At 65.6% G+C, this 117453-nt stretch overlaps 3 protein-coding genes and 1 long non-coding RNA gene across 7 annotated transcripts; 2 read left to right on the forward strand and 2 right to left on the reverse strand.

The window, feature by feature from the left end:
• Positions 1-18551: 18551 nt before the first annotated feature.
• HES5 (hes family bHLH transcription factor 5) lies at positions 18552-19994 on the forward strand. The gene is made up of 3 exons (XM_039248448.1): positions 18552-18619; positions 18699-18864; positions 19183-19994. The coding sequence occupies exons 1-3, from the start codon at positions 18566-18568 to the stop codon at positions 19464-19466; spliced, it is 504 nt and encodes a 167-aa protein (XP_039104379.1). The 5' UTR covers positions 18552-18565; the 3' UTR covers positions 19467-19994.
• A 2084-nt stretch (positions 19995-22078) lies between these two features.
• PANK4 (pantothenate kinase 4 (inactive)) lies at positions 22079-36577 on the forward strand. The gene is given in 19 exon segments (XM_039248443.1): positions 22079-22206; positions 26022-26104; positions 26433-26647; positions 27145-27328; positions 27481-27573; positions 27905-28058; positions 28152-28333; positions 28819-28900; positions 29426-29526; positions 31586-31741; positions 32274-32386; positions 32592-32679; positions 33350-33501; positions 34393-34448; positions 34523-34572; positions 34921-35025; positions 35322-35422; positions 35523-35591; positions 36129-36577. Coding segments are annotated over 19 exon segments (2322 nt in total). The 5' UTR covers positions 22079-22082; the 3' UTR covers positions 36343-36577.
• Positions 36578-39371: 2794 nt separating this feature from the next.
• Positions 39372-106581, reverse strand: PLCH2 (phospholipase C eta 2). Of its 4 annotated transcripts, none has more exons than XM_039248445.1 (23): positions 106520-106581; positions 105023-105284; positions 64104-64250; positions 62010-62253; positions 61715-61844; positions 57643-57813; positions 55398-55491; positions 54994-55197; positions 54655-54775; positions 52471-52642; positions 51977-52084; positions 50643-50801; positions 47931-48017; positions 47461-47543; positions 47038-47135; positions 46775-46957; positions 46373-46480; positions 45698-45822; positions 45536-45620; positions 45164-45310; positions 44610-44689; positions 42220-42517; positions 39372-40754 (listed from the first exon to the last, which is right to left on the reverse strand). In XM_039248445.1, the coding sequence occupies exons 2-23, from the start codon at positions 105099-105101 to the stop codon at positions 39532-39534; spliced, it is 4146 nt and encodes a 1381-aa protein (XP_039104376.1). In that variant the 5' UTR covers positions 105102-105284; positions 106520-106581; the 3' UTR covers positions 39372-39531. The 4 variants fall into 4 exon arrangements, with proteins under 4 accessions (XP_039104376.1, XP_039104375.1, XP_039104378.1 ...); XM_039248447.1 differs by lacking the exon at positions 106520-106581 and adding an exon at positions 40992-41019 and having other exon boundaries at positions 40708-40754; positions 105023-105208; XM_039248446.1 differs by lacking the exon at positions 106520-106581 and adding an exon at positions 40992-41019 and having other exon boundaries at positions 40708-40754; positions 41752-42517; positions 105023-105208.
• Positions 106582-108752: 2171 nt separating this feature from the next.
• LOC120242586 lies at positions 108753-117015 on the reverse strand. Its single transcript, XR_005531113.1, has 2 exons — positions 116915-117015; positions 108753-108989 (listed from the first exon to the last, which is right to left on the reverse strand). It is a non-coding gene; the product is annotated as an uncharacterized LOC120242586 (long non-coding RNA).
• Between the last annotated feature and the right edge of the window lie 438 nt (positions 117016-117453).

The following is a 117453-nucleotide window of genomic DNA, read 5'->3' on the forward strand; positions in this document are numbered from 1 at the left end:
CCGTGTCCCAAGCCTGGGGTGCCCCAGCATCCCCCCACCTCCTCCCACCCAAAACCAGGCCCCTAGGAGTGGCCGCGCCCCCCCCATGTCCCGCCCACGGGCCCTCAGCCCTCTCTCCCCAGGCCCCTGTCTCTGCTGCGAGGGCAGCGGCTGGGGCACCTTTTGCAGCCGTCACCAGGGCCGTGTTTGCCCCGCCCACACCCGCTGCTGCCTCTGGCCAGGGCCCCTCAGTGCCCTTGCTGCCTCTCCAAACCCTCCCCCACCCACCGTCGCGGCTCCAGCCACACCGACCCTCAGGTCAAGGTCTCGCGTATTCCAAGTCCTGGCCTCCTGGAGCCTCACACTCACCATCTCCTCTGCCGCCGCCCCCCCTGCCCTTGGCTCCTCCCGGGGCCGCAGGAAGGACAGCAGTTCACCTGCACGCGTCCCTGGTGCAGGCCTCACGCTCACAGCAGCCCCGTGCTGCACACAGTCAGCACCTGGGGACCATGGCTTTTCAGACAAGGAAACCGACGCGGGGCGTGGGGCAGGCAAGGGGGCCACAGCTCCAGAGGAGCCGGTGGGCGTGGGCAGGGGAAGCGTCCCCAGCACTCCTCACTGCTCAGCACTGCCTCTCGGCCTCAGCTCAGGGAGAGTTCTGGAAGGCAGAGGGCTCCCTGTCCCATCCAGGCCCCGGACAGGGCAGGACTGGCACTCTGGCAGGAGGGGTGTGGCGGGGCGGGAGCATCGGGCACCTGAAGCAGCCTCGGTGAGGCTCACAGTCATCCCGCTGAGGGAGAAGCCAGTCCCGCGGTGCCAGGGTGGTGGTCATTCTGGAACAGGCGGGTCTGACCTGGAGAGAGCGGGGCGGGGGGCCGGGGCGGGGTGGGGACTGCCTTGGAGGGGCTCGCACCTGGCAGTCCTCTGGGCTGTCGTGACCGCGTGCCCCGGGTGGGTGGCAAAACAGCACACATCTGTATTCTCCCGGATCTGGAGGCAGGAAGTCCAAGATCAAGGTGCCGGTGAGGCGGTCCCAAGGCCTCTCTCCCTGGATGGTGGGCGCTGCCGTGTCCCTGTGCCTTCGCACCACCTTGCTCTGTGCACACACAGCGATGGAGACCTCAGGTGTCCCTTCTTCTAAAGGACACCAGGCCTGTGGGGTCAGGCTCCTGAAAGCCCTGTCTCCAAATGCAGCCAAGTTGGGAGTCAGGGCTTGAACTCATGAATTTGGGGCTCACACAGTTCAGGGCAACGTCCAAGCGAAGTGTGAGACCCTGAGGACAAGGAGCTGTGTCCCCAGCACCCGCACGGAGCGGGCAGTCAGCACAAGGCCGCCGGGCACACGCGAGGTGGAGGAGAGCCGCCGTCCGCGGACAGCTGGCGCGCGCCGGGAACCCGGCTTGGCGCTCCCGCTCAGTTAAGCGACGTCGTGCTGCGTCAGCATGCTCAGGGACACGGACCCGGTGCGCCTGGATCCAGTCTGCTCCCGGCGGCGGCGAGGAGACCCCGGTCCCGGAGTTCCCTGCTCCCGGCCGCACTCAGACGCAGCACAGCCCAAAGCCGGTCCCGTCTACCAGCGCCCACGGGAGTGGCCCTGACTGTCACAGGCCATCCCCCAGCCTCACGGCTCGGGCAGGCGCCTGGCAGTTGGGGCCACAGGAGAAAGGAAGTGCTCTCTCTGGGCTCGTGCCGTCCCGACAGCCACACGCGGACGGCCGCGAGGACCTGGCGTGTGCATGGAAACAGCTGGCTTCCCGCACCGTGTGACACGTCAGGCGTCTTTCCACTGGGGGCGTGGGGAGGGCTCCCCGAAGGGCCAACTTCCGCTTTCTGCTTTCTTCTTTCCTGCACCACGTGGGTTTCACTTCTACACGAAAAACAGTGATGTGCTAGCTTTCACTGCTGGTGATGGCCGGGCCCCCAGGCCAGCCTCAAGGGAACCCACGTTTCCCCAGAAGAGAGGTCTTCCAGGCAGTCAGGATGGTTCCTGTCTGCCGCACGCCCCGCCCTCCCTCCCGCCCTGCCCTCAGCCCTGCACTGAGGGCTTCAGAGATGAAGCAGGTCCAGGCCCTGTCCAAGGGGCCACCTCCCGGGCCGGCACACCACCATTATTCACGTGGCCCGGGTGTCCTTCACACGTGCATGGACCCATCCGTGGAATGTCACTGGAGCTCGGACACGCGCTGCTGCGTGGCTGACCTAGAGGACCCCGTGCTCGCTGAACTAAGCCAGTCACAGGGGCGAATTCCCTCTGAATCCACTTGCACGAGGGGCCTAGTGCCGTCAAGTGCCTGGAGAGAGCGAGCCCCAGGGGCTACCGGGGAGCTTAACGGGCAGAGCGTCCGTGTGGGAAGACGGAAAGCCCTGGAGACGCGTGGCGGGCATGGCCACGGTGTGGGTGTGCTTAATGCCCCCGAGCTGTGCACTGACAAATGGTTAGGACGGCAAATCTTATGTATATTTTGTAATAGTTTTTAAAAATAAATCAAGAAACTTGTAAAAAGAAAGCAGGAGGGACCCTCCTGTGGATCGAATGTTCTGTATCTTGCCACGTCAGCGTCAATATCCCCGTAAGCCACGAAACACAGCTCTGCAGGACGCTGCGCCCGGGGGAAGCCAGGCACAGGGCACACGCGGTCTTTCTGTATTTCGTACAACTCTCTGTGAATTACACCAAAATAAGAAGGTCACTTAAAAAATAAAGAGATGCACCCTGAACCGACGTGCTGCACTTGGGTAGCATAGAAGCCCCCAGTCCACGGCCTCCGAGGTCCTTCCCAGGACAGGGGACAGGCCCCAGCCGCACACAGGAAGCCCCAGGCTGCAGGCTGCGTGTGAGCCCCTCCCCCACCCCGTGGAGAAGATGCAGCTGTTTTGGGGCAGTGGTTCTGTTTTCAGGATATTCCATAATCATGTTTTTCCCCTCAGTTGTCATTATGAAATAAAAAGTGTGACTCTACTTTGCCTTTCTCTTTTGTTTAAACAAGGTCATTGGATGTCATCTTTTTTTGTTTATTTATTTATTTTGAGAGAGAGAGAGAGACAGAATCCCAAGCAGCCTCCATGCTCAGCACAGAGCCCGACACAGGGCTGGATCACACAAACTGTGAGATCACGACCTGAGCAGAGACCCCGGGCTGGACGGTGAACGACTGAGCCCCCAGGCGCCCCGCACCGGATGCCATTTTACAAAGAAGACCTTGAGCACACGAATGTCGGTGTGTGGCCAGGGTCTCGTGCCCTCACTCCGTTCAAGCAGCATTTATGGGGCAGGCCCCAGCCGCCAGCGCCCCTGCCTGGGCATGTTGACCCCCACCCAGTGCGGGAGGCGGGGCCTGCGGGGCCACAGGCTGCTCCTCACCCAGTGAGTGTCCCCAGGCCTGCGTGTCCGTGTCCCCTTCTGTGGGACAGACCCTCAGGCACAAGTGTGCCCCCAGATAAGATAGGCTATCCGTGGGCCCCCCGATGCTGCTGCTTCCAGACCTGCCACAAGACAGACGGGCTCCCTGGAACCAGGACCCAGAAAGCAGGGGTCAAGTCCACAGCCGCAGGCCCGCCCTGGCTTAGGCCGCGAGATAGGCGAGCCAGCGAGGCAGGGGTGGTGCCCCACGGCCGAAGCCGGGAGGGTCCTGAGCCTGCAGGGCCTCCTCCTGACTCAGCTGCCCCGGCCTCCAGGAAGCGATGCTCTGCTCTGCCCACATTTATTAAGTGCCTGCTGCATGCTGGGTGGTGGGACACAGGGATGGCCGTCCAGGCTGTCCTGCCCACACGGGAAAGGCATGCTGACTGTAGCAAGAACACTGAGTGTGAAGTTGGGGAGCACCGAGGGGGCCCCACGAATGGGGGGCAGCTTGGGGCCCCTCAAGCTAGAGCTACACCATTAGCGAGGCGGGCTGTCGGCCGCCGTGGTCACTGCCCCTCCACTGACCTGTCCCCTCTCTGAGTGCCTGTCTGTACAAGGTCGGCTTCGCTGGGAACCGGTGCTTTCCCAGGAGACAGCTTCCCGCCTGGGCCAGCGTCTCCCCGCCCCCTTTCCTGGAACCTACCAGAAGACCCGCCCAGGCCTGGGCATTCCCTCCACCTCTGCGGCTAGGGTTGGGGCAGCTGTGGATCCCCAGGGACCCTCACCTCCGCTAGGGGGACACCTTGAGCCCGGGGAGCCAGGCCATGGTCAGGTCACGGAACACCAGGGGGCAGCAAACCCCAGACCCTGTGCTGGTGTCTGCTGGAGCCGGAGGTGTCTGCCCCCTTCAACCCACCTGGTCAGAGACGGGAGCGTGGTGGTTCCCCCCTCACCCCGCTAAGACGGGGCCCCCGGCCCTGCCCGGGCAAAACACCCAGCGTGGGCTCAGAGAAGGACGCTGGGTTGGGCCCAGAACAAAGCAGTTTCTCAGCCGTGATGCTACCGCGTAGAAGGCAGCGATCACCCTGGGAATACATGGGGTGCGACACTTGGGGGACCTGCCGGAAGACCGCTGGATGAGGCACGCCGCCCGCTTTACTGAGTGGCGTGCGGAGGGGGGCAGCCACGGCGGGGCGGGGCAGCCTCTGACTCCCTGCGTGTCCCTGTGTCCCCTGACTCTGCGGGCTGTCAGTTTGCTCATCTGTGAAATGGGGGACGGGGGGCAGTGAGGCTCCCGCCTCCAGGCTGCTGGGAAGGTGATTTTGGAACCCATGACTTGGGCGCCCAGCACACTGCCCATCCCACAGCGGAGCTCAGGGTAACCAGGGGGCTCCCCAAAGCAAGGGAGAACAGTAGCCCCCCCTGGTTCAGACCCGAGGGTCTGCTCCGTCATTAGGAGCCAGGGGAGCAGGCTGGGCCTTGACCACAGATCCAGAGAAGAAGCCAGCAGAGTAGGGGTCCGGCCCCAGATGCCCTTGGCACAATGCCCCATCCCGGGAGCCCCAGATCCGTCCCCACACCCCGGGCAGGGGCCCTGCATCAGTCAGCCTTGGGGGAAGGGGCAGAGATCCACCTGTATCCAAGCTCCTGGTCCCGCTGGGAGGCAGGCTGTGTATACCCCACACACAGCCCCCACTGACCAACAGATACACCTGCACCCTGTGGGGATGGCACCAGGGGCCCCGCCCACTGCCGTCCGGCACGCGTCATGCCCTTTGAACACGTGGCATTCCGCACCCCCTGAAAGCACCCCGTCCTTGGTCATCCCGGAAGGTCGCCCTGCAGCCTCTCACACCTACACACCCCTCCCCACTGTCAGCACCGCCCCCAGCCCCCCTGGTATGGCTCCCATGGCGCCCATGGCGCCTACAGCCTTCGCACAGAGCCCTTACCCCCACCACTACTCCTTCAAGCTGCGGGGACAGGCCCCTCCTGTCCGCCCTGTGCGAGGGCTGCGCCGCTCAGCCTGGGCCCTGGAGCTGGTGGGACACAGAACTCCCTGCTGCAAGAGCAGCGCTGTGGCCGGCCAGCCGCTTGCCCTCTGCTGGGTCCACGGGGCCTGGCAAAGCCACCCCCACAGGCCTGTGGGTGGGGGCCGTGCCCCTTCAGGGTGCGGCAGGTCTCCACCTGAGTGTCCATCTGCACTTGGTGCGCGGAAAAGATCACCATCCCTCAAGTGTCAGGGCTCAGGGGCTGTGGGGAGTGGGCTGGGGGAGCCGGCCACGGTGGGGGTGCTGCCTCAGGGGGAGCCCCTCCTAGCCACCGCACCCCCACCCCCCACTGGCTGTAGTGCTCACCAGGCCCCTCCCCCAGCCACAAAGTTCTCAAACAAAAGGGAAGCCAGAGAGGTGGGGAGGGCATCTGCCCCGCCCCACTCCCTCCCCAACTGCGGGGCCCCAGAGCCCATCCCATCTTCACTTTGGGGTGCGACCAGGCATGAGGGGTCAGAGGGTGGTCACAGGCGGCGGTGGCAGCGCCTTTATGCTGGGCTGGGCGCTGGGGCCCGGGACTCACGTGCCTTCCCGCGCTCCGCCACCAATCAGCAGCCCTGGCAGACAGACAAAGTGCAGGGGTGAGGGGGAGAACGGGGCTCCTCCCTCCCCCCCAGGGGCTCCCCAGCAGGTGGGCGTGTGGGCGGTGGCAGGGGACACGTGGGGCACCGGCCAGGATGTGGCCTGCGACCAAGTCCTGCTGTCTGATCCTCACAGGGCAGCCGCCAGCACTGCAGCTGCCTGCCCGGGTGCAGGGGCCAGTGCCGACCCGGGGGGCCCTGCGTGCACCCTGCCTTCCCATCCTCCAGGCACCGGTCAAAGGTCCTCCCTGGCCACCCCCTGACCGCCGCCACCCTCGGGAGCCATGCTCAGGCCTCTCACACCTGTGCGGCTCTGCGGCACCTGCCGGGCCTGGCCACGCTCTCGGGGCGAGGCGAGCGGCTGCAGGGAGAGCCGAGGTGCGGCTCAGAGCCGGTGCCTACGGGCAGAGCAGCGGCCTCCATCTCACTTTCTCAAAGGCCGGGCTCCAGCCGGCCCCCCTCGCTCCCCCAGGCTGGTCCTCATATTACAAGGTCATCTCCGGAGGTGCTTGGACAGTTAATTCCCCGCCCCACCCGGCTTCCCCGAGACCTGGTGTTTTTAAACAGCTGATCTCAGGAGGCCCCTCCACCAGCCCGGGGAAGGGGCCACGCGGTCCTGCCCCTCGGATGAGGGTGCCGAGGTCGGGGGGAGGCCTTGCCGGCCCCATCCCTGCAGTGTCGCTGCCCTGTCACCTGTGCTGTGTGATGGAGTAGGGGTGGGGGGGAGGAGCAGGGGTGCCAGGCTGTGTGGGGCAGAGAAGGGGTGGCCACGCCCAGCATCGCGCCAGGGGAGTGAGGGGTCCCCCTGAGCGGCCCTCCGCCCCAGGTGACCAGGGTGAGTGACAGGCCCAGGCACCAAGCCAGCCTTGGCCGGCACGCGGGGAGGCAGGCACGTGGCTGGCCAGGGTGGCCGCGCAGGCCGCCCCGGCCCCCGCCCTGGGGACCTCCCGGGCCCTTTGATGGTCAGCAGGCGGCCGCTGCCCCTGAGGACGCGGGCGGCTTGGGGGTGGCCAGGTAGGCCTCGGCCGCTCCTCTGCTCACCCCCCCCGCCCCCGCCTGCAGACCCTGAATGGCTGGGAGCCTTTTGTGAGAGAGCAGCTGGCGGCCGGCCCTTTATGTGGGGCTGTGGGAAAGTCGGTGGGCAGCCTCTCACACCCTCTCCAAAGCCCGGATTATCTCGGGGCCAGCAGGACACCCCCTCAAGGATGGCCCCCCCAGCGGGAGCGGGGGTAGGGTCCTCACAGAGGTCCTGTCTGCCGAGCACCGGCCCCAGAAGTCGCCGGCAAGGAAGGGCCTCTGCGTGGAGAGCCCCTCAGACTGTCGCCCCCACCCGTCCAGCTGCCCAGACAGAACGGCCGCCACACAGGAGGGACGTTCACGGAGCTCTGCCCCCGCCCCCCGGCCTGATGATCCAGGCCTCTGGCCCTCTCGGGCCGCAGTCAGCGGGAGCATTTCCTCGGGGCCGGGGGCCCCCACCCCTTGCACCGGCTGCTACGCCCACAGCGGAGCCAATGAGCCGGGCCCAGGGCTGAGGTCAGACTTCGGGGTGCTCAGGGGCATGGGTGGGGCGGTGTCGCGAGGAACTGCACACTTATTTATCACCGACTGCATACAGGTTGAGCAAGACACATATCTTCCTGGACCTGCTCAGGACCCTGGGGGGGGCAGGGCTACACCCGAGTACAGTGGCACCTGAGGTCACACTGTCCCCGCTGCACTTTGGGCCCTGAAACCCAGCCTTCCGCTGGTCTGTCAGCCACTCCCGGGCGGCCCAGAACCCGGGCGGGGGTCATGCCCGAACGAGTGGGTGTGTCAAGGCGAAAGCCTGGCAGAGCCTGGGGGTGGGGGTTCTTGATGACGGTGACATTAATGCCAGCTGCTGTGCAGGGAGGCCACCTGAAGGCTCCGCCTCTGTTCACTCCCTTCCTCCTCAGCATGTGACTCAAGTGGACTGTTACTAGCCCTGTTTTACAGATGAAGAAACTGAGGTCCAGAGAGCCCAGCTCCCGAGCGGTGGCGTCTGGATTAGAACCCTGAGCCCACAGCCCTGTGGACTGGGCCACGCTGCCTCCAGAGGTCCTCTGGCAGGAGCGCCGGGCGCAGCAAGCGGCAGGCAGAGCCGCGTGTGCAGGGACGGCCAGAGGCCACGGAAACGGGGAGGCACCAGCCGGGCCAGATGTGCAACCTTCCAGCGGGAGCTGCTGGGGCTTCCCCAACCTTCAAAGGCGGCCTGGGGGAGCCCCGCCTTGCTGAGGGTGCTCCCCAGATGGCCTCTGGGCCCGGGCTCCGCACACAAAGCCAGCACGCGCCTTTTGTGCAGGATGAATGTCCCCAGCGGGGGAGGAGTGTGGGAAGCCACCCGGAGAGGCCCTCCCGCCCCAATTCCCCTCTGGGTTGGGGGCAGGCCGTGTGCCCCACACACCCCTGGGCCTCCTTGCGTGGCATCACACTGGCAGGGGTCCACGGGCCCAGTGAGGCCCCGAGACCCCCTCACACCCCATTTCACACGCAGGGCAACAGCCCCACATAAAGGGCCCTTTATGTGGGCCTGTCCCCTCTGGCCCATGAGTGAGCTCCAGGGTGGCTGGGGTCCGGCCCCTCCCGGTCCCTCACCAGGTGGTTCCTCACCAGACCCTCCTGGGGGGAGGCCAGGAGCCATCTCAGTCCTGGGGGGGGGGCAGGACACTGCACATGAGGTCACTGCCAGGCCTGGGGACAGCCAGAATAGGGAGGGGCAGATTCTGAAGCCCTGCCCATGTCCCCCACACCCCGCCCCGAGCCCGGGCTCTGGGCGCCGTGCCTGGCACCTGACAGCCACTGGCAGTGGGTGATTACTGCCTGGCCGGCAGTGGGGGGGATGGGTCCCGTCTCCTCCCCTAAGTGTGAGGCCGGCCAGGGTCCCAGGACTGGCTTGGCCTCTCTGGCCTTCGCCTGCGAGCTGGGCAGCTGTGTCCTGGCAGGTCTCAGACCCCAAACCAGCGGCTGTAGGGAACGTGGGCGTGCCTGCCGGCCTGTGCTGAGCCCCAAGCCCCTGACAGCTGGCCCAGACTCCCAGTTATTTACTCCTTCTTTTTTAAGCTATTTATTTTGAGAGAGGGAACTTGGGAGAAGGACAGAGAGAGACAGAGCCGGTCAGTGCAGAGCCTGATGCAGGGCTTAAACCCATGACCCATGAGATCATGAGCTGAGCCGAAAGCAAGAGTCAGAGGCTTAACCGACTGGGCCACCCTGGCGCCCCCAAACTACCAGTAATAATGGGTGGAGTCTGTGGTATGCGGGTACCCAAAAGGAATGCTGATGAAGCTGTTTGGAGTCAGGACAGGGGTCCCATCGGAGGTTGGAGAGGAGCTGGCGGGGGGGAGTGTCCCAGGATCAGCAAGGAGTGACCACGGGGGGCATGGAGCTTGAACCCCAGTCTGTGACCCTTTGGGTCCCCACAGTGCCTGGGGAGCAGAGGGCCCCAGCTAGGATGGTACTTGCCAAACTGGGGTTCTTGGCTCCTTCAGCCATCACAGGATGAGGGCAGCTGAGTCACTGTCGTTTTGCAGGGCAAAGAGAAGGGACTTTCAAATCCCAGGGCTGCCCAGGCCCCCTCTGCCTCCATCTGGCCTCCCAGGTAACTAATCCACCATCGGGCGCCCCCCCCCCGCCCCCCCGCCCGCCTGGCTCACCTTGTCCTCTCTGTTCCAACATTCATGTGCAAATTAGTGGCTGTCCCCCAAAGCCCTGTGCCTTGGGGTGCTGCGCTCCCACCCCCTGCTTGTTTCGGGAGCCCCCGGGGACTTGACCCGGCAGCAGGGGAGCTCTTTAAAGATCAGCCAGGCCAACCCTCCAGCAATCAGATGGGGTGCATGAGGCCGGGAAGGCCAGCAGGGTCTCCAGCAGCCACCCCCCCACCCCCCCGCCCCCAAGCATGGAGCGAGGGGGCGGGAACAGCCCACCCCAGTGAGCAGACAGGGTCAGACTGTGCTGGAAGTGAACTTAGCTAGGGAGGGGGAGCTGGGGCGCTTGTAGAACAAGATGGGTCTCCCTCGGTGTAGACTGCTCTGAGGGCGTGGACCCGCCCGGAGGGTGTGAGGGGAAGGTGCCCCCCAGACCCTGGAAGCAGCACACGTGGTCGATGCAGGGGCGGAGTGGCCAAAGTAGACACAGCCCGGACGCCACTCTGGCCCCTTCTGTGAGGAGATCCCATCCGCCCTCACCCAGGGTCCAGTCCGGCCTCAACTACCAACGGGCAGCTTGGCCTTGCGGACACACTGGTTGTCAGTTTGCGCGCCTGTGCAAATGGGCATGATGGCGCTCAGCCTTGGCAAAGCGGCCGCTCCTCAGTGGGGTCCCACACCAGCCCCCAGATGAGGAGGGCGGGCGGGGCCGGCCCCCGGGTAGAAGCGAGGACCCACAGCCGGGTGTGGAGTGTCCACCCCGCAGGTGCCGCCCAGGTTCCGGGGCCTCAGGCTCTGTCTGCACCCCCCCCCGACCTTGTGTCAGGAGGGGGCTTCCCGACAGCACAGGGGTGAGCCTGCCGAGCTCCTGTGACGTTTTATTCATAAGCCCTAAGTTCCATCTCATTTTCATGCGTCACGAGATATTTTTCTTCCTTGGATGCTTTATTTTCAACGATTTAGGAATGTAAAACTGTTCTGAGGGGCGGAGGTCACAGACACAGCGGAGCTCCATCCCCCCAAACCTCAGGCGGCCCCGTTCTACAGCTGAGGAAACTAAGGCTCAGGAGGGTTAAGAGCCTTTCTTCAGGTCGCCCAGCGGGGAGACCCTGGAGGGGCCTCTGGGAGTGTGGCTTCCAGAACCAGGGCTGGGAGCCAGCGGCCGGACGCCCCCCCAGCGCCGGGTCCCCACGCGCCCCTCCTGGATGCACAGGGCTGTGGGTTTGCGCTGGCCTGTGGTTCCCACACTGCGGCGGGGCCATGGAAGTGTGCCTGGGCCCCCCGCAGCATTAGTGCCGGGCTCTGCCTCTGAATGAATGGGGGCGGCCACGGGGGGCGGCGGGGGGGGGGGGCAGCTCCCAAAAGGCCATCTGGCTCCGCGTTATAATAGAGCAATAAAGGGCTTGTCTGCCTTTCAGAGGTTGGGAGCGAGCTGCTCTCTGACACCGCAGGGTTTTAACCAGCTTGGGACTGCGACCTGGGCCTGCCCCCGGCGGTGGGGGTGGGGGGGCACGTGGGCCGCAGAGGCCCCTAATCCGGAGGGGGCCCATGAGACTCAAGGGCTGCGCACTTTCCCACACCACCCGCCTCTGCACGTCCACCCTAGCCCCTCTTTACACTGGGGAAACTGAGGCCCCGAAGGCTGGGGCCGGTCCAGCCTGGGGTCTGTGCTCTCCCTCAGTGCTGACTAGAGCACACCCCGTTTGGGAACACGGGGTCTGGTTTGGGCTGCAAAAGCCAGGGTCCTCAAATCTGACCTGGGAACTTAATGGGGCCACTGTCCATGTGTGATCTCCCCCATGAAGGGCAGGCGCCCCTAAGACCCGGGGACGCCCCGCCCCACCCCACCCCACAGTCAGGTTGCAGGGTGGAGCCAAGCCGTGATCAGTGGAGACAAGGGGTGGGTACAGAGGCCACTATCACCACCCCTAAGGTGGGGAGCCCATGGCCCAGACCCCCTGGGGTAAGAGCTGAGGCTGGAAGTCTGTCCAGGAGCCGCTTCTGCGGGAGGGTCTAAACCCCCTGAGTCACAGAATCTGCCGGAGCCGGCAGGCTCGTGCCCAGACTCCCAGTGTTCCGTGCGGGAGGGTCCAGCCCAGCCCACCTCCTGGGTCCTCACACACAGCCCCCCGCTCCCCCTCCCTGCAAAAGTCCCGCCACCCCCAGGTCTCCCCATCACGGAAGGAGAGGCTGGGCATGGACGTGGGGCGTGTGGAGAGCCCTGAATGCCTGACTCGGTGACCCCGACGCAGGGTACCGGCCATCGTTCGGGTGAGAATCACAGGCAGCCCCGAGGAGTGAGCCCCAGCAAGGGGGTCTCCTTCCAGGTCGGGAGCCAAGGGGGCCAGGTGGGGTGGGCACCACTCTTTTCTCAGCAATGCCCCACCCCACCTTGGCCCCCTTGGGCATCTCCAGGAACCTAGAACCAGCCCTCCGTCAGCTGGTCTGGGCTGGGAAAGCCCATCGCACACAGGTTAAACGGAGGCATAGGAAGGGCCAGCGTGTGTTCACCAGAAGGCCAAGGGCAGAGCCCAGCCTCGGCCTGGACTTGCCCCTGCGCCCCCAGCGCAACCTCCAGGGTCAAGTCGCACCCTAGTCTGGGCACTGCCAGAACGCACAGCGAGGCCATCTTCGGGGAGGACCCCAGGCGCTGGGGGGGCCGGCGGCAGCGTCGGCCTGACCACGGGAACGTCACAAAGGGCAGGGCACTAACCCCCCAGACAGTGCAGGAGAGCTGCTGGGGGGGGGGAGGGGAGGGGAGGGGAGGGAAGCTGCTGAGGGGCCTTTCCCCCTCGCTCCTCCCCCCCAGTCCCGGCGAGGTGGCAGCGAGCAGCGCCCAGCCCGGCCTGGACACTGTCCCGTCGGGGCCTCTAACGGCTGGGCAGCGGGCCGGGACCAGGAAGCGGGGGCCCCCCAGGGCAGGGGCCGAGCTGAGGGGCTCGGGGGCCAGTGCCAGGCTCTTTATTCCCAGAGCCCAGGGCACACCCACAAGCACACATGCACCGGTGCCCACACAGCGGAGCGCGCACACGGGGGAGCACGCACACACAGGGGAGCACACACACAGGGAAGCACACACACAGGGGAGCACACACACAGCGGAGCACACACACAGCGGAGCACACACACGGGGGAGCACACACAGAGGGAAGCACACACACGGGGGAGCACGCACACGGGGGAGCACACACACAGCGGAGCACACACACACAGGGGAGCACACACACAGGGAAGCACACACACGGGGGAGCACACACACACAGGGGAGCACACACACAGGGAAGCACACACGCGGGGGAGCACACACACAGCGGAGCATGCACACGGTGGAGCACACACACGGGGGAGCACACACACACACAAGGGAGCACACACACACAGGGGAGCACACACACAGAGAAGCACACACACGGGGGAGCACACACACAGCGGAGCACGCACACGGGGGAGCACACACACAGCGGAGCATGCACACGGGGGAGCACACACACAGCGGAGCACACACACGGGGGAGCACACACACGGGGGAGCAGACACACAGCGGAGCACAAAGGGGAGCATCACACAAGGGAGCACACACATGGAGGAGCACGTGCACCAGGGAGCACACACACAGGTGAGCACACACACAGGTGAGCACACACTGAGCACACACTGAGCACACACCAGCGCACTTGCAGGGATGCCTCCACCAGCCAGACTTGGAGACTATGCTCCCCTCTTCAACTGCCCCCCAAGCCCAGAGCCCACTGTTCTCTATGCCTGGCAGTGTCTGCGGGTCCGCACCTGGAGCATTGCCACCTGCCCTCCAAAGACCCCTGAGGCACCCCCTCCTCTAGGAAGCCCTTCCTTGGCCTCCCTGTTTCCCCCTCCCTCCCCCCAAACCCACTGCCCTTCTGAAAAGCATCAATGTCTCAGCGCCCCCAAAGATGGCAAGCCTACACGTGTATAGGCCCTTTTAGAAACTACAGGAGTAGTAGATGCTCACTCAGGAGAAGCTGGAAAGTACAGACGTGATGAAAACTAACCAAATTTTTGCCCCCAAACTGTTGGCATTTGGGGGGCCTTCCTCCACTTCTCTGCCAGCGTCAAGTGAGCACCCTGCCAGAGCGCTGGCCCGTCTCCAATGTAAGTCCATGCTGGGCTCCATCTACACCCGTCAAAGTCACCCCCAGGTAGGGCCAGGCCTCGGGACCCAGAGAGAGGGCCGGTGCTGGGGTCCATCCTCTGCCCTCCATCCCCCAAGCTGTGCGGACAGACAGATGGACAGACGGACAGGCCAAAGGAGGAGGGCCGTGTCCAGGAAGGGCTGGGATCAGTCTGCAGCCACAGGGCGACCTCGGACACGGCACTCGCCGCTGCCAGCACGCCTTTCAGAGACGCCACGGAGTCTTCGCACGAGTCCGTCGTGGGGCCTGGCCGATGAAGGGGCCACGGGCTCCCGGGTCCAGCGCGGGCCTCTCCGTGTTGTGGGGACACCTTCAGCCCGACCTCCCACCTCCGGGCATCAAGAGTCACCCAGTAATCGGTAATCAGGAGCTGCAGAGCCGCTGGAGGGAGCCGGGAGCCACCTCAAGGCGCGTCTCCCGTGAGGGTGTGGGTGGCCCACTGGGCCCTGACATATATATCCGTATATTTCAGGGGCACCTGGGTGGTTCAGTTGGTTAAGCGTCCGACTTCAGCTCAGGTCATGATCTCACGGTTTGTGGGTTCGAGCCCTGCGTCGGGCTCTGTGCTGACTGCCAGCTCAGAGCCTGGAGCTGCTTCAGATTCTGTGTCTCCCTCTCTCTCTGCCCCTCCCCTGCTCACGCTGTCTCTGTCTCTCTCAGAAATAAATTAAAAACATTTAAAAAAATTTTTTTTAAATATCCATATATTTCATAAAATACTCTTGATCTAAAACGTACTGTTTAACGACTAAATGTGCAGTTCAGAGGCATTAAGCTCGTTCACAAGGTTGTGCAGCCATGTCCGTGGTCCGTTTCCAGAACCTTCCACCTTCCCAAACTAATGCTCCACCCCATGAAACACCGGCCCCAGCCCCTGGCACCGCCCTGCCTCCTTCTCTGTGGATCTGACCCCTGCATGTACTGTGCGTACGGGGGGCCTACAGGGTCTGTCCGGCGGGACGGGCTTCTGTCACTGAGCACAGCGGCCCGAGGGCCATCCGTCCCTCCATCGGTGGACACCGGCTCCTGTGAGCAGTGCTGCCGCGAACGTGGGTGAGCACATGGCTCTCTCCGAGCCGGCACCCGGTTCTGCGGGCTGTGTGCCCAGAAGAAGGACTTCCGGACGGCGGGGCGGGGGGGCGGGCAGCTCGCTGCTGCATCTCCGAGGAGCTCCATGCGGTTCCCCAGGCCGCTTTACTTTCCCACCAAGAAATCCTCCTCTGACATCAGGATCAAATGCCCCTGGAGCCCTCCCCACCCCCTCCTCGCAGCGCTGTCTGCTCTGCAGTCAGCCTGGGAGTCATTTAGAAATGGGTTATGGTCGGGGCGCCTGGGTGGCTCAGTTGGTTAAGCGTCCGACTTCAGCTCGGGTCATGATCTCACAGTTTGTGGGTTCGAGCCCTGCATCGGGCTCTGTGCTGACAGCTCAGAGCCTGGAGCTGCTTCAGATTCTGTGTCTCCCTCTCTCTCTGCTCCTCCCCTACTCATGCTGTCTCTCTCTCTCTCTCAGAAATAAAACATTTTAAAAAATTAAAAAAAGAAATGGGTTATGGTCCCAGATTCCTGAGTTCCACCATAGTCATGCCCAGCCAGGGGAGCACCCCACATCCACAGGAAGACACCTCACCCCAACCAGCCACCCCTCAGACTCGTGAGCTTGCTGGCGGGGGTGGGGAGGGTGTGCAGGACAAATACTCCCTCCTCCTCAGAGCCTCGGCTGGGGGAAGGACCCCCATCCCCGGCTGCTGGGGGCAGCCCCGGCGGGTGGATCCCACCATCCCCTGCTTTCTGGGATGCTTCTGTGCAAAGCCCACCACGGGCCTGGAGCCGGGCCTCAGCCCTCCCCCACCCCGCCCCTCCAAGCCCCCTCCCCCAGGCCTGGCAGGCCAGCCCCCCTTGGATGGTGTGAGCCAGGAGCCCAAGGAGTTTCCCACACTTTGGCCCCATTCACAGTGTTAAACGGCCCACAAAGGCCAGGCGTGTGCCTCGGAGGCCACAGAGCTGCCATCTGGCCCGCACACGGGGAGGGACCAAGCCCCTCATCCGGCCCGGCTGGGATTTAACACCGTTCATTTCATATTTCCCACAACTGAAGAATGGACCAAAGCCACCCCAGTGCAGGGGGAGGAGGGGAGGGGGGAGGAGGAGGAAGCCCCCTCGCACCGGCCACGGCCCACCCACCACCCTCACCTTGGGCAGGCCACCCTGGCCCACTGCGGGTGGGCGGGCAGCTGGGGCGGGGGGGGAGGGGGGAGCTGGACCACATCTCCTGCACGTGTCTCATCTGGACCGAGAGCCGGCCTGGGGGAGGGGGCTGGCAGGACACAAGCCCCGGCCAACTGCCCCCCTCCGAAGCAGAGGAGGGGTGAGGCAGTGAGCAGAAGGGCCTGGCCTCACTTCCGATCAGAGTCCCCAGCTCCCCACTGCTGGCAGCCAGGCAGTTAGGGCGCGCGCGGGTGTGGGTGGAGGCGGTGGCCAGGGCCAGGCTGGGTGTGGCGCTTGCTCCTGGCCCTGTGTCCCCCCAGCCCTCAGCTAAACACTTCCTAGGTGCTGGCTGGGAGGGTGTGGCTGAAGGGGACACAGGTGACAAGTCATGCTGCCCTCCCCACCCCCAGGAGCCCATAAGCAGGCAGGGGACACAACAAACTACACCAGCTGTCCAGCATGGGCCCCATTCTGGATGCAGAAGTGTCCCCAGTGAGCATTACCTACAGCCCATATCGAAGTCGCTAGTCACTGTCAGCATCCTGGGCCACAGGGCAGAGCGGCGAGCACACGGCCTCGGCACGCCCGTCCCCAGCTCGCCCCGTGCCCTCTGCCTTTTGTACCAAACTAGAGCCAGGTGTCTATAGTGGGGTCCCTTCTGCTCAGCCAGGAGCCCCAGCTCAGGGTCACCGCCTCCCACAGCCAGCCCGGGGGCTGTGTCCCCTTCAAGAGAGGTGCCATTAGGAGGGAGAAGGAGCAGAGGGGTGAGCAGGGGCTGCCTACCCTCGCCCTCCAAAGTCACCTGAAGTTCCCACCACGGGCGCTCCCCCAGCCTCACCCACCCCAGTGGGTCACCAGCTGGCCCGTGAGGCGCTCCTAAGCTGGCTCCGGGCCAAGCCGCCCTGGCCGTCACGACACCAGCCTGCATGCTTCCCGGCTGTGCCCATTGCTGGGAGACCAAAGGCTCCTTGTATGTGACGGGGGAGGGGAGACTCCTGGAGCAGGTCCACCAGACAGGCTGGTCACGGCCGCGGGTCACTGCCAAGACCCACTGGAGGGAAAGACGTGACTGGACCCTTGTTAGAGTCCTGCAATTTCCAGCCACACGTGGACGTGCTCCCGGATCCACTCTGGCTAACGAGCCCTAATGCCAGCTGCCCGCCCCCAGGGCAGGGGCCCCGCCTGCCTCCGGAACCTGGCCAGCCTTGCCCTGGCCCGGGAGGGGGCCCCAGTGCCTGCGGCTCCCTGGGTCCCTGCAGGCCTCCTGGTCCCGGAGAATCGGAGGAAGATGGAGGCTCTGGGCAGAGGGGGCTCCCGGGGGGCCAGCGTGGGGCTGGGGGGCCCCGAAGCAGCTGCTGGCCCTCAGCGTGGCTGGCCAGACACCAGGATTACCGGTCTTCCAGGGCCACCCTCGGGGGCCGCCATCTGAGCCAGTACCGTGTCCACGTGGGCCCCAGGCCTGCCCTGCTCTGGCCTTCGTGTCTGCCACCTGGCCCCCTGCCTCCCCGCCCACTGGCAAAGTGCCCAAGGGAAGCGAGCCCTGCGAGTGCCCGGCAGGTTGGGCAGAGGGTAGCACGCTACAGGGGCTCCCCGAGTCTCGCGTGTGCAGCAACCACACGCCTGTGTCAAGCATATCCCTGAACCATGTGCCCTCCTGCGTTCCACGGACGGCTCTGGGGGTACTTCTTGCCAGATGCGGGTCGGGTGTGACCCCAAGGAGCACCTGCTGGAGCAGAGCACCCCGGATGCTGCTGCCTGATACGCTGCTCCTCCGAGCATGGGGTGCAGCAGCTCCTGGGGGTGGGGGTCGCCTGGGGAACCCGCTCCATGCTGGGCCTGTCACACGGTCTGCTTCCCCAGAGCGACCCAACGCTGGGCCAGGAGTGCAGGCAGCCAATTTTCCAGCTCTGGAGAAGCCACGTGTCCCAGGGGACAGCCCGGAGGTCTGGTCCAAAGCGCTTGGGTCCCTCTTCCACCCTCCACCCGGGCCCAGGGAAGGCTGAGGCGCCCGAGCAGGGAAAGTGTAGGCTCCTCTGTTCCACCGCCGGGGGGGGGGGGGGGGCAGCAGGTCCCTGACACAGAGGTGCCCAAGCCGCTGGAAGGCACAGCACTAATTCACTCTGAAGCTTTTCCCCACTAGTCTCCACCAGCGCCAGCGGGGAGCTCGGGGAGGCGGAGGAGAGGGGAGAGAGGGCCGGGGAGGGGCACCACTCTTTCCTGGCCCCCCCCCCATCCCCGAGGCCTGGGAAAAGGCAGCATATTGAGGCGCGGGGCTCCCAGCATCAGGCCCCGGGATGCTAATGAGGGCGAGCGCGTTCCCACAGCCCGGACATTGTGCCGAGCGGCCCACCTGCTCCTCGGGGAGCACCCATTGTGCCCGCGCCAATTCACAGGCAATTTAGCGTGCGCTAATGGGCCGGCGCCTTTGTGCGGCCCGCGAGGCCATTGGCCGCCGAGTGTGGGAACGGCCGCGGCGCCCGGGCCCCAGGCGCCTGCCCGCCGCCGCGCATATAAAGGGCCCGCCGGCCCCGCCGCCCGCCACTCCCCGCTCGCCAGCCGCCTCTCCGCGCCAGGCATGGCCCCTAGCACCGTGGCCGTGGAGCTGCTCAGCCCCAAAGAGAAAAACCGAGTAAGTGCGCCGCCCGCCCGCCCCCGCGCCCCCCGCGCCTGCGCCCCGGCCGCCGGCTGACGCCCGTGTCCCCCCGCAGCTCCGCAAGCCCGTGGTGGAGAAGATGCGCCGCGACCGCATCAACAGCAGCATCGAGCAGCTTAAGCTGCTGCTAGAGCAGGAGTTCGCGCGGCACCAGCCCAACTCCAAGCTGGAGAAGGCCGACATCCTGGAGATGGCGGTCAGCTACCTGAAGCACAGCAAAGGTGAGCCGCCGGCCGCGCCCCTGCGCTCCCCGCGCCCGCCCGGCCTCAGGCCCGCGCCCCCGCCGCCCCGCCCCCGCCCCCGCCCGCGCTCCCCGCCGCCCCGCACCCACCGGGCCTCGGGCCCTGCGCCAGCGCCGCCCCGCGCCCTCCCGGCCTCAGACCCTGAGCCCCAGCCGCCCCGCGCCCTCCCGGCCTCAGGCCCTGCGCCCCCGCCGCCCCGCGCTCCCCGCCCCCACCAATCCCCACCCCCCGCCGGCGCCCATCCGACCCCAGGCCTGCGCCCCGGCCCCCCGGTCACCACTGCGCCTCCCCCTGCAGCTTTCGCCGCCGCCGCCGCCGCCGGTCCCAAAAGCCTGCAGCAGGACTACAGCGAGGGCTACTCGTGGTGCCTGCAGGAGGCCGTGCAGTTCCTGACGCTGCACGCGGCCAGCGACACGCAGATGAAGCTGCTCTACCATTTCCAGCGCCCCCCAGCCGCGCCCGCCGCGCCCGCCAAGGAACCCAAGGCGACCAGCAGCGCGCCTCCACCCCTGCTCACGCCGGCCAAGGCCACTGCAGTCACAGCGCGCCAGCCCACCTGCAGCCTCTGGCGGCCCTGGTGACCCGCCAGGACGTCGCGGGTGGCGGCCCAGAGGTCGCCTGCACCTCTGGCCATTCGTGTGTCCCTCCTGGGGCTTGGACAGGCCCCCTTCTCCGGAAGGCTCTCGCTCCAGGCTGGCGGGCCAGCAGGAGGGTCCTTCTCGAGAGAAGCTGCTCGCAGAGTCCTGGTCACTCAGGACGGTCCGGGCCGCCTTCTCACAAGCGTCTGACTCCACGGGGTTGTTCTGTTTGCATTTCAGCAAGTGACTTCTGGGAAGTCCCCGCCGCCCGGGGTTCTATGATATTTGTAGGCGTCAGGGGCTCGGTCAGCCGGTGCCTCCACGTGTAGAGGACTTTCTTCAGGGCCTGCTGCTGCCGCGCCGGGGGGCCCGGCGGGCGGGCCGTGCCGTGGGCACATTTGCCTTTTGTGAAGGCGGAACTCAAGGTGTATCCTCATAGGAAAGAGTGTCAGCCTGGGTGGGCACAGAAGGGCCGTGCAGGGCTGTGGCCAGGAGGCCCTGCGTGCACTGGGCTGTCTGGTTGGGGCTCATAGTGGGCTTTGTGGGGAGGGGAGGGTGGGGGTCTCCACCATGATCCTCAAAGGATCCCTCTGTGTGGGCGGGTGCATGTGGTCATGACTTTGTACTCAGAATTTGAACTCTTGGTCACGTGGGAGCCCACGGGACTGCTCTGCAGACTTCCAATAAAATCTGACGAAGCAGCCCTCTGGGGTCTGTCTCTTGTGCTTGACGTGTGTCCTTGGCAGCCACGCGGTGGGCGGGTCTGCGTGGGGAAGGGGGACGGGCACCATCATGGTACTCAACCAGGGGTGGGAGCTGTCGCTGCCAGTGACCCTCTGCACGGCGGAAGAAGGGCTGGTCCCGGCTGAAGGAAGGAGGGAGGGATGCGAGGAGGCAGGCAAGCAGGGGAGAGGCAGGCTGCGAGGAGAGGCCCAGAGAACACGCACCCCCACGCGCAGCAGGAAGGAATGCGGTGGGAGACTGGGGTCTCTGTCCCAGGCCTCTCACTAGCTCCCTGCAGGTGGGGGGCGGGGGGAGGGGGTAGACTCCCAGCTCCAGGACCTGCCAGCTCTGTTCACCTGAGGGGGGTGCAAAGGCCACGGCCTGCAGGGGGCTCTCTTGTTGCAGCGAAAGGGGTTTCGTGGGGCCAAACGCAGGAGGTCTTGGCCTCCACACTGGCCGTCTCGAATGGCCCCTGATCCTGGATGAGCTCCTGGAGGCACCTGCTTGGCATCCACAGGTGGCCACCCTGCCCTCCCCTAGGCCGACCTCGAGCCAGGGCCGAGATGGGCAGTGCCAGGGGTGAACCCCCCGAGGGCAGTCCCCTCCCCCAGAAAGGGCGTCTGTTTTTCAGGGGGACCACGAGGTGCCGGCTGAGCCTGCAAGGAGCTGGAAGGGCCCAGGCTCCCCAAAGGACGGGTCCACCCAGGGGCGGTGGAACCAAGACGCCCCCCCATGTCTTCAGAGAGACGGGCAGCCAGGCCAGCCTCCCTCTTGGGCCCACCTCTCCCCTCTGCCTTCTGGAATCCTTTCCTGTCCGTTCCGACAGGAACATCCGAGGTGCCCTCTCCAGGCCAGCCCAGCACCCACCCACGGCCCAGGGTCCTTGGTGCTTGAGGCCTGCGTGCTCTAGGAGCAGACCCTCTGCCCTCCCCCACCAGGCCTCCCCTCCCAGCACACCCACCCCTTAGAAAATGCCAGCCCTTCCCCTGACCACCCCAGGAGCGTGGAGCTTGGGCTGCTCCACAGGCCTGTGCTCCGGAGGCCTTGCCATGCAGCTGGTGACATGTTCAGATGGAGGCTGAAGTCCGGAGACCAGAAGTAACCAGTCCAGGGTCACCTGGGAGTCAGTTGTCCTAGGGACAGTCTGTCTGCTGCCAGTACTGGGCTCTTCCCTGAAGCGTCCAGTGCCTCTGGGGCATGACCCCTCAAAGGTCTCCTGGCCAGCAGGAGCTTCCCAGAGACTGGCCCTGAAACCCGTGCCCACCGCCATCCGTGTCCATGCTGTAGCTTCAGGAATTTTTTTCAGATCGCTCCCTACAAACTCCTATAGATTTCCTGTTTTGCCATAAGGCAGCCTCCTCCAGGCGGGCTGCCCTGCTTTACCCTGCACTGTCTGCAGATCTAACCATCAGGGTGCATGTCTTCCCCACCTGAAGGTGCATCGTCCACCCCAGGCTGGGGCGCCTGGAAGGCAGGGTCCCTGGCATCCCCAGTTTGCATGGGGCTTTTGGAACCGAGGGTCCTTCGTCTCTGTAGGCCGGGGCTGGTGGGCCACACGCGCCCTGGTAGCAGCTGCACTCGCTGAAAGAGGCAGGTCTCCGCAAGCCCCAGGAGCCTCCTCTGCTCTAGCTCAGAGCACTGGAGGTCAGCATCCGGCCAGCTCGGCGAAGGAACAACAAAGACAACCGCCCAGACGTTTTGTGTTGGGCCAACGGCCGCGGGGACCCCCGCACGCGGGCAGGTCCAGCGGCCCTCCAGCTGCCGGACCACAGAGGCGCGCAGGGAGGGGCGGGCCCGGGTGACTCATTAGCATAATATATGCGCGGGAGGCGTTTAGCAGTCAAATATATGCGCATATATCTCCATGGCTGATGAGGCTGGCCGGGCACATTCAAAATGGCGGAGTGCGGAGCGAGCGGCAGCGGGAGCAGCGGGGACAGCCTGGACAAGAGCATCACGCTGCCCCCCGACGAGATCTTCCGCAACCTGGAGAATGCCAAGCGCTTCGCCATTGACATAGGTAGCCGCGGACCGGCGCCGGGAGCTGGGCGGCGCGCGGCGGGCGTGGGCGCGGGCGGTGGAGCCGGCGGGCCGGGGGCGGTGGCAAGGACGAAGGGCGGGGCGCGGGCCGCCGGCGCGCACAGCCTGTCGGGCCTCGTAGTCCGCGGGCCGTCGGCGCCCACGCTGGCCGCGGCGGCCGGACTACAGCTCCCGGCAGGCGCTGCGTGGCCGGAGCAGGGCACGCCGGCCCTCGTAGTCCCGCGCGGAGAGGCGGGCGGCCCGGCGGCCTCTCGTTAGTCCACCGGGTAGGGTCGGCGGCCGGCGGGGCCTGTCCGAGCCACGAGAGCGACCTGGGGCCCGCCGCCTGGGGCGGCGCCAAGGGCGGGCTGCGGCCCGGCCTGGGCCCGCGGGAACCCTCGGCGGGCTGCCCGCCTGGGCCCAGCCCGAAGCCCTCCCGCTGCTGCCTCGGCTTCTGGACCGCTGACATTTGGCGGGAGTTCGGAGGACCTGGACGTGGACCTTGGGACCCTTGCCGGCATCTTTCAGAAGCCTCCCTGCCCCGCGCGGGCCGCAGGGGTGACCCCACGGCCTCGCCCAGGCTCTGCCCGACCTTCCTGCTCCGGGCCCGCCCTTAGACCCTCATCTCACGCTGGCTCCGGCCGCCTCCCAGCAGCGCCTTTCATAGATGAGGAGCTGAGGTCAGATAGGTGACCTGAAATGTTTGAGGTCGGCTGGTAAGCGGCTACATGGGCCTAGAATCTGGTCAAGCCTCGGCACTTGGCTGCTCTGCCCCTTTCGGCAGCGGAATGAAGGGTTCCTGGGGGCAGCTTCACGGGGTGAGGCCCCTGGAGTAGACATGGTGGCCTCACGAGCCTCTCCTTCTCAGCTGGCTCTCCGCTGGGGCCTCAGTTTGCTTGGGGCCGCCAGTAGCCATGTGTGGGTGGCTAAGCATCCCAGCAGCAGCCCCCCCCCCCCCGACCTGTGAAGCTAGCCAGTAAGGTTAGAAGGGACAAGTGTGCTGCCCTCTCTGGCCCCGGGCCCTTCCTGTTGGAGCCATCTGCTTGTGATGCTCTTGCCTCTCCTCTGCTCCTGAGAGTCACTGAAGTGTCTCTTGGGCTTGGGTGGGGGAGGGTGTCCTCCAGGAGAGTGGAAACGTGGGCTGGGCCCTCCGTGTTCTCAGTGCTCACCTTGCAGGCTGGTGGGGTTGTGAGGGCAGTGCCTTGGGGCGCTGAGCTGGCAGCAGGTGTGAGGTGCCGGGAGGCCTGGTGGGCGTGGGGACCCCAGCGCACAGCAGGCCGTAGAATGAGCTGAGCGTGGGACCTGATTAAGCTCGGTGCCTGGCTGCACGCTGGGCTGGCAGTGGGAGAGGCCCTGCTCTGCCCATCTTCTGAGACCTGCCTGTGCCTTGATGTGACAGGGGCCCACAGGTGTGTGCTCTGATGTTCCAGACTTTGTTTCGCTGCACTTATACCTGGGGTTCTGCTCCATGGGAACAACGGGTTGGCCCCTAACGTTTCTGAAAGTGCAGCTGAAAATTGGCTCGCCCTGGGTTACCCTTAGATGTTCTTTGTGGCTTCCAGCATCCGGCTTGTAGCCACGGGGTGAGGGAAGTCAAGAAAGAAGTGCCGTGGCCCCCGGGGGTCCTGGAGCGGCCTGCCCTCCTGCACCAAGCCCAGGCGGGTTCCTGGCCAGAAGGACACTCAAAGGGATATCCTTAGAGCCAGTGTTCATTTCTCCTCTTTGAAGAACCCCCCTGCGTCTGGGTCCCGTGTCTGCTTGTTACTAAGGACAGACTCGTGCTTGTGCGGCCGGTGAGCACAGCTTGGACGCGGGTCGTCCCCCCGGGAGCCCACGAGTCAGTGTGCTTGTCCACAGTTTGCGTTAAAAACAGGCTTCTCCCGTTTCCTCTTCCCTCACCCGAGCCTCCTGCTCCAGGAGAGCTCAGCTGCTCTGTGTGCTTGGCAAGCTTTTTCCTCTCTCCGTCACTTCTGTCAGCACAGTGGATTCCCTGCTTTGAAAGCATCAGGGACGTTTTGTCTCCGAGCACATGCTGGAAGCTGACTTGACTTCCGGTCTCTGCTGGGCAGCAAACGGGCCCCTCGGGTGAAGAGGAAGGGGCGGCGGGGCAGTGACCTGGTGCCCACGGCGGAAGGACAGGCCAAGACGGCAGAGGAGAGGGCGGCCCTGCGCCAGGCCCCGTGGATCTGGATGAACTTGGCGGGGGGGCTCCCAGCTCAGGTGCTGGAGGAGGGGACGGGCGGGCTGATGTCGGTCCGGGTGCTGTCGGCCCTGAGCTGGGCACGGGCTCCACCGGTGTGTCTCTGGCATCCACGGCTGCGCGCCCGCCCGCCCGGTTGCTGCGCTCAGCAGGCGCGACCTGGCAGGGCCTGTGGCCAGATCGGCAGTCACAAAATCCAAGGGATCCTTCGAACGGCCGAGCCCCCTGCTGTCCCCAGGCACCCGCCCTCCTGCCCCGTGAAGCTGACCGCCCTGCTCCGCACGTCCCCCCTGCGGGCGGGCAGGGAGATGTGGCTTGGCTGCTGGCCAGTCCCCACCGGGGTGCATGGGGTGGGGCACACGGAACAGCTTGTCTCCCACCGCAGCCCCACGAGCCCCGACACCTCGTATTTGGTTGTGACGGGAAGCTCGTGTAAAGAGCTCACTATCGGAAACTGGACTTCTGTGACTTGGGGGCTTGTTTGCAGTAACTTTTGAAAAGTCTCAAAATACATCTTCTTCCCTTGGCGTTGTCTGTGTGAGGTTTATTCAGTTTATTCATGGGGTGAAAGACGCGCCGAGATGCTCTGGGCCAGGCCGGGACTGGGGGCAGGGAGGACGGATAAGGAGGCTTAAGACCGAGTCCTGCCTCTTACAGCCCTTGGTCTGGCGATGAGATAAGCCCGTGAGCGGGTGCGCTGACCATGGCCCGACAAGGGCAGGTCAGGGGGCCCGGGAGGCCCTGTCCGCGCTACCGGGCGGGCTCCCAGCGGCTGCCCTCGGTAGCGGCGGTTTGCGATCTGTGACCTGGAAGAGCTGCAGGCCTCTGATACCTGCTGTTTCCAGAGGTTTCCGGACTTGAGTGCTTGTCACGTGCTCCCAGGGGATGGCGTCACAAAGCAACTCTGGGAGATCGCCTCCAGCCTCCCGCTCACACAGCGTGTCCCGACGGCCGTTCTGTGGGCACCAGCCTTTGCCCCTCCCCCTCCCGCCTCCCCGAGGCCCCTCCGCCTCCTCAGAGCTCACTCTTGAAAGTGACTGCTCCGGAGCCTCTAACTGGCCCTGAACGTGTTTCAGGCAAATAAAGGCGTCTTCTGCTTCCTGATGTTTGGGCTTCCTGGTGGTGTTCACAACATCTGGTCGGAAGGGAGGAGACCCTGCTGCCCCCGTGAGGCCCCCCAGCCCCGAGCTTTGAGAGGGGCACTGCTAGAACATTCCCGACCAGACAGCCCTCCTCTGCCCCCCCACCCCCCCTCCCCACGGACAGTCGAGTGTGCTTGTCGGCAAAAGCCGTGTGTTTCTTAGCCTTTTTCTCCGCGTCGCTTTCCAGACCGGAGCAGAAACAGATTTTTCGAAACCGCTAGCGGTCTCCAGGGCCTCCCGGAAACAGGACGCTGGCCTTTCTCCTGGAGGACGCGGTGCGCGGGGGCCGTGGGCAGCCCGAGGCCCGCTCTGGCCCGGGGAGGGGCAGAGCTCCAGAGACGGCAGCGTGTTCGGGCCCCACAGCTCCTTCCCTTCCCCCAGTCGGTGCCCCGCAGAGCTTTAGCACCAGGCGACCACAGGACGAGCTCCCGCCCCTGACGCCCGCCCCTGACGCCCGCCCATGTCTCCCTGCAGGGGGGTCGCTCACCAAGCTCGCCTACTACTCCACCGTGCAGCACAAGGTCGCCAGAGTGCGCTCCTTCGAGTACTCGGGCAGGGTGAGCCTCGGGGGGGGGCGGGGGGGCCTGGGCGGGCGCTCTCGCCATCTGCCCTCTGCTGCTCACACGCACCGGCCCGGCTCCTGGCGGTTCCTCACCCGACACCCCCACTCCCCGCCCCCTAGCTCGGCCCCCCTCCATCTGCACCCCGTCGGGAGGCACGGCTGCCTCCTCCTTGGGAAGCCGGCTCCTTCCCCGCCCCCGCCCCGGCGCTGCCTCTGGCCTGAACTTAGCGTTAAGCGTTGCCTATGTTTCAGGCGCCTCATGTCCACATCTCTCCCTCCCCAAGGGCAGCACGCACACACAGACCCCCCACCTGTATCCCCAGGACGCAGAGCAGGAGCACGAGCCGCCCTACGAGATCTCAGTCCAGGAGGAGGTCACTGCCCGGCTGCACTTTGTCAAATTCGAGAACACCTACATAGAAGCTTGCCTGGATTTCATCAAAGATCACCTCGTCAACACCGAGACCAAGGTCATCCAGGCGACCGGGGGCGGGGCGTACAAATTCAAGGACCTCATTGAAGAGAAACTGCGGCTGAAGTAAGTGGGGAGCACAGGCTGGAGGGCGCGGGGGCCGCGGGCCTGGTTCTCGGGGCGGGGGGTGCTATGAAGTGGCTGCGGTGGCCCTGGCTCCCGCACCCACCCCACCCTGCGCTGGGGCCAGACCGGGAGGGAGGGTTCTGGGGGTCCGGGGGGGGCCAGGGGGCACAGGAAGGAAGGGGCCCTGCTCCTGTGGCATTGCTGCCCGTTGCCCTGGCACAGAGGTCCCTGTGGGCTTCGCCTGTGTGCGCACAGAACCCCGGCGGTGCCCCGCAGCGCGCTGGGAGCTCAGGCGCGAGGTCTGCACCGTGACGCTGGCCGCCTGCGGCCGTCTGCGCGCGAGGGGGAAGGTGCTTTTCGGAGTGGCTGAGTCGGAAGCTGAGCGCGGAGTGGCCCGCGGGGACCCGGGCGCCGGGCCGGCCTGAGCCACCGCGCTGCAGCGCAGGTGCCTTCTGTGGCCCGTGCTGTTTTCAGTGGCCGGGCTCCTTCCCTCGCAGAGTGGACAGGGAGGACGTGATGACTTGCTTGATAAAGGGCTGCAACTTCGTGCTGAAGAACATCCCGCACGAGGCCTTCGTGTAACAGAAAGACTCCGAGCCTGAGTTTCGATTCCAGACCAACCACCCCAACATTTTCCCGTACCTCCTGGTCAACATCGGCTCTGGGGTGTCCATCGTGAAGGTGAGCTGGGCTCCGCGGCCCACGCGCAGCGGCCGGGCCGGGACCGCCGGTGGGGGCTGCCGGTGGGGAGGCGGCCCAGGCTGGGTCTTCCCGTGGCGCTCCGCGCTTCTGGGGCCGTCCGCGGGACCTGCCCCCTGCCGCTGCCGCCACAGGTGGAGACGGAGGACCGGTTCGAGTGGGTTGGCGGCAGCTCCATCGGAGGTGGCACCTTCTGGGGACTCGGCGCTCTGCTCACCAAAACCAAGGTATCCCGCCGCCCGTGGCCAGCGCCCCTGCTCCGCATCCAGCTCCGTTTCCCACACCTGCTCGGGACGGGGGTGGTGCCCGTGGGACCCGAGGCGGCCGGGGTTGCTGTGGAAGCGGCTCCTTCCTCGGCCTGGTCCGGCCCGGTCCTGCCTGCGCCCCGGTCTCTGCGGGAGGCGGCCTGGGCGGCTGGGGTCTTGCCCGGTGTTGGGGGGTCGGTGCAGCCCCGCCACCCTGGCCCGGCTGGCTCCGCCGCGAGGGGCTGGTTCCTGGGCTGTGGGGACACCACCAGCTCCCGCACGGCACCCCCTTCCACCCGCCCTGTCCCCCCAGAAGTTTGACGAGCTGCTGCATCTGGCCTCCAAGGGCCAGCACGCGAACGTGGACATGCTGGTGCAGGACGTTTACGGCGGGGCCCACCAGACCCTGGGGCTGAGCGGCAACCTCATCGCCAGCAGCTTCGGGAAGTCGGCCACTGCTGACAAAGGTGAGCCGCCCGCCCCTGTCCCCCCCTGCGTGCCCGCGCCCCTCCCCTCCACGGCCTGGCCTCGCCAGCAGCGCCCTGCCTCTCCCCTCCCAGAGTTCTCCAAGGAGGACATGGCCAAGAGCCTGCTGCACATGATCAGCAACGACATCGGGCAGCTCGCCTGCCTGCATGCAAAGCTGCACTGCCTGGACAGGGTGTACTTCGGTGGCTTCTTCATCCGGGGCCACCCCGCCACCATGCGCACCATCACCTACAGCATCAACTTCTTCTCCAAGGTCCGCCCCTCACCCCCCGCCCTGGCACCCTGGGCTTTGCTCTTCCCACGCACTCGGCGTGGACCCTTGGTGTCTTCAAAACCAGCCGACCCAGGGGCAGGGTGGGGGGTGGGGGTGGGGTTCCAGGCCAAGGGGCCAAGAAGTGGGGACCCCCTGCCAGGATGGCGCCATGGCTGTCAACTGCTTGGGCACGATGCCAGCGGACAGCGCTCTGGGGCCGTCTGCATGGGGCGCAAGCTGCAGGCGAGTGTTGAGACGCCTGTCGTTCCGAGGGGCGTGGCGGGGTGGGCGTTAGTTTGTGGAGGATTATTTCCTCCTCCGGTTTCTTCAAATGCCGGGCCTCCAGCTTCCGCACAGAGCGCGGTTTCGTCAGATGCATTCCAGACTTTCCAGGAAGCCTCCACCACGTAGAGAGGCTGACCGTGGGCTTTAAAACTGCCCGGGCGTCACTTTGAGGTCAGCTCAGGTGGGGTTTCGCCACGCAGGGGGAGGTCCAGGCGCTGTTCCTGAGACATGAGGGCTACCTGGGTGCCATCGGAGCATTTCTCAAAGGAGCAGAGCAAGACAGTGAGTGGGGCGGCCGTGGGGGGGGCGGCCGTGGGGGGAGCGGCCGTGGGGGGCGGCCGTGGGGGCCCTGTGCTTGCTTCGGGCCGGGCCAGAGCCTGGGCGGCAGGAGGTGGGGGCTGGAGGCCGCGGGGGCCGAGAGGGTGGGTCTCTGACCTTGGAGGAGAGGCTGTGACCCCCCCAGCTTAACTCCTCCTCTGGAGTCCAGGGCCCGAGGGGTCAGTGGGAAGTGACACGTAGGTTCACGTGCCGAGCGATTGACCCTGGGGGCGTCCCTGTGGGTGGAAAGGGCTCTAAGCAGGGACCAGGGTGGCTGTCTGCCGGGCTCCGTCTCCAGCTGGGCCATCCCTTTTCAAGGACGCTTGAAGGACGTCACTGGCGGGGCAGGGCAGGGGCTTTGAGAGGCTTTGAAAGGTCCGGCGCCAGCGACGAGTAATACGGCAGTGTCAGCACAGAGCCCCAGGCCCCCTGTGCCGTGGAGACCTTCCATCCTGGGGTCCGAGTGACACCTGGTTCTCCCCTCCCCAGACCCTAACCAGTACAGCTGGGGAGAAAACTACGCGGGCAGCTCCGGCCTGATGAGCTCATCCCCAGAGCTGTGCCCCACACAGCGGGCGAGGAGTGGCACCGTGAGTACGGGGTCCTTGGTGGGGTCGGGTTCCAGAGGCCCTCTCCCGGGGCAGACCGGCCGTCGAGCGGGCCTGGACTTTGGGGCGAAAGAGAGGCATCGAGCCTGCTTCCCTCCTCCTCCTGGTACTTCCCAAGTGTCTGCCAGAGCGCCAGCCCGTGTTTGCTGGGAGAACCCAGAGCGTGTTTCCCCGGAGTCGTGGCTTCACAACCCAGAGCCGTACAACACGCCCTGCCCCCCCGCGCCCTTCCCTAGATCGCGTTCTCTGCCTGATGGTTTCAAACAGAATTAAAGGACAGAGTCTGCCGTCCCTGCTAGGCTCCTGCCCCTCCCTCAGTCCCCACGGGAGAGGCCTGTGTGACAGGAGCGGGGCCCCCCCGGCCTGCTGAGCGGGCGTAGAGAGGGTCTCCCAGCCGGGACAGGCGTCAGCCAGACGGAACGCTACCACCGTGGCCCCGTCCTGGGGGAGGTCAGGAAGTCACAGGCTGGTTGAGACACCCCCCAAATGGTGTGTCACTCTCCGAGCAGTGACCAGAGCTGGGGCACCGTGTTGGAGAGCCGTGGGCCCACGAGGACCAGCCTGCTGGCCTTCTGGACGCAGAGTTGATTTTCTGTTACGGACGCAGATTCCCCTCCTGGTTAGCATAAGCGTCGCAAGAACGCGTATGACCCGATCACGGCCCCCAGAGAGCGGGCCCCCCACGCCCCGGGCCTGGTTGGAGCAGCAAACGGCCTGCGACGGGTCTCTGCGCCTTTGACCCCTGGTCTGTGGTCTGTAGGGAGGCGACGCGGCTTGCTGCCTTAGGGATCGTAAAACCGAGCACATAAGCGAGCAGAAAGTCACCCTATCACCCTATCAGAGTGGACGTGGACCCGGGCCATTCCCTGCAACGCGTGCTTGGCGCCTCGCGTGCCTGCTGCGCCGGGTCTCCGTGCGGCCCTGCGAGGGGGGGCAGAGACCCCACTGCGCAGAGGGGGACACGGAAGCGCAGAGGGGCCAGGTCATTCCTTCGGGGTTGCAGAGCCTACGCGAGGCCAGGCTGAGGCGTGAGCTCCCGCGTGCCCAGGTAGCGGGGTCCCAGGTGGACTGGGCCGAGGCCCGGGAGGTCGGTGACTGTCCACTTTCTTTCCTCGTGTGGAAAATCCCAGCTGTTTCCAGGCCGAACCTGTTGTCACTCGGGGCCTCAGGCCCCATGTGGTGGCCCTTCTAGTGCAGACGCCACGGCACGGAGCACACCTGCTCCTCACCCCCCGGGCTTGCCAGCTATGAGGCCGCTGGCAGACCAGAGCCGTGTCCGGGTGCATGGCGACGGGGCGCGTCATTCCCGAGAGGCAAGGAGAGGCCACCAGGCGGGTGCTGAGTCCTCGCGCGCGTGGGCCCAGGCCGAGCTTGACTACGTAAATCAAAACCCTGGCCAGCCGAGTGGCCGCTCCTTCAGAAACCACCGGAGCACCAGCCTGCTCGTCGTTGGCAGCCATGCGTAGCACGTTGGGCATACAGTGGCCCAGGGGCCCCTCAGCGAAGCCGGCGGAGCTGGCGTCAGACACGGGCTGTGTGACAGGCACCCTGTGCCGTGGAGACAAAAGGAGCCCGTGTGGGGCCCAGACAGCCTGTCCCACGGGGTCCCCGTGGCCTTGCCGTGGACCTCGTGTTGTGGGGTTACGGATGCAGGGCCTGCGGGGCAGTGAGTAGGGACAGTGCGTGTGCAGCAGCAAGTGTGGGCCCACAAGCGTGGCCAGTGTGTCTGGGGGTTGTGTGGGGGCCCCCTGGCCACAGGGGTCCCAGGAAGCTCCCCGGGGGGGGAGGGAGGTGGTTTCCGTGGGGCCAGGCTGACTCAGGGTCTGGGGTGCGTGGGTCAGGCCACTGGCCAGATGGAGGGCGTGTGGCTGAGTGGGGGGGGCCACGGGCGGGGTGAGGGGGGTCTGTCCGTTTACACCCGCAGCAGCTTCCGCCGGGCCCCTTCTGTTGTCGCTGGGAAGCTGGTTCCCAGATTGGCAGGAGGCGCCTCGGTCTCCCAGAGCCGCGCGGGTGACGCGTCTGCCGCTTCTCGTCCTTCTAGTTTGACCTCCTGGAGATGGACCGGCTGGAGAGGCCGCTGGTCAACCTGCCGCTCCTTCTGGACCCGTCTTCCTACGTGCCCGACACGGTCGACCTCACGGACGACGCCCTGGCCCGCAAGTACTGGCTCACCTGCTTCGAGGAGGCCCTGGACGGGGTGAGGGCTCGGGGCGGCCGCCCCCACAGGCGTCGGGGGCCGGGGGCTCCGAGGGGCGAGCGGCAGGTGCGGTGATGGAGAAGGGGGGCGTCTTCCAGAAGCCACTTGCTGTGTGTGAGCCTGAGGGGCGGAGTGCGTTTCTCAGGTAAAAAACGTGGCTCCCGGTGGTTTGTCAGCAAGCTGGGACGTGAGCTCAGCGGGGATCTCCGAGCTGCGTACGTCGCTTCAGAAAGCAAAGTCTGCGCGGGGTCGGGACAGCAGCGATTGGGCTCTGGGCTCTGAAGAGTCATGACTCGAGGACTTCGGGGGCCCCCCGGGAACACGCGTCCCTCCTCCGCCCCTCGGGCCCCTGGGGTCCTCAGAGTGAGGGCTCCTGCCCCACCCCAGACCCACACAGCCTCCGAGGGCTGTCCCCCGACCACCTGTCCCCCTGGCATGGCCGGAGCTCGAGTGACCCTGTTCCCACCCGGGAGACGGCTTGCCAGCGGCGCGGGCCTGTGTGCAGGCCGTGCTGACCACCCCGTGGCCGCAGGTGGTGAAGCGCGCCGTGGCCAGCCAGCCGGGCTCCGTGGACGCGGCTGAGCGGGCAGAGAAGTTCCGGCAGAAGTACTGGCGCAAGCTGCAGACGCTGCGACACCAGCCGTTGTGAGTGTCCCTGCCCGGGGCCGCCCTGCGGTGAGCGGGGGGGCCTGGCGTGGGCACGAGCGCTCGCGAGGGGCCACATGTGCGTCTCTGCACGCACCCCTGGCCACATCCTCCCATCTAGACGCCGTTGGGGGCAGAAGGGGTGGTGGGCAGCGTGCTTGGCCGTCGGAGCCGCTCAGCCGCCCTTCCCCCGCCTTGTCCCCAGTGCTTATGGGACGCTGACCGTGCGCAGCCTTCTGGACACAAGGGAGCACTGTTTGAACGAGTTCAACTTCCCAGACCCCTACTCCAAAGTGAGTGCCGCCTTCCCATGCCGGGCTGGTGCCTGTGAGAGGGACCCGGCCCGCAGGGAGCAGGGGTGTGGCCTGGCTGTTCACGGGAGCGCAGGGTGGACGCGGGCAGCACCTGCCCCAGCGGAGGGTTGGAGGCCCCACCTCTTTGACCGCGTGATGTCAGCTCACCGCGTCAGCGTCCGTGGATGCCCCGTGTCATGGACACAAGCTGGCCGGAGCCTGGCAGGTGGCCTAGCCACCCTCTCCCTGGGGCCACACTGAGCAGAAGGCCGTGTGCGTGGGAGTTCAGGGCCGTGCCTCACACCGCTTCCCACCCCCCTGCCCTCAGGCGGAGCGTCTGCGGACGGGGCACGGGGCACCTCTGGGGGTCCGAGTCTTCAGCTCGGCCCTCTGCTGCCCTGCGCTGGGCCACGGCGTGGCCAAAGCCCGCCTGAGCCTGTGCCCCGCGGTGTGGTCTGAGCGTGCTCCGCTAACCTCGGCCGGACTTGCGTGGACGCCCAGGGTGGCGCATTGAGCACTGTGACCCCTCAGGGCCGGTTCACAGTGACATTCATGGTGACGCTGTCCAAGGGGTCCCCAGCAGGGCACCTCCCTCCGCCCTTCCGCCGAGGGCCCGAGGAAGGCAGGGCTGCGCCGTCGCTCCTGACCCGTCGCTCGCCCGTCCCCACAGGTCAAGCAGAAGGAAAATGGGGTCGCGCTGAAGTGTTTCCCGAGGGTGGTCCGCTGCCTGGACGCCCTGGGCTGGGAGGAGCGGCAGCTGGCCCTGGTGAAAGGGCTGCTGGCGGGAAACGTCTTCGACTGGGGAGCCAAAGCTGTGTCTGAGTAGGTGCTGCCTTCACAGCCCCCCCGCCTGCTGGGCCCAGCTCGGGCCCAGGACCGCCGCGCGTCTGCCCCTCCTGTCCCCCCGCCCCTCACCCCGTCACACGTGGCGCCCCGGTCGGCCCCCGATGGGGTCCCAGCGGCCCGGGAATGACGGGCAGCCCTATGGACCGGCCTTGCTGGCCGTCTGAGGGGAGCAGACATGTGGAGGGCTGGGGTGTGGCTTTGTGCACTGAGGTTTTCGGGGCTAGAAATCTAAACCCTGGGCATGCCGGAGTTGGAGTTAAACACCACTTAACGTTTGAAAGTGAGAAACGCGAGTGCCTTCGGAAGGAGTCTGTGGGCTAGGGTGGGGGCATGTGCCCCAGGACCCCAGAGCACCCAGGCTCTCGGTCTGGGGTGCCATCAAAACCCAGAGTGATTTCCCGGGGTCCCTGAAGGAGCAGCACACCGTCCCTGCTCTGGACCTCGCCCTGTGCCCTGTGCCCTGTCTCCCGCCCGCTGTCCCCTGCGTGGCCCTCTCTGGTTTCACACGTGGCATCCTTTCCCATATCGAGAAGAGCCATCCTTCTCCCTCCTCACCCTCGTCCCTGGCTGTCCCTGTGCTGGGCGAGGCTAGGAGCCAGCACCGACCTGGGGCCTTGCCTGAGGCTGCCCCCGACTCAGGACCTCCCCTGCCCACTGCCTTCTGCCCCCCCACCCCCACCCCGGCACCGCTGTCTGTGTTCCGGAGCAGGTGCTGCTCCAGGGGCCGTGCGCTTTGCCGACATCCGGCGGGATCAGCTGCGGGCGCAGCGATCACGGGCTTGGGAGGGGCTGCACTCAGGGCCCACAGCGGATCCTGTGAGCTGAGGTAGAGGTCCTTTGTGACTTTGCTCTCTCTCCCCCATGCAGTGTCCTTGAGTCTGACCCCCAGTTTGGCTTCGAGGAGGCGAAGATGAAGCTACAAGGTAGGCTGCCCAGGGCTGGGCGGGGGAGGGGGCCTGCCCGCGAGCGTGCGGCTGACCTTGTCCGTGCCCTGCAGAGCGGCCGTGGCTCGTGGACTCCTACAGCAAGTGGCTTCAGAGACTGAAGGTACAGCTGCCCCCACCTCTGTCCGAGGTGGTGGGGACGGGCCCCGGAGATGGCGCGGGGCTGCCGCGGGGCAGTGCACTGAGGGCCCCCGCCCGCTCCCCCGGCCTCCGGGCTGTGGGTCTGAGCTAACCGCCCCTGCTCCGGCCTGAGTCCCACAGGCTCTACGGGTCAGGCGGCCTCCGCTCGGAGGTGGTGGGGGCCGCGGTCCTGGAGGAGGCACGTGCCCCCAGCGCCCCGGCGCCCGCGGGGCGCAGCAGCCCTCGGCCTTCGGGGAGTGTGGAGTACGGAGGTGTCTGGAACGCTTGGACGCGCCTGTTCCCAACTGAACGTCCTGGTTTTGTCTTACAGGGGCCCCCTCACAAATGTGCCTTAATTTTCGCAGATAACAGTGGAATAGACGTCATTTTGGGAGTCTTCCCCTTTGTCAGGGAGCTTCTCTCTAGAGGGACGGAGGTGAGTGTCCAGGCCGAGTCGGGACCCCTGCCCTGGGCCCTCCACTCGCGGTGGGGGTTGGCGCCACGCGGCCAGGTAGGTTCAGGTGAGGCTCGTCATGGCACGGACCTCAGGTCAGCCTGCTCCGGGCCGCCTTCGTCCCGACCGGGAGCCGGCCCTCCCAGAGACCACGGAGCAGTGAGGTCACGGGGGCTGCACCTCCCAGCTGGCAGCGGCATGTGGGCGGGCGAGCAGAGGCCGGCTCAGCGCCGGGCAGGGACTGAGGTCCCTACAGAGCTCGGGGCGTCCCGCCATAGGTCATCCTGGCGTGCAACTCGGGACCCGCCCTGAATGACGTGACGTACTGCGAGTCCCTCATTGTGGCGGAGCGCATCGCGGCCATGGACCCTGTCGTCCAGTAAGTGGGGCGGGTGCCCCGGGGGGGTGAGGGCCAACCCGGAGAAGCGGGGGCCTGTGGGGGTTTCCCAGGGTGCCAACCGACCCCCTGTGCTCGGCAGCTCGGCGCTCAAAGAGGAGAGGCTGCTGTTGATGCAGACCGGCTCCAGCTCCCCGTGTCTGGACCTCAGGTACCCCCGAGGCTCCCCGCCCGCCCCTGGCCCCCAGTGTGCGTGATGGGCGGCAGGGTCATCAGTGCAGCTGTAGCCCTTTGGTCTGGGCAGCTTTCTTCCCTCGGGGACCCAGGAGGGGGACTGTCCGCGGCATGGCTGCCCCGTGGGCTGGGTGGGTCCGATGTCCCAAGGCTGCGCGGCTCAGGCCGAGAGTGGGGCCGCGGGCACCCCACATGCCCCTAGACGATTGGGCCTCCGTGTCGCCATTGCCTGCCCCGGGGCATCATGCGTGAGAGAGCCCGGCCTCCAGGAGCCAGCCCTGGGGGGAGGGATGCTGCTCAGGACCGACTCCTCCCTGTTCTGGGCCCGTCGTGAGTGCACAGGAAGGGGGAGCGCACCTTCCTGTGGGAAGGCGTTAGAGCCTTTGAAGGGCCGCACAGACTCGAGTTCTCAGGCCCCAGAGGGCAGGGGTGCGGGGAGGGCGTGGCGGCCGCCTCGGTGCAGGGGCGAAGGGGCCCCCGCCACCCCGCCTCACCGCCCCTCTCCTCCCCGAAGCCGCCTGGACAAGGGGCTGGCCGTGCTGGTTCGGGAGCGAGGCGCAGACCTGGTGGTGATCGAGGGCATGGGCCGCGCCGTGCACACCAACTACTACGCGGCCCTGCGCTGCGAGAGCCTCAAGCTGGCCGTCATCAAGAACTCGTGGCTGGCCGAGCGGCTGGGCGGCCGGCTGTTCAGCGTCATCTTCAAGTACGAGGTCCCGGCCGAGTGAGGCGCCCGCCCCGCCGGACTGTGCTCCACGGGAATGTGCTTCGACCACAGCAGGGAAACCAAGTTCAAATCAGAGTATTTATGTGGCGCACCTGTGACTGAGGGCCGGGTGCGCCCGGGGAGAGCGTGGCGCGCGTGGCGTCCGGGTCTCTGGTGCTGCCGAGTTCGCGGGGGAGGCGCAGCTTTGTCCGGTGAGACGTTCGTATTGGAATATATTTAACTGTTAAATAATCTTTTATATATATATATACATATGTATGTATAGATATAAATATACACACGCGTGTCCAACACGTCACCAGAGGCTTGGGGTCCACACCACGTAGAGCATGTAGAGCGGGGCCGGACCCCTGCCTGTGCTGCATGGTTTCAGAGAAGGGGTGCGGGCAGGGGTCCTGAGAGCCTCTCCCCTGGGGGGCCGAGAGCAGGGTCTTCCCTTCAGTTAGTCCTGGAGCCCCAGGCTGTGGGCCACGGCCGTCGCCCCCAGCCCGGCCCAGAGCCAGGAGACCCCCCGGTGTGTCTGTGTATACAGACAAGATTGCCCTCTGCACCCCCAGCCCCGCTGGACACAAGAGGGACAGACGGGTGGGGCGGCGCTCCCGACTAGACCGGCAGCCAGGGAGGGCCTCTGAGGGCCCTTGGGGGCCGGGAGCCTGGGGACACTCCTGCTTAGAGCCGATGACACCCGTGGCCTTGGACCTGGGCCCGGAGCCCTGGCTGTGGTGGGCACCTCTGGCTGGGCCCCAGGGGACAGGGTAGGGGGGGCCGCGAGATGACCTCTCCGTCAGGTCGTGCAGGGCTGCCGCCTCAGAGCGTGGCCAGCCCACCCCCCCCCCCGCACACTCAGGGGCCGTGACCATCCGCTGTTCCAGCCCCCCAGTGACCCCCACCTGTATCACTCTCAGCTGCTCCTCTGGTCAGGCCGACTGTGGCCCCATGGGCATCCAGCTCCGGGTCCCCCCAGGCCAGGCTGGCCCAGTTGGTGGTCCCTATGAACACCCACCCCTCACAAGGGCCCCCAGCCCCGACCCCACCGCAGTCCAGCCCCTCGCCTCCCAGCCAGCACCCCTGCAGCAGCCACGCCCCCTTGGTATGGCGTCTCCCCTCCTTCCCCGCCCCTTGGTCCCCTGCTTCCTGGTGTTGGAGCTACACCGGCCTGGCTGGGGGGGGGCCCAGCCAGAGCCCGGCTTCACCTGCTGTCAGGACACCCCGAGGCCCTCTGCCGCCCAGCCTGGCGCTTAGGAGGGGCACCAGGGCTCTGAGCAGCCGCCCTGCTCCTGGGCTTCTGGGGGCTAAGCCCCACCCCTGGACAGTAGCCGTGCGCAGCGGGCAGGGCCCACCCAGGGCTGGACGGGGATTGGCCCCTACTTCTCACGAGCAGGTGGGCACCACCTCTGGGAACCCCAGCAGCCGCCCACCCCACCCCACCCCTGGCCAGAACCCCCTTCACTGCACCCCAGATTCTAGGGTCCCCGAAGGCCAGGCACACCTGAGTGCCCTGCCTTGGTGCTCCTGGCCTTGGGGTGCAGCTTCCCACAAAAATGCACCCCATACTGAGTGGGGGAGGGTTCCCAGGGGCTTGGGGGGCCTGGGGGGTGTGGGGCCAGCAGATACCCTCCACCCAGGCCCTCGCGGAGATGGACAAGAGGCTGGTGCAGGGCCCTAGGGCCTACAGACCCCTGGGGGGAGGGTGTGCCCACCCACCAACACTCAGCCTCGCGCCGCACCCACCTCCCCCACGGTCTTATCTTGGTGGCAGGACACTAAGCCTCCCAGCCAGGCCCACGGCCTGTCACAGCGGTCCTTGGTGGTCCCGGCACCCCAGGTGGCTCCTACAGAGGCCACATGCCCGGGTGGGGGGCAAGCCCAGGCACGGATCACCTGTGGCCCAGCCGGCGTCCGGCTTCCCCAGGGCAGCCCCCCAGCTAGGGGTCCTCTGGCTGGGGGTCCCCTGTCCCAGAGTGGGCCTGGGGGCCAGTCCACCAAGCAGGTCCTCTGTGGACAGAGGTCAGGGGTGTTCTCACACAGACCTGGGCCGGGGAACGCTTAGCTCACGGTCAAGGCAGGCGGCGGGGGAGGGGCCCCCTGCGCCAGGCAGGCGCTGACACGTGTGCTGGAGTTGTGGCCGGGAATTCGGAGTCCAGGGCGTCCAGAGCAGCCTCCGTGCGGACCAAGCCAGCCACAGGTGGGCAGGGAACGGGCAGCTCTGGGCACGTAACAAGCATTCCCTGGGGCCACACTAGTGCGCCCCTGCACACATGCGCCCTCTGTGCACCCGCACACCTACACCCCCCCACCGCTCCCCTGAGCACCTGCACCTCCCATGCCTCTGCCCACCTCGCCCCTGCAGCCCCCACCGCTCCCCTGCAGCCCCACACCCCTGCTCACCTACACCTCCGGTGCTCTTGCTCATCCGCACCCCGTGCCCCTGTGCCTTCGCACCCCGTGTCCCTACACCAGAACGTTCCCCACACCCCTGCACCTCCCACACCCCTGCACACCCACACCCTGCATCCCCGCACTCCTATGCCCCGCATCCCTGTGCCCCTGCTCACCTACACCTCCTGTGCACCCGTACCCTTCATGCCCCTGCTCACCCACACCCCTGCACCCCCTGCGCCCCTGCACCAGAGCGTCCACCGCACCCCTCTGCACCCGCAACTCCCATGCCCCTGCGCATCTGCACCCCTGCACCAGCCCATCCCCAGTGCCCTTGCACCCCCTAGCCCCTGTGCACCCACACCCCCAGAACCCCTGCTCACCTACGCCTACCAGACACCGCATCCCTCACACCCCTGCACGCCCACCCCCCCACACCCCTGCACCCACAACCCCCGTGCCCCTCACACACCTGTACCCACACCCTGCGCACCTTCACCTGCGCCCCCACGCCCCTGTGCACCCGCGCCCCCACACCCCTGCACCAGCGCATCCCTCCCCTTGCGCCCCTCTGCACCCACGCCCCTGCAGCAGCGCGGCCCCCGCACCCCTGCACCCTCCGCGCTGCAGAAAACCATGTACGAGTGGAAGAGGACTGGGCACCATTTTAATGCAGTAGAAGCTTTGTCTCTTAAATTTTAAATACCTCTCTTGTGTATCTTAACGTCAGGAAACAGCCCCCGACGCGGGGCCGGGCCGCTTCCTCCCCGGGGGAGGGGTGCACACGGAGGGCCAGGGGTGGGCCCCTCCCTCAGAGTCGGAGCAGGAGGCCAGGGGCAGCGGAGCCCTTGCAGGCAGCGGGCACGTCCCCGCAGCCCCCCTGGCCCCCGGAGCAGGCACCCTCGGGGGTGCCCCGCTCCTCCCCGGGGGGTCCCCTCGGGCCCTGCAGCCGCTGCTGCCGCTCTTGGGCCTGCCGCGCCCGGCTGGCGATGGCGCGGACGCGGCTCTGGCTGCGGGACGAGGAGCGCCGCAGGAAGCCGGGGGGACCGGGCGCCCCTTCCCCCGCGCTGCTCAGGCTGGTGGGCGAGGTGATGTCGCCGGCCTGCTGGAAGCCCGTGAGCCAGCGCAGCTGCTCCGTCAGGGCGTCCCGCCGCACCCCCCGCCCGGCCCGCCCCTCCCTCGCCAGGCCCAGGCTCCGGCCCAGGATCTCCACTTGAGGGGCAAAGTCGTCAGCAGTCAGGTCCCCCAGGCTCTTGGACTTGGCGGCCGCAGGGCAGTCCCGGAGACCCACCAGGGGGAGGCGGCCCCAGGGCGGCCTAGGGGCCAGGAGACGGGGCTGAAGCTCTTCCAGTGCCGCGGGCAGCTGGCCGGCAGCCCGCAGGTTAGGGCTGGATTTGCTCTTGGACACGGCAGGCAGGTCCAGGCGGGCGGCCGAGGCCGAGCAGGGTCGCAGGGGCAGGCGTCCGGCCGGAGCCCCCGAGACACCGTCCCGGCCCGAGCCCGGGCCCGGCAGGGGGAGCTCGATGGCCGTGTCGCTGGAGGACACACTGGAGGACGAAGACACGCTGCTGCGGCGGCCACCCGGTTCCAGCCGCCGCCAGAGCCGGTCTCCGCCCGTGGCGTCCGAGTACACGGTGGGGCGGGGCCCAGCCAAGGGCCGCCACCCGCCCGGGCTCTCCGGGGGCACCTGCCCCTCAGCGTCCGCCCTTCTGACCGTCTGGCTGCTAGGGGCGCCCTCGCAGGCCCCCCCTGCGCCCCCTCCGTTGTACACGCGCCACTGGCTTTCCAGGGCTTGCTCAGTGTCCCCTCTGCTCCGGGTCCCGAGCTGGAAGGGCACGGGAGCTCCCAGGGCCACCGCTGGGGGGCTCGCCACTTGGATGGCACGTCCTGAGGTGCACGGCAGCCCTCCCGGGGACGGACTGGGGGGGGCAGCCACCAGAGGTGGGGGGCCGGGGCCCAGGGCTGGCTCCTCAGCAATGGTTTCCAGGCCACATAGGGAGGAGCCCGACCTCTGCACAGAGAAGGGGCGGGTGTCTGTGGACGAGAGGAGAGGAGGGTGTCAGGCACATCCCCCACGGACAGTGCCCACGGGACCCCCACCAGCCGGGCCCCTCCATGTGCACCAGCTGCCCCCACCCTGCCGTCCGGCTCCGCTGCTGCTGGGGCTGGGACGGGGCGGACAGGCCTGTGCCCATGGGCGGGGTCCACGGGGCCCGCCTCACAGGCCAGGCCGGGACAGCACAGGGTGCACAGGGGACCGGGCCCCATTACCTGGCACTCGGCTGCTCTCAGTCCCTAACTACAGAGGCAGCGTGGGGACAGAAAGGAGAACAGGTGGTCAGCATGTGGGAGGGGCTGGCAGGTGGATAGACAGCGAGGCTGGGCGGGTGCAGGGAGGGGGCGCGAGGGGACGCTCAGCTTTCAGCCCCTCCTCAGGCTGGGGTCCAGTCACAGCGGGTGCTCAGCACAGCTCAGGCCGTTCATGAATCCCCAGGGCCGAGGGGCAGGGGCCGCTCCTGCACTCTGGGCACCGTCCAGGGATCTCGGGGGCAGCGGGGGCCACTCTGCAGGGTGCCACTGACCCACGCCAGACTCGCCAGAGGCCTTCAGTGCAGAGTCAGGGGCAGGACACCTGCGGCCTGGCCCTGGGGCGGGGGGGGGGGGGCTGGAAGCTGCCCCCAGGGCTTAGGAAGGGCAGCAGCAGCCGGCTTACGTGGGCACTGGGGGCGCCGACCTCAGCCCCCGAGGCAGCTGTGGTCAGACTTGCTCTCACTGAGGCGCTTGGAGGGGAGGAGGGGGTGTGCGGGGGGGGGGGCGTCTGTGCGGGCCGTCACAGTCAGGCGGGGAAGGGGTGCTGGTGGCTACAGGGACCCTCAGGCAAGCAGGGAGCAATGGGAAATGAAGCCATTACGAGCACTTGGAGGCGACGGTTCTGGACACGAAGCGCAGCAGGGACCCCCGGCCCAGGCCATGCCGAGGGGCAGCGTGGGGGACGGCACAGAGGACGCCACCGAGGAGCGTCTGGTCTTACCGGTGGAGAGCATGGAGGATTTACTCCTAATCTCCTCCAGCTTTTGAACGAACAAGGCATTCATCTCCCTCTGCAGGGCCCCTGCCTGCCTGCGGGCGCCCTCGGGCTGGCGGGGGGCCACCTCAGGGCCGCCGGGGCCACTGGAGTCCGAGGACACAGAGCCGCCGCCGCCGCCGCCCGGACCCTGCGACCGGGCCCCCCGGCCTCTGCCCGCGGTTGTTGGGGGAGCCCCCAGCGAGTCCGCCCGGGCACGGGGCTGCTGGCTGATGGCCTCGTGCCCGGCCGTGGGCCCCGGGCTGGGCAGCCGCCCCGGCCGCAGGCCCTCGGGGTCCTCAGCAGCACAGGAACCCACCACACACTTCATGCAGGTGGCGGCCATCCCAGCGGGTCCGGGGCCCTCGGGGGCACAGGGGGGCTGCCCCTGGGCCAGACTCTCCCGCGCCGGGCTCCTCCCCACCGGCGCCTTACCTCGGGGGCTGCGGCTGCCCTGCTCCTCCGGGGCGGAGGCCTCCAGAGCGGGGCCGGGGCTGGGGGCCGCCACGTCACGGGCCTCCCCCTCGGAGCCGGGGTCCCGCGTGCCCAGGACCAGCTCCGGGAAGGCCTCGCGACTCGGCTTCTGGCTCTTAGTCGGGGCGCTGGCCGTGCGCCGCAGGAGCCGCTGGCTAACGGAAGGCCGGGGCAGGGGCCGGCCAGCAGCATGACTGTCCAGGGAGCTGGGCTTTGGGCCTCTGAGGAACAGGCCTTTTAGGCCCAGAGCCTGCTTGACCTGCAAGAGAAAGAGCCCACGTAGCCAGCAGCCGGGCACTGGGGACCAGGGACTGCCAGCCCGGCCCCGGCACGCTCCGGCAGGCGGGGACGGGACTGAGCCTCCCGCAGCCCGAGAGCCAGCTCGGCGAGGGCACCAGCGAATGCGTCGGGCTTGTGCCACTCGGGGCTGTGGGTATGGGAGAGGGCGTCCAGGGCGCCCCCTCCGGGACAGCGGCAGCTGCGGCCTTGGCGCAGACTAGAACGCACCCGCCTCCCCTGAGCACGGCTGGAGGGTGTACAGGTCTCAGGGCAGGTGGGCCCAGCGACGGCCAGACGGACGAGGCCCCCCAGAGTCCTCCCCGAGCCCTGGATCCTGCGCCCACACCATGTACCCCTCACAGGGACCCCAGAGCAGGCTGGCCCAGGGCCCGCGGGGCGGCGCTGACACGGGGAGGAACCCCCAGGGGAGCGGGCACCTTCTGCTCCCATTCTCCCCCGCCCTCAGGCGCCAGAGGCCGAGGAAGCAAGCAAAGCCAAGTGCGGGCCAGCGGTCTGCTCTCCCAAGTCCCTGCCCGGCCCAGTCCCCAGACGTGCTGCCTCTTCCGGGAAGCCTTCCTGGGCTGCTGCCAGCCTCACCCTGCTCTCTGTTCACGGAGCCCTAAGGTCAGGCCCCACACTGGCTCAGCGTTCCCTGAACTGCTGCTGGCTTCGGGCCTCCCTGGACAGCCAGGGCCTCTCCCTGCAGCCTCCCTGCCTGAGGGCAGCTGGAGGTCCCTGGGACCAAGCTGGCAAGTACCCAGGCTGACACCGGAGAGGCCAGCAGCTGCGTGTCCAGAGTGCAGAGGCCAGAAGGGTCCTCACATGCAGAGGCCCCAACAGCAGCCACCACTCCCCGGTGACGCGGAGGCACTTCCGGGCGGAGGTGTGACAGTGGCCAGCACTTGAATCAGCTTCCCGATTCAAGATCCCAAATCCAGAGCAATTTGGTCAAAGTTGCCCACAAAGTCATTTAGAAGAAGGTCCAGGATTCAAGCTCAGAGCTCCTGGTCCCTGGGGCCTCCCCACCCCACTCCAGATGGGACGGGCACACGGAGTCAGGGAGCACGTGGCGGGGCAGAGAGGAAAAGCGAGGGCAGGGGGGCGACGGGTGCAGGGGGCCAGGGAGGCTCAAAGCCGGAGGAGCAGACACAGGTGGGCAGGGGACACGGGGCGGCAGACAGGACGGAGGAGGGCCGGCCGGCCGGGAGGGGTCCATGCACAGGAGGCCTCGCTCAAGTCCTGGACCTGCCTCGTAAATGCTGCTCTGTGGCTGAACATGGCCCGAGGGACCCCAGAACCACAGCACGATCCATGTCACATGAGCTGACAAGTCTCCAAAATGCTACCAGGAATCACGGATGCTAATGGGCGGCCTGAGCATGCAGGGGGCCGGCGGGGCCGCCGCCCCGGCGCTGGGGTACCTTCGAGCTCCTAACGGGACTGTCCTTCTAAAGGTAGACTTTAGACATAGGGAAGTCCACTGCAAGACCAAAGAGACAGAGTGCAGGCCGTGAGACACCGACAGCCGCGCAGAGCCCGCGGAGACAGGCAGACGCCACAGATGGACGGGCTGACGCTGGGCCAGAGCCGAGCGGCCCACGGGGCCACGGGGCCACGCGGTGGCAGGAGAGAGGCAGCGCCAGGACCACACGGGCCGCCCGTGCACAGGGGACGGACCACCACACGCAGGCCCCGCCTGGGCCCCGAGAGCGGAACCGGGGCCCCCCGGGGCTCTGCGGACCTGGGGCGATGGAGTGAGACCCCCATCGGGGATGCGGGGGGCGAGAGCAAAGCCAGGCAGACACCTTCCAGAGAGGGACGGAGAACCGGGGACCCTGAGACATAGGAGCGCGGAGGTCAGGAGACACGAGGAGGGGACAGGGGGACCCGGGAAGGGCCAGGGTGTCTGCTTCCTGGCGCCTGCAGCCCCGGGACACAGGCCAGGTGTCCCCACCGCCCATTCTGCAGGTGGAGAAAGAGGCCCAGAGAGGTGACCACTGGGCCTCACTGCCTGGCAACATGGCGGGGGTGGGACGGGGGCCAAGGCAGGTGGCCCTTTGGGTGGCGCTCACCTTACCACTGATGTCACTGACAGCCACGTGGACGAAGATGGAGGCCTCTTCCATCCCCTCCAGGTACACGTGCCGATAGCCTGAAACAGCCAGGTCACGGCTCACCCTGCCCCGCACTCTCCTCGCAGGTCCCGAGGCCCTGAATACAACCCGTGAGCCCAGTTCTGGGGCCTCCTTCTCCAAGAAGCCCTCTGGTATCGCTCCATCCAGCTCTTCTTCTTCCTGGGGGCTGGGGAGACTCCGCAGACTGGGCTCCCCTCCTCCATCCCACCCACAAAGTGCCCGTGGCCTTATACCTTCCTCCTCAGCTCCCTGTGTGTCCCCAGGCCCACTCGTGGCAGGGGCTGACTCACAGAAGGAAGCCCAGTCCTGGTCTCAGCTGACCTGCGGGGGACACTGGCCTGTGGGGGGGACCGGTCTCTCTGGGGACACTGGGCTCTGCGGGGGCACTGGATTCTGCAGGGGACGCTGACCTGAGCTGGGGATGTTGGTCTCTATAATGGGGGACACTGGCCCGGGCTCTGCCCTCCCTGCCCCGCCAGTGCCCGGCCCACCTGGCATCATGCTGCTGAAGGCCAGTGTCCTCTGCCCAATGAAGTCACGCCCGATGGGGTCATGGTCCCAGACGAGGAAGCGCACCAGTGCGATCTCAGGCATGTGCACAGTGAACACCAACGTCTCCTCCCACATGGGGTTGAATCCTAGAGGCCACCGGGAGAGGCGTCACCTCCCACCGCAACTCCAGCCCGCAGGCCACCTGGGCCCACACCCTCTTCTGGTGCCTCCTTCGGGGCTGGCCGCCCGGCCCGGGGAACCTGGGGACCAGGCTCTGACACAGGCTCCTGCAAGGGGCAGCTGGCCGGCTGCTTGGGTCACAGGGTGGCCCCCCCCCCCCGCCGCCCTCCCCTGTGGCCCCCAGGCCTCACCGTTGTCGTCCACCACACGCGTCTGCTCCTTGTTGCAGTCCACGGGGAGCCCGATGACCTCCACCTCCACGAAGGGGTCAATGATCTGGGGGCAGAGGGCGGGGGTGGCACCAGGCCTGGCGTGGCACCCCAGCCCCGCCCACCAGCCCAGGCCCCTCCTACCTCGCCCCGGTCCCCCAGCATCGAGTCCCTGGGCTTGGGGAGCTGCTGCCCGCTGATGATGCGAAGCACCAGCTGCTTCTTGAGCTGCCCGGGCAGGGGGTCCTCGGAGTTGGGGTTGAAGACGCCTGGGGGGCACGGGGGTGCCAGGCTGAGGGAGAGCAGGGCCGGCCCCCACCCTCTCGCAGGGCGGGCAGGGCACCCCACCGCAGCCTACTGCTGGACCGGGGCAGGGGTCCCAGGCGCCCACGTGCCGGCCGCCCACGTGACCACCCTGTGGCCGGGCACAGCTCGTCCCCCCTCTCGGCACACGGCCGCCGGCACAGGGCCGGGTGCTGGGCTCCCAGGGAGCGGCTCTGTGAGCACATCGCTCGAGGAGGTGGCAAATGCAGGCTGGGAGGGGAGCGGGCAGGGTTGGGTTGAAAAGGGGAGAAAGCCACACGTGGTTGGGGGTCCCTCAGCCTGAGTCCTGTGGGGAGCCCCTCACACACGTCATCCTGGGGAACCTCGTGGGGCCAAGCACGGGGAAGGGCTCCCCGGTCCACTCCTCATGGACTCCTGGCAGAGCGGGGGTCCTCCGCCACACCCCCACCTTCTGGCATCCTGGGGGCCGTGTCCCCGGCTGACCCACCAGATGGCCCTGCTGAAGCTCCGTGTCCCTGGGCCCCCAGGCCTCACCCTGGCACATGCACGGGGGCTTGAGCACGTAGCCGCAGTTGCCATTGACACTGAACTTGGCCCGGTTCAGCTGCAGCATCCGGCCCTCCGACTGATAGTTCAGGGCAACTACGGGGAGGGAGGGAGGCGACGTGGCCAGGTCAGCGCCTAGCCGGCCTCCCCCGCCTCCGCTGCACGGCTGCCCGACTCCAGGGCTCACCTGCGTGAGCAGGGACCCCGGGGTCATAGCTGTGCCCCAGCGGGGCGTGCGTCCCGGCAGAACGTCCCCGGGGCCCTGCGCAGCCGCCCGTCCACCCCAGGAACGCGGGCAAACGTCCCGGGGCCCCTCGGCAGCGCCGGCCAGGTGACACCAGCAGGGGCTGGTAGGGGCTCCCCACGGCCACCGGCCACCCCGCGGCGCACCCATCTGGCAGCCGGCGTTCCAGAAGGGCTGCGGGTTGTAGTTGCTGGAGTCCACGCGGTAGGGGGAGGGGTAGATGCGGGAGAGCTGGTGCTGGTTGAAGCGCAGGTACTGGGCCGGCTTCTGCTGCAGGATCTGCTGGGCCCTCATCTCGCTGAAGGACGACACCTGCCAGCTGGACGCCACTGCGGTGCGGGGGGGCAGCGTCGGGCACATGCGGGCCAGCACCCCGCCGCCCCGGCCCCCCGGGCGCCCGGCCCCCCACCTTCCGCCTCCACGTCGTGGATGCCCACAGACTTGGTGTACTTCACCAGGTCCGAGAGGGCGCGCGACAGCTTCATGGTCTTCTTCTGCCGGCTCGCCCTGCAGAGCGGGTGCGGACAGGGGTCAGGAGCCCCCCACCCGGACCAGCCCGGGCGCCCCAGTCTGCGAGGCAGGCTTCCCCGAGGCCTGGCATGCGGGAGCGGCGGGTGCTGGCGCAGAGCCCACCGAAGGATGCCTCCCCAGGCGCATCGGGCGCTAGAAGCGGGCGCAGGGTGGACGCTGGCCGGTCCGGCCCCGCCAGAGGTCCACACCCAGGTGCCCCCGCCCCCTGCCACCCAGGGCCTGCACGCCCGCTCCCGCTCCTGCACAGACAAGGGACCCGGCCCTTCCCACTGCCCCCGTGGGTCCAGGGCAGGGCACTGACCCTCGGCTCTGGCTGCCTTGGGAGTCCAGGTCCTCAGCCTCCTCCTCCATGCTGGCCGCTTTCTTTAGCTTGCTGCTCTTTTTCTGTGTGGAAGGATGGCGGAGTGAGGCCCCGTGGGGCCCGGGCTCTGCCAGGCCACCTGCCATCCCGGGGGCCTGGCATCCGTGCTGCCTGGCTGGGCCTGCCTGTCCTCTGCAGTGTGCCAGTTGCTGGGCCCCGAGGGACCCAGGGGCGTTGGCCGGTGGGGGAGGTGGCCATCGAGGCACCTGCCGTGTCCAGTTCCCGCCGGGTACTGAGGTCAGCTCTGAACGCCAGCCCCAGCGGGGGGGTGCAGCTAGGAGCCCGAAGCGGGATTCGGGAAGACAGGTCAGGGGTCCCGGGGCTGAAGGAGGCTCCCCGGCCGGCCGGCACGGGGACCCTGGGCACTCAGGGACAGGGAACAGGCTGCCCCCGCCCGGGACCCCCCAGACCTTGCGCCTGGAGAAGCCGCTCATAAGGATCCGGTTGTTCCGTCTGCCGGCACCGGTGTCCTCCCCGGACTCCACGCCGTCCTCAGCCTAGGGGAGGGGGCGGGAGAGACAGTGCTGGGGGGGGGGCCCGGCCTCAGCGCCAGAGGCTCCAGGCAGCCTTCCCAGCCCGCCCTGGGGGTGCAGGGGCAGGGGTCTGAGGAGGGAGGACCTCGGAGGAGGTCTGCAGAAGCGTGGTTTTGAAGTCATTAAGGCCCTGGTTCTGACTTCTCCCAGGGAGGGTGTGTGTCTGGAACGTTCCTCGGCCGGGCATGCTTATGTAAGGCTTTTACGACGATCCCTGCCGCTCTGGCGTCCCGCCCCGCTCTCGCGGAGACCCAGGCTCTACCAATTAGACACCACAGTCTGCGCCCCCGAAGCGGCCGGCCGTTTCTCGTCGCCCTCAGGGCTCCTGGGAGCTGCCGCGCCGCTGTCCGTGGAGCCCCTTCCCTGCCCGCCGGGGCCCATCTTGTACCTGTGTCCGCACCCACACCCCTCCCCGCCAGCCGTGCCCCAGCCCGGACCACCGGGCTCCCAGCCAGGGGCTGAGCCAGGCCCCTGGTCACCTGGCGGAGGCAACCTGGGCTCAAGCTGGGCCCTGCTGGGCCCGATGCGGGAAGACACGATGGTCAGCTCTGCCCCGAGGCCACAGGGGACAGGACCTCATGCCACAGACGGCCCACCGTGGCGCCCGTGCCCTTGGCCTCCACCTGAAGACTGTCCACCGCGGCTCACATGTTGGAAAAGGAGCATGTGGCCCAAGACGCTGCCCACAGCCGCCCCCACGCTCGAGCCCCTGCCCTGCCCCTGCCCACGCCTGCTCTGGGGGGAAGCTTGGGCCCGTGGGGAGTCAGGACAGGCACGCCTTCGGCTCCCATCTCGGACCCGGCCCTGCCCTCCTCATGCCCCACCCCTCCCCGGCCAGTGGGCTGCCCAGAAGGCACACTGGGCACAGACCCGTGGCGGCAGCAGCACTGGGCATCCGCCTGCCCAGACGGCATTTACACGTGTCTCCCCTCCCCCGGCCTGGCCACACCAGCCATCTCCCTCCTGCCATTGACGGCTCCGTGGCACGTGGGCAGAGGCGCCAGAAGCCGTGTGCCAGGCGTCTGCAGCCAGTGAGGTCGATGCGCTTCACAGCTCTGTGCACATCGCCTGACACGCCGCGCACGCGCGCCTCTAAATCTGCGCACAATGAGGGAGGGGTGCCCGCGGGCCCAGTATCCTAGAGAAGCAGCCACCGCCTCAGCCACAGCCTGCTGTCACCACCCCACTCCCGCACGCCACACCCCTGCACATCCTGCAGCCCCACACAGCTGCAAGTCCCCGGAGGGGAGTGCCCACCCTCTCCTGCCCACAGACTGCATGGAGGGGGTGGGATGGGGCAGCCACCCTGGGGACCTCAAGGAAACAGGCCATCAACCACACCAGAGCAGCCACGTAAATGCCCTCCCCCCAGCCAGCCGCCCTGGGACACAGTGACCCCCTCCCCCCGGCCAGCCGACCTGGGACACAGTGACCCCCTCCCCCAGCCAGCCGCCCTGGGACACAGTGAGCCCCCCCTCCTCCCGGCCAGCCGCCCTGGGACACAGTGAGCCCCCCCTCCCCCAGCCAGCTGCCCTGGGACACAGTGACCCCCCTCCCCCAGCCAGCCGCCCTGGGACACAGTGAGCCCCCCCTCCCCCAGCCTGTTTCTCCAGGCCGAAGACGGCATCCGCCCCCTCCGAGCGGGCCTGGAGTTCAGTCGGGTGCTCCTCCGCCCGGCCAGCCGCCCTGGGACACAGTGAGCCCCCCCTCCCCCAGCCAGCTGCCCTGGGACACAGTGACCCCCTCCCCCCAGCCAGCCGCCCTGGGACACAGTGAGCCCCCCCTCCCCCCGGCCAGCCACCCTGGGACACAGTGAGCCCCCCCTCCCCCCGGCCAGCCGCCCTGGGACACAGTGAGGACTGCGAGGCCTTATGATCAGAATCAAAGCAGCTCGGTGTGAGCTCACCTCTCCGGGGTGGAGAGGCATGGCGGCAGGCAGCAGGGCCAGCGGGCAGGTACGGGTGCACACGCCAATTTGTGTGTGCAGGTGTGTGCACAGGTGTGCACGTGTGCACCAGTAGGTTGTGGGGGTGTGTGCACGGGTTTGGGGGGGTCCGTACACAAGTAAGTGTGCAGGTGTGTGCGTGAGTTTGGGGTTGTGTCTGCACACACACGTTCACAGGTATGCATTTCTGCACAAGTAGGTGTGTGCGTGGGTTTGGGATTGTATCTGTGTGCGCACGCATGTGCATAAGTGTGCGTGAGCATGCAAGTAGGTGTCTGCACAGGTGTGCACGTGTGCACCAGTAGGTGTGTGCAGGTGTGTGCACGGGGTGGGGGCATGTCTGTACGCACACACATGTGCACAAGCATGTGTGAGTACACAAGTAGGTGTGTGCACAGGTGGGTGTTCAACTGCATGGGGTTGGGGGCGTGTCTGCACACACACGTGTATAAGTGTGCGTGAGCACACAAGTGGATGTATGCAGGTGTGTGCACAGGTGTGCACGTGTGTACCAGTAGGTGTGTGCAGGTGTGTGCACAGGGTGGGGGCATGTCTGTACGCACACACACGTGCACCGGTGTGCACATACCTCATGCTCCAGGCCGTTCACCTGGCTGTAGGTGTCACTGGCCTTCGGCTCTCACCTTTTTGCCCTCTGCCCTGTGCCCAAGCTTCCTGGATGTGGGCAGCGTGGACACGGTGAAGTCGTTTGTGTCCTCACAGTCCCGAATCTTCGACTCCTTCATCAGGGAATCTAGTTTCCTCTTGGCGATGTTTTCCACACGCTTCCGATTGGTGGCGGCCTGCCGAGCCACCCCTTGCTGTCAGCCCCCAGTCCTGCGGCAGCCGCGGTGACGGCCCCTGGGGTCTCAGGCAGGGCCACAGGGGCCCGCTAGAGCTGGGGAGGCTGCACCCCATCTGGGCTTCTCACACCCAGCCCTGGCCGCACACTCACTCCCACGTTGTGTTGCTTACCCTCATGCCGCCCGTTCCTGGGGCACCCCACAGGCCCGCTATCCGCCCAGGGCCACAGCCAGTGACCTGCAGGGCCCGAACTAGGCCTCTCAGATTTTAATGCCCGCATCCCTTTAGCTGCACACCGCTTCCCCAGGGATTCAGGTGTCCGGCCAGCGGGGGAGGCAGTCTGTGCCCAGCGGCCACGCTGGGCTCCAAGAGCTCAAAGCAGCTCAGGATCTGGGATCCCACCAGGGGCAACCATGTACCGCAGGAGATGGGCAGGGCCCGGGATGGACGGCCGGGCCGCCAGCACCAGGGGCCAAGCCTCTAGGTGCCCCCCCCCCCCCCCAACTGGAGCAGCCCCAATCAGAGCCCTGACAGACTCGGACCCCTCCAAGGCGGCACCCGGGCCGTGGGCATCTGGGTGCCCCGGTGCCCAGGCTGGAGTGGTGCACGCTAGGCATCAGAAAACAGGGGAGTCCTGTCACCTGGAGCCAGAGAAATATGCAGGCGCCTCCAAAGCAAGAGTTCTGCTGCCTCAGGGCTTTCTAAAACAATTAGGCAGCAGGGCCGAGAACGCGCCTGCACAATTATGTTCCCATCCGATGGCCCATCGGGGAGAAATAATGCCTTCCCGCCTTGGAGCAGTGGCTTAGAACGGGGCCCAGAGGAGAGAAGATGCTAATTACAGAGTCCCCCCCCCCGCCCCCGCCAAGCCCCTTTTCACTCCCCGGGCCGGCCTTCCAGCGTAGCCAGCCCCCAGCCCCAGCGCTCCCGGCTGAAGAGGTGGATGCCTGCGGCAGGGAGTGCAGGGTCCGTGTCTTGGGTGAAGGAGCAGGCGGGGAAGGGCCCCTCGCTCCTGCTGAGTGTGTGCCCAGCCGTCTAGCTGCCGTGCAAAACACCCTCACATCCGCCCGATGTCCTGGCTCAGCCGCTGCCTGCTCACAGCAAGGCTGTGAGCCTGCTCTTCAGGGCTGCAGCCCCCCCGCTCCCCAAGAAGGGCCCCCCAGTCCCTACTCACATCGCCATTGAGGAGTTTGCAATCCTCCTCGATCTCGTCTGCGCTGTCTTCATCAGACACCTCGCCCTCCTCAGCATCCTCACTGATGTGGGCAGGGAGCTTCTTGCCCTGGGGGGAGGCGGTGGACCATGGGAGGGGTCCTGCGGGAGGTACTGGGAGGCCAGGACCCACATGAGCGGCAGCAAAGGGAAGGAGCCTTTCTCAAGCTTGCTTGTGGACCTCAGGCCACGGGGCAGAAGCCAGCCCGGCCCTTCCTTGCAGCAGCAGTGTGGGAGGGAAATGCCTGGGTTGAATTGAATTGAAATGAATGGCTACCATGGAGGGAGACTAAGGCCAGGTTGGGGACAGGGTCTACCCTGACTCCTCAAATCTGCCACAGATGGTGTGGAGCCCCATACTGTCTAGAGCAGGGCAACTGCCCCTCACCTGGCCACAGCTCAGAGGTCAGAGGCCCAGCAGGATGCTGGCCCGAGAAGGAGCAGGCAGAGGCTCACCTTCACCAGGATCTTGCCCTTGAGCATCTGCGGAGAAGGAAGCATGGTGGCATCCTCACCGCTCACTGATGACAAGTCCAGCTTATCCCCAAGAATATCAGTCAGATACTGAGCCATCTTCTTTTGTTGGATGACACTGCAGTGGTTCTCAATGGACAGGATCACTGGGTACCTGTGGTCCCAAAGTTGAATGAGCAGAGTAAGCCAGGGGAAGGCTAGGCCCCACCTGTGTAAGACCTCAAGTCACTTGCGCCAGTGAATGAAAAGAGATCTTCACCAGCAGCCAGGATGGATGGAACTGACAGCCACTCTGGGAGGGGGTCCATCAATGGCTTTGAAAGAGTGGGTGGGAAAGGAGCTGGGAGATTTTAGAGACAGGTAAAGAAAGCATGCCATTCATAGCCCAATAAGAAAAAACAAAGGCAATTAGAAACTCCAGGAAAACAAAAGGAAACATTTAAGCAAGTCAGCAGGTCATGGTTTAAAAATGATGTGGACTAAACAGGTGCAATATGGAACAATGAATATACTGAGAAAAATAATCTCATTGACCTAGATACTGGAGACACTGTACTGTGAATGGCTCTGGGGTCCCAACATTGGCTCCGTAAGAAGAGGAGACATAAGCCTGGCACATACCACCTGGTAGAACATTGTTATTACCTTCATAGTGCAGAATGGGGAGTGTAGCATGGGAATTGTCATTACATATTCCTTAGTTATTTGATTTATTTACTTAAAAATTTTTATTTTTTGAATTTTGATTTTTTAAAATGTTTTATTTATTTCTGAGAGAGAGAGAGAGAGAGAGAGACAGCATGAGCAGGGGAGGGTCAGAGAGAGAGGGAGATACAGATTCTAAAGCAGGCTCCAGGCTCTGAGCTAGCTGTCAGCACAGAGCCCAACGTGGGGCTCGAACCCACGAACTGTGAGATCATGACCTGAGCTGAAGTTGGACGCTTAACCGACTGAGCTACCCAGGCACCCCTTACTTAAAATTTTTTAATGTTTATTTATTTTTGAGAGAGGAGAGAGAATGTGAGTGGAGGAAGGGCAGAGAGAGAGACAGAGGATCCAAAGTGGGCTCTATGCGCAGAAAGCCCGACATGCAGCTTGAACCCATGAACCATGAGAACATGACTTGAGCCGAAGTCAGACTTAACCAACTGGACACCTAGGAGCCTGTTTGATTTATTTTTTTTAACTGTGTGCACATTTTACTTGGATTTTTGTCAAAAGGCAGCATGATGCTTTTAGAAAATGTAGGTGACCCAGACCTAGATGGCGTGAATCAGAGCAAGAGATGGGCAAGTCCTGTGAGGCGGAGAAGGCAAGTAGGACTTGGCATGAAGTTATTCATCTCCCCACTTCTCAGGCAAGAGACTGAATCCTGTAGCACAAGGACCTGGGGGGGGGGGGGGGGACTCTATGAGGTTGCACATGAGGTGCAAGCCCTGTCTTGAGATCCTAACAGGTCCCTGGGTCCTCTGCAGCTATAGGACACCTGTCTGCCTCAGCTTCCCTACCCTGAGATGCCTCTCTCACCTGTAATTCTAGGGGCCAGGCCACCACTCCTCACTCCTACTCCCTTCTGGCAGCCCTAAGACAGAGGTCAGGCAAGCTCTTTCAGGAGGGCCCCCTCTATTTCTATGTCCTAAATCAATCTTGCTTCTCCTCCCCTCCCTCATTAAATTAGCTCTTTCCTTGCCTCTGAGCCTTGTTTGGCCAGGACTTGAAGGTGACTCTGAGTGTGGGGAGGCAGTCTTCTATTTCCAGAAACTAAATTGGATTTTATTCAACAGTGTCTGTAGCTATAGCTGAGTGACAGCAAATTGAGTTTGGACATAGAGTAGCTTCTTGGGGGTAATTAGTGTCAGAGCCACCACTGCTGCAGGAGACTGACACCAGGGATTACCTAGTGTGTGGGGACAGGGGCTGCTGGCACAGGCACCCTGACCAGCCAATCCGCTGTCACTTCCTGCCCCCGCTGCCTTCCCTCTCTCCAGGGCTGCAGCCCCACTCCCTTCCTTGACCCTCAGCCTCAACAAAAGACCCCCAAATCAGCCCCTTGGCCTCTGCAAACACTGCCCCCGAGAAAGGAAGTGGGGGGAGTAGCAAGAAGAGCCATGTGCGCCCCTCCCTCCTACCCCACTGGCCACCCCCTCTCCAGTCTCAGCCACTCACTCATTCTTGACAAAAGCGTATTTGTTGATGGTTTCGATGACATCTTTGAAGAGGATCTTGGAGGTCAGAGTGTAGCCATGGTGCACAATGGGCTCCCCATCGGGTCCATCCCAGCAATCCACTGTGGGAAGGGGGACCTCAGTCAGCTCCAGGAGCTTGGCTGCCAAGGCCCAGAGACCCCTGGCTCATGGACTGACTGGAGGGCTCCTCTTGCTCAGCAATTAACAGCAGGAGAAGCCTTATCACAGCCCCTGCCCGGGAAGGAGGGCAGACACCCTGCTCAGAGACCCCAGTGCCCTTAGCCCGGGGGTTTGGATTCCTACAGCCCCCACCACTCACCCTCCACACAACGGCAGCCGGCCTGAAGGACCCAGGCATACATGTCCACCCGGGACTGGGACATGAGCTGGTCACCCACGAGGTAGGTGTTGTGGGACGAGGTGATGAAATAGTGGCTCAGTGGCCGCGTCATGTCCTGGTGCACACCGTGGTGCTCTGGGTTGAAGATGTCGCCGGCGGGGCTCCGAGTGTAGTTGGTGAAGCCTGCGTGGGGAGCATGGGCGAGTGCTTAGTGCCCGCATGCCGGCCCCACCATGGGGCTCATCTCAGGATCATCTCCCCACCCCCACCATGTGGAACAGGAAACTACCTGCTCAGGCCACTTGTCCAGGCCCCCAGGTTGCCCCTCAGCACCCCCCCATCGGCCCGCCGAGACAGCTGGACCGCAGGGATGCCCCACTCACCATCGATGCCCAGCACCCCCTTACTCTTGTTTTCTGGGCAGGGCTCAAACTGCTCGATGATGTCCTGGCAGCTCTCAAGGGTCACCCCCGTCATCTAGGCCAGAGCAGGAGCTTAAGCCCGGGCTAGCCCGTCGTTGGCCCGGGCTGGCCCGTCGTTGGCCCGGGCTAGCCTCGGGCAGCACCCCCTCCTCCTCCTGCACCAGCGCCACCTCCCACCCTGCCTCTGATTGTCACATTGAGACCGACCACGGTGGGCGCAGCAGGGCGGCTCAGGCCCCTGCAGTGTGCTTCCCTGACTGGGGGCACCCTGGCCACCCTTAGTGTCATTAGACCTGGGATTCAGTGGCCAGAGGACTACTGGTGGATCACATGGCTTTGGCAGAGCTTGTCAGACAGGATCCTTGATGCAGGGGAGGGGTCTTTGGTTATGAGCTGGGCCACCCCTCATTCCCACCATGTCGGGGTCTCAAGAGCTACGGACCAGGGCAGGCCTGGCAGGGAGCCATGTGTGTGAGAAGGTGCCAGAGAACAAGTCCCACCTTGGAGGAGACCCAGGGGCACAGGGAGCCTCCCCACATGCATCTCAGAAAAGCTGCACACGGAAGCTGAGCCCGAGCGGCCCTGGGCATCAATGCCCCGCCCCCCACGCCAGTCGGAGGCTGAGTGGTCTCCCGGGGCCCTGCGGTGCAGCCCATGCTAGGAGCCCCCAGTTCCTGGAAGCAGGCTCACTAGCAGGGCTTCCAGCAAGTCCAGCGTATGCGGAGGTGGGGGAGGCGTATCAGGTGATGCGGGGGAGCGGGGGCAAGTGGGGTCAGAGCCCAGAGCAGCTGTGGACCATGGGAGGCCCAGAGTCTGGGGACAGGGTCAGGGTTCAAACCACCCACCTGGTGGACAGCTTTGGCCCCAGATATAGGAAGAGTTCTGGAAAGCTCAGGGCAAAGGGCAGGGAATAATGAGTCAGTACTGCCCATCCCAGACAGGGCCACTTTCCTACCCTCCACCCTCATGTACACCAGCAACAGGGACAGAGAACCCACAGCCTCATTCCAATGCTGTGCACAGAGGCTGGGCTGGGAGTGAGCGGCCAGGGCATCAGCACCCAGCCAGCCTGGAGCCAGCCTCTCCTGCCTGGGTAAGACCCCAGGGCTCCCACCAGCAGGACTGGAGAGGAGGCACACCTCCACAAGGACCGGACCCCAGCAAACTGGGGGCACAGTCCTGGGGACGGCCGCGTGGGGTAAGGTGGGGCAGGAGCCAACCCAGGACAGGAGTGGGGGTGGCAGGGCGGGGGCAGAATCCTGGGCAAATACACACAGACCCAGCCTGGGTCCCGCAGCTGCTCCTGCAGTTCCAGCCACCAGCCCAGTGGCCTCTGCCCGTGGCCCCTAACCTCAGGCTGACTGCCCCTCCCACTCTGCCCAAAACTGGGTCTCTGAGGGTCCCAGGAAGTTACAAGTGTGGACGCTGGTCCTCATGGCCGCCTCGCACCAGCCCTTGGGGTGGGAGCCACACTCTCTGCCTGGGCCCCTCCACAGGGATGCTCTTCCCTAAGGAGACATTGGCCCTCCCCCTTCCCACTATGGATTTCCAGCCTCCTGCCCACCACAGCAGGTGGCACCCAGCCCCTGCCTGGCCCATGGTTGAGGGGCCCACATCCTTGAGCGTCCAGATGCTGGGCCCCCAGTCAACAGGGCAGTGCCCAGGGAGCACTCAGCCTCTTGGTATGGAACAGAAAGGCCTAGAGTCAAGAGAAATGGGTGGGCATGCCCCTCTGGCACCTGGAGGCATCTGGGCATCTACCGGGAGAATGGATCAAAGGTGGAGGTAATGGGCCTGCGGCTTAGGGGTACAAGCTAGCCAGACCCATGGCTGGAACAGGTGGGAAGGCTGGGCCATGCAACCCCAGTTCTACGACGTGCTACATGCTAAAGGTGCTGCGGCCAAGTGCAGGCTCCCTTGAGAAAGCTCAGTGTCTGTGGTCATGGCTGAGCCACTCAGAGGCCCACAGAGGAGCCACCCACTCAGGCCCTCCAGGGAACGCACCCTGAAATATGCTGGCATGGCCCATGATGGGAACCAAAGCAGGCCCACTAAGTGGAGGCAGGTTTGAGGACCCTGAGTGCCAGGCTGTGGCCCATCCTTCCAGACTGAAGGATTCTCAGTCACAGTGAACGGATTCAAGTGCTCTGGGAGCCAACGGCGAGGCCAAGTACACCAGGACCCACGCCTGCTGTCGTGCCCTCACCTTCTGCTCCACCTCCAGGAAGCGCTGGAGGTCAGCGGCATCCAGGTAGTCCTTGTGGTCGCTGTAGGTCAGCATGAGCAGATAGAGGTCCCGGCGGGTGGACATCATCTTGTAGAAGGCACAGAACTCCTCAAAGCCCAGTGTACCCTGACGGTCATCTGTGTCGGCTTCCTGCAAGCCAAAGCCTCTGGGTCCCCCAGTGTCCCACCCTGATAGCTCCTTGGGATCCTTGGCACAGTGAATTTACTGGCATCTCCCTCTGACTCTCCCACCAAGAAGCCACCGAGTGATCCTTTAACACAGATCTGACCCTATCCTCCCAGCCCCAGACTTTCGTGGTCAACTTGCACCTAAACCTGACACAGTCACCCACAGAGAGCCAATGTCCAACATTGGAGTCAAAACTCCACTACGGGAGTCAATGCCCCCCCCAGGAATCAACACCCTGAACTGAGAGCCAACACCCCACCCTGGAACCAGCACCCCACCTGGGAGACAGCACCCCACTTTGAGAGCCAGCATCCCAACCTGGGAGCCAGTACCCTACTCTGGGAACCAGCACCCTACATGGGAGCTAACACCTTACCCTAGAGTCAGCCCATCCTGGAGCCATCACCTTAGCCTTAGAGTCAGCACCTCACTCTGGTACCAGCACCATGCCCTGGAGCCAACATCCAACCTTGGAGCCAGCACCCCACTCTGGGAACCCTACCTGGAGTCAACATCTCATCTGAGAGTCAACACCCATCCCTGGAGTCAACACCTCACCCCGCCCAACGCCCCACATTGGAACCAATATCTTACTCTAGAGTCAATACCCCACCAGGGAGCCAACACCCCAGTCTGGAAGCCAACACTCCATCTTGGAGTCAAAACCCCACATTGGAGCCAACACCTTAGCCTAGAGACAACATGCCACCCTGGAGCCAATACCCCCTCCCTCCCCCCCGCCCCCCGCCCCCCGGAGTCAACATCTCACCTGGGAGTCAACACTTTACCCTGAGATCCAACACCCTATTCAGGCAGCCAACACCCCATCTTGGGGGCCAACACCTTACTTTGGAGCCAACATTGCACTCTAGGACTATATCCCACCCTGGAGTTAATGCCCACCCTGGGATGTGAGCCTGTAATTACAATTGGCTGCCCATTGATTAGAAAAGCACAGGGCCCCAGGGTGCACAGGAGTGTCTAGGCTTCAGTCTCCATAGCGCAGATGAGAGCACATGGCCACTGTCTTTCTCTTGCAGACAGGGCAGCTCACACTACTCCTGCAGGAACCGCCAGGGGTAAACCCACTGAGACTCCAGTAAGACCACGAACTTCTTCATGAACCCACTTACTCAGGGAGCCTCTACTGAAGTGTCAGACCCTGGGAACACCAAATGCCAAGGCTGGGGACAGACACAGAGGACAAGGGCACCCAGCAACTGGAGGCCAGGCCGCCCAGGGTAGCCTGAGGTGACCTGGGGCCAGGGTGATTCCTGGGGAATGGACGAGAAAAGTCCCATAGAGGTGCTGATCCAGAGCCTGAGTGCTTAGGGCTGGTGGGTGAGGGGGGGCTGTTAGCAGGACCTGCCTGGAGGCTGGTCGCACAGCAGGCATTGACATCGGGTCAGCACCATGGACAGCAGTGCTCCCAGCTCTGAGCGCCATCTGGAATCTTTCTTTATGTGGTGACATAATCTGGGGTGGCTGGGAGATGGGTGCCAGGTCCCTGAGGCCTTCTACGAACCAGGAGCATCACAGGGAATCGGGTGGCCACAGCCACCCCCATGTCTCTGTCCCCAGGGAGAGCACTGCTCTTGGGAAGGCTGGTCTCTAACATCTGCTTCTGGCATGCACGGAGGTGGGCACCCAGCGAGGCCACAGCCTCTCACCCCAGGACCCCAGCATCCGTGCCAAGGCTGGGGCAGGACCAGAGCTCAGAGCCAGTGGCAAGGGCCCAGAACATATCAGAAAATGACTTCTTTGTGCCTGGAGCTCAGTTTGAGAACAGCCATGGGTCTGAGGGCCGGCAGGCTTGGCCAGGCCAGGACACACATTGCAGACCAAAGGGCCCCCCTGGGACAGAGCCAGGCCAGCAGCCCTCCCCAGGGTGTAGGTGGAGCCAGGCGGAGATCCCCACTGTGTTGAGTGTCCAGCCACGGGGTGACTTGGCCTCCCCTCCCCGAGTTCTGTGCTAGGCGGGACAGCGGGGAGCCCAGGTGGGGTGGCTGCCTGCTCTCTGTCCAGCTACCAGCCCGCAGGGTGAACGACAATATTTTATGAGGATGAAGTCCTCAGGAAGCCCCTAAGGACAGACCCGGGCCCTGAGCCCCAGAAGCGCCTCCCGGCATCATCCCTCAGCCCTTCTGTCCACAGACCTTAATGGCAGCAGGGAAAGGTATGCTTGGCTGGAGCAGCTCTGCAGCCCGAGGCCCACACTGGGCCTTCACTCCACAGTTATCTCAGACTTCATGAAACTATGTTCACACGCTCTCTACCCACGACACAGACCTCTCCTTCGATTAGGGAAAGGTGGTGGAAACAACACTGAGATTCCTCAGAGCTGCTCTGCCTGGCGGGAGGTCAGCCCTTCTTCTCTGGGGCCCAGAGCCCTGCAAGGTGGGCCGTGACGGCCAGGGAGGCCCAGGCACTCGGGACCACGTGGACAAGGCTGCCTGGGTCTGAGCTACCCAGGGCCCGGGGCCCTCAGCTCTAGGCCAACATCATTCCCCCACCCCTGTTGCTCACTCCCCCCCCGATCCAGCCCAGGGCCCCCCCGCCCCCAGACCCCACAGACAGGCTGCAGGATCTGTCTCCACTGCTCCGGGACTCCTCAAGGGCCTCTGGTTGGAGCCCAGACATCGCCAGGCCAAGGGCTGGTCAGAGGGCTCTGTGGGGAGCCCTGTGCCTGGAGAGCACATGAGGGGCCCCAGGAGGGGCAGGGGGCACGGGCTCCCCAGAGCTCCCAGCATGGTGCATTTTCAAGCCAAGGCTTTGCAATGGACCTTCGGGGCCTGTGCACACTCACCCCATTCTGTGAGGGTACACTCCTCTCCTCCCACCCCACAGGCCAAGCTGGACCCCAAGTTCTAAGCCAGCCTATTGCCTGGCCCCTGACAGCCCATTCTGGAAGGGCCTCTCATCCCAAGGCTACCCTGGAGGTAGGAAGGGCAGGGGGCGGGGGGCGGGTGCTGATCTGCAGGCCTGAGCCGTCCACCAGCTCCTCACCGCGCAGGCAGGGATCCTGTGGGTCCCCCTAGTCCCTGACCAGCAGCCTGAGAGCATCCCACTCACCCCTGCATTCATGCACAGACCCATGTGCTCTGAGCTGCAGGCTCCCCGCCCCAGCTGAGCGCCACCAGCTGTCTACTGTGAGAGCACATGTGAAGCCACTGGGGGCCGTGCCTGGTGGAACAGCTGGCTGTGCGTGTGTGTGTGTGTGTGTGTGTGTGTGTGTGTGTGTGTGTGAGTGAGAGAAAGAGAGAGAGAGAGAGAGAAGCCTCCTCCTGGCTCTGCTTGCCCATCAACCCCACAAACCAGGACCGACTGATGCCACCTTTCCTCCCCACTGCTCCAGCAGGAGTTCCGGAAAGAAACTAATTACAGACAATAAAGGCCGCCTCCCAGCTGACAGACGCATTTTCATAACTTCTAACACCAGGGTGGTTGCAACCGGGAGGCTGCAGGGGCGGGGAACCAGAGCTAAGGCAGCAAGAAGGCCAGTGCGGCCCCCTGGCCCAGGCATGCGCCGCATAAAGGCTGGGGGGTTGGGAGAGGGGCGGAGGAAAGGGGGTGCAGCCTCCCGGGGTGGTCTCCCTCAGGGACCTGACACCTGCCTGGAACACCTAGGCTGCCAGGCCAGGGAGGGCCCCGCACAGCTGCAGAGAGAGAGGCAGCCACTTGGGGCATCTTGGCAGATGCAGGGCGCCGGGCAAGCTTCCCCCTGCTCCCCATTTACTGCAGGCCCAGAGGCCCCACCCAGGACCTTCCCCATCAGGTCCCCTCCTCTCCTCTCCGGACGCAGCTGCAGCCCCACAGGGCCTGTGCCCAGGGTGCCCACGCCAGGGGACCCCGCCTGCCCCACCTGGAACATCTGCTTCACCCTCTGCCGGGGCAAGTTCACGTTCAGTTTGTGCAGCAGCTGCAGGACCTCACTGATGCTCAGGCTGCCGTCCCCGTTCTTGTCCGCCTCGTCAAATGTCTGCTTCAGCCACTTTAGGGCCGAGTCAGGGACCAACACGCGTCCAGCAGGGACAGTGGCCACCCCCCCCCCCCGTGCAGGCAGGTGGGAACAGTGGACCCCAGCCCAAGCACCGCCCCGCCCCTCCCCCAAACGCATGGCCCGGCCAGGGGTCTGCCCCCCCCCAGGCCAAGGATATTGGTCCCTAGTGCGCTGGCGGCGGGCCAGGCTGTCCTCGTCGCTGATGCCGGCCATGAGGTAGCGCAGGCCCGTGACCCAGGTGCGTGCCTCGTCCCCGCTGGGCGAGACCAGGTCCAGCGACTCTCGGTGGCTGCCGTGATAGATGCTAAAGCAGCAGTTGGGGTCGAAGCTGCCATCCGGGTAGCGCTGGAAGATCTCAGACTGTCGCCCTTCACTCACCTCCTGGATGGAGTCAATGGAGACTGCGGGCGGGCGGGGGCGGCCGCCGGTCAGAGCCTGTCCCCAGGGGCCGGCTCCGCTTTCCCCGCTCGGCCCCCAAGAGGCCAGCCTGGTACCTTTGTGGGTTCCCTTCCCATGTGAGGCTGGGGGCAGCTGGGGAAGGGGTATTTCAAGGGACCCTCAGGGCGGGAAAAAGAAAAAGTACAGATATCCTGAGGCCGGTGAGCCCGCCCCTCCCTGCTCTGCTCTGCCCCCGCGGCCTGCACCCCCTCCCGCTGGCGTGGGGGCTGCCTCTCCCTAGAACCTAGTGAGGGAGCCCAGACAGGCCAAGGGCGTCTGTCGAGCTCTGCCAGCTCAGGTCTCCACTCTGACAGGGCGATGGGCCCGCCCCCCGGTGCCCCCCCAGGAAGCTTGGCCCCAGCAGGCGGGGGGCGGGGGGCGGGGTCCTGCCGGCGGGCACCAGCTCCAGGTCCACTGAGGGTTCCATTACTGACCACAGCACCCGGGCTCCGTGGGGCTGCGTTCAAAAGCTAAATTACCAGGGGTCGCTGAGCTCTCAGCCCCTCCCAGTCATGCAGGGCACCAGCAGCCAGGGTCCCCTCTGGGAGCCCCCCCCCCCGGCTGGGCCCTGACCACCACACCCTCCTGCCGGCTCTCACCGCCCCCCAACACCACCCGCCCCTCTCCGGCAGCCCTCCCCCGCGGGCTCCGTGCCCTTCCGGGAGTTATCCTGGGCAGGGCTGTGCCCGCAGGGCTGCCGGCTGTGCAGTGAGGGGAGGCGGCCCCCGCTGTCCTCTGCTCCCACCCCCTGAGCTCCCAGGAGCGCGGAGCCCACCAACCGGCCTCCAGTTCCCTGCACGCATGCGTGTGCGTGACAGGAGGGGGGGTCCCAGCCCTAGACTAGGGGGGCTGGCAGGGAACAGCTGCACCCCTTTCCTTCCTCCGCGGGACCCTCCAAGGCCACAGTCAGCTCTGAGCACTGCACACGGCCTCCCCCAGCCCCGCCCTGCCCCCCTCTGCCTCACCACCCATTCCCTGGGGAGCCCCCATGACCTCATCTCCCTGTCCCCTCTGCGCTGGGGGACAGAAGTCGCCCTAGTGGGAGGGGCCAGTATCCGCCTCACACCAGAAACCCAGCTCCCACACAATGCCCACAACGGGCGCAGGGCGGGGCACAGCGGAGGAACCCCATCTGAGCAGCCCGTGCCCAGAGGCCGGCCCCAGCCCTCCCCACCAGGATGCCTCCAGGGGCTCCGCGCCAAGCTCCCAGGCCCCGTGGCGGCAGCCGTGCCCTTGGCAACTGCTGGGCCGAGGCCCTGCCCGGGCGCAGCCGGGTCTCTCCGGGCCTGGGGACCCTGACGTGTCCCTTCCTGACTCCAGCCTGGTCCCTGACAGGCCCTGCTCCGACCTGGGCCTTGCCCTTCTGCCCCTCAAGAGCCCTCCGGCTCAGCCCCTCCTGCTCCAGGCAGCCCTGCAGCCTCCACAGCCCGTGCCAGTCCTCAAGCCCCAGGCCGCCAGAGCCAATGTGTGGCACTGAAGCCCGGCCCTCCGTGTGCCCAGCCAGGGTCTCTCTGTTGGCGGCAGGCCTAGAACCGGCTAGACTGAAGGTCCTGTTGCCCCTCAGCCCATTCCAGATCCAGCACAAGAAAGGGCACTCGGTCCCTAGAGTCCTAGAGGGCCCTGAAGGGCATGGGGCCCTGTCCCCTCCATGCCTGGCACCCAGAGGTCCCCTTGAAACTGCAAGGCCAACCAGATGCCTGTGCCAGGCCCGTAGCCCCCTGGAGACTTTCCCAGCTGCCCCGCGGCCACCTGCCCCCCTCAGGGCTGCCCCCTCCCCCCAGGACCGCCCCCCCCCCACGGCCACCCCGCTCACTCTTGGCCTTCTCGTTCTTGCGAGAGGGCCGCCAGCGGATGCAGGAGCGATGCTCGTCCAGGAAGTAGAAGCGGACCAGGCCCTTGGAGCTGCCGCGGAGCTTCACCATCTGTGTCCCCGCCTGCATGGCGCTCATGCATCTCTCCACTGGACATCGTGGACGCGGCGGGCAGAAGACAAGCGACACAGAGACCGACGAGGCTCCGTGAGAGCCGGGCCAGCCCTACCTCCCACCCCCATGTGCGTAAAGCATGCAGAGACCGCCCATCCGCCCGCCCGCACGCCCGCCTCCGCAGCGGCGGGTTCATATCCCCTGGCGCTGGCCCGGGGCCACAGGCCCAAGCTGAGAAACAGACAGAGCTGCCCAGGTGAGCTGTGGCCACCCTCCCCGACCGTCCCGGGCCAAATGAGGTCCCAGGAAGGACCCTGTCCTCCACAGCTGTGCTTCCCTTCGCTCCAGCCACCTGTCCATCCCAGCCCAGTGACCACCGTGACCTGCCCCACCATCTGTGACACACGAGGCGCTGCGGTGGCTGAGGCCACGCTCAGGAGCGGCCATGTGCACAGGCCTCTGTGGGTAGACAGGCCGTGGTCTACCCCGAGAGCCTGCACCCACTTCCCGTGCCAGTCGGGAAAGCTGGCCTCCTCCTCCCCCGTGCAGTAAGGGTGAGGGTCTGTCCCTGGAGGCCACCGAGCGAGGCCCCAGGAGGCCAAGGCAGCACCAGGCTTCAGCTCCAGAATGCAAACCCTTCCCCCAGCACCCCTCCCCTCCCTTCCCCTCTTCTGTCCGCTCTGCCTCCTGTCTGCAGCTCTCAGGTCTCCCAGGTCCTGTGGGGAGGGGGCCCTAGCCAGGCCAGCAGCCCCCCAGGGCTGGAGAGGCTCCAGGCTCCAGGGGTCCAGGCCAGGGATGGGTCAGCCCCCGCCCCCCAGGCCCTTCATACAGAAAGCCCAGGACTCAGAAGGTACCGTCAGCTGCAGCATCAGCAATTCAACCCCACGTGACCCACCCACTAAGGGACCCTTGAGTGGTGCCATGAAGGCCCGTGCCCTCTGAGACCAGCCAGTGAGGACTCCTGACACTCCAGGGTGGCGGTGGCGGTGGGGGGGGGGGTGGGGGGGCACAGGGAGGCTGGGCTCCACACGGGACACCGAGGGGCCTGCCCCTGATCCCCACACCCCCGCTCTCCCTGCCGCCTGCTTGGTGCTCAGCGTCTAGGCCCGGGGGGGGGGGGGGGGGGGGGGCCGGAGCTGCCACGGGAATCCCGTAACCTCCAGAGGGAGACCTGAGGGGCAGGCAGTTACAAGCTTGCTTCGGCGGGGGGGGGGGGGCTTTCGCACCCCCAGAAGCAGCCCCCACCCTCCCGGCCCAGTGGCCCTAGGGCAGGGCTCCCTTACCTAGTGGGCCGAGCTGCCACGGCGGGGACACAGCCACACTCGCTCCGACCCAGAGGAGGGCCTCTGCCAGGCAGGCCACTGCTCCCCCTGTCTGGCTGGGGGTGGATGGCCAGGCCACAGACATTCTAGGACGACGGCCAGGGGTGGCCCACGGAGGCCAAAGGGGGCCGGTGTCCCCCACCCCGCCGCAGCCGCAGGTCAGGCTCCACGGGCCCCCCTCCTCTCTCCCGCTTCTTCCTCCTCCTGTTTAGAGCCTTGCGAGGCCCCCACAGGGCTGCTCCCAGGTCCCTCTGGCATTGGCCCGACTGTCGCCTGCTGTCCTCGATGGCCCTCAGGCCAGCCTGCCCACCCACCAGGGCCACGAAGGGATCCCCAAAGAAGCAGCGTCCCAGAGTCGGAGGGCGGGGCAGCCGCAGGGCCTCTGCCGGCCCCGCCCACCCGCTGCCCAATCCCCTGTGCTAATCCAAGCCCGGGTCCGGCCCAGCTGGCCAGAGGATTTAGGGCAAGGGAACTCCCAGCTGGAGACCAGGAGGGCACCGGGCAGGTGGCAGTGCCAACAGGGGCCCAGGCCACCAGCCCCCACGTCCCGGCTAAGCGACAACAGTCAAGACAGAGAGGGGGCCACCCCAGGACCCTGCTGTAAGAACACCACTGTAAGGCCTGGGGTGCCGGTCCTCATGGGATGGTCCACTATCCCCCCACCATGCTGGACGTGAAGTCTGCTGCCCCTTCTCTGTCCCAGCCTGAGCCCCAGAATCCCCCACTCCTAAGCCCACATCTCTGATCCTTGCCAGGGGCTCTGAGGGGCTCCCACAGTCCCCAGGATGGGGGGTGTGGAGGAGGATGGGAGGGGCTCCCACAGTCCCCGGGGTGGAGGGGTGTGAAGGGGGAGGGGTGTGAAGGGGGATGGGAGGGGCGCCCGCAGTCCCAGGGGAGGGGGCGTGTGAAGGGGGGAGGGTGTGAAGTTGGGGTGTGAAGGGGGTCGGGAGCAGCAGCGTCTCACCCTCAGCGTCCAGCCCTCCGTGGGCCTCAACCCAGAGCGGAGCTGAGCAGGCTGCCTGCCCAGGGAGGACCCGGGACGCGGGGCCCCTTTCTGCTTCCACTCCTAGCCCTAGAGGGACCGTGTGGGTCCCCAAGCCTGGGCCCCGTGCTCCCGGCCCCTGGCTGTGCAGCCTCAGCTCCCAAAGACCAGCCCCTCCGCCCGAGCTCTCCGGGAGGCGGCCCGCTGCCCTGGGCGCAGCCATCACCGAGTTCTGCCCCCAGAGGCTGGGCTGCAAGCCCCCTCCCTCCTCATGGTGGGCCTGGCCTAGTGGGGGAGAGCCGGGCCCAGGGAGGACCCGCTCACGCATCTGCTGACGGGACACAATGGCCGCTCACAGCCACACCAGCGAAGGCCCAGACAAGGAGAGCCCTTGGGGCAGCCAACCACACTCTGGGCAGCTCTGGGCATAAGGAGGCTGGGCAAACAGACAGGGTGGCATGCTCGCCTCTCCCAGGGCACAAGACCCGAGGGGCAGAACCCCACTCACTGTCACAGCGATAGGCCGCCGTGAGGACTGGGGCCTGGTCCCGAGGGCCCTGGAGCCCTTCTGCCACTGAGCCCCCGAGCCCCTGGTCCCCCGGGGGCCCCCTACCCCGGCATCACTGGGCTGTGCTGAGCAGAGACTGTCACCCTTCCGTCCCCAGCACAGAGGGGAGTAGCTGGGGCCCGGGCCACGGGCTGGGCACAGTCTGGTCCAAGGTCAGAGGTGGGGAGTGGCGGGGAGGCAGCAGGCCATGCGATGGTGATGGGCGTCCTGGGCTGACCACGGAGAACAGGGCCCCACCTGACCAGAGCCCACGTAATAGACTCAGAGCCAAATGCCAGAACCCAATTAAGAGCCTTTGCCAGAGCGGCGCTGCCTCGGTCCCTTCAGGAGGCAGCACTACGTGGAATTAGATTAGGAAGCCATCAGCCTCTAGAACGGGAAAGGTCCTGGGTCTCCTCCAGAAGATGGGGCTGCCGGAGCCCTGACGGCATCCGCGTGTTGGGGGGGGGCGGGGGTTGGAGCGGCAGTGGGACCAGAGCGGGAGCCGGGAGGCGGGTCTGAGGGCGGCTCCCCACACCCCACATGCTGGTCCTATGTCACGGCCCGGTCCATCAGCTGGCCCTGCCTGACGCCGCGGGGCCACTCCCTCCTGCCGCAAAGCCTGCGGCTCTTCACACCCAGGTCACACCTGGTCACACCCGCTCCGCTTTCCTCCCCCACGCCTGGCCCCATTCGGGGGGTGTTCTCACCGCGCCTGGCCCCATTCGGGGGGGTGTTCTCACCGTGCCTGGCCCCATTCTGGGGGTGTTCTCACCCCGCCTGGCCCCATTCTGGGGGTGTTCTCACCGCGCCTGGCCCCATTCGGGGGGTGTTCTCACCGCGCCTGGCCCCATTCTGGGGGTGTTCTCACCCCGCCTGGCCCCATTCTGGGGGTGTTCTCACCGCACCTGGCCCCATTCTGGGGGTGTTCTCACCCCACCTGGCCCCATTCTGGGGGTGTTCTCACCGCGCCTGGCCCCATTCTGGGGGTGTTCTCACCGCGCCTGGCCCCATTCTGGGGGTGTTCTCACCCCGCCTGGCCCCATTCTGGGGGTGTTCTCACCGCGCCTGGCCCCATTCTGGGGGTGTTCTCACCCCGCCTGGCCCCATTCTGGGGGTGTTCTCACCCCACCTGGCCCCATTCTGGGGGTGTTCTCACCCCACCTGGCCCCATTCTGGGGGTGAGAACACCGCTCCCGGACAAAAGCTCCCTGAGCCGGCCACACCCTGCCATCCTCGGGTCAGGCCCTGGGATCTCAGCCACTAGCTGATCAATGGTCTCCTGTCATCAGCCAGGGGGGCTCGGGCACCCTAAATCTCCCTGGGCAGGGAGCCCAGGAGGGGCACACACTGAGCGGCCCGGCCCCTGCACTCCAGACTCCCTGAGTCCTCCTCATCCAGCCCAGGATGGTCCTCACTGACCAGGCAGAGGACGGTCCATTTAGCCGAGCCTGATGCAAGGCTCTGCCGGCAAAGCCTCTCTGTTGCCTGGAAGCCCCTGGTAACCCCCACAGAACTGTGCGGACACAGAACTGTGGCCCCCATGCAAAGCCAGGGGTGCGCCGGGACCTTAGGACACCGTGGGGGGAGCTCCTGACTCTGGGGACGCCATGTGGCACCCCCAGTGCTGCTGAGCATGCTGGGTACCTAGAAAGGCCCATACCCCAGGTGACTGCCAAGCTGGGCTTGAACCCAGGACAGGCCCCGAACCCCAATGGCTCAGCCCCCCAAACCCCGGGGGCGAGGCCCCTCCCTTCGCTCCCTCCCCCATGGGGGCTGAGCCCCAGGCCGCGAAGGGAAGCGGCAGCAGAGCCCAGAAGAACCAAGCACAGAGCAGGGGCACCCAGCCCCCCAAACGCACCAGCTGGGCCACAGGAGCCCCCACGTCTGCTGTAGTCGCCGGAGCCAGCCCCCACCCGCACCCTCGGGGTCACAGAGGGTGCAGGTCCCAGGACCAGAGAACCGCCCCCCCAGGCGCTGCGTGGGAACAGGGCGGGGCCCACACCAGGAGGGTTAAGAGCCCAGCCCACCTCAGCCATGGGCTCGCTCCACTCGCACCCGGGACACTCGCCACCACCCACCCCTGCTTTCACCCGCTTCCACCCTGCCTGTCCTGTGAGCACCAGCCGCCCTGTGGGGCTCAGGGAGTTCCCCCAGCCCCTTCCTCCTCACACCTGCCCCGCACACACCCCTGCAGCTTCCGTAACCCAAGTTGTCCCTCCGAGGACCCTCCTGCCTGCCTTGCGGCTGCCGGACAAGACCACACACGTTTCTCCGCAGGCCGCCTGAACCCCCAGGGCACTGCCGGGTGGGGACCACCCTGTCCTGTCCCTGGGTCATTCAGGACTGCCCCACAGCAGAAGCACAGGCTGGGCCCCCAGTGCCAAGGCCACACAGCCAGCTCCAGGAGGTGACATGAGCCAGCGCCCGGCACGGCCATCACTGGCCATCTAGTGGCCATCCAGCCTCCAGGGCTTGGCCACCGCCAGGGAGCGCCAGCACCTCCAGCGGCAGTCCCAGAGGAGCCTGGTGCCCGATGCACCCGGCACAGATGAACCGGCAGCGCCACCTGCCCGTGGGGGAGACGGCAAGGGGAGGGTCTCCCCTCCCTCCCCATTGACACCCCAGAGGAAAGGTCCCCATGACCTCCCTCAGCTCGGCCCTGCACCGTCGCTGAACCACTGACTCGGACGCCTGCCCTGAGCAGTTGCCAGGAAGCAGAGTCTGAGGGCAGTCCTTGCCTGGCTCCATGCCTCAGTTTCCCCATCTGTCAGAGGCTGCCCCTCAGACCCTCACTCCTTTCTCCCTCCAGTGGCCACGGGACATTGGTGGCAGCTTCCACAAGGGGGAGACGTCCTTGCCATCAGAAGCTGGGCAGCACTGGGGTTTTTTTTTGTTTTGTTTTGTTTTTATACATTGGAGATTGACCTGCCCTCACAAAGGAGGGAGTAAGAGGCGGGGCAGCGGGCACCCCCTCTCCCCGGGAGGGCTGGAAAACTTTGTTACGCTTCCAACAAAACCCACAAATCCCGCCCGAAGGCTCCCTTGCATGAGCACGCGCACTCACCGGCTCTCTTGAGGGCTCACGGGTCCCCATCCACATGGGGTGTGCGCGCAGGTCCAGGCCCTCACCCCTCCACTGATCGCAGGGGCCGTGGGCGCGTGCCTCCCCCTCCCTGAGGGCACCGGCCCTGGATTCCAGGCTGGGCAGCCCCCCCGCCCCCCAGCCCCTCTTCTCTCCAACATTTCTCTGCCTTTTCGAAGGACCTTTGAGGGGCCCTTCCTGTGTCCACTTTACTCAGACAGGCAGCAGCAGCAGGACATGCGGAGCCCAGGGCTCCTGGCCCGGCCCCCGGCCCGTCCCTGCCACAGCCCTCGCGAGTCCTCAGCCCCCCGCCTGTCGCCAGAGCTGCATCTGGGCTCTCCATCAGGGCAGGTTCCGCACGCAGAGGGCCCTGAGCAGGGAAGGGGTCAGCGGGCCCCGGCTGCCGCGCTGGCCTCCCGCGCGCACCCACGGGGGATCGGCCCGGCCCCTGGCCAGCGCCTCACAGGAGGGAGGGACAGGCCCACACACATATGGCGGAGATTATTTAAACGTCTGGGAAGCAGCTCGCGCCCCCCTCCCCCTGTCCGTCTGGGCGCCTCCTCCCAACTATTTTTATTTTATCAGGGAGTGTGAGTCGGCTCCCTCAAGCCCCCTCCCGGCCCCAGGCAGGGTCCAAGGTGACTGTGCCCAGGGGGGACAGGAGCCAGGACGGGCCTGAGGGTCTGTACGAGGGCAGTAGACCCTGGGGGGTGGTTGGCCAGGTCAGCGAGGCCCAGGCCTGGCCCCAGACAAGACTGGGGGAGGGCCAGGGGCCAGGGGAGCGGCCGGGGATGGAGATCTGTGCTGGGCCTCTGCCAGCCAGGATGGGCCTTTCCTGCAGCATCTTCCCTGTGGGGCAGGAGGCTCAGCCTTCTAGCAAGAGCCACAAGAGAGTTTTGTGGGCAGGGGGCCTGGCCCGGCGGCATCACCCGGCTCAGAAGCAAGGAGGGCCCGAGGGCATCGACCAGCCAGACTTTGCTCTGCCCCTTTGGGCTGCTTCTGGCCACCCCACCCTTTCATGGCCTGTGCTGCCAGGGAGCCCGGGGAACAGAAGTGCCCTTGGGCGGGACGGGCTCTGGCTCCCAGCAATGTCCCACCCCCCCTGCCGACTGACCCGCCCAGGCCCCGGGCCTGCACCTTCCACCCACAGAGGCCCTGGGTGCCTGCGCTTCTGGGGAGGGGACAGCAGCAGCTTGGCCCATTCCTAGCTGGTAACACAGGACCCTTCCCGTGCAGCGGGCCCCCACACTGTCACTGAGGCCACTGAGCACCACGGGGACCCGGAGCCCCAGGCACAGCGGGGGCCCCAGTCTCCTGCTTCCCTCTGCTGGCCCAGCAGAGCCCAGGGCCGCTCACACCAGCCTCCGTGAGGGTCTTTCCCCCCCGGTCCCGTCTTGGTGGCCCCCAGCCCAGCCACGGCACTGGCAATAACCCCACTGGACAGTCGTGTGGGGAGAGGACTCTGTGAATAGCCTGCCCTCACAGGTGCCCTGGGTCATGTGTCTGGGGGCTCCTGTCCCAGACCCCAGCCCTCATCTCCCAGGCACTGGCTGAGCAGAGGCTGGGACGGAGCAGGACGGCCATCATGCAGCCATGTCAGCCTGGGCTCCCTGGAGGCAGGGACCCAGCTTTGTCAGCTTTGTCTGACGGACCTACCCCAGCGAGCCCTGGAGTGGCTGCCGAAGCAGAGAGAGAGACTTCCAGCGGCTCTGGGGGTGGGGGCATGTTCCTGAAAAGTCACCAGATGGAGCTGGGCCTGCCTGCTGGGAGGAGAGGAAACTCCCGCAGGTGGAGGGGGGGGTGGGGGGTCCTCCCTTCACTGGAGGAACCGGCCGTCCCCACCCCACACCCACCTGGGCCTGCGCAGGAGGCGGTTGGCAGAGTGGGCACAGAGCCGCGGAGGCAACAGGAAACAGAAGAAGGCTGAGCCCCAGGCCTGGTCCCTGGGCCCAGCCGTTCCTCCCGGTCAGGCCAGCTTCCTCGAGAGCCCTGGGGCCTCAGGCACCTTGAGGACTCTGCGAAGCAGCTGGGCTCTCCCAGCTTGACTTCCTAAAGTCCCCTCTATCTTGTCTCCTGTGTGGCTGGTGGGGGGAGGCCCTCCCTGAGCATCACCCTGACTTCCCTCAGTGCCATCCCCCCACATGCCCACCATGGACCCGGGAGGGGGCTTACCAGGGGCCGCCCACACCCGGTCCTTGGTCAGCACCACCACAGGGGCCTGAACAACAGGGAGTTCCCAAAGGTCAGCAGCTCAGCTGGCCGGGGCTGGGGCCTGCCAGAGCCAGGATGACTTTCGATCACTGTGAACCCAAGACCACCATGAGTTACTTGGACTCTGAAAACAGCTTCCTCCTCTCTTCACCCAACCATCTAGCACCCGAGGCCCCAGCCTGGGGTCTTCAAGGGCATGCTTCCCCCGGCTGGTGTGCAAGCCCGTTTGGGGGCTGTCCAGGTGGGCAGCTCCCTCTCCCTCCAGCTTTCAAGAGCTAGACACAACATTCCATCCAGGAAAGAGTGTCCATCACCCTGCCCGAGGGGCCTTTCCCACACAGGAAGTCTGTCCAGCCAGCGGAAGCCCACGTAAGCTGTGCTGGAAGCAAAGTCCCAGAAGAAACAGGCACTTCTGATTACTCATCCCCTCCTTGATGCCTCTACCCCCCAACAGCCCGCAAGGAGCACGGACCTGGCCCCTGCACCCCCTCACTCGCGCCCTCCCCGCCCCCCCCACCCCGGCTTTCCAGGAGAAAGGTGCCAAGAGCTTGGAAGCCATGGCCTCAGCTCATTAGCTGTGCAGATGGAGGGCCGGACTCAAGACTCCAGCCCATCTGCTCCGTCCTCAGCTGCACATTTGAGACTGTTCTCTCCCGGGGTGGCTGGGGGGAGGGGAGCAGCACACTCATCCCAGCAGACAAGGGCCAGGCCACGTGTCTCCCCTTCGAGGCTGGCTGAGACCCTGACCCAGGCAATGGGGGCACGAAGGGTGGGCTCACATCAGGTCCTGGGGCTGTCCCCCTCTCCCCTCCTAGGACCAGGGCTCTTCCCTTGCTGGCTGCAGAGCCCGGGTGTGTCAGGCCTCCCCGGACCCTGGGGGCGGCCAGTCCCTCCTTGGTTCATAGGCAGGCGTCCTGCACCCCAGAGCCCTTGATTCTGACCAAGGCTGTCTGCTGATTCCACAGAGCTCTCTGCAGGCCAGATAGGCAGGGGTGTGCTGGGCCAGGCTCTTGCCACACTGGCATGGGGGCTGTGGTCATCAAGGGGGTGTACCCACGAGTGGCCCAAGCACACAGCCAAGCCAGGAGTGTCTGCACCGCCAGCCCCACCTTCACCTGCCATGCTGTCCTCCATTCATAAAGGGCATCTCAGCAAGGAAGGGGAGGTGGGAGGGGGCCGGGCATTCCTGGACCGTGCACGCAGACAGGCACGCTCTGTTCACAGACACTCTAGCAAGACGACTCCATACTGTCCCTGTCCTTCCGCGGGAGACTCAGAGAGGGTTGATGTCTTGCCTGTGATCACACAGCTCATCAAAGGCACCGCCCGGGTCTCGCCCTCAGTCTCCCTGGCAGTGGCGTCCCCGCTCCCCCACCTACTCTCCACAGTCCCTCCCGTGTCCACACCAACCAGAAGGAAGAACTAATTAAGTCCAGAACAACTGGGATCCAGACAAATTTCCAGAAGGCAAGCTCAACCCTCCTTGGGGTCCCAGCCCTCAATCAGGAAGTTCTGCTGCCAGGCTCCGGCCCCCCCAGCTACAGCCGTCGTGGCCCTGGCCCTTCTCCCCACTCCTGGCTGGCAGCAAATGCTGCCTCTGAGAAGTGCTGCCCCATCTGGCCCCTGCGGGGACAGGCCCTGACACCCTGCACCTAAGCTCCTTGGTTCTGGGCAGCCCTGGGCAGCATTGAAGGGCTCCTGCCACCCCTGTTGATCTATGCTGTCTGCCCAGGGCAGAGCCCGCGGCTGCAGGTCAGGACAGAGTGGCAGATCTGAGCAAGAAATCTCCCATGGGGGCACCTGGCTGAACCCCGAGGGCTCCGCAAACCACCGCAGGCCCCTCAGGGAAAGGCAGCTACTTGCTACTGCCCTGTCCATGGTGCTGATGAGGCTCAGGGAGCCCGCGCTGCCCTGGCTGATGGGGGCAGGAAGGGGCCGGGCCAAGTGAGCCCCCAAGGTCCCACAGGTCAGGATACCCCAGATCTAATCCCCCACACTGAGGCTGGTGCCCCATGGGAGCAGACTGGAGGTCAGGAGTCCGTCAGCTCGAATGGGGCACCTCCTCCCCCCGCCCGTCGGGATTCTCCACTTTTTGCAGGGAAATGCCAGCACAGTGGGAGATGATGGAGGGGACTGGGATGTGCAGGTGTTGGGGGAATAGGGTCACCCCAGAGACCCCTGGGGGAGGGGGTCAAGCCCTGCCCATGTGGGCTCAGTGGGTCACCGATGGGCAGTTCAGCGTCTGACCCCAGCTCCCTGCGGGGCAGTTACAGCCTCTTCCTTGAACCCCTTCTGTTCCCTCTTACCTTCGTCCAGGCTGAGCCCACCGGGGTCCCCGGGCTCTTCCATGGCCCACGGGTACCACCCCCACGGCTACCGGCGTGGCCCAAGGGGGCCCGGGTGGTGTGCCGGCCCCGCGTGGTCTCTGCGACTGAGCGCGGGCCCATGGCCGATCACCGAGTGCTCAGCCCGCCGCTGCCGGGACCGCCCCTCCCGCCAGAGCCCCGCCCGCCTTAACCCTTCCTGGCCCAGGCCCGCATTGGGCAGGGGAGGAGGCGCGCGCTGGAGTGGGGGTGGGGTCTCAGCAGGGCGCGCCTGCTCCTCCCACACGGCTCCCCAGGCCACCCTCCGCTGGCTCTGACCTCCCTCCCTCCAGGCCAGCGCCCCCCAGGAATGAAATGCCCTCCAGCTGGCTGCCCCCCAGGACCACAGGGTCCCTCTGATCATTACATGCGGCCTTCCCCCCGACCCTGTGGGCTTGCTCTAGGACAAGTCACCCCCACCAGGAGGGTCCCCCCAAAACGCTCAGTGCTTCCAGGATGGCTAGAGTGACATTTCACTGGCTGCCTGGTCAGGGGTGTGTGCAGGATGACAGGAGGCAGTCCCAGCCCCCTGGCACCCGAATCCCGCCTATGCCCCTCTCTGCCCCCCCCCCAAATATCCCTCAGTGAGAGTCCTGAAGAAGATCCTGGGGTCTGGGGTCCTGTCTGGGCCGAGCAGGGAGCAACCTGGGGGCGGGGTGTGTGCAGAGCAGCGCCCACTCTTGCTCCAGCACCACCTGCCTCTTCCTGGGGTGTGTTCTGGTTCAACCTGATGCATCCAGAATCCAAGAGAAATAACTTTCCCCACATCAGCCAAAGAGACTGGTTGCCCTGAGCTGCCCCTCGGGCCTCAGATGCTGTTTTGAAAGCCGCCCCTCCTGCCCACAGCCCTGAGGGCGGACTGGGAGGTGATGGAGATGTGGGAGCCTGGGGCTGAGGCGGCAGGCAGGCAGCCCAGAGCGGGACCTGGGGCTCCGCGGGAGCTGCCGCCACCCCAGGGTGTGACTGCCTCCTGCCAGGCCAGGCCCCCAGGTGCGGAGGGAGTGAGACACCTGAGCCTGCCACCACCACCACCTGGGTCCTGCCCAGGGAAGGCCACAGGGCTGCTGCCTGGCTCCCTTAAAGGGGCAGCCACCTCCCTTTGCTGCCACTGGTGGAACCCAAGCCCTTCAGTCTCTGGGGATCTGCCCTCGTGAGCTTCACCCTGTGACCCTTCTGTCGCAGTGGCCACGCGTGCCCGGAGCAGGGTCAGGGGCCCCGGGCCAGTGCGCACGGCACTGGCACACCCTCCCTCCAGCACCAGGTGTGGCTGAGGTTCTCTGCTGGCCGCCCCGGGAGGGGTCCTACAGCTGAGTGGAGGCCTGAGAGGAGGGAACCAGGCCAAGCAATGGCCCCAGTGCAAATGTGCAAGAGACACCGTGGCCGGGAGCAGAGGGGAGAGGGGCCCCCCGGCACCCCCAACCTGGGCTTTGCAAGTCCCCTCACACAGTCCCCGCTGGGAAAGTGCCAGCAACCCCAAAGTCCAAGAAGAGGGGAAACTGAGGCAGGAAGAGAAGACAGGCAAAACCCAAGGAAGAAGGGACTGGGTGGTGCAGGGGGGCAGGCAGACACAGGCTCCCCGGAGAGGGGCCAGCTCCCTGGAGTGGACAAAATGAGGTTCTGGTTCAAGTTCAGGTTCTGATGAATAATCCATAGCAGGGCCAGGCCTCCCCCTCCCCCGCACAGCGCAGTCCGGAGCTGATTTTCCTCAAGGGGCGGGGCGGGCTGGTGATTACCGTGGTGATTAAAAGCCGCCTGCCGCACATGTTAATTTGCTTAAGATTCTGATCTCCTAAATCTCCTTTCTGGGCATTTAAGCAAAATTCTGTCTTTGAGAGCATTTGGCCTGGCTGGCAGTGGGTGGGGATGCACGTCTGGAAGAAGGGCCTGAAGGCCCCCAGGAGTCTAATTTTCTTCTTGTTTGAAGAGGGAGACCGGAATAAACAAATCCTGACGGGAGGGGGTGGGGCATGAGCCTGGGGCCCCCGCCCGAGCCCTTCTCTCTTTGGGGGGAGGGGATCATGCTCTAGAGCCTCTATCCTGCCCTCCCAGGCCCACTGCCTCCCCCTCCCCACTCCCTGCTACCTGCCAGCCTCGCAGGGACATCCAGATCAGCCCCAGCCCCACTTCCTGCCTGGAACTGAGGGGTCATGCAGAGGAAGCTGGGGTTGCAAGGACAGGGCCTCCTCACCCCTGGGGACAGAACCTGGGCCCAGATGCCGGCACAGGGGGCTTGCATGTCGGGCCCAGGGCTGCCATCCGCCTACCCCCACCCTCTGGAACTTCCAAGATCTTAAACCATCAGGCAGGGGCTCCAGCCGGGCCCATCCCTTGATCTCCAGCATGGCCAGGAGGAGGCCACTCTAGGCCCTAACACACTGGAGGGGGGAGGGCAGTGCAGCCTGAACCCTGGGCCCGGAGTCCCTGGGTTCCCAGTCAGTCCTGTAGGTGGGCAGACCCCGTCCCCTCCGTGCCTCAATTTCCTCATCTGTACTCATGTTCCTAGGACTGGGCTCTCCACAGGTAGACAGCCACAATCTGGCCCTGACAGCTTCAGACACATCAGGGTCTGCCAAGCCCTCCCCCCCCCATGGTGCTGAGCTTCCCCCCACCCGAGCTGACCCTGAGGGCCCACACATGTTCCGGGAGTTTGCCTCATCTGCACTGTGCACCCCAGACCCTTCAGCGTGTCCATCTAGCTGTGCCTTGCTGGGGGGGGGTGGGGACAGAAGGCAGGTCCCACCGTCTGCCAGCCTGCACTGCCCGTGCTCTCGCGCTGGGAGTCCTGCGGTTCCCTGGGACGCAGCCGAGACCCTGGTCATCTCTCAAGGGACTTTCCTACATCTTTGACCTCCCAAAAGCACTGTTTGGGCCGCCCCTGTCACAGGGCGGTGTGCACTGACCAGGGCTCCTCCTGGCGTGCGGGGACCCCCAGGGGTCTGCGTGTACACGTGCGTGTGCCCAGGGGCTGGTGGGAGCACACAGTCTGTGTCGGGATGAACCAAACGATATTTGTAAAGGAAAATAGCCCTGAGGAGAGACGGGGACAGAAGAGCCCCTGGTGGAGCCCAGAGACACGGGGGGTGGCCCGGGCACGGGCAGAGCAGAGGCAGGAAAGAGAAGTGCTGCCCTGCTCGCTCCCTGGCCACCCCTCCTGCGGCGCCCCCCTCCAGTCAGGGCAGCCGCCCGGGGACAGCAAAACCCGGCACGCGTGAGCCCAGCACCGTGTGCCCTAGGCTGACCTGAGCGTGTCCCAGGAAGCACCGTGCCCCGGGAGGGGCCATGAAGACCACGGAGACGGGAGGAGGCACACGCAGGGCAGTGCCCCGGCCAGGTGTCGGGAGACCCCCGTTCAACTCCTGCTCTGTCCTGCCTCTGTGTGACCCATGGAAATCCACGCCCCCTCTGGCCTGTGTTTCCCAGTGAGGGGCCTGGACAGCCCAGAGCCTCTAGTAGAGGTCAAGGAGAAAGGTCTGGAGGGCAGTAAGGGTGAGGAGGCACAGGGGGCATACCTGGGGCCAGGCCTTCCTGGACTAAAGATCCCAATGCAATGTTCCCTTTGGCGCTCGCCGCTGTGTGACGAGGGGCCCAAGGGCACTGCCTCGCTATTCTCGGGGTCACAGGCCCTGACAGTGCCTGGGCGGCAGCCTCCAGGAACAAGAGGCTGTGAGCGATCCCTCCCCACGAGCGCAGGACAGCAGATTCGCAGCTGCAGAAACCTCCACGGGGCACCTTGGATTTTGCATCCGGACGTGTGTCCTACATAAATCTCCAAGGAAACGCTTCCCCGATGACCCGCTGCGGTAAACCAGCCCAGGGGCAGGCGTGCTCTGCCTCGAGCCCCCCTGCATGGGAGACCCAGGGACACAGGGGGCCTTGGCCTGTCCTCTCTGCTCCTCGGAGCCTGAGTCAGAAGGGCCTCCGGAGGCCACCGCGTCCAACCTGTTTGCTTTGAAAATAGGGAAACTGAGGAAGACGGTTCGTAGCCAAGCGGAGGCAGAGCCAAGACAGGGACTCAGGCCCTGACCCCGGAATGAGTCCCAGAGGGGGCATTTGGGAAGATGGCTGGAAAAAGTGGGCCCACGCAGACCCCAGACGCAGATAAACCCCAAGCACCGGGAACCTGAGTGGCAGGGGCTGCTGCTCAAAACCTAGCGTTCCCACCGCCCCCAGCACCCCCAGCACCGGCCCCAAACCAGGGCACGCGTCTGCCTCACGGTCCCCCCAAGCCCAGCTGTGCCAGCAAACAGCTCCGAAAGAAACAGCACCAAATCCCCAGGCAGGAGAACAGAACACACAGATACAGCACAACAGGAAGGCCTGATGGACTTGGTGTCCGTGAAGATGGGGGCAGCGGGGAGGGCAGAGCCCCTCGGGTGACCCTCATGGTGGTCACATCCACACAGCATCCCCCAGGGCTGCCGGGGCAGGAGGGGAGATGGGCTCCGGTCCACGTGTGAAGCAGAATGCAGCCAGAGCCCTGGGGCCCGGACAGACCGTGGGAGGAGGCGGGGAGAATGGGGTGATTCGCCAATGAAGGGGTGGGCTGGCAGGAAACGCGGGCCACAGACAGCCGGAGGGATAGGGGCTTCCGGAAGGCTCTGCCAGAAGAGCCACAGCCACGCCCACATGTCCTGGCCCCCAGGGGCCTTGGCCCCACCACACACACTGCATTTGCCCCCCCCCCCCCAGTGCGGCACCCTCAGCCACAACACCTCTCCACTCGCAGCCCTCCTTGCCCCCAGGACAGAAGCACCCCCCACTCCCATGCCTTCAGCCCCTCCCCCGCCACTGAGGTCATCAGGTCAGGCCCTGCCCTGGGCCGCTGTGGCCCCACTGGACAGCCCTGCCTCTCTGCACCAGCCTGACCTAGATTCCGTGCCTGCAAGCAGCGGCCGGGCAGAGCCACAGCCAGCCTGGCGTGAAGACAAAACGGCCGGATTCCAGGGCAAACAGCCACGCGGCCACCGGCCCAGCCCATCCAGTCCCCCAGTGTCCCTGGAGAGTTCTGTCAGGAGCTGCCCTTCTCCACCCCCATCCCCTCCCACAGCCATGGCCCACCCCCCGGGGCAGCCCCCAGAGCCTGGAAACATCTACATCGGCCACACCTGCCCGTAAGCTGTGCCCTGTGCCTTTGCACCGTGTGCCACCCTGGGCCCGGGGATGGGAAGCCTCTTGGCCACTTGCATTGATTAAAAACACAAAAATCCTCGAAATTGGAGGCATGTACGTGCAGATGCAAATATATGCAAATCAGCCCCTGTCTCTCGCTACTAGGCCTACGCGCAGAGGGCACGTTTCTGGGCCGGTGGGGGCCATTCAGGCTGGAGCCGCCCGTGTGCACCCCGCCACCCTTCCTTGCCCTTCTCCCTCCTACCAGTCTGCACCCCCAGCTGTCAGTCTGTGTCTGTTAAGCACCTGCCGTGCATCAGGCTCGCACTGGGGGCCAGGAAGGAAGTAGGGAGCAAACCAGAAGCAGCCTCCACCGTCAGAGAAAGACAGAGTGGTAAGAATGGGCCCAGCTTCCCGGGACAGCCCTGGGTGGTGGGGGTGCAGAGAAGCCCCCCCCCCCAAGTGCTGTACATGAAGCCCAGAGAAGCTCAGGCCACTTCACTGCAGAGCAGGAGCCTCTGGGGCATGGGGTGCTCCGGCCAGAGACGAGCTACTTCTCCGGCTCGACCCAGCGTGGGAGGTGAGGGAGCCAGGGGCGTGAAGGGGGTGGGGCGGGGGCCAGAGTCTGCCAGCTGGGGTGCCGTGAGCACAGGGCTCTTAGCCCAGCACCCGGCTTGGGGTACGGAGGAGAAGGAGCGGCAGGCGGCTGCCTGATGGCCCCCTCGCTGGCCATCAGCACCCAGTCGTCACACTGTGCGCAGGATGGACAGCCCCATCACAGGGCACACTCCTGAGAGCATCCTCTGAATGCTGCCCCCCCAGCCCACTGGCGGGGTCTTCCACAACATGCTCTGTTGTGCATAAATTGTAGCTGGATTGGCTCCATCACCACATTCAGATGCCCATTTGTGGAGGGTTCATTGGCAGAATGGAAACAACTGAAGAATCCTGGGTGGTAGCGCATGCATCTCCAATAGCAAAACTAAATAGACACCTTGGAGGGGGCTATGGTTAGTGCAGAATTTGTCCTGATGTCTCCCCCGGGGGAAGGCGAGGTGCCCTGGGAGGCTGCAGCTCACGCGGAGAGAGCCACTCACTGCTTGGCACCTGCGAGTTCTGGGAGCCCCACCCCCAAATGGGGACCAGTGCCTGGGGTCTGGGAGGGGCTTCTGGGCTGACTCTTTACAGAGGGGGGACTCTGGGTCCACGGGCACCTGGAATACCCTGGGTGTCATGTGATCTCGCCAAATAACCCGAGGGCTGCCCCAGTGCAGGGACCCACCCGAGTCACCACACACACTGCAATAGCCCCAGATCAAGTCACCCTTTGCACCAGAGGAGCAATGGTCGCGTCACCGCACATATTAAATGCCAGTGAGGCTGGGAACACAGGAGGCTGCCCAGGGAGTGAAACTTGGCCTCAAGACCAGCTGCATGGTAACAGGTCTATGTGGGGGAGGCACCCACATAGGAAGCGGGTCTGGGCTGGGGGTCTCCCTGGGGGCAGGGCTGTGCCGCCCACTGCTAACCCCGGTGTCCAGAGCCATGCCCAGCACACAACTTCTTGCCAGGCATTTATTGAGTAGCCTCCCCAAATACACACCCAAGCAGCAGGAAGGGCCAGGCTGGCAGGGGGCGGGGGCAGTGCCCAGCAGCACTGGGAGATTCAGCTGCTGCTCTGCCAAGAGCAACCATAAGAACACAGGGTCTGCCCAGGGTGCCTCAGCCAGCTTCCCACTCAGAGTGACTGTCCCTCTAACCCCCAGGGCACTGCGGTCAGAGCCGGGATTCCATTCACCTTCTAAGATGGGCAATGCCTTGATCAAATAGCAGGCAGAGGGCAAAGTCTCAGGGAGGCTGACACAGCTCAGAGAAGAGGTGTGAACACACAGCTCAAGATGCTGGGGGTGTGAACACACTGCTCAGGGAGGGGAGGCTGGGGTGTGAACAACAGCTCAGAGGCTGAGGCTGGGGTGTGAACACACTGCTCAGGGAGGGGAGGCTGGGGTGTGAACACACAGCTCAGAGGCTGAGGCTGGGGTGTGAACACACTGCTCAGGGAGGGGANCCCCCCCCCCCAAGTGCTGTACATGAAGCCCAGAGAAGCTCAGGCCACTTCACTGCAGAGCAGGAGCCTCTGGGGCATGGGGTGCTCCGGCCAGAGACGAGCTACTTCTCCGGCTCGACCCAGCGTGGGAGGTGAGGGAGCCAGGGGCGTGAAGGGGGTGGGGCGGGGGCCAGAGTCTGCCAGCTGGGGTGCCGTGAGCACAGGGCTCTTAGCCCAGCACCCGGCTTGGGGTACGGAGGAGAAGGAGCGGCAGGCGGCTGCCTGATGGCCCCCTCGCTGGCCATCAGCACCCAGTCGTCACACTGTGCGCAGGATGGACAGCCCCATCACAGGGCACACTCCTGAGAGCATCCTCTGAATGCTGCCCCCCCAGCCCACTGGCGGGGTCTTCCACAACATGCTCTGTTGTGCATAAATTGTAGCTGGATTGGCTCCATCACCACATTCAGATGCCCATTTGTGGAGGGTTCATTGGCAGAATGGAAACAACTGAAGAATCCTGGGTGGTAGCGCATGCATCTCCAATAGCAAAACTAAATAGACACCTTGGAGGGGGCTATGGTTAGTGCAGAATTTGTCCTGATGTCTCCCCCGGGGGAAGGCGAGGTGCCCTGGGAGGCTGCAGCTCACGCGGAGAGAGCCACTCACTGCTTGGCACCTGCGAGTTCTGGGAGCCCCACCCCCAAATGGGGACCAGTGCCTGGGGTCTGGGAGGGGCTTCTGGGCTGACTCTTTACAGAGGGGGGACTCTGGGTCCACGGGCACCTGGAATACCCTGGGTGTCATGTGATCTCGCCAAATAACCCGAGGGCTGCCCCAGTGCAGGGACCCACCCGAGTCACCACACACACTGCAATAGCCCCAGATCAAGTCACCCTTTGCACCAGAGGAGCAATGGTCGCGTCACCGCACATATTAAATGCCAGTGAGGCTGGGAACACAGGAGGCTGCCCAGGGAGTGAAACTTGGCCTCAAGACCAGCTGCATGGTAACAGGTCTATGTGGGGGAGGCACCCACATAGGAAGCGGGTCTGGGCTGGGGGTCTCCCTGGGGGCAGGGCTGTGCCGCCCACTGCTAACCCCGGTGTCCAGAGCCATGCCCAGCACACAACTTCTTGCCAGGCATTTATTGAGTAGCCTCCCCAAATACACACCCAAGCAGCAGGAAGGGCCAGGCTGGCAGGGGGCGGGGGCAGTGCCCAGCAGCACTGGGAGATTCAGCTGCTGCTCTGCCAAGAGCAACCATAAGAACACAGGGTCTGCCCAGGGTGCCTCAGCCAGCTTCCCACTCAGAGTGACTGTCCCTCTAACCCCCAGGGCACTGCGGTCAGAGCCGGGATTCCATTCACCTTCTAAGATGGGCAATGCCTTGATCAAATAGCAGGCAGAGGGCAAAGTCTCAGGGAGGCTGACACAGCTCAGAGAAGAGGTGTGAACACACAGCTCAAGATGCTGGGGGTGTGAACACACTGCTCAGGGAGGGGAGGCTGGGGTGTGAACAACAGCTCAGAGGCTGAGGCTGGGGTGTGAACACACTGCTCAGGGAGGGGAGGCTGGGGTGTGAACACACAGCTCAGGGAGGGGAGGCTGGGGTGTGAACACACTGCTCAGGGAGGGGAGGCTGGGGTGTGAACATACTGCTCAGGGGGGTGGCTGGGGTGTGAACACACTGCTCGGGGGGAGGCTGGGGTGTGAACACACTGCTCAGAGGGGGAGGCTGGGGTGTGAACACACAGCCTGGGGTCAGAGTGTGAACAGGTAACTCAAGGTCGGGATACCTGGGAGACACATTTTCCTTCAAGCCCAGAGAGAGGCCCCAAGATCCTACTGACCCAGGTGTGTGCCCACCAGACAGCTGACAGTCTTCACGGCCCGGTGGGAAGTGGGCGGGAGGCCCCCCCCGCAGCGGTCCCGATCTAGCACACAGGACAGTGGGCCCAGAACCACAGGCAGCGGGCGCTGCCCACAGGGTGGTCGGTCCTGGGCTTCTTGTCTCCACGAGCCCCCCGCTCCGCTGCCCTGACGTCCTCAGCCCCACCCAGTCATCAGGACGTTGCTTTCAGGGCCCTCAAGGACCACAGACGACCTGAGGGGCAACAGGGGACACTCCCTGCCACACGGTAACTGCACCCCCAACACACACCGTCTCCCACAGCCTGGGGGGAGGCAAGCCAGAGGCGGACACAGTGCAGGGCCCTGGGGGCAGCACGTCCCTGGCCTGCCTGCCCCTCTCCTTGCCCTCTGCCCGCCCCCCCCCCGCCCCGGTCTCCTGCCTACGGACTGCGTGGGCCCCGGCAGCCACCAAGTGCTACGCACACAAATGTTTATTTTTTTCTATAGAGCAAAAAAAAGAAAAGACAAGAAAGAAGAAGGGTGGCTTATCCGGAGGGTGAGTCACTAGGGATGTTTGAGCGAACGGCAGACGGCACAGCCCCAGCACCCCCATGGGCAGGGCCGGAACTGCTCCCACCCCTCCCAAAGTGCAGGGGGCGCCGGCCGGCCCCCAGGAATGTCAGTCTCCTGCAGCCAGTGCTCCAAGGAAAGCCACTCCTTCAGGAGGTCCTCGCTGACCACCTGTCCCTCTATGCCCTTTAGGAGCGGGCGGCGGTCCAGCAGGTTTGGGCCCCGCCACACCCCTGGGAGAAGGGGCTCCCCTGTCGGCAGATCTGGTCTGTCTGGGGGGCATGTGAGCCACCTCATTCATTTTGTGGTGACCAATCAGGAGAGTCAGCAGCACAGGGAGTAGCCACTGTCAGAAGGAAACCAGGGCAGAGGGTGACCCTGTATCACAGCCCATGAGGCTGCTGAGGGGCAGAGTCCCCAAGACCTCTAGTCCCTCGCAGCCCCCCTCTGTGGCCAGGCTAGCCTCTCACCCCCGAGAAGGCAGGAGCAGCTGGGAGTCCCGAATGCCACACAAAGCCAGCTCTCATTCCTCCCCAACAGGATGGAGCCTCCAGCCGATCAGTGGCACAGCATGGCTTGGCCACCCTGGGAGCCCGCAGTGCCCCCCTAGGTAAGGGCTGGCCAGCATGATGAGCATCGAGGCAGGACGGAGAAGCCGCTGTGGCCAGACAGGGGCACCTGAGGGCTGGAGAGGCCAGACCCAGGGGTTCTGGGGACGGCTCCCTGCTCTGAGGAAAGGGGCCCGCGTCCCAGGCTGGACGAGGAGGGCCTGCACTGAAGGTGGAGAGGAGGTGCGTCTGCCTGGCTGTGTCCCTGCTGTGGGGGCAAGTCTGGCCCGGGGGTTTCAAGACAGAACCGCTCCGGCGACCTCCGTGTCTCCAGGAGCAGCGCCCAGTGGTGACAGCTGAGTCACCGCCTGGGTCTTTTTAAGGCACAGCCGAGCACAAGGGGGCAATTTAGGTCTTCTTGACAAGACAGGACAGCGTGTGGTAGAGAACACCAGGTCAGAGCCGAGCAAGGAGCCGTGCGCCCTCCGGGCCCTGGACGGTGGGGGGCTGCGAGCCGCAGCAGCAGGGGCTCGGGGGCGGCGGCGGGCAAGAGCAAGGTGCCCCGGACGTGGGACGTGTGTGGGCCTCCGCCCGCTGGCCTGGGGTGGGCCTGCCCTGCTGTACGGCCGGGGGTGTCATCTCCATGAGGGGGCTGTGGCCCTTCGAGGGACTTCCCAGGAGGGAAGGCCTGCGGTCCCGGCCGCATCCCGGCCTCCTGTCCCAGGAAGCAGCCAGAGGAGAGGCGCGTGGATCACCGCTGGGAGCTGGGTGCGGGGAGACTGGCTGTCCTGAGCTCTGGTGCTGGAGGCTTGAAGACCCCAATTGTGCCCAGGAGCCCGGGGGGTGCGGGCAGGGAGGCTCCGGGCCTTTGTCGCTTCCCACCCACCTGCCTGTGTCTGCTTTCCCGAGAACAGCCCCCCCCCCCCCCCGGAGCCCCTCCTCGCTGCTCCTGGGTCGTGCCAGGCCGCTGAAGCCAGCAGGCCGCTGCGGAGCACGGCCACCGGAGCCGAGGGTGGGGGAGGGGGGACAGGCAGCGTGGAGGGGCCACCAGGAGGTGCCCGTCCTGCCTCGGGGCGGCCAGGGCCTTCCGTAGTCAGCCCCCGCCTCGCTCTGGGCCCCGCGTCCCGAACCACATCCCGGAACCCCCCCACCTCCGCCTGATGATCCCGTGTGGCGGTGCCAGTCCCTTACAGACACAGAATATAACAATCCCCAATAATGCCAAGCCCAAAATAACCCCACAATGCGCCGCGTGCCGAGCTCCCACGGGAGAACGTAACTGAGTCAAGCACAGCTGTAGAGTCGCTTTAAAAATACACAAAATGCACAAACACGCGTGCACCCGCCTCCGCCCACGGCGCCTCCACAGGTAGGGGGTAAAGGTGGGGGCACACTGGGGGGGCCATGCCCTGCACCTGCGGCTGATGGGAGCCCCCGGCGACAGGCAGGGTGGAGGGGTGGACGGGCTCCCCGAAAGTGCTCTCAGGACGGCAGGCCCTCTGCCTCCCTCACTGTTCGGCGAGCCCCCTGGGAGCCCCCCAGCCCTGCCAGCCCCCCCCCAGCCCTGCCCCGAGACCACGCGGACGCCTGCTTCCCCCTGGTCTTGCCCAGTGCTGGGCCTGCAGAAAAGTGGGGCCGCCCAGGCCTCTACCCGTCCCTGCCCCCTCTCCTGGGCTCCCCACCCACACTGGGGACAGTGGATGGACCACCGTGTTGTGGGGACCTGCCAGACGGGGCAAACGTGGGCCTACAGGAAGGCCAGCCCAGTCCTCTTGGGGCTTGAGGGGGGGCACTGGGCATCTGCACCCCCAGCCAGGAGCAGCCAGCACCCAGTGCCCGGGGCCCGAGTCCCGGCCGCCGCAGCACAGGGCCTGGGAACGGGCTGGCTCTCCGAACCTCAGGGCACCAGGGGCTCACTTCCTGCAGAGGCCGACCCACAGGTGCCCACACCTGCCCTCCACGCTCAGGAGCCTCATCCACGAGGACAGCGCCAAGGGCCAGACCAGGGCCGACACCCCAGGAACCTGGTCAGAAGGGCTAAGGTCGGCATCAGGCCACCCCCTTCCAGTAAAGGGACTGTGTCCACACAGGGCACTGCTGGTCCAGCCCCACAGACTGGGAGACCCGTGGCCTTGGACAGCCGGCCTCCACGGAATGACGTCGGTGCTAAGCAGATCCTCCACTGCTCACCCACCCGGAAGGCAGCCGCGCCAGGCCACACCACACCAGGCCACACCTCTCCAGGCTGCTCCTCTCCAAGCCACACCATGACAGGCCACACTATGCCAGGGCACACAGCTCCAGGCCACATGGCGCCAGGCCACACCTCGCCAGGCTGAAGGGAGGGTTGGATGGGTGAAGGTGATGAGAAGAGGCCACTGAAAGTGACATGGACAGTCTGCTCAGCCCCTCAGGACAAAGCTCTGCCCAGAGGAGCACAGGCTACCTTTATTCCGGGAAGCTGACCCCTCCCCCGACCTGCCCCCCGTCACCCCCAAGCCCATCAAGGCAAGCAGAGGCCAGGGACCCCCTTCACTGCCTGCTGCTGCAGCCACAGCCCCTGCAGCATGAAGGAAGTGGGCCACAGCCTGGTTGCTCAGAAACTGGCTCTGGCGGTCACGGGATCTATCTCTGCAGCAGGCAGCCTGCGGAGAGCGGCTCAGAGCAGGGGGCCGTGGACAGCGGCGTCCTCAGGGAGCACTGCCGCCCGGACCTGGGGACCCCCCCGGGAGCCGGCCCGGGCAGCCCAGACCCCCTGCCCACACCCAGCGAGGCTCAGACACGGTGCTGGGTAAGGAGGTGTTTGATGTCCGGGCTCTCAAAGGCCCCCCGCGCTGAGGAACGCAGGCGGGGCTTTTCCGCCGGCTGCCGCCTTGATGTCGGCACAATCCTGGGGACACACGGAGCCACTGCAGCGGGGAGCATGGGGGACACGTGTCCAGGCGGGCCCCACTGCTGGGGTCGGCCTGAGCATGGACAGGGCATCCCCGGGGACCGCGCAAGGGCAGCAGGACCGCGGACAGGGTCAGTGGCACGTGGATGCTGGGCGTGGCTCTCCTGGGCAGGCAGCAGGGCCTGGGGCCACGGACACAGGCTGGGAGCTGTCCACGTCCCGGTGCTCAGATGAAAGGTGGCCTGCCCAGCGTGCTCGGGCCCCACGACCCCGTCCAAGAGGGAAGCAGGGACCCGCTCCGGGAGAGCGCCCGCCTGCTCTGCGCGCAGACGCTCCCGTGTAACCAGACAGCACAGGCTGTCACCTGCTCCGCTGCCTGCCTGGCAGGTCAGTGCCCCCAGCCTCAACGTCCTCATACTTAAAATGGGGTGATAACACTGGGAAGGCTGGAAATAACAGGCAAAGGGGTCCCCCAAGACCAGGCCGACGGAGGCTTGTACCTGCTCCCGGCCGGGAGCCCTGGGCAAGCCTCTATCCACACTGCCTGGGGACCATTTGGGTACCTCCCCTGGCCTGCCTGCTCTCCTAGGCAGAAAGGGGCGGGTGAGTGACCTATAAGCTCTGTAGAAGGGGGTGAACCCTGCCCAGCCCCCCACTGCTCACGGTGGCCGCTCTGGAGGCCTGGGGCAGGCAGAGGGCAGCACCAAGGGCTCCCCATCCTGAGCAGCCCCTCTCCCGCGGGCTCACTCTCGGCCAGTGGCCACTGCATTCGAGCCAAGATGAAACATTTCCGCCAGCTGCTCTCCTGCAGGCAAGACCAGTCCCCGGTCTCAGCCCCGCCTCCTGCAGCCTGGGTGGCTCCCGTGAGGCAGGACAGGGGACCCCGGGGCCCGGCGGGGAGGCTGCAGGCCAGCGGTCCTTCCCGGGCGCCGGAGGCGTGAGGCCCAGCCCAGGCCCTGCTCACCTGCCTGCCACAGGCCGGAGGCAGAGCACAAACCCCACTTTTCAAGCTTGGCATTTCTGAAGATGACACAGATGCCGGGTGTTGTGAGAACAGACACTTCCGCACCAGCGTGCCGGCTCACAGCACCCCCCCCAACAGCTCCGGCTGCCGGCGCGGGCAGGGGACAGAGCTGGGGGCCCAGATCCCGCCTTGGTCTGGCCTGTAGGACAGTGGGACAGTGGGACACCTCTGGCCTGACCTTCCCCCTCTGTGATGTGCCGGCCCAGTCTCCCAGGGAAGGGACTGACCGGTAGTTACTGGCCCAATACCCCTGCTCCCACAGGGCAACTGGCCCTTTCAGAGCCGTGCAGTGAGGGGGGCCCTGCCCCTGGGCGGGGGTCCTGGCCTGCCAGGGTCCCCCCGTAGGGATGCCCACCTCAGCACAGAAATACGGGGAAGGAGGCCTCGTGGGAAGCAGGGTCCACGTGAGTTCCCCTCCACCTCCCAGAGTTAACTGGGCCTCCCGAGATCCATCTTTATTAACCACGTTCTCCCTGACGGTTTCTGGCCTGTCACTGCAAGTGGCGTCCTTGGTGACAAGACCCAAAAGAGCTAGGGAAGCCCACCAGGGCTGGGGAGGCACCACTGAGCACCGCACAGCTCTGAGCTCCAGGCCTCATGCCGTGGACCCCCACCTCGCCCTCACCTGCGGCAGTGGGACCTGGGGAGTGTGGCAGTGCCCTGGCCTTGCCCTTGGTACACGGGGCCCACGGCCAGGCCCGCCTGGGCCGTCTTAAGCTATACCCAAGTCCTGCTTCCAGATGGCCAAGCAAGGGCCCTCCAGGGCCCACCTCCTGGGAGCTGGTGGGAAGTCCCCATCATGGTAGAGCAAACGCAGCTGACACGTCCCTTACATTCCCCATGGTGATGAGGCCACTATCTGGCCTAGGAGCCACGGCCCAGGGAGTGGCAGGGGTTTGAAACAGGCCTCAGCCCCACCCTTGGCCTCTAGTGGGTCCCTAGGGGGAACCAGGTGGGAGTGGAAGGCCTTGAGCAACACCAGGCTTGTGAATTAGCCCCTTTTCTATTCTCTGGAAGTTGCAGGAGCATTCCAGAAGGTGCGTGTCTTGGCTGTGCTCACAGGGGCAATCAGAGGCTCTGAGAGCAGTGGGGCACTTTGTGATTGGTGAAGGAGGTGCCCTGGGGGCCACCACCCTGTGTGGGAGGGTTCTCGATACCACTGCTGTGCACGGTCTCCAGGCTCGGCCCCCCTTGGCCTGCTGGCCCCCATGAACCTTGGGTGCAAGGGCGCCGTGGGCTCCCCAGCTTCTCTTGGGAAAGCTCGGCCGAGTCCCTGAGGCTCTGGGTGCAGACAAGTGGCCCTGCTCGCTCTGTCCCAAGGAGCATCAGCCCAGGGAAATCGAGGCCCACCACTCCAGAGGCCATGCCAGCCTCGTGACTGCCCGTGAAAGCCGCCGGCGGCCGCCCTCAGCTCTGGGCCATCCAAGTGGGAGGGGAGAAGCAGAGGGCGCTGGCTCTCCAGGGAGCAGCAGGGAGACGGGGGAGGCCCAGCCTCTTCAGCCGCTGCCCGGGGAGTGGGGGGGGGAGGTGGGCAGCAGGGGCCAGACCACCCACGTGCTGCCCACGGCACACTACTACTGGCCCATTGCACAGGTGAAGGCGTTCAGGCTGGGTCCCCTGCCCAAGGCCCCACAGGGGGGCCCTGCTCTGGGCATCCTCCCAGCCCCGGGCCTGCCCTGGACGGGCCGGGGCCCCGGCGGCCAGCCAAGGCCAGCCTGCAAGAGTGGGACCCCTCACAGACCTGATCTCCACTCCCCACGCACCCCAACCCTGAGTTTGCCCGAGTGTGGTTCTCCCGGCATCAGAGTCACCCGGGAGCCTGTGTGAACAGCCCCCGTCTACGGAAGTGCCCCAGCCCCTCTCAAGTCTGCACTTTCCAGGCTCCCGGGCCACACTTAGAGCCCACGAGACTCGAGGGCCACACAGGGCCACGCCGAGGCCTGGGGCACCTCCTCAGAGCAGCTCGCGGGTGCCCAGGGGGCTGTCAGGTCCACTCTGGTACAGAGATGAACTTGAGGCTCCAAGACTGTAGGCAGCAGGCCTCAGCCCACCGAAGCCGGCCCGGCCCTCCCGGCCCCTCTCCTCCCCAGCAAAGTAGCCAGTCTTGGTGAAAGGGGCATTTGGGAGATCCCACCCCTCGGGGTGGCCAGGACTAGTGGCTGGCAGGACCCGGGAGCAGCCATTCACCAAAGGAGGGCCCACCCAGGACCCATCTGGCCTCCAGAGGGATGTGGAGCTCCCTCTGGACCTCCAGCCCCCCCCTTCCCCCAGGAGCCTCTGGAGCCCGTGCTCAAGGAGAGCTTGGGGTGATGGGGACCCAGGAGGCAGGCCAGTCAGGGGCTCTGGGGAGAGCAGCTCTGCTCACACACTCTGCACATCCTCAGCCCCTGGGGCGCAGGGCTGTGAGATCCGGGCCCCTGGCCTGCGGGCATGTGGGCAGGGGGTAGGGCGTGGAGGCTGAGGGTGGCCCCCAGAAGACACAGCCGCGTCCCAGAACTTATGCAGAAAATGTCTTTGCAAGTGTCACCAAGTTAAGCATCTTGAGATGAGCTCACCCTGGGTCACTCCAGGTGGGTCTTAAATCCAATGACGAGGGTCTTCAGAAGAAAAGGGGAGGACATGCAGGGGCCGAGCCACGTGAAGACAGAGGCAGAGGCTGGAGGGGTGCGGCCACAAGCCCAGGGCCGCCTGGCACTGCCAGGGTCTGGAGCAGGCAGGAAGGGCTGCCCCCTTAGGTCTCGGGAGGAGGGCAGCCCTGGGCACCTTGGTGTGGGGCTCCCAGCCTCCAGACCAGGAAGGAAGCTGGAGGGGCATCTCACACGGGGTTCGTGGAGAAAGCAGCCTTTCTGACAAGGTGGGTGCCTCTGCTGGTCTAGCTGCCTGGGGGGCACCCGGACAAGGCCCACTACGGCCTCGGGCCCCACAGCCCCCAGCGCCGGCAGGGAACCCCGAGCTCTGCATGAGTGACTTGGTCGGAACCCCAAGCTCCTTGGGGGAGGACGCGGGGGAAGAGCCGGTTAGGTGACCGCCGGTCAGGGGAGCAGGGGGGGTGAGCCGGGGGTACCAGGTGCCTAGCCTGGGTCAGAGGCCTCCCCGGGGTCTTCCTGTGAGACAGACCAGAGGGATATTTCAGATTGTGCACCCCCACTTCCCTGCTTTCTGTCTCCCCCAGGTCGGCAGCTCAGGCCCACGCCGTCCCTGGCATCCCTCCCCACACTGGCCCGGCTGCCGAGCCCCATCAGCTGGCGGGAAGGGTCTTAGGACTCGACGCGCCGGCCAGCCCCCGCCTTCCACTGGGCAGCCCGGGACCGAGTGTACGTGCATGGGTGTGGGAGCGCCAGGGCACATACGGGTCAGCGGGGGCAGGGGGGAGGTGGTGCAGTGGGTGCTGACCCCACAGGGTACAGGTGAGTCGAGTGTTCGGGGCCTTTCCCACGCAGATGCTGGGCTGGTCGGACAGCCCTGCCCCAGGCCTTCTCAGACTGAGCTTGTTTGCCATTGCCCGCCCCCCGCCCCCCAGAGCCTCCCACCCACCAGGGTCTGATGAATAGCAGAGCTGAGAAGACAGGTGAGGAGCCTGCTCTGTGGGGGTGGAGACCCCAGCGTCGATGCCCCAGAGGCTGCTGGGAAAACAGAGGGGGTGGAAAGAAGGCAGGAAGAAGAGCCGTGAGGGGCCGGCCGGACAGGGGTGGGCACCCTCCCCAGACCACGGAGCCTGGCCGGACACACACAGGGCCCGTGCCAGCTTCGGCCCCGGGAGCCCAGCAGCTCTGCTGAGCTCGGGCCCCTCTCCACAGCCCAGGTGGCTGGTTCTCTGCTGAGCTAGGTGACCAGGCAGCCTCCTTTGTCCCCTGTGCCTGGCAGGCGGAAGGGACAGAAAGCTGCATTCCTCGCTGGCTGGCTGCTGCCACTGGAGACAGCTCCCAGGAGCCCTTCCTCCCTGTGTCTGTTACACAACAGACCTAAGAATAATCCAGAGGGCGGCAGTGCAGGGGGACAGAGCTGTCCTGCCTCCCGGGACCCCTCAAGCCGGGGGGTGGGGGGTTCTGCCTCTGCCCAGAGCCTGAGCCCATCTGGAGGTATGAGGGACACCTGGGGTGGCACCCACCGCCAGCACTTGGGAGACCGGAGTGCACACAGGGTCCTGCGCCCAGGGACTGGCCGGGTCCCAAAGGCCCAGGGCTGTCTGTACCCAGCGGCCCTTGGGGTCAAAAGGCCCGACCAGGCCTGCAGCAGAAGCTGGATTTCCAGCGCGTGTGACCGCGAGCCCCCGATGGCTGCCCCTTCCCGGCACGTGGGGCCTGGGGAGGGGAGGGGCTTTGGTGGACACGAAAGCAGAATAGGGAGGGGCAGGGGTGCCCACCGGCGGCCCAGCCCCTGCCCTGCCCTTCGCTGGAGCAGCTGGCAGGCGACCTGTCAGTCTGGGCCTGACCCCTCCCTCGGGGAGCAGGCGACGGGGCGGGTGCCACAGGCCCCGGCTAATGAAGTGGTGAAACAGAATATGTACAAATGGCCCGTAGCTCTTCATCTACCGCAAACATTAAAAATTAAAATCCAATTACAACTCCCATTGTCAAACCTGGCTCCTGCCACTTCAAACAATCCGTGTGTGTGGAGTGGGGGGAGGTTATGTAACCTGAACTCCCAGCGTCAGGGAGGGAGGGCCCGGGCGAGACCGGGCCCCCGGCCCCACCAGGGGGGTCTGCGGGGGGTCAGAATTCCCCCTGGCACCCGTGCGGCCCCACAGACCTGGCTCAGGCACTGGCAGAGGGGAGGTCCCCGCCCGGTTACCTTTAGGAGGGGGCACGGCCAGCTCGCTGGACAGCCTCCCGTGCTCCTGACTGCCCCTGACAGCAGTCCTGTTCGTTCTGCGGGGGCTTAATGACAGACCCCACCCCAGCTCCGGGCTCACTTAGTAGCTCAGGTGGGCCGGGGTCCAAGATGTCACGGCCACCAGGCCACCCCCTGGGAAGCCCCAGGCACAGTGGGTGTGCGCACACGTGCTCACGCTGAGCCCCTCCGCCCCAACCCCGAGTAGTATCAGCTCTCTTGCCTCCGGGGGCTGAGCCACAGCTTTTGGCCAGGACAGGGCTGCTGACATGCTCGACCTCGGGGAAGGGGACTGTACGGGCCCCCCGGTCACAACAGCACGCACTCCACCTGCCACACACTGGCCTCCTTTCTCAAACCCCCGAACTCTCTCCATAGAGCCCCGCAGAGGATGTGGCACTGGGTTAAGTACAGACGTGGGGGCCGCTGGGGGCTCCCTGGCAGACCACGGCTGGGTCCTGGGGCAGACAGGCAGGTTCCCGCCCCCACTTCTGACCTGCCCCCCAGTCTGTGGCACCTGAACACCCCTCCGTGGCTGCAGCTCCCTGGTTGAGTCTCTGGGCTCCGAGGACCCTGGCAGGACTCGAATGGGCGCCTCATGACAGAGGCGCTTCCACACGGCGGCCCAGGTGCTGGGCGAGCTGAGGGCCACCTCTTGGAGATCAGGGCACAGGGAGGTCACAAACGAGGTTCAGTTCCAGGGGTGAGGGGTGGAGACGGCCATGGGAGAAGGGCCACCAGGGTGGGGAGGCAGTGGTCATTCTGTCTGACTCAGGGTCACTGGGGGGTGCTCCTGGCCCCTGGCACCTTCCCTCTGCCAGCCCCCCGAAACGACCACCTCCCCTAAGAAACGCCCAGTGCTCTGCCAGCAGGCCCCGAACTCCAGAGGAAGTACTGCATCCCCAGCACCAGTGCCAGCACCCTACACACAGCCTGGGTAGGGCCACCCCAGAGCCTAGCTGGGTCCCCTGGGAGGGCAGGTCCCCCGCACCCCCAGCCCCTGCTGGTCAGGTGCCAGAGCGTCACCTGCAGCCAAGCAGACTGCCCATTCCACCCGAGGCCGCATCCCACCCAGAACCTCACCACAGACCCACATGTCTGGGGGTGCTCCGGCCTCACCAGCCACATCCAGTGTGGGGAAGGGGCGCCCTATCCCGGCTCAGCAGGGCTGTCTGAGCACAGGGTCACAGCCCCAGTGAGGTATCCACCCTAAACCTGGGGAGGAAAGTTCTCAGGGAGGTAGATGCCCCTGCATCTGCGGCCTCCGGGAGAGCCCAGGACCCCTCACCTGCCCCTGCGATCCCACACCCACACCCCCGCCCGCGCCCTCCAAGATCGGAACCCTCCCTCCCGGGTCTGGACCTCCGAGGCCCCTCGCTCCACCGCGGGCGCGCCGAGGCAGCCGGGCGCCCCCTCTCCGCGCCGTCCCCGACCCGCCCCGAGCAGCGGCGCCCCCGCGCGTCCACCGAGCCCCGGGCGCAGCACCAGGAGCGGCGCGGCACCTACTGTGCTTCCGTGGGGCGGCTCCCGCGTCCATTGTCTCCGCGGCGGCGGCGGCGGCGGGGGGCGGGGGCGGCGGGGGCGCCGTCCGCAGCCGGCCTCGGGCTGGGGCTCGGGCTGGGGCCGGGGCTCGGGCGGCGTCGCCCCGCAGGCTGGGCGGCCCGCGGCGGGCTGCGCGCGCTGGCTCTGCGCCCCGTGGAGGCGCCGCGCGAGGAGAGCGCTGTCACTCGTGCAGCCCGCACCACACCCCCTGCCCGCCCCGCGCGGGGAGGGGGCCGGGGGCGCGGGCGAGGCAGCGGGCGCTGAGCGGGGCGCGGGGCGCAGAGCCGAGGGGCACGGGGTGCAGCGCGGGGCGCGGGGCGCAGATCCAGGCGCACAGTGGGGCCGGCAGGCTCTCCCCGCAGAGCTGCGGCCTCGTCGCTCCCCCTGCCTCCCCCTGCGCGCCTTTCTGCTTGGCCCCAGGCGGGGGGATTGGGAAGGGGGCGGACCGGCCGAGAGCCGCTTCCCCTGGCAGGGGCTGGGCGCTTGCGAAGCCCTGGCTGGGCGCAGCAGCGAGACCGGGTTTGTGCCAGGCGCCCCCCCTCCCCCAAGACGTAGGGTGGCAAGTGCAGAAACCTGCATAAGTATCTGGACGCGGTGGGCAGATCGTCGCGGGGCACAGGCGCCCCTTAGTTCACACCAGCGCCGGCGCCCTCGTGGGGGAGGGGCACTTAGCACTGTCTTGGAAATGTGACCCCCCCCATGCTAGAAAGAGGACCCAGGGCAAAGTGGGGGCTGGCCGACCTCAATGTATGTCCACTTCACACGGCTCCAGGTCGTGCAGGGCCCCAAAGCAGCAACACAGACAAACCCCAACTGCCCAGGACCTCCCTCATGGGACCTCCCCATCAGACCAGGTTTCTGGGGACTCCCCCACCTCCGCCCCCACCCCCACCCCTCCTGCAGCAGGTGGCAGTAGAGGAGGGGGAGGCAGGTCAAGAGCTCGTGTCCAGCTGGGCAACGGTGTGCAGAGAGGCCAAGTCCCAGAAGCTGGCCCTGTGCTGCCCACAGCAGGAGACAAGATGGAGGTTCCACCCAGCCTCCCCAGCCCCGCAGACCCCCAGTCAGCCCCTCCCTTCTCTGGGCTTCAGTGTCCCTGGTATTGGACCTTCAGACAGAGCAAGAGCGGGGGAGGGGCAGAGAGAGGGAGACACAGAATCCGAAGCAGCTCCAGACTCAGCTGTCCGCACAGAGCCCGATGCGGGGCTCGAACCCACAAACTGTGAGGTCATGTCCTGAGCCGAAGTCGGACGCCTAACTGACTGAGCCACCCGGGCGCCCCAGGGCCTGGTTTCTCGGGTTCCTACACCGCCTACCACCACCCCAGGCTAGGGGCCACTGCTCCTGTCTCATCCCCACCCCCACCCCTAAAGGCAAGAGCTGGCCCAGGGCCCTGGGCTGAGTGAGAGGGCAGACACACATCAGGTGGATGTGTTGCAGAGCTTCTAGAACATGCCTGGAGCCTGCAGGAGCCACACTCAGGCCAGGACGAGACTCCTGCTTAGGGCCCCGTGACCCCATGACCTGTGATCTGTGATCACACCGTGGTACCAACACTCCTTGGCCTCAGAGACATCGCCGCAGTGGCCTGGCCGGGCAGGGCCCGGGGCCTCCCCCTGCACTTCGCTCTTCCCCGGGCTCCCCTCGCCTCGGAGCCAACATTGAGACGCAGGTTGGAAACCACCAGGAAAGGAACCTCCATCTGGAGCCAGAGACGGCACGCGTTTCACGAAGGAGGGCGAGGGCCGTCTGGGCAGGTGGTGCTCAGGGCCTCTGGGCTGGCCAGCCCTGCGACAGAGAGAGGCCTCTGCACACGGCGGGCGGTGCGCACGCATCCACCGTGACCACAAGTTCCCCTGGAAGCGACTCCAGCAGCCGGAACGGCCTGCCTGCCCCCTTAGCCCGCCATCGCCCCCACTGAGCGCAGCCCTAGCCAGTCGTCCTTTCCCGTCTCCCAGACCCACTCTGGCCCCCAGCCTCCCCCAGGCTCACCCCACCCGTGCTGCCGGGACACAGGCCTGGCCAGACGCTCCTGGCTCCAGACCTTCAAGGACTCCACTTTCGGGTCTTGCAACATCAGACCCTTCAGCCTGGCACCCAGAGGGCCCAACTGCCTGGTTTCCAGGACCTAGAGCAAGGTGCCTCTTTCAGGAAGTCTTCCCTGCTTGCCCTGAGCCTCGATGCTGAGACTGCAGCATCCACGGTCTAAGCCAGAGAACCTCACACGCAGTGTCACGAGGGCCTTGCCCTTGTTTTGAGTCTAGCTGCCCAGGAAGATTGTGAGGTCCCCGCTGGCAGAGGGCACCAGGAGCCCACTGCTCTCCCACACACCGGCTGGGCCCAGCGTCAGCAGCCTCACGAGCGTGTCCGCTTGGCCTTGGCGGAGAGGAGTCCGGCCAGACTGCCCAGCTGCCCCGTGTACACTGACTGCCCCAGGAGCGGCGCTGCCCGGCTCCGGGAGTACCAGGTGCCGGGTGACAGCAAGGACACAGGCCCGGAGAGGCATGCGAGGAGGGGGCCGGCGGCTCGCAAGCGGGCCGGGGAGCAGGCGCACACCCGCCGAATCAATAAGCCTAATTAGGTAAATGTGCAATTCTCGGCCGGCTAAATTTAGAAAGTGTGTGTTTCATGTTTCAGCAGCATCTGGTCTTAAGACGTGGCGTTCTCAGTCTCAATCAGAACTCAGGACAGCACACAGGGATCAGACCTCCGCCGCCGGCTCCTGCTTCCCAGGGAACACGCCTGGAGCCTCCCGCGGGCTCAGGGAGGTGTGGGCAGCCTGGCCCCCAGCACAGGCCGGGGCTGCCCCACCTGCCCCAAGACCCCCCAGGCATTTTGCTGCTTAGGGGGTGCCCACCAGAGGAGGGGTGAGGACCCATCTCTGATGAGCCAGAGGTCTTGAAAGGTACTGCCAGCCCTCGGGGATCATTGCCTCCCAACACCACCTTTCCTGTGAGGGGACACAGAGGCACAGAGAGAAGGCACCTGCCCCAGGCTCCTGCCCCCACAGGGCCTCTCTCATTGGATGAGGGGTGGGCGTCTCCATCTAGCTCTGGTGGGCCAGGGAAGGGCCCGTAAGCTGGGTAAGCGCCCAGGGGCTGGGGGCTGCTCCCCAGGCCAGCTGAAGAGAAAGTGGCCCTGAGCCCTGCAGTCGGCAGGCCGCAGGGAGTTCCAGGTGAGCTTGGAAGGAGTGGGGTCTGGATGCTGTGAAGGGGGGCTGCCCCCAGGTGGGAGAGGACCCCGGTCTCTGGGGCCAGGGGCCATGCTCCGAGAACACGCCTGCCCCGCCGGGGGCCGTGATGCCTGGCTGCTGCCTGTCTCCTCTTTCCGGGCTGGCTGGAAAGAAAGACCCGGAAGACCCTTTCATCCCACGGGCTGGGACCGGGCTCGCTGTTCCCTCCAACTGCTTTGGGCATGGAGGCCTTTGCCAGCGCATGCCAGTGCCGGTCAGGTGCCAGCCGACGGGGCTGCCCCGCCCTCGGGCTCTGGGCGGGTCCTCCAGGGGCCAGTCAGGCCCACCCCCCACGCCTGCCTCAGCCTGTAGGGACAGGGCTGGGATGGTCCTCTGGCCCTGGGGGAAGGGGGGAAGGAGGGACCCTCACCTTTTCCCCTCTGAGCCCAGCAGGCAGTAAATTCAAGCCCTCACTGGGCAGAGCCGACCCCCCAGGTTGGACCTCCATCCTGGAATCAGGGGATGCAGAGCCACCTTGCCCTCAAGCCCCACAGTGAGGGAGCTGCTCCCACCACTGCCCTCCCCAGGCTCCCAGAGCACAAGCTGGGGCCCTCCCCAGTCCCCGCAGAGTGCCCCCCACCTTACGAACACCTGCCCAGTGTCCAGTCTGGCTCCCTGCGGCCTGCCAGGGTGGTCAAAGAGCCAGCCCCCAGCCCAAGGAGTCCCAGGCCCAGAGCATCAGGCTGTGGGCTCCCCAGGCCTCACTGAGGACGTGCCCAAGTCCAGGCACAGCCCCTCCCCCACCCAACACAGCCTGGCCACTGGCTTCCAGACAGCCTGTGGGCCACGCCCAGGGCAGGGACCCCTTCCCTTCCTCCTGATGCGGAGCCCCCCTTCCTGGCCCAGCTCTGGACCACTCACTTCCCTGCAGACGGGGCAGGAAGGTTTCAGTGCGTCTGCCAGCAAAGCCAGGTCTCTATCCCAGGGCCCAGCACAGCCCTGGCACATGCCAGGCTCGCGGCCTGTGGAGAGTTGGGGGCCAACAGCCCCACACTCATCAAAATGACCCACTCCCCGCAGCCAGCTTTGGGCTTTAGGGAACCTGCTTCCAGGGACGGCTACCATGGAGCCTCAGGCCTCCCCGGCGGGCCAGGCATGGGGTGGGCGTCCGAGGACACGACAACTCATGGCTGTGTTCACCCCACCTGGCCAGGACTAGTGACAAGAAGCGTCAGCACACAGGGCGCCAGGGAGAGGGGACACAACCAGCAAGGCTCTAGGAACCTGTTCTAGGAAACCCAGAAGCCTCCTGTGTGTCCCCTTACTGGGGAGGAAAGCCCCTTCCCACGCTCTCCCCAGACGAGATTCACTCTGGCCCGAGGAGAACTGCGGGTGGCGAGTGACTGGGCCCCGGAGAGAAGCAAATGTGCTCCAAGTGCTTGGGACTCAGGCACCCGTCACTCCGTCCCGACGACCCAGGCGACCCAGGCGCAGGGCACTATTCTGCTCCCAACTGGCTGCTCTCTGGTTACGAGACTGCCTGAGGGGACGTGTCCCCGGCCCAGGGAGTAAGGAGCCCAGAGCTGTCACTGTCCCCGGAGCTGAGCCGCTTCTCTCAGCCCCAGATGGGCCTGAAGGCGAGTGCGAGTCCCGCTTGCCAGGGAAATCCTCCCTCCTGCCCTCCAGGCAGGGCTGATTCCGGAAAGGCAGCGGGAGGAGAGGCCACGGTGTCCTGTCCTGCCCTCCGCACGCAGCCAGGCACCTCCTCCAGGCGCTCGCGCAGCCCCAGGCTGAAGGCGGGAGCTTCAAAGAGTTTGGCGCGCATGTCAGCATGTCAGATGCCACTGCTCGCAGTGGGAGAGACACGCGCCTCCAAGGAAACGGCCCGGGGCACAGACCCAGACGCGTGCGCAGGAGGCTTGCCTGCGACATTATTTATAACAGCGAGCGCTCATGGGTTTCCTAGACACTTGCAGCCGGACTGTGAGGCAGTCATTTAAAATCAGGCTCAGGGGCAGCTGGGGGCTCAGTAGGTCGAGCATCTGACTTTGGCTCAGGTCATGATCTCACGGTTCGTGGGCTCAGGCCCTGCGTCGGGATCTGTGCTGACAGCTCGGAGCCTGGAGCTGCTTCCGATTCTGTGTCTCCCCCTCTCTCTGCCCCTCCCCTGCTCACGCTCTGTCTCTCTCTGTCCCTCAAATATAAATAAGCATTTAAAAAATTATTTAAAAAAAATCAGGCTCCAGAGGAAAATGCAAGGGTTTGGAGGCGTCCACACCCCAGGGAAGGGCTCCTCAGACTCAGCGCAGTGCCCGGAGCTCAGGGACCGAAGCACGCAGAGCCTCCGAGGAAGGTGACAGCAGGGGTGACAGATCCCGCTTCTTCTCCATGTTTTTCTTTATTTTTTTTTTAAGGTTTTTTTTTTTTTAATTTATTTCTAGGAGAGAGAGAGAGAGACAGCGTGAGCAGGGGAGGGTCAGAGAGAGAGGGAGACACAGACTGAAACAGGCTCCAGGCTCTGAGCTGGCAGTCAGCACAGAGCCCGACGCGGGGCTCGAACCCACGAACCGCGAGATCATGACCTGAGCGAAAGTCGGACGCTTAACCAACTAAGCCACCCAGGCGCCCCATTCTTCTCCACGTTTTTCAATATTTTCCAAATCATCTCCTCTGACCAAGTTTTGCTTCTTGTTTTCATATTCAGAAAAACAAGAAATACAAGCAAGGTTGCCAGCACAGAGCTGGTGGAAGGTCCCGGGGTTGGGGGTGGGCGTGGATCTGAACACATTTTCAAGTGGGGAGGCCTCTGGGTCCGCACATCCTGCCCCTGTCTCGTGGAGGCACGCTTACTCCCCTGCACCCCCCACCCCACCCGCCACGGCCTCTCCAGCCCCAGCTCAGTGAGGACACAGGCGTGGACACACATTCGGGACAGGAGGGCACCAGGACGCCTCAGATCCGAGCCCCGCTGTGCCTGGGCAGCCCTGGCCATGCGCTGGGGGCGCCCTGGCTGCTGGCCCCGCCCACTCAGACAGGTGCCCGGCAGGACTGGCTGGCCCTCAAAGGCCTGGGGGACCCGGGCAGTCAGCAGCTCCCGCTCCAGGAGGCCCGCAGCTCCAGGTGTGCACACGCCCTCCAGCCCGAGGGGCCTGGCCACCTCTCATCCTTGGCCAGTCGGGTCCAACACTCGTACACCCGCAGGGGCCTGGCCCTCCTGCAGATCCTCCCCAGGAGGAGGAGCCCTATCTCTGGAAATCTTGCTGTGTGACCTTGAGTTAGTGACAGCATCTCTGAGCATCGCTGTGCTGCATCAGGTCCTCAGCACATGGCTGGCCCGGGCCAGGGCCCCAGGCCGGGTGGGGCCCCTGAAAGGAGGGACCAGTGGCTCCGGGTGGGGCCTTGAGCCGGGCAGCCCAAACCAGCGTCCCCACCCCCACTCCCCGGGAGCCCAGGGCTGCTGGCTGTAGCTCTGCCAGCAAAGCCCCGGCCGCTGCAGGTGGCCTGTCCTCAGACACGAGAGCACACAGAACAACGGGCAGACGCTCCGGAAGCCCCCACCTCAGCCCCACCTGTGCACCAGGCGGGGAAAGGAAGTTGCGCTTGGGACCCCTCCCCCTGAAAAGAGAAGGGAGCTGCCGCCACAGCCCCTCCTCGCCTGGCTGTACATACTGTGCAGCCAGGCAGCTCAGCAACGCGGGGAGGTATCCATGACAGCCCCCCACGTCGGCAAGTGTCCCCGGGATGTCCCTTAGCATCAGGCCTGCCCCGACCACCCCGGCTGCTTTAGAGAAGCCCCTTGCGGTTCTCCTCTGCGCGCATGCCACCTGGGAACATGGGTGAACCTGATGCCCCCCAGGGCCCTTGCACCTCCCAAAGGACAGACCCCAGGCTCCAAAACCTGCAGAGAGTGCCAGTCTGTGCCCAGGTGGCCACTCCCACTCAGCCCCGGAGGAGCCCAGGCTCCCTCACAGGACACACCCTTTGTGTCCGTCCAGCCTGAATCTGCCGGCCTGGCTCTATCCCTTCCTGACCCCGGAGGCATTGAGAGGCTGACTCCTTGAAGAGCCTGGTGCATTTGCTGTCAGGACCAGGGAGGAGCCCAAACCGGGGAGCTCAGGTCTCCACCTCCCCCCGGGTCTCTGGGCGCGGCAGGCACGGTGCCTGGCACCCCCAGCCCTCATCATCCTCATCTTCAGAACATCAGAGAGCAGCTCGATAGCTCTCCCCCAACCTTTACCTGTGGAAGGGGATTAAGTAGCTCTAAATAAAACTCGTTACCACGGATACGCGACAAGTGGGGTAAGCAATCTGCCGTGGGGGCTGCCACGTTTCTTGACACTGTCCCACTGTCTCCAGTCCTGGGCTTGGGCTCTATACGGTCCACCCCACGCACCCCCCAGCCCCAGCGGGGAGTGAGGTCTTCTCCCGTCCAGAGGGGGCTGAACTGGAACTTGGGGGCCTGCACCCCATCGTGGGCACAGTGGTTGTGAGCCCGAGTGAGGGTGGTTAAGAGCAACCCAGGCACACCCCTCCTGGGCGTGCTCCACCCCGCCCCCCACCTCTCCGGGCCCCATTCTGGGACAGAGCTGGCATCAGCCAGGGCAGGTGCTACGGCTCATGGGAACCTGGCCTCCTTCAGTCCAGAGCCGGCAGGAGACTCCTGAGCGTCGGGGAGACAACCTGCAGCTGCTGACCGGCCCGCAGCCTCCAGGACACACCAACCTGCTTCACGGGCTTGGAGACCATCTGCCCTCTTGGCTGGAAAGCCTCCTTTGCTCAGTGAGGCTGCCTCGGAGAGCCTTCCGGAAGGACCCTCACCCTGGCGCTCGGCCCAGAACCAAGCACAGGGTTGTCCCGCACACCAGCCCCGGCAGGTCGGGCACAGGTCGGGCACGGAGGGGACAGGGAGCGCGAGGAGGAGCCGGAGAGCACGAGGTGGGCGCCCCCGCCCCCCCCAGCCCTGCCGGCTCGGCAGCCTGCACTCCTGCCGCCACTCTCTCCAGCGCCCATTCCAGACTGAGCTGAGCAGCAGGGCCCCGGAGCCCGGGCAGGGGCGGTGGGCCTCGGGGCAGACATGGCCCCTCGGCGGAGGAGGCCCGTCCAGGCGTGTCTGCGGAATGTGGGAGAACAGGCCGGGCCCGGCTCTTCAGGGCGCAGCGGTGCACAGAGCACACGCACACAGCCCACTCCACGTGCGCAGGCCCCCACGGGCGTGCGTGCCAGTTCGTGCCCACGCTCGCTCCCACCACCCGTCCCGAGGGGCAGCCCCAGGGCAAGCAGCCGGCGGCCCCTGGGAGAGCGGGGCCTGGTCCGCGCGCACGCGCACTCACCGACACGCAGGCCCGGGCAGCCGGCCTCAGGAAGCGCGCGCCCGCCTCTCCACGCGCACGCGCGCCCCACCTCGCTGAGACGCAGCCCCCCCCCCCCCCCCCCCCCCCCCGCCCCGCACCGGGGCAGGGGAGCGGAGTCGGGCCGGCCGCACAGGGTGGGCGCCAGCAGCCTCCGGCGCCCCCTTGCCCCCTTGCCCTGGAGCCGCAGCCCGGGGTGGAGCAGCCGTGGAGCAGCCGAGCCCAGGCCCGGGGCTGGAGGGGGACACTCGCCAGCGACCTCAGCGCAGCCCCCCCACCCCGTCCTGGGTACTCAGGACACCGCGGCCAGCGGTTCTGGGCCGGAAGGGGGGAAGCCCCCGCTTCCCCGAGTGCTTGGGCCCGGCAGCCGAGCACACCCAAGTGGTGTGTAATTCCACGTGGGCGGCTGCGGAGCACGGAGCAAATTACACAGCGGGAAGACTGGAGCCAGTCCCGGGGGCGAGCCTGTGGGGGCCCCCAGGCTTCCTGCGGGCGAGGGGCACGCACACCTCGCCGGCCTCACCTGGACGCCTCTGCACCTGTGTAAACGCAAACGCCGGAAGCCGAAACGCCGCAAACGAGTATCCGGTGGTGGTCGCAGGGCCAGTTCACGTTGCGGGACCTTATCTGGCCACGCACCCAACACGCGAGCACTTTACAGTGTGTGCACTTTACAGTGTGTGCACCATCCCTCCCGAAGCCGAGACAGAAGAGACAATGCCCCAAAGCAGCAGCACCCCGTTCCAGAGACCACAAATGTCACTGCCAACAGGCCACCGGCAGACACAGAGACGCCTGGCCCAGAGGCCAGTGCCTCCCTGGGGTGCACAGCGCAGCTGTGCTGAGGACCCGAGAATTGGCCCAGGTTCCCAGGGGTCTGACAGGTGGGCGGAGCTGGTGGCAAGCCGGCAGCCTCAAAGTGGGTCTTCCTAAAAAGGAAGCCAGTCCGAAGCAAGGCCGCCCTGGCCCTTGAGGGGAGGGACTAGGGGAGCGACCTTGCTCTGGTCCCTGTCTCCCACCCTGAGCGCCAGCCCTGGGGCCAGCTTGTGTCTTGTCTTTGCCTAAAGCCACTGAGAGCCGTCCCTTAGACACCCCAGAGGTGCGACAGTCCCCGTTCAACTAGGGGAAGCCAGGGACCTCGGGTGGGGCCCCCTCAGCCCCCATCTTGGAAAGAGACCAGCAAAGACATGTCAACTTCATGCACTGAGGACGGGTGCCTGCCGGCGACTCGGCATCACGCGGGGTGGGGGTGGGGGGCGCCCATGGCAGCCCTCTTGTTCTGAGGGAGCAGGCACAGTTCCCTCTCCCGGGTGGGGACTGGGACTCAGAACCACTTCACTGTCTGGCCGGAGGCCTCACTCACCCACAGGCAGAATATTGATGCTCAGGAAGGACTGTCCACTGTCCAGATTGGGCCCCGGGTCCTCCAGCGGGGGAGCCATCACAGACCAGTGCAGGGCTCTGGGCGGTGAGGGCAGCGGGCAGGAGGCGTGGCTGGCCCGGGTCACCGGCTGGGGCCAGCCCCCTTTGGGGGACAGAGAGACACTGCTCTGAGGTCCCTCTGCCCCTGGGGCCCCTGGCGTCCTACTCCGGAGTGGGGGCTGGGCCTGTGGCTCATCACACACCTAGAGAGAGCAGGGCGGCAGGCGGGTGGGTGAGGCCTGGCCAGGCATCCAGGCCGACACCAGGGTGGCATTGCAGAGCACTGCTGCATGCCAGCCCCGCTCACTACCTCTCAGAGTTGAACGGCCACCCCGGTGAGGAGTGGGTGAGGCCAGGGTGCTGGTGGCTGGAGCAATGGCTCCATCACCAAAGTGTGACTGTTGCTCTGTGCTGGGACTTTTCCTGAACTCGATGAAGTTCAAAGGCAAACCAGGCATCATTTTGCAGCCATCAGCCAGCCCTTTCTGCCATGAGGGTGCTGGGGGGGCTCACCAGCCCTGGGCCCCAGACGGGTGGGCCCCGGACCACAGACAGGAGTGGCCTGAGGAGGCTGCCCTAGGCCCTTTCCACAGCCCTTGGCTCCCAGGCACTGTCACCCCCAGGCGGGGGCTCAGGCCCTTTGGGCCACGTGTGGGTCTATGCAGCAGATGGAGCCACTTTGGCATCGGAGGCCCTGAGTGGACCCCAGGCTCCGCCTGCCTCCTGGTGCCCCCTCCCCAAGTCTCAGTCCTGCTGGCTTGTGCGCAGGCTCCTCTCCTGCTCGGAACCCCCACTCCATCCGTCCACTTCCCCCTCATACCCCGGACCAGCTCCTTCCAGAGACTTCTTCCTCCCTGGGGGCTAGAGAGAGGCTGCAGAGGCCGAGGTGGGAGGCCACTGGGCCCAGGACAGAGCTTCTGGGCCTGGCCCCCAGGTGGAGATCAGGGTACTGGCCCCTCCAGACACCCAGAGCCGTGCCCTGCCTGAGTAGGAAGAAGGACTGAGCGGCAGCCCCGGGCTCCCGCAGCACCCCCTCCCCCAGGGTCCCTGTGGGTCAGGCTTAGCGGGTGGCCCTCTTGAAGCCCAGGCCTCCAAGGTTTCCCCCAACCCCCCACACCCCCCCAGAGGTCTGTCCCTCCCCCACCCTGGCATACTTCAGTCCCCAGGCCCCCGCCTGGCCCACCCCCTCCAACGCCAGCGGCTGACCAAGAACTAGCTGGCCAGGAGCTCCCCGGGCTCCTACACCTCCAAGAGCACAGGGCGCGGGCACCAGGCAGCCCAGGGGCCAGGGCGCCAGGACTCGCGGGCCCCCTCCAGCCCCAGCCTGGCTGCGCCTGCCGCAGCCTCTCACAGGCCCTCCGTCCGCTCCCGGTCACCCCTCCGGACGACCCGGCTCCAGGCTCACCTGAAGGTGTGGGGTCTCCAGGCCCAGGCTCACCGAGGCAGCCGGGTTGTGCCGCCCACGAGGCCAGTGCGAGCTCCCGCCACCGTCCCAGCCACCGTCCCAGCCGGCTGCTGCCGGGTTCCCGAGCAGGCACCGCGGCTTCCTGCCACAGTGGGAGCCCAGGATCCGTGCCTGAACACGTCTGCAGGCGCGGGCTGGGCATGGGGTTTGGCGGGGCTGGCGCAGTAGAACCTAATTAGGCAACAGCCCCACACCGCAAGCCAGGGCAAGGCCGTTAAGGACCATGAGGTCAGCTGTTGGCACAGGCCCGGCTGCATCTTGCCCTGTGAGTTGAGCCCCTCACCACCCACCCCTGCCCCCCAGACCACGCCAGGGCCCCTCAGTCCCAGACACACCGGCCCCTACAGTCAAGGGGGCCTGCAGCGGGGTCAGCAGCCTTGGGGGGGGGGCTGCGGGTGGGAGGAGCCGCAGCTGACGGTTCCGTGGGGCAGTCCCCAGCCAGGCTGCTGGTCCCCACAGAGCCCCAGGCCAAGGAGGCCACCCCCCGGTGCCAGCCCTTCAGCCTGCTCAGACCCCCACCCGGATGCCAACATCAAGTCCTGGGAACTGGCCACTGCCCGAAGGTGACCAATCATGGATGACATCGTTCAGTGCCAGGCTGGGTCCATTTGACCCCTGTCCCCCAGCATCAGCCTGTTTAATCAAGACATGTAGCCTAGGCCCAGAGAGGCCAGAGAGCAGCCCAGCCCCTAGGGTGTGGTGCTCACGCCCAGAGGTGGACCCACCTCCACAAAATGACCAGGCCCCCTGCCCACAAAGCCCCCAGAGGATGCAGTGGCTGCCATTTGGCCTCTGCTTGTCAGTCTGTAGTACCCTGCCCACAGGGAGGGCCGGCGCGGACCCTCAGTGGCTTCCCACCCGATGACTCACCTCTGATGTCCGCAGCACCTCCTTGTGGTGTCCTGCAGAGTGGCAGGCTGGCCACCGAGGGCCACCGAGGGCCACCGAGGGCCCCAGCCTGCTCCCGACATTCTCCCCGTTACTCCCCTGCATCCCCTGGCTCAGAAAGACCCAGGGGTGGGAGCCAGGCCGAGGTGGGAGCCCCAGCCTCTGGAGAGGGGGTGTAGGGATAGGGCATCTGTTCCTTCCCAGTCCCAGGCCCCACCGGCCACCAGACCCCAGACATCCCACCTGACTCTTTCTAGGCCCGCTGCCCACTCCCCCCCACCCGGGCTGGACACCTGGTCTGAGGGCCTGAAAATCTCATATGATGAGGTACCTAGAAATCAAGGGGATGGCCTACCTGCCCCCCAACCCCTTCCTCGTCTTGGGATCCAGCAGCCAGCGTCCTCCACTCCAGCCGTCCCTCCCCCCTACTCCCCTAGCGCTGCCTGAGGAGTCTCCTCTCTGGCGGGGCACCTCGCTGCCCACCAGCGCCCCCTGGCGCCCACCCCTGCCTCTCCAGCACAGCCTCAGGTGGAGGGGCCCCAGCGAAGGGAGGCAGGGCAGGGCACCCCCGTGGCTGGCCAGTCTGAGGCTGGACCCTCTACCCAGCGTTGCCCTCCCTCTCCCACCCTGGACTTAGCAGATGAGAATACAGAGGATGTGGGGTGGGGGGCACTCGCCCAAGCTGTTGAACTGCCCAAAGCCAGGCCGGGGCCTGCCTGGCCACACGTGGCACAGAGAAGCCGGCAGCCCTGACTCCGAGGCCGTGGTGGGAATCGCAGTGTCCCGGGCCCATGCTCACGAAGGTGGGCAGGAGTGAGCTGGCGCAGGGGCTGGTCTCACAGAGTTGAACCCTCATGCTAGGTCCCGAAGGAGGGGCTTTTGTCAAGGTCAAGACCCAGGTATGAGTGGGGGTCACTCAGCCAGCTTGGTAGTGGCCCCCAAGGGAGTGGGGGAAAATGTTCACAGCAGCCCTGACCGGTGGGGTTGCACACGTGGAATAAACATGCAGCGTGGGGGCCGTGGGGACAGGAAGCGTCCCGAGAGCACAGTACCGAGCAGAGAGACCAGAGGGAGGGAGGCGTGCCAGAGGGTGGTGCCTCCAACATGAGGCCCACGGAGCCCGCCGTGTCCCCAGAACCCCCGGGGGCCGGAGGTCTGCACGATTTCCATAACCATCCCCTTCCTCCCTGTGCCCACATTTGCACAATGGTGGATACCACTCAGCACAGACCCAGGCGGCTGCTCCGAACGGCACCGGGCCGTCCCTTCAGGCCCCCTGTCACCATGCACTCAGATTTAAATACAGAAGCCGTTGCCCTGAGAACTTCCAAACGGTGAATTTCATGAAACCTCAGCTCCTTCCAGTGCCCTGCGGGGGGAAGCGAGGAGGCTCTCAGGAGGCGGGGCTCCGGTGGCAGGTGCCAGCCCCGCGGGCCGGAGGCACGGGCAGCAGTCTTTGCTGGAAGGCACCACTGCAGACAGACTGTGGGGCGGCACAGGCGTGTGCAACATCTGGCGGCCGATTTCTCCAAACCGCAGACGGCAAGCCTGCCACCTAAAACGCAAAGTGACGACCAAGTGGTAAGATCTGTTGCCAGTGATAAAATTCAAGCTTCAGTAAAAATGAGCATTTTGGAGAACGTGATCCACCACTGCGAGTCTGGCAGCTTCCAAATATTTGAGGCTTTTTCTCACGGCAGCAGAGGCGACATTCACGAGCGAGCATGAGACACATCCACATGCGGGAGTTCTGCCACGCTCAGTGGCCAGTGGCTTCCAGATGCCCCAAATCGTGTCCAGGTAGAAATCCACTCACAGCCAAAGACCCACCGACGGGTTCATGTAACAGAACCCCAGATGGGCATTGCCAGGCTCGGGCTTTCACCCCCCGCCCCGCGAAGCGTCGTCTCTGCGGCTTTGCCACGGCAGCGATGACGAACGCACACACTCACATGCAAGGAGGAGGGTCTCTTGGGTGCCTCACACACGCAGTGACGGCCACCACGGCGCTGCAGCAGCGCATCCACAGCCTGGCCCCCTCCCTCCGCCCCCGTGATGGACACTCGCAACAATGCAAAGCGATACCACCCTTCTCATGGAATTTGTTTTGGGAAAAAAAAAATTATTTTATTTTCATAAAATATTATTTATATTAATGTAAGTTGGTGCCAGCCCCTATGGAAAACAATATGGAGGTTCCTCCAAAATTATAAACAGAAACACTACTTGGTCCAGTAATTCCACTACTGGGTCTTTACCCAAAGGACACGAAAACATTAATTCAAAAAGGTTCACGCTCCCCTACGTTTACTGCAGCCCCGTTCGCAACAGCCAAGAGCTGCGAGCGCCCTCTGGCGTCTGCCCGTAGGTGAACGGCGAAGGAAGGGGCAAAGTGCACGCGGAATATTACTCAGCCGTAAAAAGAATGAAATCTTGCCATCTGCAACAACATGGATGGAGCCACAGGGCATTACGCTACGTGAAATAAGTCAGACACACAAACGCAAATGCCATAGGATTTCACTCATGTGCAGAATCTGAAATCAAAACAAATGAACAAAGAAACAGACTCTTAAGTGCTGAGAACAAACTAGTGGTTGTCAGGGGGGCGGTGGGTGGGGTAATTGGTAAAACAGATAAAGAGGAGTAAGAGGCACAAACTTCCAGTCACAAAATAAGTAAGTCACAGGCGTGGAGACAGCACAGAGACTATAGTCAGTGAGACTGTAATAACACGGGGCGAGCCCTGGGTACTGTACAGAACTGCCCGGTCGCCATGCCGGTTTCACACCCGAAACTGAAAAAGTAATGTAATACCGCGTGTCAACTCTACTTCAATAAAAAACAAAAAATATCCTTTACAGTCACACGTAAATACTTGATTGTTATTTAGTGAGCCTGCATCAACAAAGTGTTTCTAATAATTAATTTTAATATCTAACATAGTAAATGTCAAGTCCTAATAGCCAGGGGTGTGCTGGTCCGGATTTTCCGTGGCGGTGAAAGCCCTGATGGGCGGTGTTTGCCAATTTCCACGTAAATACGCCCGCGGCAGGCAGTTTCCAGCCGGGAGGAACCGCGGTCACATCCGGTCCCCCGGGACTTCCACTGGGCGGATGGCACAGGCTTGAGCTCCAAGATACGGGCGCAGATGACAGCAAGATGTGAATAACCAGGAAGCAAGAGTGGCTGTTCATTACCTTGCTTTTCTTATAATTTCTATGTTTTACATAATTTAATTAGTTTAATTTGATTTTAATAACGGCTGTGTGTAACAACCAGCTCTCAGAATTACCGGAGACCTCACAGGCGGCTCGTGAGCCGGTGTGAGCGGCTCAGTCACCACTGCACAAAACACTTCGGGGTCCCCAACAGCTGCTCAGGTTGGAAAGGGGTCCGGAGGCCACCTTGTGCACCGCCAATACGGATTTTTAAAAATCGCAGCAAAATAACACTATCCATGCTGAAAAATACCAAAAAGAAAAAAACAAACAAACCCCAAACCCCAAAAGATGCACCCAAGGTGGGGCGGATGGGCAAATGACAATCCATTATCAGTCAAGAGAGGAGTCAAGACGGGGGGAGGAGGGGCCCCCACTGCTCTCTTGACCTGAGGTCTGCAGAAGAGATTCCTGAGGAACTGGGGGTCTCAGGGTCAGAACTCGGCTTGAAGCCAGCCCCGTGTAGCCCAGAAGCTTCCCTCCGAGCCTCCGTTTCCTCACCTGTAAAGCGGGGTGCTGAGTGCCCCCTGCCCCACGGGGGCGGCAGGCACGGTGCCCACCAGCCGGGGGTCTGGCGGGCAGGCACAGGCCCCTCCCTCCCCGGCTCCCAGGAACCCCTTCCCATGCTCATACCAGGAGCACACCCCATGGGGGCAGGGCCAAAATAACTGGGCTTCACCCCACAAACAGAGATGGTCCCAGGAAGAACCCACAACCTGCCAGCAGACTGGGGCGCCACTTCCCCCGCCTGAACCCCACCTTCTCCACTCGAGAATGTCACCTGGGCCCAACAGGCAGCTCCGGGTGAGAACTTCAGGGAGGTAGCTTGGTCTCCACGCCACAGCGCAAGGGGATTAAAACGGAGCATACAGCCCAGGGCCCGCGGGGGACAGCAGAGACCCTGCCCGGAGTGTCTCCATCTGACAGCCCCCTGCAGCCCAGATGAGAGGCTGAGTCTTTGGGGTGGAGGCAGGAGGCTGCTGACAGAAAAAGGTAAGTCAAGGCTGGGGCAGGAGGAGGGAGGAGATGCAGTCCTATGTCCCCGGGTCCTTAACCCAGCACTGGCTGAGCTCCTGACCAATGACCAGAGACCCTGAGGCAGGCAGGTGGGGTCTCTGCAGCCCCCCCACTCTGCACCAACCAGCCAGCTGCCACAACGCCCCAGAGTAGAGGAGGGTATGACAGGGCTCAGAAGGGCCAGGCTGTGAACAGGACCCTCTGCAGGAGGGGACACTTCAGACACCAGGGACAGCATGTGCAAAGGCCCTGTGGCAGGAAGGGCCATCTTGTCCATGGGCCCAGGGCTGGCTAAGACCTCCACGTCCCAATCTGGACAGGACTGGGACAGAAGCCCCTAACCCTCCTCCCAGGATTAGCCTGGGGCAGCTGAGGGAGCGCACTTGTCACCTGACGGACACCAGCACAGCTGGGGACACCTGTTCCCGCTGCCCCTCACTGTCCTCACCCCCCGGGGAGGCTGGCTTCTCACATCCCAGTGCTGGGTGCACACAGCCAGCAACACCAGTCCTGTCTCCTTCTGCTGGGCCCTTAGGCCCTGAACATCCGCCGTGATGGCACCGTTCAAGGCCTCTGCCAACAGCACGCTCGGGAACCAGCAGGACCTGGGGTGGCCGGCTGGGTAGGGGCGTAGGCCAGGCGGCCTGCAAGGGGGCAGAGGGGGCCCCACGGGGCCTGGCCGTGGCGGGCTGTGTGCTGGCGGGGGGGGGGGACAGCACTGGGGTGGGGAGAGGAAGCTCACCCTCTTGAGAAGAGCTGTGCTCGAGGGTGGGCACACGGCTGAGGGCTGGGGAGGACGGCTGGCTGCTGGGGCCACCGATGAGGGGCGGGGACGGATGGGAGCAGGCCCCAGGGTCCCTGGGCAGCAAGGACGCTACCGCCACCAGGGTGTCGGGCCCGGGGTGGGGGCGCAGGGGTGTTGGGGGGCCATGACACAGTGCAGGCCTGGGTAAGGCCGAGCTGGGAGTAACGGCGGGGGGGGGGGGCGCCCGCCTGGGAGAGGGGGCAGCCGGGCAGGCACGGGCACCGGAGTGGCTGGCACTCCTCACCGCCCTGTTACACAAGGCAGGAAACAGGCTGGGGCGGGGGCGGGGGAAGATGCCCTGCCCGAGGCTGGGGGCCCCCGCCGATCCCCTGGCCCGCCCTGTGCTCTGCGCTGCGCTCCCCTGGGGTCCCCAAGGCTTTCAGCACTGCCCATAGGGTTCTACACCGACCCAGGGGACAGGGCTGGAGGCTTGCACGCAGGCCCCCCGCGCCCCCAGCACAAAGCGCGACTGCCTGGGTAAGGACGGTGGGAGGTCTGGAGCCCCCCGGCCTCGCCTCCACTGAAGGCCCCTCCAGCTCCCCTCCCCTGCCCGGTGGTCCCAGGCAGGGGCCCAGGGCCAAGGGGGCTGGAGGAGTTGCACCCGCACCCACCACGGCCGCCACCCCCGCGGCCAGCCCGGGGACACGGCGGCGCCGTCCCGCAGGCACCTGGGGCACCTGGGGCACCGTCTCCAGCAGAGACTTCGCGAGTCCTGCCCACCAGGCTCCTCTTCACCGGAGGGCGCCCCATGCCGCCTGGGAAGGTCTGCTCTGCGGTCCGGCCACAGAGCAAGGGGCAGGAGGGCCCGGGAGAAGGTTCCAGGGACCTGCCGGCCTCCATCCCAAGGGCAGCTGTTTGGGGGCACCCCTCCTGCCCTCATCACCGAAATGGGGCTCATTCATCCCTTTCTGTGTTTGCTCAGGAAAACCTGTGAAGCCCCTTCTGGAACGGGGAACGGCGCACTGACCCCTGGGGGTCCGCGCTCACACGGCTCACGTCGTACGGAAGCAGGCAGCAAAGCAGTCCCCCGGCCGTCATAAAAGACCGTGAACAGGGATGACGGCTGGGGAGACACATGGAGTGCGGTGGGAGACGAGTGACACTGTGACTGAGTCACAGGACAGTCCTGGACAAGACGGTCCCTGCAGACGGCCTCACGGGTGGGGCCGGTGGTCACCCAACAGGGCACCTGTGTTCCCACACCCCCGTGTCTCAAGGTGCTCGCAACACTCGGAGGGACCTCCACGGCTGAGGTCAGACCTAGAACTCTCTCCTCCGGGTGCTGGGGAGCCTCTGAAGGCTCTGGAGCAGGGAGAGAAGAGTCCGGTGCTGCAGGGGGCGGTGAGGCTGGGACGCGGCGCTGACCTCTAAGGGTGCGCATCCCCACCACATGCCCAGAGCTACCAAATCCAATGGACAACTTGCACCCCACTGGGTCCCCACTCGGCCCTGGCCTTTGGTGACACGTTTTGGTAGGTCACACCTGTCTGATAAATGAGCCACAACAGTGAGCGTGTAGAGGAGCAGAAATACCCAGAACCCGTTGCTGTGGCCTCGGCTCCTGACCACTGGCCTCCAGCGGGCCCGGGGTTCCCCCTGCTCTCCACCTGCGGGAGGACCTGGACACACTCGGGCCCTCCGTCCACGGGAGCACCCGCCACGCTAACCACTAGTGTACAGATGTGGGGCCAGACAGACCTGGGGTTCCCCAGGTGCCTGCTTTGACCAAGGCACAGTCTCTCTGAGCTTTGATCTCAGCTCTGCCACGTGAGTGGTAGCCCCTACCTTCCTCAGCCCCCCAAATGCAGACTCGTGTCCTGGCTCCCTTAAAACCCTAACCACGGGCCCGAGCCCAGGACCCCGGATGGACTCTTCTGCATCAGACACACAGCTCTGGCCAGACAGTCCCAGAGCACAGAGACGCACGAGCACCCAGCCACTCGCCCGGGCCCCGGAAGCCCTGACGCGACCTCCCAGACTAAGCCCAAGCCCCCCAGCCCGGGCTCTGCACTCTCGCCCCTTGACTGGAGCCCAGTAACGAGCCTCCTGGTGGCCAGTGCTCTGGGACCACCGCGTGGCTGAAGGAGGTCTCCGCTCGAGGGCCTGGCGGGGTCTGCACCCTGGGCCCCCGTCCCCTCCCCAGGCTGCCCCCACCCCACGTCCACTCCGCCTGTGTCCACCGCACACCCACGCCTCCGGTGGAGGGAGGGGCATTCCTGGGCCTCCAGGCGGCCACGGGGTAGAGGAACCTGCCCTCCGGGTTCGTCTGGGAGCCGCTCCCACGGAAGCAGCAGCGCCCACCTCTGCTCTCCACCCCCAGGGCACCTGCCCACTCAGGGACGCAGACCCAGCACCCAGGCGTGTGGCATCTGTGTCCCCAACCTCCTGTCCCCGGGGTGGGCATCCTGCCCAGGAACAGCCCCCCTTCCAATCCCAGGACAGGGTGCACCCCACCTGGTATCCAACGGGAGGACCCTGAGCCCTGGGGATTCAGGGGAGGGAGTCACATGGTGAGAGCGTCTTAGGATTGGAGCAATAAGCCAGCCCACCTGGTTTTTCCTTCCTCCCGTCCTCCGGGCACTGATTTCCTGAGCACCCGCGGGTGCCGGGCTGGATGCTACAGCAGCCGCCCCAGCAGGAAGGCTATGCCAGGTGCGGCCAGCCTCCTGGACGAAGCAGAGGGACACAGACAAGCTGGTAGCTGACCACTGGCTTGCCCACTGGGCTGCGGGGTGGTGCTGGGGGGGAGATGAGGGGGGAGACGAGGGCTGAGGTGTGCAGCAGGGCTCAGAGAGGAGCTGGGGCGAGCACCCCAGAGGAGGGACATGGGAGAGAGAGGGTCCAGGGCAAGCACCCCAGAGGAGGGACACAGGACGCTGAGGGCTGGGAATCACACTCCTGCTCAAAGGACAGCCTGGGATCCAGGAGACTCATGTGCTGGCACAGTGGGCTCTTAATAAATACCAGCTAATTCTATCAGTGTTCCCATTTCACAGAGTTAGAAAATGGAGGCCTGGGCAGTTAAGGTGGAAAGCGTGTGAAAGCTCTCTGTAGGTGAGCAGGGACCTGCTGAAGTCACGGCAGGTCGAGTCAGAGACCAGCCCAGCAAGGCTCCTGATCAGCGGGGCCCAGGCCTCAGCTTCCATTGGACACACAGTAGCTTAAAAATGGAGTGACCCCTTACTGCAGACCCAGCTGGTGGACAGCAGCGTCCCCCCTTCCCCCCCCACCCCGCCTCCAGGCAGCTGGACTCAACCACCTCAAGCCCGGCTCAGGCGGCCACGTCCCTGAAGTCCACACTGCTCTTCACCTTCCTTCCCAAGGTGAGATCAGAGACCACTCTGCCACATCTTTGTATCCTGATCCAGGTTCACTCTTTGGGGTGAAACTCCCTAATCCCCTAAAATTCTGCCCCTTGACCTGGTAGAGCAGATGGGCCGACGGCGCCACCTGCCGGCCGTTCCGCAGTCTGACCCCAACCTGAAGTCCTCTTGGTTGGGGGGGGGGGGCAGGCACCAGGGGGTGAACTGAGATCTGAACCGGGGTTGACCTAGGCCCCCACCTGCCCAGAACAACCCACACTCGGTCACACGGTTTCTGGCCTCGCCCTGCCCAGCAGCGGGGCTGAGCAAAAGAAAAAGGGAAAGTGCGTTGTGAGCAGGGCCCGCTGGTGGGCAGGGCGCGGCAGGGAGGGACAAATCCAGGCCCAGCCTGCCGCGGGTGGACACCGCGTGCGTCTGCGCAAACCCACAGGCCCGGGCGTCGTGGGGGCCAGGAAGGGGCCGAGCAGCTGGTCAGAACTTTGTGAAGGCAGGGTCTTCCGCTCGGGCCTCTGCTGACGGGTCCACCGGGGATGCCGGCTGAAGCCTCGGGCAGCGCCCGGCTCCGGGACACGGGGACACGGGCAGGGGCTCGGCTCCAGAAGGACACGGGGCTTCACTAGCAGAAAGAACTATGGGAACCACCCAGGTCGCGCCTTCCTTCTAAGAAGGGCCTGCACACAGCTGGGCCCCCCCAACCCCGTTAGCGCGGAGACTGGCCCAGAGCCACAGCCCCGCCACAGCCCGGCTGCAGGTCGGTGGGCGGTGGCCCTGGAGATAGGAGCAGAGGCGAGGGCAGGGCCGCCCGCCCCACGCCCTCCAGGACAAAGTCACTGTAAACTTGGTGGCTCCCCAGCCCCGTAGCCAGGCACTCTCCTCAGTGCCGACAGGACAAGCGGCCCCCCCGCCCTCTTCTGCCGGGCAGCAGGTGGGGCACGGAGCCCCCAGCCTCCAGGCACACCCCACCCCTCCCCCGCCTCTCTCTCCCCTTCCCCTCCCGCAGCCGGGTCCAGCTGGGGCTCTCCCAGCGCCGTCCCCTCTGTGAGCAGGGCGGCTGGCGAGGGTCAAGGGTCGGCGCTTGGCGGAGGCGGAGCGGTGCCTGTCTCGTCATCCTCACCTCGAAGCCGCCACATCAGCTTTCAGAGCCGAAAACGCCAGCACGTCCACCTCGCCCCTAAACCAGGTCCCGCATCCACCTCCGGACGCCCCTCCCGCCTCGCCCGCCGCGTTCCCACATCTCGGCGGCCAGCCCTTCCAGGACCTCCGGGAGCGCGGCCCAGCCACGCCCTCGCACCGCCCCCCGCCCCTCCGGCCCCGCCCCCGTGGGTCCCCACCACTCACGCCCGCGTCCCCACGTCGCCCCCACCCCGCAAGGCCCCCTCCCCTGGCCCCTCGCGGCCCCGCCTCCGCACCGCCCCCACCCCTCATCGCCTTCCGCCCCCCCAAGGTCCCGCCCCCATAGTGCCCCCACCCCCTCACGGCCCCGCCTCCGGCCACTTCTCGCCTCTGCAACGCCCCCGCCCCTCACGGTCCGGCCTCCGCACCGCCCCCAGCACCTCACGGCCCCGCCTCCGGCCCCTGCCCGCCTCCACATCGCCCCCAATCTCCACGGCCCCGCCTCCGGCCACTTCCCGCTTCTGCAACGCCCCCGCCCCT

This window comes from Hyaena hyaena, unplaced genomic scaffold (genome assembly GCF_003009895.1).
Source record: "Hyaena hyaena isolate Hyena2069 unplaced genomic scaffold, ASM300989v1 scaffold_308, whole genome shotgun sequence".
Taxonomy (NCBI): Eukaryota; Metazoa; Chordata; class Mammalia; order Carnivora; family Hyaenidae; genus Hyaena; species Hyaena hyaena.

Coding starts and splice junctions, on each gene's coding strand:
- HES5 (XM_039248448.1), top strand. CDS start 18,566: ATGGCCCCTAGCACCGTGGCCGTGGAGCTGCTCAGCCCCAAAGAGAAA. Junction 18,620..18,698: donor GCCCCAAAGAGAAAAACCGA/GTAAGTGCGCCG, acceptor GTCCCCCCGCAG/CTCCGCAAGCCCGTGGTGGA. Junction 18,865..19,182: donor CTACCTGAAGCACAGCAAAG/GTGAGCCGCCGG, acceptor CTCCCCCTGCAG/CTTTCGCCGCCGCCGCCGCC.
- PLCH2 (XM_039248445.1), bottom strand. CDS start 105,101: ATGGCTCCCCCGCTGGAGGACCCGGGGCCCAATCTGGACAGTGGACAG. Junction 52,085..52,470: donor AGGGCAAGATCCTGGTGAAG/GTGAGCCTCTGC, acceptor GCCTCCCCCCAG/GGCAAGAAGCTCCCTGCCCA. Junction 46,481..46,774: donor GAACGCCGGCTGCCAGATGG/GTGCGCCGCGGG, acceptor CCCTCCCCGTAG/TTGCCCTGAACTATCAGTCG.